Source organism: Pungitius pungitius, chromosome 3, assembly GCF_949316345.1.
Source record: "Pungitius pungitius chromosome 3, fPunPun2.1, whole genome shotgun sequence".
Lineage (NCBI taxonomy): Eukaryota > Metazoa > Chordata > Actinopteri > Perciformes > Gasterosteidae > Pungitius > Pungitius pungitius.
Genome location: NC_084902.1, coordinates 14,454,169 through 14,580,118, shown reverse-complemented (window position 1 = coordinate 14,580,118; position 125,950 = coordinate 14,454,169). Strand labels below are relative to the sequence as shown.

Sequence of the window (125,950 nt, the reverse complement as noted above, 5' to 3'; positions counted from 1 at the left end):
GAATAATTCGCTCTGTTATAACCATCACTTAAATCATAAGTGGCCTGAGGTACAGAGCAGTCCGTGAAGTAGTTGGGGAAGGCCAAAGTGCACAGCGCGTTGTCCTCTATGGACCCAGAAGCGGCCTCAGACGGAGGGCGAGTAGACGGGAGGCTGGCTCAGACCTACTTTCTTACACGCTCCAGAGTAGCTAGTCAGGGCTCCGAGTAGAGGAGACCGCCGACCAAATGCTGAGCGTCGTAGGAAGTGGGATCGGGGCCTCCCATCTCCGGCTGCACTCGGACACTTTGATAAAGGTCCTGTTCGCTGACCAGTTGCTGTAGTCGGGCCCCAGGAGCTCAAAGAACTCGGCGGCCTCGGGGTTGCCTCGCTCCAAGTCCTTCAGCGTCATCCCAGATGTGGAGCTGACTTTGGAGCAGTTGGCCGGCTCGGTGAAGAAAGAGGGGGCAGGCAGTTGCGGTGCCTCAGGGGTGGTTTCCGGGTTTTTTTCGCCCCTTATATCCTTCACAGGACTGAAGAGGGAAGAGGGCTGCCAAGCTCTTGCTCTGCAAGCTGGCCTGGACCCCGTCGCGTTTGGGTGGAGTTTTGCTCTGCGAGGGCTGAGCCGCCGCGGGGGAGCCCTGCCTCTTGACCGGGGCCTCTGCTGCGTTGGCTGGCGTTATGATGCCCGTGCACCGTTTGATCTGCTTCTGCAGGTACTTCCGGTGGTTGACTTTCCTCTTGGATTTCACCGGCTTGTCCAGAGCCAGCTTGATGTTGCTGGAGGCCGAGTCTATGAAGCTCAGCAGGTCGCTGGTGGTCTCTCTGTAGTCCTCCTCAGTTTCCGCCTCACCCAGGAGACTCCCGTCCAGACTCTTCTCCACGTCGTACTCCATCACAGAGCCAGGGAAGCAGAAATTCATGAACTGAGGGTTCATGATTGCTGTCTGAACAGCCATTACTCTGCGGAGCCCAGCGGCTGCACCTGTGGCATCCGCTGTGCTGCCTGAAACCAAAGTTTCTTCAGAGCATGTCTTTTTCTTACCGCCGACAAACCCTCGGTCCTGATGCTGCTCATGAAGTTCCTGTAAACATTCCAGTATAGGAGTGAAGGGCTCAGAGGGAAGCGAGGAGATCTTTTAGGGGGCTGGACTAGTGATGTCAGAACATCAAAGAGGAGGGGCAAAGAGAGTGCAGGACTTAACTCTTTGCTTGTGTCTGACCACCTGCATCTAAGAGGGATTGGTCTGAAATTCCCTGCAGAGTTTAGGACAATAGCTGCCGTCACCACTCTCCCCCTCTAGTTTAACTGTTTGTGTGTGCGCCCAACCAAAAAGGCTCGCATGAAACTGGAGGATATTACTGTAACTGTGAAGAGAAAAGAATAGTAGTTTTGCAGGCTAGAACTGTTGTGCCTTGAGCTGTGAAAAAAAAAAAATCTTTTCATGCATTATTATGAAGGATGCCACATTTGGCATACCAAACTGTTGGGCTGGTTAGAGTAAAATGTCCCATACAAAATACATGAGTGTCATTATTCATAAGATTCCTGCTAACATTTTAAAACTTTTTAACCACTATTTAACCATCAAACCTACTTGTGTGTTTCCTTAGTGAATTATTAAGTAGAAGCTGAGACGAATTTTGAATCTAATGAATGTTCATGTAGGCACTGACACAAACCAAAATATCAAATTGAGGCTAAACGTTAGTGAGAAAGGCTTCTTTTCAGTGGGAAAATCTCTGTGCCCAAACAGATGCCACTATTTGGGAGAATCTCCCCAACTGCTCGCCTGTGTCTTAATCTGCTCATGGCAAAAGTTGATTTCTAGTGCATTCCCAGGCCAGTGGGAATTTCTGCCTTGGCCTGACAACTATTATGGGCTGCCTTTGACATAAAGCCCTACAGGGTCTAAATAGCCTCTATTCTTCGCCCGGCACTGAAAGGGAGCTTTGTGCCAGAGATTCATTAAATTGCACCTCACAGCCCCTTCGTAAAATGGGTCTCAATAATGAACAGTCGATTTAACTAGAAAAGCGGCCTGAGCTGTTAATTTAAAAAGGGGAATAAAGTGCAGTTCAGGCTCAGGGGGCCAGAAGAAATGTTGACCCTAAGGTATCATGGGTATGAAACTTGTGTAGTAAAGTATAACTTGTTCACAGGAGGTTTTGGGGCCGGCCATGAATGCAACGGAGGATGTTTTCCAAGAGCCCGATTATTATGTTGCCAGCACTCATCCCAATTTGAGTGTATGGATCGTCGGGCATAGTTTAACATCACAAAAAATGTCTAATTGGCCACCGCATTTGACCAGAAAATGCAGAAGTTTCAATCTGATCACATTAAAGCCTTCATATATTATTCAAATTTCAAGTTAAGAGACGCTGCAGCTGAATTATTGAAAGGCTTTTACCAAAGTGCATGTTGAGGTGAGGCAGCGACTCGTTTTAGAGTTGGAGGGATGAAAAGAAAAGTCTTAAGCAGCGAGGGAGTGAGGCCGTTAAAAAAAATCTTTCTTATGTTAATTCCTGGGGAGGAAAGGAGACAGTGAAAGTGATAGCACTGATCTAATTATCCGTGGCACTATGCAGCTGAAAAGAAATGCAGAAAAACTCTAACCTGATGAAAAAGAAGTAGTCTTTGCATACTCATCTGGCAAATATATCACAAGCTTTGTAAATTTATAACTTTTAGTTGATCGCAGCGATGCCACACCACGACGTGAGCTTTGAACACCTGGACAAAGTGAGTCTGCCTCACTCTCTTTGCTAGCAGCCTAGTTTTGGCAAAGTGACATCATCACAGTCGTGGCAGCAATACCCTCCCCGACCCCCCCACCGACCCCCCCCCCCCCCTTTTTTCCCCTGTTGTCGAAGGGGGTTTGGCTTTTGTGCCAGTGGGTCATTCACATCAGAGCCTGACGCACGGATCCCGGAAACAAGTTTCTATTGTAGCATGAAGGCTGCGAGGGCGAGAGGGGTTGGGCCGAGGCTGAGGAGTTAGGAAAAAGAATATATAAACAAGAGATTTTGACTTGTTTCCATTCTCCAGACGTTAAGTGAGGGGTGAATTGTTTTTTTTTTATTTAGATTACTGGCCAGGTTTGTTTTAGAGTCAATCACAGAGGTCAAATTACATTTTTTACACTGTCCAAACCAAACGCATTAAGTTTTTATTCTGAAAAAATTGTTTTCTGCTGCGCAGTTTCCCCTTCAACCAGATTGTTAAGATTTCGCTAAACACTTCCTCTGTTCCAGAGAATTTATGGATTCAGCCGCACCCTCAGAGTCTTTGGAAGCGAGATGCTCAGTTCAACGTGATGTGACACACACACACACACACACACACAGGCTTAATCTCTTCCTACTAGTGTGTGGTCCCTGTCTGAGCAGGGACATGCTCTGGGTTTTGGGGTCGGGAGAATACTAATAATACCTTTGATTGATGACCAGTGTCAGAGACTGAGAAAGGGCGGGCAAAATTAATGACTTCTCAAAGACCTGAGAAAAAAAGTTTATGAACGGCATTTAGTGGCGGAGACCCCGTCCTCCCCCACGTTTAAGCAATGTGTCTTTCTACTGGGGTGTCTGAAATCCAGTGAAGCCTGTGACAAAATGTCCAGGCTTTGTGTCGCCCAGTAGAAAATCAACCCACATACCAGTGCAGGACATGTTCCCCCATCTGCCTCACAAAGTCCTGTCATGTCAGGGGACTTTCAAAAGAGGGGGCAAAAAAAGAAAAAGAATTGGGCCTGAATAGTTTAAAGGGAATTAAAACACAAGACATGCTTTCATTAGCAGTCCAAACGTTTTAGTCTCAGTAGTTTCATGACACTTGATTTTTTGAGTCATTCATGTTTGTTAAATAGAAGGGAAAAAAAACTTCAAAAGACTTTTTGGTCCCTGCCGATTCCTGATTTACTTTTAACCTTCCATCAACCCTCCGCAGCCTCTCTGGCACCCGGGGAGTTGTATTAATAATATTACTAGCAGGGGGGCAACAAACCCAGGTCTATGAGATGCCTTAGTGCAGCAATTTAGGGCTTTAATGGCAAGCCAGTGAATGAATGTGAGCCAGGGGGAATCCCACAGGTTGGTCCACAGGGGAGAGGTCAGCAGGCGGAGCTGCAATAATCTCCCACCACTGACTTTATTGCCCTCCTCCGATTGGGTTTTTATTAAATCACAGCCCCATGCTATTGTTCCTGCTAGGTGGAAATAACTAAAAAAGGCCAAGTCTCGCGAAAACCCGACAAAGAGTTGGCTTTAAAGAGTAACTCAACATCCTTACATGATCCCAAGGCAATTATGACAATTTCATCAGTAGCTTTTTAATCCGTTTAACCCGGTAGACAACACATTAAGTATAGGTGGTGTAAAACAAATAGAAAACTTTAAGAGCGAGGAATGCAGAAATCAAGTTAAATAACAGTAAATAAAACACTTACTTTAAAAGAAGAACTACACCAGAGAGACACCAATGACTAATCATCAACAATTATGTGGGGTCTTTTAATGATGAAATTGAAAAACAAAAATTAAATGTAAAGTGGTATTAACTAAACATATCCCTGATTGTACCACAGAATAGCAACAATAAAACACAAGCTTGGAGACAGAGAGGCCTAATGGGTTTTTGGCTAAATGCTGTGATGCAGATAAACCCTAAACTGAGGACACGATCCAGTCATTTGATGGCAATAATGTGAGTAATGTAAGAAAAAAAAGACAGTTGTGAATCTAATTTATGTATTCTTCTAATGGAGAGCCTCTAAGCAATTGGAAAAGTATAGTTTGGCCTTAAAAAAATGGAGCGTGCCTCATTAGGTGGAAGGGAATTGAAGTCTAATATACATAAGATTGAAAGAAAATCATTCCCATGTAATTAAGGACGTTGCTATTAAGATCAGGAGTTCAGAGCAATTTTTGCAAAAAGTGATCCTTCAATGTGAAAATATGTTTTTCCACAACATTGGGTGTAGAAAAAGGCTCAAGCTTTGGCATAACGATGCAGGGAGCTTCTTGTGGAAACTGTCACATGAATTAAAGCTAGGTTCCTGTGACATTGTGCGGACCTTCAGGTGCTAACAGGCTTGAGGGGTCTTTTAGCCTGCTTGATCCACTTTCGAAAGTACATGACCTCTAACGCCCGGGCTGCGCGGACTGAAGGTGGGTCGTAGTCATTTCTGTAGCGGAGGTCCAAGTGATGAGCTCCGTCGGGGATAACAATGGAAACCAGGGAGTCTGTGATGTTGGAGGTCACTCCACCGGACGACCACGGGTCGAGTCCTCCGTTACTGAAAAGCGACAGCAGAGGCTGTGATAAGAGACTTGTGTGCCACATGTAAGGGGAGGGGGGGGGGGGGGGGGGGGGGCTCATTTACATAAAGCAACATAACGGCTTGTACAAAGAACCCAGTGAATCGGATAAAATAACCTACATTCTTATTTTTCATCTGCTGCAGTACGCCAACTTCATAAGCTTTTAACGCAGAATTTAAGATTTAATTAGAATAAAAACACAATAGACGCAATCATTTTACCTGACTAAACCAACCCTGCTTGTGTCGGTGTCAGACAACCCCCCGTGTGGACTGCCACTCCTTTTTTGTCGGTGCCGTCTTAATACTTGTTGGATATGTTATGACAATTTGTTCGAGTTGCTTTCAAAAGTGAGAGCCAGACCTGACAAAAGCAGCTGCACGTAGTCACCTGCATAAAACCCGCCTCAGTGTCCATGCCTCAGCCACATTGTCACCCCCTGTTGCTCCGCTTTTGTTAGTCAGAAGCCGGTCCAAATCAGAAATTGTGAATGTCTCTCACGGCACTCAACCGACCAAGAAGCGTTTCACTACCTGAAGATGATGTTGCTGTGCGAGGCGATGTCCTTCCCCCCGTAGAGCGTGCCGGCCCAGTCCGCCCGCGGCCTGACGCCAAACATGGCGTTGCACTCGTCAGAGAAGGCCTTGAAGTTCCACTCCTCGGGTTCGAACATGTCCTGCACGCCGTCTGTGCACATGGGCATCACCATCTCCGTGCAGGCCTGCGGGAAGAGGGATCAAAACGCGTATTCATCGTGACAGGTCAAGCTGCCCGCTGACACGGGTGTGTGCGCCGTGCGATTTATTTAGAACGACAAGGCTGGCAGCCCCCCCCACACACACACACAAACACACTCGCCCCCCCAACCCCCTGCCGCACCTGGTAAAACCAGCCGAGGAGGCCGAGGCTGCCGGTTGCAGTCTGAGATGTGTTGAGGCAGGAGGAGCTTCCGGTGAAGTTGTAGTAGACCTTTGCTGCCTGGGAGACGCCGTGCAGCAGCTGGTAGTCGGACACACCCGGATTGTAAGCCAGATGTTTGCACACCACCTTGAAAAAAAAGCAACGCGCGAACAAGCAAAACACAATAACGGAATTAAGTCTATGGTTGCATTACAGTGGAGGAGAGGCCTTGACAGCTTCCTGAAATTCCTTTGTGTATTGAATTCAATTTAAAAAAGAAAACATATTTAATGACCTTGTGTCCGAGTTGTTTATAACACTGCAGCGTTCTTTCGGGGCTCAAAGTGTTTTTCCACATAAAAAGTGGTGGCGCCTACTTTGCATGTGGAATTCCCTGGAATGAACTTGGATTTATCGCTGTAATCTTGGCACCAGGAGGTAAAAGCGCACATTTACTTACAGCCAATGATCTAAATGTTGCTCCCCTCAATACCATTTTGTTGGACCGCGGTTGATTTCCTTAGAATTAATAGCGCGGATGATAAATATTTGAGTTTCAGCCTGTGTTTAATTTCACCGTGTGTTGTTATGGTTGCAGCAGCAGAGTTGGCTGCTGCTGTTGTTCTGCACTCTTTGTGAGGCGGACAAACTGGGCTTTCTTGTCCTGAGGTTGGAGGGGAGCTGCGCTAGTGTGGAGTCTGTTACTAAGGCTTTTGTCTTCAGGGTTGGGGAGGAGTTGGTGGTCGATGGATGAGGAGGGCCACAGACATGTCCAACCAAAGATTTATACCATGAAAAAAAAAAAGAGAAGAAAAACACTGCAATTGCTCCAAAGCATCTTCTCCTTACTTTTCAGATAGGATTAGGCTTATACATTCATCTCTGCCAACAGATTTCCCTCCTCTAAGCCCTCAATACCCCGTTCTCACACTCACTCAGATAATCACATTAGCTTTGTCATTAAAAAAAGCTCCTCTTTGCACCCACTGCCTAAACCGCTTAAACCACCCATAGGGGTCGCATACATTAAAGGCAAGTAGCCAAAAAACTCATAATGACCCTCTAGTGTTTGTTTCCAGTGACGCTGCCGAATCTCTCCAGAGCAGAACGGATAAACAAATAAGCAGAGCGAGAGAGCGCATCGCACTGGTAAAGGCTTTAGTCCCAGGAGGGGTGTCGAAGCCCCGAACAGAGAGAGTCCGGTTCAACAGCTTGGTTTGAGGACGTGACACGTCCAGGTGACTGGTGGACTGCACTGCATCCAAGTCAACCAGCCGCAGCCGCTAAACTGTGACAAGCTCTCGCAGGAAAACAAAAAAGGACATTTTGTAATGACGGGAGTTTATCCATTTCGGAAAAAGTCATGCCATTGTTTTTTCACCTCAAGTGCCTGGTGAAGCATTTTTTTACAGACTCATGGAATCGAGAGAGGCGACCCTTTGTTTTCGCCACCTCAGGAGCCGCGCTGGGCGAACGTCCGCTTTCTGTGCCGTCATGCCCCGAGAGAAACACCTCAGAGATCTGACGGGGTGCCAATGAAAGACCCAACGGTACCAGAGGAAGAAAAGAGCGCCGGCTTACTTGTAGCCGCTCATCTAAAGAATACTTCAGATCTAAAAAGAAACGAAGTCCTTATGAATATGGATGAAGTTAATTGACAGCTGTTGTCTACAAAAGCTTGGAAGACCACAACAAACGCAATCGTCTTAATGACATATTTGCTTTAAATCACAGGCTGTCGGGCGCTTAACTAAAAGGCAAACCAGATATTATGTTGCAATAAAGTTGGCAAGGAGTCAATTCCAGTTTAAAATGTTATTAGCATCTGTTTTTTCCTCCACAAATGTGCCTTTAAATCTTAATTGACGAGGGGATCTCTGTACCGTGATCGGCCAGCGAGGGAGGGGCTGCAGAAAGTTGGCTTCGTAGGGGTAGTCCACCATGGCCAGGTTCACCCAAGTCTCCTGAAGCCAGTTCTTGAAGCCGACAGCATCGCTCTTGTTTTTTAGAGGGGTGCATAGACTGAACTCTTGGGACAGCCACTGCAGACCAGACGCTTGTTCAAAGAGAGGAAAAAATGTTTATCAAATGTCACTACTGAATTTAGACTGGGTACTAAACTTTGAATATTGTTGTTTCAAACAATATAAACCAAAGTATGTTTTTTCCTCTATAGCTCACATGGGTTTGGTAAATAATAGAAAATAAAATAGTAAAATAAGTTCCTCAAAACAAGTTTAGTTACAAAAGAACCACTATGATGTCATTTATGCACAGAAAATGTCAGTATCATCTGTTCAGAGAAGTGTGGGGACAAAACGGCCTTTTATGTATCTTCCGCAAAAATTAGTATTAATCCTTATACTTTAACCATCACGGCTAAACCGTGAATTGCTACTCACATTAAAGTATCCAATTAGTTGTCTAAATAACACATCTTCGTTCTTGTTATCTTTTGATGCAACAGATGCTACTAGACAGATGCTATACATCGTCCATCTGTTGGAAGCTTCTCGGTCAAAGTTATAAAAAAGGTACCATGACCCAGATGTTTTCCCTGGTTAATTGTGTTGTTTAGTAATATGACAAACAGCAGGCTTTTACAGTACGTTCTTACTTCTACTCTAATGGGATGGCACTCAGTTTGAGACTGATGTAAGAGTCTCTTTTGTTTTTGCCATTCCTTTAAAGAACTTTATCAAAATCAATTTTGAGAATAATTGATGAAATCTTTGGAATTCAGATTGGTACCTTTATAAATAATGTATAAGCTGTGGATAATGGCTTTACTAATATGTGTTACTGATGAACAGTCATAAGCTATTAAGACCTTTTGTGTTGCCAGGTAGTGGTCTCCTCCCACCGCCCATATAATTCTCCAACATGACACTTATTTGTAGCTCAATGGAATTGATCTGAAAGTTAATATATTTGGTCAATTAAATTAATTTAAATGCCCTCTTTTAAATTAATTAAAATGAGGATTCTCTCTGACCTGGCAACTAGAGGGTTAATGTTATTAAAAGCATACACCTGTTCTATGAATCATGAGTAAATGTTAAAGCCATTACTTACAGCTTATAAAGCCTTTATTAAAAGGGGCATCTCATTAGAAAGTGGGTTCGAACATTTTCATTCTTACCTTTTACCAGCAAGGTGTGATCTGAATAACAAGTACCACACAACGCAATAAAGCTTCTTCCTACAGTTTAGGATTGCCGAATTGGAAAATGTACCAGAGGGATCCCGTAGGCAAACTCTCTAATTCTGATCTGATCTGAATACTAAAGGACTGAGGTAGTCTGAGTTATGCAGGTTGTAAATCTTATGGATCCACACATAACAATCTGTTCTCTGTGCCGCCGAGAGGCTCCAGACTTTATAACCACTTTATATAACAAGTTTTAGTAAGAGCTGTCTGGTTTCAGGCTTTAGCAGGCAATGAATTGAACACACAATGTGGAAAAACGTGCAGAAACTCTTAAAATCCAGGAGGCTTTCTCGTACTTGTGATAAAATGTGGTTCATTTATCATTCTGCATTTTTCAAATGTTTTTTTTTCCCCCAAAAATCTGACAGGAAGGATGAATCAGCCAATCTTGACTGTACAACTTACCAGTGGAAGAGACATTGTTAATGGCCTTCCAAGACTTTCTGATGTTTGTGTCACAGTTGTACCCACTCCTGGCGTAGTCCTGTGTGACTATTTTGTAAAAGTCTCCACACGGCACAATACCGGTGAACTGCCAAATTGGTGCCGAAGCTGCCAATGCTCTGAAATACAATAAGCAGGAAAAAATGTCCACTTTTATGTCTCAGAATCACACATGCCACACTAGGTATTACACTCCATTATACTAGTTTATCTTTTAAATAATTTGTGTAACAAATATTCCCCTTAAATCTGTTGTGGAATCCAGCCTCAAGGTTTCACCACATCCGCACTAACGTCTCACCCAACAACTATATTGGGGTATTTCATCCTGAACCAGGCGGCGAGCATCCCTCCGTAGGAACCTCCGACAGCGATGACGGGGCTGTGCTGAGCTCCGGGTAAAGTGCTCTTCAGGTTCTGAATCAGCACTGCGAAATCTGCCAGGGCTTGCTCCGAGGTCAGGTAGTTCAGGTGCTTGCTGTCCTAAAAAGGCGTGTGACAAGTATGATAAGAAATGAATACATTTTTTTTAAAAAGGAGAAACGGCCCTGACATTGAAACGCATTCTTTTAGAATAAACGTTTTTTTTTTATTGTTGTTTTTTTGTTACTGACCCAGAAAAGGTAAAAAAACTTAATCCTTTAGATTTGAATCAGACGTAGATGTACTCATAAACACCGCATCTTCACTCACGCTATAAGAGTCTTGTCCAAATGGCAGGGACTCTCCATAGTAACGATGTTCTGCAAAAACCAGCATGGCTCCCAGCTCCTCCGCCGTTTCCCACATGAAGCCCTGACACAGAGACGGAAACGGAGCCACTGAAGCAGGAGCTGGGATTATGTGCAGCGCCAATGCAAGGCCACAGGTGAGGTGCTCACAGTGTTGTTGCAGAACCAGGTGATGTCGCCCTCGTTGCCAGTGTAGAACAAAACGGGTCCCCCGGGCCGCTGCCAGTGTTTGTGGGCCACAAGGTATCTCTGTTTGAAGGTGCCATCCTCGAGGAAACCGAAATGATCAATCTGTGAGACAGGAAACCGGTGAAATGAGTGCGTCACCTTAGACGTATTCTTCGCGAGCTGATCAACAATATAAATCGCTCTCGCAGCAGTTGAACTGTGCAGCTCAATTGAATGCAATATACGGGTCTCAGTCCGGCGGGCGTCAACTACTCGCCGTCGGATCGGGATCGGTGGAGACGTGGCTTGGGGCCAACGTGGGAAATGACAGTCCAGAGGTTGGATTCTGGAGTAATTAGCCCCTATTTGTATAAAGATATGTTGGAGCCGGTTTAAGGGATGCCGCATTAGTTCCCCTTTAGATGAGCTCCGAGGTGTCCTTTCATCCAAAACTCAGGGATTCCGGGGCGTCTTCTCCTTTCAAGGATTTTCCCTGTATTCTTTATGAAACAAAGGCCGAGAGAAACCAACAACTTCACAGAGCCGACGGCCCCATGAGGCGGTCGAGTTGTCTAACCCCTCGAAACCGCACCCGCTTAACACAAAATGTTTTTTTTTTGTTTTACCCCCCCCCCCACCCCCCCACAGTCCCCTTCTCGCTCACTTCCCTCCTCAGTGGACACACAAAAGGCAGCAATTTTATGAGCCAGTGACACCAAAAAGATTCTGGGGCCTCAATGTGCTCATTCAAGCCTTGACTCCTCAGGGCTTGGCAAATGCTTTTAAGTGTGAAGGGACCATGAGACAGTTAAAGGAAAAGTTTGGCAGTTTGGAAGCTAAATAAGTCTCAATAGTGTTGGTCATCCAAAGAGTTATGGAAGAATTGTCTGAACATTTAAGAGGTTTTCAATTTCTTATACCGGGATTGTTAAAACGGTAGACGTCCGATCTCAAGAGTGAAACAAATTGTGCTGCAGCACAAACACAAATTCCTTCCTTTGAACTATGATGTAAATACCAAACTCAAGTGGTTGAATAAATTAAGACCCCCGCCAGCCTTCCGGTGAGTACATTTGTACCTACTCAGTATGCACATCACAAAAACACAGTCCACAGGTTTCGTAACAAGTCAGCGGCCTGATGAGTGGCGCCACCATGTGGTTCATGCGGGCAGCACTTACTGGACATCTGTTAGACCAGAGCTTCGACTTTTCAATGGGAAAATAGACTGTCGAGTTACAGTCTCACAAATGTAGACAGAGGGGAAACAAGCAAAGCACGAGCTCCAGTAGACAACAGCAGGTAATTTGGGAGGATGCTAAAGGACGCTTCCATTCATTGTCCGGGGGTCAAAGTGCAGACGGGAGGATTTCCTCTTGTGGATCACTCGGTGAGTGCTCTCACAGCAGCTCGTCTCATGGAGAGCGTAAAAAAAAGGCAACATGATTAATGATTCTTTTGTAACAAAAAAAAACCCAAATAACAGCAGGCTTGTTGCTGCTAATGGAAAGTGAATTGCAGGGATTTTATTCAATTTACTTATTGCGAAACAAGCATGTCAGCTGTTGTTGATTGGCTAAAGAAGAGCATATGAGAGAAGACAATGGACAACAGAAGGGAGGAAACGGTTTTTATCATCTTGTCGGCGTGGCTGATTAGGCAGGATGTCGTGGGCTGGACCAGGTGTGGAGCATTGTCTCCTAATCCAAATACTGTCTGGTGAATGCACGCTATCAGTAGTTTGTTAATATTACACTTCAGACTGCAGCTAACGGCTGTTCTCCTTTTTTGATGAATCAGATGATCTCATTTGTTGACTGAATGTCAGGTCTATAAAACATCAGGAAATGGAGTTTCAAATCCTCTCATCAACTCTAAAAATCCCAATATTCTGTGCTTTTCCAAATACACTTAATATTAATAATTTGTGTAAAATTCTAATGAGTTTATCGTTGGTTTGAACAGCTTCATTGTTTTTACTTCCTCAGGTTTTTTAGTTTGTACAGATATGGATCTTGGGAAAAGCTTGAAAAGCTCCCCAACATCCATCTTAGCAGAGAAAACAGGCCTAAATGTCCAAACAAACTGCAGTCCAAGAGGTCAACACAGACAGATGCCCGACTGTGAATGAGAGTTGAGTTTAACTTCCACGGCATCCCTGACCTCAGGAATCAGAGAGTCGCAGTCTGAGTCAGGTTCACTGTGAACGACCTGCTGCGTTAACGTACCACTGAGTCAACAACATGCAATACGATCCTCCATCAAATAATAGCAAAAGGAAAATCTAAAGGCTTGGATGAAAATGCCTTAACCCCCCGCCCCCCCCGCCGCCCCACACACACACACACATCATTAGGTAAAGTGTTGCACAGTCACAAGGCCCCAGAGACCTGTCTAGGCAGGAAGCCAGGAGGGATAATTGCCGCTCTGCTGGCAGGAACAGAACCGACTCTGATGGTTTTCCCTTCACTACCGGAAGCCCGAGGGAAACAGCTATTGTCGGCAGACTTCACTCATGAGCAATCTCTACGGAGTCAGTGCATTGCCATTTTAGAAAGAGCAAGTGATGCAGATATCAGTCAACAACAAACAATGCTTTAAAAGGATTTGGGTTTTGTAAAGATCATTTTGACGTACAACATTAGTTTGAATGTATTCACTGTAATAATGTTTTGTTCGGGGCCAAATACAGGGATCCTATTTACTCAATTGAATGATGTTTTTTCTGCAACACTAAATTCTGCCATTATACGGTGCAGACCAAACATGTAAAAGTGAAGTGAAACAGAAACGAGGTAGAAGTATAAATGAGGAAGGAACCAAACTGAATAAAAAATAAACATACATAGGTTTCATAAAACAAATGACAAAAAAAAACTATAAAGATGAATGTCACACTCACCTTCTGATCAAAATAAAATGTGTCATAGCTGATGGGGGTCTCAGCGGAGTCAGATGACCCGCCGAGCCCGGTAAACATTTGTGATTTAAGGGCGATCACGTGCAAACAGCCGAGGCACAGCGCCAGGATGCCGGTCACTGCGGCTCCGTCCAATCCCCGCTTCACGAGTCCAGCCCGCATCGCTGCTGCGGTCCGACACGGCTCACAGCGGGACGGATCCACAGCACATTGCCACGAGGCCGTGGGGTCGCTCTCTGTGGCTCCTCGCACTGGGAAGAGGAGAACTGTCCCGTAGCAGAGAGGAAGTGAGACTCGCCTGTCAGCGTGTTCAGACAGCTCGTGACCTATATTTAGCAACGCCGGGAGGGAGGAGGGGAGACGGGGGAGAGGGGGGGCAGCACAGGAGCAGGAGTCTTCAGGCTTCCCAACATTTTGAACAACTTTCATAAGGCTGTAGCCGGCTAGCATTCAGTTAGCAGGGCGAGCAGAAAGCAGATGGGTCCCACTGTAAATCTCGCAAGGGTTGATGGGAGTTTTAGGTTGATGCGCGTAATAAGCAAGTAAAAAGGCTTCAGAATGTATACAATAAGCGCTAAACAGAAGTGAGTTGCACTTAACGCTGCGCAATAAGCCTGTCTTGTTGCCATTTGCTTTCAGAGTAAAAACCCTCTTGTGTATCGGCTTTTATTTTGAAAGAATATCCCGGAACTGTTCTGACAAGTGGGAAGTGAGCAATTAAGCTACTCTGTTTATCTGCTTACTTAAACTGATTTAACGTGAACTATTCAAAAGTAATACAAATTTCATTAGTATTACATCTCAGTTTGATGAAACACGTGTGAATCTAAAATCCCAAGTGTTTACTGCAATATTAAATGCTTCAAATTGGCGGAAATGCAGTCGTGCCAACTAACCGACGCCTCTGGGAAATGTAGTGGTGCATGCTTTATCTTTTTTTTAATAAAGTGTGCACTCTTACCTATGTGTTGATGCTAGGACAGGTTGATCTGTGTTTTTAAAATCAAGAGTGTGTCACCTTTAGTAGTGACAGCAAGATGCAATTGTTTCAGGAATCATTCTGTACACGTAAAGAAAAAGAAGCACAACATCCCAATAGTGTTTTCCTTTGTATTAGCCATTTGTGTTGACAAGAAGATGAAATGGATTAACAATACGTCACTGCTGTTAAGTCTAAGGTAAAAGGCAAAACAAACTGCTCGCCAGTTTTACAAAGGGATTACTGAAAATAAAACGTATAAAAGCAAAGTGCGAAGAAGTACTACAAGTCTGTACAAGAAAATGTTACAACAAAAATAAGTGTGCAGTATGCGGCATTGTGCAATACAGTACATTACAGTTATGTCAGATTTATGAAAGATCAAGTTAAACACTACAAATTATGGAAAACAACATGCTGGACAATCAAAAGATTTACAATAAAAGCATATGAAGTACAACGTCATATACAATACATGAACATACCCCTTCACACAAATAAGAAGTGATACAATTTCATGGCTAGGCAGCAACCACAAAAGCCAGACATATTCATGTCTATGGATAAAAATAACAGCTGACAGTCCAATAAAAAAGGCAATTGATTAAACTGTTAATAACTTCTGATGACTGACAATATCTAAGGCTTTCCCAACTTCTTTATTCTACATCAACCAACTAATTGCAAGCACTGCCAGTATGCAAATAATAACAATGAGGGTGTCACTGAATACTCTTTCAATGTAGTATTTATATGTGTATTTCAACACATATAATTGATGTTATCTGACACAATAGAACATATTTTAGCAGCAAGTACAAATTTTCTAGTGGGAAAAAATACTTCACAGTTTGAAGTGTTGGGTTCAAATAACTACGCAGAAATGAGATTACGAAAGCCAGCAAGTTGACTGCAAGGCTCAGAGCAAAATACCTTGTGGGAATAACTGATTGTGCAACAGGTTTTTGTGTAAGTTTACGCGACTCAATGTACTGTCTGTAAACATTTAGTTACCATTTGCTGATAACCTCGGATGATCATGACACTTGTTGTCAGCTATGTAGAATCTGTAACAAAATACCTGGTTGAAATTTTTACTCACGTAATACTGACTGCTGGTGAATACTGATGTTTAATGAAAGTGGATCCAAACAAAAACATTTTGCCATTTCCCTACAAAGAGGACAAAATGGAGCCCTAATCAGATTCCTGGATGCATCAGGCAGACATACTCTACATCCCGTTGCATTGGCAACATCTAAAATGCTTGTTCCTTGAAGGCCAAACTAAACTCCCTTGTACAGCTTTTAAAAAAGCCCAGGACTAGAAATGACGGGACTAAAAAGTGGCTTCACGCCATCTTAGAGGGACGGAGGCCTTGACAATCTGCCCTCTACAGTCTATGGCTACTGAGTTAAAATGACCAGAAGTCTGGGCTCTCCCTAATTGACGTTGCAGCAGCTCAAGTAACTGATGGTTTTACCCTCACCGGGCATCGGGGCAGTGTCATTGTTATCCAGCTTGTTCTGCTTGGCCTCGCGAATGAGTTCGCAGGCCAAGTCAAGGAAAAGTTTCTCAACATTGTCGGACTCTTTGGCTGAGGTCTCCAGATAGAGCATGCTCTGAGCCTCAGCGAAGTCTTCGGCCCTCTGCCGAAGAACCTCTCTCTTCTCTGCCAGATCTATCTTATTACCTGGAAGAAACATGACAGGTAAGAACGCAGCAGGCCCCAGTGGTGAAGGTCATGGGGGCCGATGGAAGTGAATGCGAGTGTGCATGCGTGCGTGGGATGGATAAAAACAAAAGACCATGTGTTGGATTTCTGCTCCAGATCTCTTTACTGAGAGGTCGCATCACATGTATGTTACCAAAACTGGCTTTGAATTTACCAAATCTTTTCGGAAACTTCTCGCTTCAATTTAAGTGGTCTCCCAAAACCAGGCCAGTTCCAGTCAAATATGGCGAACACTAATATTCACAGTGTTCTCAAAATGAACAATGAGCCTGATCCCTTGGTTATTAAAGCGCAAAGTAAGGCTTCTTACCGACTAATATAGTCACCACCTGGTTGTTGGCATACTGCTCAATCTCCCTCAGCCACTCTGGAAGGCACCGGAAGGAGTCCTCACAAGTGATGTCATACGTGAGAATGAGGGCGTTGGCACTACGGTAATAACTCTGAGTAATGGAGCGAAATCGCTCCTGTCCAGCTGTGTCCCATATCTGCAGCTGGAAAACACAATACAGGAAATGAGCAACTTCTCATCCAGATTATTACAAAGAATAAAAAATATATACATTTAAGACTGTACCTTGACCTTCTCCCCTTTAATTTCCACGGTTTTAATCATGAAATCTACTCCAATAGTAGCCCCTTGTCCAGGTGGGAAAAGGCCCTGAAACCAAAACGGAATTATTCAGTCTGATATTCTCACACTGTGTAATTTAGTAAATCCAAACTCAGAAGCTCAGACAGATACAAACCTGAGTAAAGCGCCGGACAAGGCATGTCTTCCCAACTCCAGCGTTTCCTATCAGAACTATTTTGAACAGGTAGTCATAATCTTCCATGCTCATGCTAAACTGTGAAAAGGAATAAAAGGAATGATAAGTACGTTACATGTCATTAAGCTGACGCTTTTATCCAAAGCGACTTACAGTAAGTGCATTTCAACCATAAGTAAATGCACTGATTTACATTGAGACACATTGGTCTCAATTGCACATTCTGAAAAGTAGTCTGAAGACAGACTGTGAAGATGTTGAGAAAACATTCCAGCTGTTATGAAACTGGTGTAAAGGCCGACTGACATCTGGCCTAAATAACCTCAATTTAAAATGTTGTGTTAAATATGGCCTATCAACAGAATATAAATACCAATGCACATCTAGCTCATTTGTTCACATACACTGATTCAAAAGATAAAACCAAATGTCTCTGATCATCAAGTCTCAGTTCAATGTTTATCAATCGGTTACTGATTGAATTATAATTTAAAATCGATGTTCCATCATGTAAGACTCGAACATCTTGAAAACACTATGTAGTTTGAAATCAAAGGTTTCTATTTCACATCTTCCTCCCATTGCTGTGCACATTGGGGTTTTGGATAGAGCAGTTTTTTGGGGGGCCGTGCACCACTTTGGGGGGGGGACGGGGGGTTATAATGGAGCCACGGAGGCTCGTCACACTGTTTTGGGCGAATAGTCCGCAATAACAAGCACCTGTAAACAACGTTTTGCGGCTTCTCTCCAGTCAGCATCAGCACGCCACACAGAGGCGCGTGAGACGCGCGTCCACCGGGGCGGTAACGGACTATTTAGGAGGGATCAGCGGTGAGGGTCGGGCCTATATACTTGCGTGAAAAACTACATGTTTAAAAAAAAAAAAAGAAGCAAATAAAACAAATCAGGAAATAAGGCTGTTGCTTGCAAGACTACGTGATGCATTCAATTGCCAGCTAGGATACAATAAAGCATATTTTAGGGTTTTACTCAGATGAAACCATCTGCACAAATAACCCGTTTGTGTCGCATTTCCTCTTTCTTCGTCTCATCTTGTTTGGTAAAGGAAAGTAACACAGTAGCATTTTGCACACACGTATTCTCAGCTGACGTGACATTCCTCCCTGTAAAAATGCGTCGTTTTCAGTCTGGCTTGAGAGCCATTAGGGCGAAGCTAGCAACAGTAGCAACAAGCAGCTACCGAGTGACTATAGCCATTTTGGCACTATTTGCACACACAAGGGAGGAAAAATATATCCAAATTGGCCTTGAGCATCGATTCTGTAAATGGTTTTCACTTACCAAAAACACGGGGAGATCCCCGGACTTATAACTACTTGGTATGCATAGGTCACCTCATCAAATAGGCAAAGCCGCTGCTGGGCAGGGCATAAATCCTCTGGCTGTGTTTCCTCAGCAGCAGTTTGTAGCAGAGGAGGAGGAGGAGATGGAGGAGGACTGCATTCAATGATGTCATCAGCTCAAATACAAAGTAGCATCTACTCGAGTAACGTTACTGCACTTCACTGCTCTTATTTCTGTCGTATATCTATATCGTACACTTTTTTGCTCTAAATTATATCATTTTGCCAGGGGACATTTATCACGGTGCATACGTCTTGACCACATACCTATATGCACACGTTAAATAAGTACAGGCATGAGGCAACTATTTTATAAAAGGGAGAATCTTCCAATCGAGCACTCAAGTTGTCCGTGTGTGTGAATTTTAGGACAACAACCTGCTCATAATAATAGTACCAGTAGAGCAAGGGCTATGCTACTGTTAATTGTTATCATAGTAATTTTACCAAAAAGTAACGACCTCATTGTTAAATGTATAGCTAGCCTTCTAGCGTTGGTTGCTAGGAAACAGTAGGCGGAACTGAAGTTGCTGTCATTTGTTGTTCCCGGACGTCGTATTTGGTTGCGCAGCATGTCCTTGACTTCCTACGAGAGGTGAGGGCCGAAAAGTAAACGCTGGGAGGTCACTTGGATATCTGAATTGAAGGGGAATTTCTTACCATGGGCTTCGTTCCTGAACTTGGGAAGTCTCTCCCTCCTCCGTCCATCACCAACCGGAATTCGGTTTGGCTGGCCGGCGTAGGCTGGTGCTCCGCGATGCTGCACAATGCCATTAACCACAGGCCACCGCTAAGATCAGGTTAGCATGTTGTCAGCTGACTTTCACACTTCATCCTGTCTACGGGGTCGCATTTTCCCCCACAAAGCCCATGCGACATTTAATGTTTATTAAAATGTCTTAGAAAACTTGAAGTAGAACAAAATGTCGACCTGACATGTCACAGAAGAGCAGTGACTGGTTATGACGCCTCCATTGTGGTAGCTACCTATAAGCTAAGTTACGGGTACGGTTATACTCATGACAATTTCCTCTGGAATCAAATGTCTAACATTAAAATGTTTTATGTTGATATTATTGCAGAGCTTACCTGTAAAGGCCCACACTGCAAATGCAGTACGTTATATAACGTTAGCCTACTAATTTTAGCTTCCTTTCAGTAGCATGCAACTTGTACCTTGTTTGTTTATAAGGTGCAATCTCGAGGTTCCCCATATGCTCGATGAAAGCTTTTACTTGTGTTTTCAGTGTCAAGTTTATTTTATAGTTGTCACTTTGTGTGCTTAAAATGCATAATAACATCATCGTCGTCCTGTTTGTCCTCTTTTAGGTGTTCACCGGCAATTCCTATTGGCAACCATTGGTTGGTTCATCGGCTACCACGTTTCAAAATATGAAAATTACACTTATGCCAAGCTCGATCGAGACATGAACGAGTACATCAGACTTCACCCAGAGGATTTTCCAGCAAAGGGTAAGTGATTTATCAGCGCTCATGTCTTATATGTCTAATGTAACTCAACTATATAACTAACAGATGTTTTTGGTGATTAGTATTATATTAATATGTTGACATTTATTGATAGAGGGTGTGATCTTTATGAATACATTTTCTGACTGGTGTGTTGTTCTAATGCACATGATCCTATGTGCCTCTTTATATATTGTGTATATGTATATTTATTTATTTATATGACCGCCATTAATAGCATTTCTATGCTTACTACAGACTAAAAGTGTTCAGTTTGACTGTATGCAGTCACAAGCTGTGTGCTTTGTGCCTCACTTTATGTATATTATATTTAAATACCATATTTGTTCAACTTTACATAGAATTTTGGAACTCGTATGTTTGTGTGTGTGTAACCAAAGGGTTTCTTTTGCCTTTTTCTCTCCAGAAAAAAAGACCTTTGCAGAGATCGTCGAGCCTTTCCATCCGGTGCGCTAAGTGTAGGTTGCTGGTGAGATGGAGGAGAGTGAGGGAGCTCATTTGTAGACTACCTGTTTTGAGTGGTCTTTTTGGGAAATCTTGTCATTTGTGTGGAGAAGAGTAGTTATGTAAATAAAATAAATACCTGAATACAACAACAAACATGATGCGTTGGTGTGTTTCAACATAAATCAGGCTCAGAACATTGATTTCTTGTCTCACGATCATTTAATCAGTCAACGTTTTTACATATCCCTTAACCATAGTTTCTAAGGGAGTATTACAGTTGCGAAGAGATAGATTTGATCAGTTTTGACAATGCACATTTGTTCATATCCACTAAGAAGCAGTGGATCAGAGACTGTAAACACTTTAGATATTTGACATGTTCAGATGACTTCACTACATATTCAGCACTTTTACAAAGACCATATTTTTGTTTCCCTGGAAGTCTACAGCTCTTGCACGCTTTCTAATTCACCACTCCGATGATGTCCATGTATTTCCCAGTGAGTTTCTGAGTCTTCTTGGTGAGGTCACAGATCACGGAAAACAATCCGCTGAGGTGGAAGCGGACGAGAGATTCAGGATCTGTGTCCAGAAGAGGCTCCAGGGATTTGTTGAGTGCTGCGTTGCTCTCTGCCTTGTGGTCGTCCAGCAGAACCAGGCTGCATTCTGCAGTGTTTCTTATGGCTTTGAGCATCAGATAGTTGCTGTACAGGTCTCCGCAGGACTCCTCTGTGGCTTCACAGTCCCACGCCTCATCAGCGGGCACGTCTCGCAGCAGGCTCGGCAGGAGAACGGTCTGCTCCATGTCGCTGACTGCTGAGCTGTACCTTCTCAGGGTCAACAGCAGGTTGGTCTTGTTGAATTGGGCCTCGGCAGACTGCATGCTTCCAGTTGGATGTGGTCGGCTGTTCCGTGTGCTGTGGTGGCTGACGGTGGGAAGCAATGTGCAGCGCAAAGTCTGGAGAGCACAAGCCGGGGTATTTATAGGATGAGCACCGGTGGGATGAGCAGTGCTTTCACGGCATTGCATCAACCGCATTTGAGTTTGCTTTGGGTGCTTTGGGGAGTCAAATCTTATCTTTGTTTGTTTTACACAACCTGCAATCTCTACATGGTCATAAAACTGTCTGACCCGTGTGGACCGAAATTTATCCCTGTCAAATTATTAACCGTGCAAATAATAACTTTTAAATGGCCTTGGTATGACGCAAACATGGGTTAATATTCATTGATTTAAGATTAAATTTGTGCCAAGGGAGGATATATTTTGACGAATCAAAAGAAACCTTACAAAGTCAGCAGTGTTTACATTTGCAGGTCATCCTCGTTCTTCTTTCCTCAGTTTGCACATAATATTGCAAACTCAAAGAGTGCTTGGATATTCGTTTTTTTAAATAAATGTAAGCATCATCATGGCTTTATGTTTAATATAACCTTAATACTTCCCTTTGCAACCGTTTGTTTCTTGGTCTAATTTTCTTGAAAACTAAATGGCAATTGGATAATACTGTTCTTTCATGTGTGAGTAGAGCTTTTGCCTTTTCTGTATTCAAGTAGGATTCAAAACACATTTACATGCAGTGACAAGTTTCATGTGTCACCCGAGAGTCCCTGTCTAAGGTACAGAACCAATTTCCAACAGGAATGTTGTGCACACTGTTGAAAATCTGTTTGGAAATACTAATATGTTATAGGATATGATATGCAAATTAGTCCATAGAATGCGCATGTGCCATTGTTTGCGCACCACAAGTAATTCCAGCGCTTTAGGGGTTGGCGGTTTCAGCCAATGTTTTACCCATGAAGGAAGCTGTCGACCATTTCCGAGTGGGTTTAATCAGATCCAATAGGATCAGACCATTTAAAAAAAGTTGTTGAAAAATCCAGATTATGACTGCTCATGTTTCTCTGCCATGAGTCCTTCATAAAAGCCTGTTCTCGAGGAGTAATCCTCTATCAACGTGGACCTTTACATGCTTACTGTCCACACACTGGGTTATCACGTAGATGGGCCTGGCATTTACATGTTTAATCGGAGGTTTAGGATTTTTATTTCACGGGATTCACAAAATTCAAAGGTTTTTGTGTTATATTGATTTCTTCACCAATAACATTGAAAATACTCCATTTTCCCTTATCCCCACAGAAAAAAAGTCCAGATAGAAAAGAGTTAGTACTTACAGAATTATTATACTTTTATTACACTTTATCATGGGTGTGCCATTTTTGGAGGAGAGGCCAAAAAAAGCTATTAGAGTGCAACAGTTCAACTGAAAATTGAGTTAGAGTGATGGGTTTGGCCAGTTGATGGACTTCCTTAGTTACAACCTGTATACTTTTATCAACCAGTCAGAAGAGTGCTTTCCATCTCTTTGGATCTCTATATCAACTCAGCCTTCAGGGCTCCGTGCATGTGTTGCCTGTAATGTGCGCGTGTAATCCCTCTATCTGAGTAAACAAGCAGCAGTGTCGTTTTCATTCAGATCTCACACAAGCAATAACACGGAACAAAGGAGAAGTGTTTCAGATGTAAACTTGCAGTGTTCCCATCCTGAAACATGCACCTATAAGCTGTAATAACACCGTAGGTGGCAGGAAATCGCAAAAGGCGGTTTGTCAGCCTCCTCCTTGTGACTGACAGTTCTGTAACCCAAGATTTCCATACAATAGTATTTTAATTAAGTCAGTCGTTCCCCGTGATTTGCAACATCTACTGGAACCATGACGGGAACCTGGAAACAGAAGGGCACCTCGCCACAGAGACCCCAAACACATCCCCTGTTCAAAATGATTTCAAACTTCACAGAACGCAAGGGCCATCGTCCAAGGCTGGTGAGAGCGCAAGCAGAGGGATGAGCACAAGTTCTCTGCCTCCCTCGGGGCAACGCACAGAGCGATGCTGTCTCCGTTGGACTGCTCAGTCACTGCTGTTTCTAAAAAAAAAAAAAAAATCCTCTAAAAACAATAGAGTTCTCGACAGAGTCCAGCTCGCTGATCGCGGATTCAGTTCACGGCATTCTTCTGTTGACCACTAACAATGATTTCCAGAACGTTGGTCAGATCCATCATCTTGCTGAGCATGTCCATGATGTCGGGATGGTCCCGGGCTCCGCTGATGAACTCCTCCAGTGTCAGCTCACCTTAGGACAAAAGATGGAAATGGTGTCAAGGATGTTTACTACTAGAGAGTCAATCAATGCCTTATATTTATACAGTAATTCACTTGGCTGGGCTGATTATGGGGACTTTTTCATCATGAATTATTAACAATCACTGGCTTGACAAAATAAGTATTCTTTACCTTCTCCGTGGACGTCAATCTTCTCGTATATAAGATTTACAATCTCCTCTGGGGGCACGTCGTAATTTCTGGTGATATCTTGAATGGCCTGATAGAAGAGTGTACACGTTTGGTTAAAAGGAGCCTCGCAAAGGTCCATCATATAAACAACACACGCTGCCTACCACAGCCAAATGTCTTGTTTGTATGTGTGTACTAAGAGAAAAGGTGAAAAGTCTTTGTGTAATCTGTAGGGCGATTTACGCTACGCTTCTGCGACTGATTGGGTTAGAGGCATGGCCAAACTTAGACTTGTGTAGCATAAGAGGTCCGCCAGGATTATGTGTCATGTCTAGTTCAGGGCCCATTTGTACTTATTCGTAACCCAACAAATTAGGGAACACTCAGAAAATATACTGTACCTTGAATATGGTCTCCAGTTCCTGCTTGTCAATTTTCCCATTTCCATCTTGATCAAAGAGCTTGAAGTACCACTTCAGTTTCTGGTTAATTTCTCCTTTGAGTAACAAACTAATTGCTGCAATGTATTCCACAAAGTCTATGTAGCCATCCTGTAAAGGGTCACATGGAAGAAATAGTTGCTACATTCGGAGGAAGGACTTTGAATCCACCTGCTTGCGAATCAACATCAAAATGGATTTCAAAAGAAAGATTGTGTCACTTTGCCTTTTGTGATTCAAGGGCCATTGGGTTAATGCAACCTCTTACCAGTTCATTCAAAATGCCATGTTTTTCAAGTTCAACCATTCAATATACTACAGTTTTTAACTTTGAGAATTCCTGACAATTGACAAAGTGTTACCGGTCTGAGTAGACTATAAAGGTTGTTCCACAATGATCCTTTTTCCTAAACAAGGAAGAAGAGATCTGCTGCAGAGGTTTCCTTACCCCATCCATGTCAAAGGTGAAGAAGACTTGGTCCACATAGCCGCTGGCCTCCTCTGTCATACCGGTCATTTGCAGCATTGACTTGAGCTCAAAGAGCGTTATGAGTCCCGAAGGAGACTCCTTCATGAATTTGGTGTACCAGTGATGCATGTCCTCCTCCAAGATATCATCAAGGCTGGAGTAATTGGAGCCCATTATTCCTCAAGAGGTTTTGATCTAGAAAAGAACCCTGCAGAGAGCCAGAAGTGAGGCGGAGGCGAGAGAGGACAGTGTTCCTACAGAGCTCAGGGAAAACTGAGGACTGGCTGGAATCACATGCCACAACCAACTTAATCCACAGCCGAAAACAGAGATAACCCTTTAATGAGATAACTGCAGACGTCTTCCTAGAACCCAAGGACATTGCAGTTAAATGAATGAAGTGGGCTTAGTTACTAATATCCAAGTGGGTGGGGCTCTAATGTGTAAAAAACAGGATACTAGGTTCAGTTGAAATGAAGACTACTGCTATGCAGATGTAGGATAGCTTCTAGAGATCGGGATCACTCGTAGATGTAAAGTTCCTATGATGTTTTATCCGCCTCACAGGAAGTCAGCCATTTTAGATAATGTGTGTTTTTTTAATTTTTTGTTTTGCTGTAAGCTGTTGAAACTTTATGCCCCAAATTGAACATGCTGCATAAGAGATGTCATGTGACAACATTCATCCAATTTATACAGCCTTGCAAAGGGGCATTGTGCCGGTTCTGCAGACTTGCACAAGGGGCAAGGACCCGGTCATCCCTGCTTGCAGCTTTAACTTTTTGCCGCTGTCTGCACATTGAGTTCACCTGTAATTAAATGTTGTGTGTAAATAAAATGGCCTTGCCTTGCCTCACAGTTTTGCAAATAACTTGTATTGACCCAACCCTGCCTTAGTTCCCCAGTGCAAAATATCTTTCTATAACTATATTATTAACTATGCCGTTCATATGTGGTTCTTTCCTCCTCATCGAATTGTCCCGAAAGTGTTACACTTAAACAATCTTCAACTGGCAAAAATCAGCCCATGAACCTAAAAAAAAAAACATAGTTAAGGTTTAAGGTTAAAGAATTGCTTGAGGTACACTAATGACAGTAGCCCTGATATGAAAATCAGCTTTATTTATTTCCTTATATCTGTGACAGACGGAGTCAATAGAATATACAGCAGCCGTGCACTTATCCAGAATGGATAAATACACGTTTAACTGTTAGTGGTAATACACGGCTGACCTATAGTGGTTTAGAATGACCAACCTCAGAGGATCATGAGTTCAATAAAGGATAGGCAGTGGTGGTGTTTGAGGAAGGCGATGGAAGCTCCCAGGCTTATCATAGTTAATCTGGCTTTGGACGATGAACAATTCTCAAAATAGGATTGTGGAGATGGACCACCAGTGACTACAGGTGGCACAGCTAGTTAGCACCCATTAGCCTGTAAGGTACACACCCCCATGATGCATGCTGCTGCGCTGTGGCTGGGCACTTGATCTTTCACTGCTGCCAAGAGATAAAGAAAAGTGTTTGCTTTAGCAAAACATAAATGGACACGTGCAGAGGCCCAAGTAAACCCTGAACACCCGCAAGCAGCTTATGTCAATTCAAGTTGCTTCATGCTCGTTTATTCCAACATTGGCACTATTTGAAAGTTGCATAGAGCGGGTGGCGTGATGTGCTTGTATGTACAGTAATAAACTCTCGAAATCTCTTGGATTCCACCGATGCGCTGCTGTTTAAACTTGATCTTTTGACCAGCATGTGACAGTCATGCAGCCAGATCTGCACGGCTAAATACAGTTCCTCTAAAAGGTGGTCAAGCAGAAGATATGCTCATTATCTCATTCTGAATACTTTACCATTAGTCATTTATATCATACACAGTATGTTTTTTTTAAATTCAAAATTGGCCTTTTCAGATCAGTGTCGGTTTTTTGTGGGGTTAAATATTTGTATTATATGCGTTGCTGTCAGAATGATAATGTTTTGCTATACAAACCCCCACAATGTCCATTCAAATACCAATTAAATGACATACTTGTTTAAACAATATATGAACATATCCTATATTATTGAGTCCACTATAAAAAAGACTCAGGTTCAAAATGTAAACTAAAAAAATGTAATAGCTTTATTTTAAACTCCACATTATTATGTTTTTTAGAAAACAAAAGGCCTTATACACGTTATCTTACAGGAGTTATTTTCATCAAACTTCATCAAAAACTTTTTACCATGAAAAAAAATGAAGGGAGCAAAAACAACCATCTCAAGGTCTGTGAGGGACCAGATACTTTGCCACAAACAATAATGACAGCTGTAAGACAGGAGGATCACGTCCAGGAAACCCTGTGATGTCACACAGCTCTGTGCTGTACATGTGTTATGTCGTGATAAACTGTGACCAGCATGTTTGGCATGTTTCTTTTTTTAAACGGGTTATCACGGCATTAAACAGCCTTCCCTTAGAAAACGATCACAGCAGCAGGATCATTTTCCTGAACAGCTCTCTGCTGTGTTTGTTTGTTGCTCTGTGGGCTAATATTTTAGGAGTGTTTCACAGGTTTGGTTTGCAGATAATGTCTGGGGAAAAAGGCACAGATATGTAAATATAAACACTTGTATTTCTATAAAAGCAAGACACCCCGGTTTGTTTAGACTCTTAAAAACATATGGAGGGAAACTGGGTCAATGTACATCGGCCCCGAGTCATCTGACTCAAGGTCGTATAGGAACTGTCTGAACACGTTGTACACCATCTCCCTGCTCAGGGTGACGTTTCTCAGCTCAGCCTGCTGCTCTTCGGGCATGAGGAACATCAGCTGGTAGTCGGCGATGACTGACCCGTTCCTGTGAGGCGGGTGGGGAGTAAAAAAAACAGATGTAAAAAGATTTTATAAAACTACCAAAGGCTAAATCGTAAAGGGCAGGTGAAAATAAATGTAGTTCATAAACAACGCGTGAGAGTGTAATGCTGGTTCACCGGAAAGCCTGTATCTCTGCTTGGGAGAAGTATCGTCCCAGAGCAGGAGAAGATCTGTAGAGGTCGGCCAGCTGGGTGGGGAAGGAACACAAACATTAGACCTTTAGGCTCATACTACTTTCCCTTCAGAGGGCTTCGGGCGCCAGCACCTATGAGCTACGAGTTACATTTACATTTTCTACATCCGTCATTGGGAGGTGTGTATGAAATCGGCTATGCAGCTCTCTCACTTAACAGTAACAAATACACTGAAAGTGGGGAAATAGGGCTCCAGACACAGTTTCTTTATATACTTGTTGTTGCATTTTCTTAACCCTCACATTTTTCTGTACATTACTTGTTAATGTATGATTTCATGTAAAGCATATGCATATGGATGTTAATTGGCTATTTAATGTAAAATAAAATGATCTTACCTTGCATTAATAACGTAACTCATTATTACCATTAAACCACGGATGCATTAGCAAATTAAAAGAATAATGTTTGCCACTTCATACGGAGTTATCTACAATGAATAAGTATATTTTGACTAAGCAATAAGAGCATTACTTGCAAAATAGTTCAGAATTGGCAATAACCTTGTCTTGAAGGTCAGCAGCGAGGGCTTGGCTTTCGTTGGACGAAAGGGTGAAAAGTCCGTTTGTGAAGACCCGATTGGGCAGCCGGAAGCTCCCATTGAAGGACCGGGGAACTTTAAACAACGAACTGTCAAAGTCCTCGTCCGAGTCCTCATAGATCGCTGCTCAAAGAGGAAATCGGTCAAAGCATTGGCAAAAATGTGTTATCTCCGGCTATGAATTGTTTTATACCTCTGAAAATGTTGCATTTTAATAAGAACTAATAACACTTTGACCTTCAGCTGGCCATGACCTTTAAACATTGGTGCTCTTACGAAACATTGCATTGGAACTTTGAGATTCTCCCGGACTGTAACTTTGATTGTGCACATAGTCTTTAACAAATGCAGCATCATCTCAGACATTACCTGAGCACACGGCCAGAGAAATCCCAATAACAGCAGCGATGAACAGGAGGATGGCCACGATCACCAGCAATAGTTTGAGCCGTTCTCTGCTTATCCTGCACTTAGAGCAAATCTGAACGCATAATGAAAACGCTTCATCAATCGAGCCAAAGCTGATCTGTGTTCAAATTGTAAACTACCAAAAGAGATTGGGTTGGATGGGAAAATAACTCAATGAAATATCACATGAGGGATGATAAAATCCCCAGAAACATAGCGTTTATTTTTGACTAAAAGTCTCCAAACCTCTGGAAGAGTGAAGGTTTTCTCCCGAGTTCTTTGCGATTCTGCACTGGTATTCTGACAAAAAGACATGTCAGACAAATGTTACCCCCCTACTACTTACTAGAAATGTAATAAGTCATCTAGGGGACAGTGTGTTGATTCGTTCACATGCAAAAGTGATGGGAATAAGTGACTAAGAGAAGTTGTGGCAGCGAAAAAACAGGAACTGCTTGCTTTGTCTTGATAACAAAAGTAACATTACTGCTAAAGTTAGTACATAGCTTGTCCTAATATCATGAACAGATGGTTCATTTGAGTAAACATGCACATGCTTGGATGGAAGCTCACCTGGTCAGGGAGGAACCGGTCTTTCTCTGTAGCACCAGGTATCCTGTAGGCCACACTATCTCCATTAACCGTCACCTAGGAGCAGGCAATTATTGGGAGATAATACTATGAAGTCATAAACGCCAACATATATTTTTTGAGCAGAATGATAATGATACACATTAAATGGAGCAGCCATTTAGGAGACCCAGAGTAAATGTGTTCACCATCTCTACCAGTAGGTGGCCCAATACAAGTATTTAAAAACACTAGATTTAATTATATTTAACTGTGTTTTTTCTATGTATAGATGTATGTAATGATGAGTTAACTCCAAGGAGGAGGGATTATTTGTTGATACTTTTTTTTTAATTTCTATTAAGAAAGTCTGACCAAGCTTCTTGGTGTGAATCTTTAAAACACATTAGAGAGGTCCAAGCTGTCCAATCAGAAGGACACGCCTGATCAAAAGGAACATGAGCAAGTTAACAGATGCACATTAGGAATGCACATTACGACCCCTCCCTCAGTGTGACCGTAGACAGTGATGTTATGACAGACAGAAGCAAAGTTAACAAATGGATCACTGGGTTGTAGCTGTAAAAACACGATGCCACCGTGGACTAGGGCTTCCTGAGAGACTCATGGTGTGCACGAGATCAATCTCCCTAACAACGACTAAGTACACTGCTTTATAATGAATGCACAGGTATTCATCCTCTGGGACCCTTTTACAAACTAGAACAAAAATAGACTTTCCTATTTGATCAACACAACATGCATTGTACTTTGGAGGTGCAAAATACCTTTTACTGCGAAAAAATTATGGATGAGGACCGTCTCTGAACAGCAAATTTTCCAGATTCTCAATTGGATTGAGGTCTGGGCTTTGACGGGGCCATTTTAAAACATCAACATGCTTTGATCCAAATGATTCCATTGTAGCTGTGGCTGAATGTTTAGGGTCATTGTTCTGGGATTGCACAGTATTCGGCTCTCAATTCTGACCGGTTTCCCTCTTATTTTGGATAATTCTCTTAATTGGTACAGTAAAATGATTTCATTGTTGGCATAAGAGTAGTCTGAGATGTCCTGAACACCTGTTCAACTATTGAGAAATTAGCTTTTTTGACTACTTGTATTAGACAATTATTTTTAAAAAATCATATAATTGGTACAGTAACTTTGATTAAACTATGTTATTAACTATATTATGATAAGCAGTGTACCTATTAGTGAGTATTGATGTGACGTGGATGAATGATAATTAATCTGCGAGTAGTCAACCATTGTCCAACACACTTCCATTGGCCCGGATAATGTATTTTATGTTTATTGATTCGCTTTTCTTCTAATGTTACCCTGGTAACAATCTTTGTATTGCGTTGACTTTTAACGTGAACATGGTTTTCTGCCGCGGCGCCAATCTTGTTTTACAGACAAAAAAAAAACCCATTGTTTTTTGTAACACAATATTTTACTCCTTTCACTACCACCACCACTACTACTGTTACAATTCCCGCGCGTATTATATCCCATAATAAACACGTTGAGCCCATGATGAATTTACCTCGGCCCCATTGGTCCCGATGGGCTTCATTTCGTGATCCATGCTGGTTTGCATTCGGGTCCCAGCGGACGAGTCCAAACACGGAAGTGCTTGTTGTTCCTATTGTTTTTAATAATGAAAGCGCACCGTCCGCGGGACAGTAAACGCCTCAGGTGAGCTGCGGATGGACCACAACAAGTCGCCGGGTCATATCGTTCAAAGTTCTTCTTCTTTTTTCTTTTCTCCGGACGAGGACAACGACTTCTTCCTGCGCTTCTTCTACGTCTGCTCGCTCTTTCCCAGCAGGTGAATTCCTTCAAGTTTGGGAGCGGCTGACGCCGGAAGACGTCGTCGGGAGGAGAAACGAGTTGGGAGGAAACGTTTAATTGTTACAGCAGAACACGGGGAACATCCGCCTTTCCTTGCAGGACTTTTATTTGTGTAAGTATTAAAACGCACTAACATATTGCAGCACTTTAATTGTACTTGTAATGGCTGTCATCTATAGCAAGTTGTAAATCGGTTTATTTATTGAAATTGCACTTTGTTGTTTCTTGATCTTTTGAATGTTCTTTTTGAGTTTGCATCTCTATTATCTGAAGTATGACGAGTCAACGGGTGCCTTTAGCAAATGAAAATGGTCAAGATGCCTTCGACAATATACAATTATTTTTTTCTTGAATTATTTTGTTTGGATTAGGGTAACTACAAAAGCATTTAAAAATACCATCGATACTTTAACCATTTAACCATGAAAGTCGTACACCTTTTACAGTAATGTTTAGTGTGCACCTGCAGTCAGTTTCATTCAGAAAATAAAAACGTTCGTAAGAAAGTGAATCAACTTCAACGCTTCTGGATCAACATTTTAAAAGGTCAATGTTGACTCGAGATACATAACCAAGTTGAATTTTCACATTTCCGGTAAAGTAGCAGATCACAGAGGAGCATAGGGACATGGATACGGTGTCCTTGGGCTGCAATTCCAAATAATCACCAGTAGAGGTCGTTAGAGGTTTGTTTAGCCCACAGAAATGAACAAATCCTACATTGGTATATAAAATGAATGTACTTGTATAGTGTGATTCCCTTAAAATCATTTGATGAGTTTAATATTCACTTTCTTTTCACACAGTTAGAAACAATTGTTCAGGTTAGACCTCTGCTCGGGTTGAAAATGATGTCTCCAAAAACTACTAATAATGATTAGTGTCATTTCTCGTACGGTAGCACATTCAATAGTTTGTAATCAAGTGCAGTGTCGAACAGACACAGGATGACAAAGAGGAATATCCAGGTAAAGTCATTTAAATCGCCTGTGTCAGTGTGCCTTTGGCGTGCAAAAGCTTTTAAATCTGTAAGCTGGCAACGTGATCTCTTCCTCCTCTGCAACCTGTAGCTGTGATCTACATGTTTGGACCTCATCTAGTTGAGGACCGACAAGTTGACGTCTCAGGAGATGATACTCAACACTAAATATTTACTGGCCCACAAGAATCATTATCCAGAATCTTAATGAATCTTGCAAACAAACAAATCTTTGACAATACACATGCAAAGTCAACTGTTTTCTTAAAGAAGAAGGAAAATTTTTATTGACTTAACATTTCTGTGCATAATTGCTGAGGATTGAAGCCACGCTTTGCAAATTTTGCAGTGTACAAAATGAAGCAAAACCAACACAGAGTTAGACAGAAATATATCAAACGAGCCAGCTAGATAAGCAAAGTACATAGTTTTTAACATAAAGTGATAGAGATTTGAAATGAGAATAGATCTGATCTACCGGCTAAATAAATGAAGTTTAATAATATTCTGCATTTTGTCAACGCAGCATCTCCTGAGTCTCCAGTGCTTATCGACCTGTTCTGTAGACGGCCAGGGGAGGACGACAAATGGACCCAAAAGAAGAGCAGGAACCCAGCAATCCAAAACGGACTAACTTCTTCTGTGGAGTATTTAAAGTTACCTTAACCAAAGCACTGAATAATGTACTCAGTAAAAGAACTACACATACACACAAGCACACACAGGAACACGCACACACTCGTTCCAACTTTACGCCATGCCATGTCCTTCTTGGAGCTCCTCCAGAGGCGTCTCCTGCTCCTTTGTCTCCACGTGGCCTTCTATCTGCTGGGCAGGGCCAGCACCTGAAGGCTGCTGTGACTCCTCCAAAGCCTCCAGGTTCTGGGCTCGCTCGGCCTCCTGCTCCATCCTCGGATCCCCCCCGTCCTCTGGCTCACATTGAGAAACCCCATCCTCGGCTGTGTCACAGTCCCTGTCCTTCTCTTCAACTTCTTTCAAGCTTGCCGGCTGTTCGTATTCAAAAACCTGGTCCGTGTCCCCGTTTTCTTTCGGTGTGTCCAGTTCACACGGGGACGAAGCGCTCCCAGAGCCTTCCGCCTCCTCTCCAGCCGACTTCCTGTGCTGTCTGGTGGGCGGGCGCCTTTTAAAGGATAGCCGCGCGCGGGTCTGTGTGGAAAAGATGGGTAAGAACTAGCCAGGAATTCATACAACGTTTGAAACATTTCTTTTTTTACAAAATGTAAATGCATCAGGGAAACTAGGATCAACCGAACAGAAAAGAAGTTACACCGCATGCAGTGTTAATTCTTCCGTACCATCAAATCATTTCCGTCCAAGTTGTACCATATGCGTGCGACTTAACCAAATGTTACCTAGGGACTAACTAGGCTAAGGGGATTACATCTTCAATCCCCCTTGCAGCGGCGCTCATGCAGTGCAGGGGCATCTCGCCCCAGCTTATCCTTGTCAACGGGGACAGGGAACATGTGTCCCGCTGTGACATCACAGCTCAGTCAACGGACAGCGTGAGAAACATTTCATTTGTATTTAGTGACTCAGAAACGTGAGGAACACGCAAGCACGAACGGCTAGAAGACGCTTTGAAAAAAAAAATCGACTGTGAAACTCTTACTACCTTCCGCTGAACTCGTCCCACTGCGTTATAAGAAGACGGAGCCGCTCGGGTCTATTTGTTCCACACGCCGGGCCGACGCGCGGCTTGGCGTGTTTGTCCACGCGCTTACCTTGTTGATGCTCGGCAGGGCGGCTCCTTCCGCGGGGCTGTCGAAGTTGACGGCGGCCTCCTCTTCGCTGGACGGATGCGAGGGCCGCAGGGTGGGGCTCAGGGGGCTCTGCGGGCAGCAGCGCGTGGTCGGGGACAACAGCGCCGGCTGGAGCTTGACCTCGGGGCTCTTGGTGCGCGAGGGCAGCAGAGCGGTGGGGGACAGGGCGAGGTCGGCCTACAGTGGGAAAGAAAGATCTTGAAGCCAGGACACTATAATCTCCTAAGTGCCTCGTGTTCTGGATCGTCAAAGAATGGCTTTCATTAAAAGGATTCAAATAGCACTTTGGAAAAAGAGCACACAGATATCACCTGTCATATTCAGTCCGAGAACTAAAACACGTCAAATCGGGAGCCAGTAACCAAACCGCTGTCTAGGTTTAGAGCAGAGTACCTTACCTGCACTGGGGAGAAGAGGAAAAGGGAGAAGCGACAGCCCTTTTGTCCCATGGCTGCCCACAGCACAAATGGCTAACTAATGGAATGATGGAGGCGGGTGTGTGTGAGGCCAGGTGGCCTGTGATCCAATTAACTGATTAATCTGAGCCCTTTGGGGCATCACGGACGAGTTCTTCCTGTTTTCTTTTGTCAGCATGCTGACAGCTCAGGCACCAACTGGACAGTGGATGGCAGTGATGCTTCACATCTCTATGTAACTATTTAGCACACCCCGTGGTAGCACAGCATTGGTGAGGCCAGCGTTTGTTTCCTATTTCCCTCATGAAATTTTCACATGTTGAAGGGTGCATCTACCTGGATTTTCTCAATCATGGAGGAGTTCTTCATCTTCATCTTGAAGGGATTTGGTGAGACAATAGTTTTCTGTCAGCGAACAGAGAAAGAAATTGGTTAAAAGACAAATGCACCTCCCTGTTTAAACTATGGAAAGCTGATATTTATTGAACTTTGTCGACAATGTTTAGTGTCATTGTACGATACGAGGGACATACCAATTTGAAAAATTGAAAAAAAATACAATTTTATTTTGCTTTTCATGCCTGTGGTGAATGCATTTTTGTACCGTTATGTCAACTGTTATTATGCAAGAATATGTTTGTGTGATTTGTTCTGAAATTTCAAGTTTGTTTTGCCATTTCACTGGAAGAACAAAAGCAGAACCACTTACCCAGTGTTTGGGGAGAAGTAATAAAATAGACAAATTGTACCGCTAGGCATACTGATTGTTTACTGTGTGAAAATTGTGAGGTTACAACGAAAACATAAACAAATCCAAGCCTGTTTTCTGTGGACCTTCTGTGTATATTAAATGGGTCAGTGGAGTAAGAAGATTACTTACATCTGAGTCACTTTCATCTGGTTGGTTCTGTAACTTTAGGGAACAGGGAGGTCTTCTTCGAAATCGCAACTTCAAACAAAAAGGAAAGGAAAAAGGAATTTTAAATAAAATCTGTAATCACAAGAGGTCTATGGTATTCACCAAATTTTCTATTTAAGTTGTAAGGCAGCTAAACAGGTTTTTGTATATTTCTGCATGCCTGATGCAACATATAAGACATTAACAAAGGTACCTCGTCATTTGGGGTAGGCATTGGTACACTGTGACCTTTGAACCTTCCAGCCAGCTCAGCCACAGATCGCTTGGATGGAGAATCCTATTAGAAAAGAAAGACATTTAATAAAAGCTTTTATTTTGACATTTTGACACGTTTTAACGTCATATTTTAAAAAGAGGTCTTTCTCTCATGATTGTCCTGGCAGGATTCAGGGCTCATTCAGAAGCAGATTACACATTGAGACATTTTTTAGCCCACAATATAACTTTGGTAGGACATGCAAATAATAACACCAGCACTTTTGGGTGTCCTTATAGTAAAGTCATTAAAAAAAAAAGTTTTGGTGTGTAGCACCTGCTCTCATGTGCAGAGAGAAACGTTGCAGCCGAATAACAACAAGTCTCACTTCCTTGTTCTGTGCGAGAGAAAACGCAGACTGATTGTGAAAGACTGCAACGGGTGAACTTGTCAGCTCCATCAGTGTTGGGTTCAACCCTCTCCTGGGAGGAGCCTGTCTCTTCTCTATTTAGTGTTTTTGTACACAGGAAGTGAGCCCCCCCCCTCTCTTTTTCTCTCTCTCTCTCTCTCTCTCTCTCTCTACAGCTGTTCAACATCACGGCTGTGACAGCAGGGACCTGTCCTTGAAGTCTCACACTCTTATCACTGCTATCACCCCTCTATTCCCGAGGCGATTACTCAACTTCCCTCCTCCGCACTGCCCTTTCATGACCATTAGCTCACTCCATATATCTGTGGCCACAACAATAAGTCGCCCTACGGCTGCAGGCTGTAACATTAGGACTTTAGTATTTGGACTTTTTTTTCATTTTGATTCGAGACATAACAGCACCCTGAGATGTGTCAGGAGTGTGCAGATCGTCATGCATCATGTTGACATGTCACAATTAGTGTCGTCCAGTCACAGCTTCGCGACCGCCCTCACTTTCCCTTTCGGGCTTAGGTGCCACATCTCCATCCTATTTTAATTGACCACTAAAAAGCTCATGCCTCTCCTCACAGCTGGCTGCCCGCTCACATTTCCTGGGCGTGTGCACCCTCGGTTGCCTCGCTCCCTCCCTCCCACACTTTGAGCCGTGCTCCGTGGATCTCCCGAGCTCCACAGAAACACACATTCCACATGTTAATCACGAGCTTTGTTTTCCTTCTCCCCCTTGTTCGCTGCATTACCTCACCACCTTGCTCCCTCCAGCCAAACGTATTACAGCACCAGCCCGCCCTGCGGTGCCTCTGTTGACACTACTCTGTGTCCTGATCCACATCCCAACCCTTTTCCTGAGTTCTCTCATCCACGATAAATGGAAATCACCAGGGACCACCCAACCTCCAGTGGTTTAACTCTTCACTGTCCCATATAGTGCAAACTCCAGTCACAACAGTGCATGCAGAGGCCTTGTTGGTTTAAAATGCTGCTCGGGGGGGTTTAGGGGAAAAGAACAAAGTCTTGGTTTTGGATTTTGTGAAAACTTTATTTTAATAACACACAGGAGGACCCCTCAAGTATACAATCAACATTTACTTTGAGTTACCGGAATAGTCCTGACATATGATCTAATAGAATATGAAAAGTAATTTTAAACAGTATAGAGTTTTCCTGTACTGTATAGTTTCACTTTTTAATATTTTAGAATTGGCCTGTTAGTTCATTAAAATGGTAGAGCTGTGCAAAAATCGAAAAAGACTTTGGCGGCTTTAAATATAATAAACTAGCTTTACAAGAAGTCATTTAAGATCCATTAATATCCTTCAATCTTTTCAAAGCCAGTCCTCCCCTTTAATGAGCTTCTTCATACGGAAATAAAATAATCCACTCAATACAAATACCTCCTGGATTTAAAACGCACTGTTACTCCTGAACTACAGCTTTTTATGTAATATGATTTAAAAAAAAAACTTTTATAAAAGAATTGTCAGCACAGCAACCTTTGTTCACTCAGTTAAACGCAAACAATTTCGCTAACGGTTTCCCTGAGAAGACAAAAGAGCTACATTATCCCAATGAGCCATACAAGGCCTTCGGCTAGTTATCAGTATTGCACATGTTTAACTCAGCTGGGACCCCATGTTTTGTAGAAGAGTGGGAAACTTTGGTTCATTGCAGGAGAGTGCAGGTCAAGCTCTATTTCTGGGTCCCGAAGCCTGGGAAAAAGCCCCAGAGCAGTGCAGGCGGCCTGGATCACAGCGCTGCTCTGTAACCCCTCAGCTCCTAAGAGAGAGCGTCCCTGATATGCTAGACCACATCTGATGCATTCTGTAATCCAGCATACAGAGGAATTTGACGTGTCTAAACAAGGAACTACGAGTGGGGGAAAAAAAGTGCCATACCCATGTGATTAAAGCTTTCCAAAAAACAGGACTGTCCACACTGAAAAGCAACAAGCTATTTCTGACCTACAACCTCCGTGGAGACACATGCTTCTAAGCTGATTCCTGCTTTAACAGATACACATACAGCAAAGACTGATAAACATTCTGTCTTTGTAATAGGGAGCTTTTCTGTTATCTAATAGCATGAAAAGTAGATCATTTCTCTCTATAGAAACTCACGGAGGCCTTGAAGTTGCCAAGGAAGGTCTACAGCCCTGTGGACACTATTGTCCGCTCTGAAAGCATGATTGCAGTTGAAGTCCATTTGAGCCATGCAGTGATCTCTCATACCAATTCTTGTATGAGGATACGTTACAAAAGGGACAATGTGGCAGAAGGTAAAGCATGCGTTGACTTTCCCCGGCAATGTCAAACAATGCTACTAAAAATAATTTTGACATTAAGTGTCTCTATGTAATTAGCAACACAACATTGTACAAGGAGAAATGAAACGGATAGATTTCCAGACTGACAGATCACGCACGGAAAGAAAACTGCTTGTGTATCCTCAGAGAGCAAAGGTCAATCCCGTCAAACCAACGTCTTCATTTCCAGGCCACGGATGGAGACACGAGGTTCACTGTATGACCGGCAGATGAGAGAGAACACAGAGACAAACAGATAGATAGCACAATACACGCTATTGTCTGTGCTTGTTATTCCTATTTCCAGAGGCAGGGGAGAGGAAGCACGTGGCGGCAGTCTCTAAAATCGTAATCCACGCGGAGCTGATGGAGAACACGTCTGGAATCAGGATCTTTAACCCTTCTCCAGGAACTCTAAAGTCCTCATAAACTCAGCAGTGGCGAGGAAATCTGTGCAAGTGAAGATAAAAAAAGCCCGGCGAGGCGCAGCTGTTGAGCCAGACTTATTTCAGTAAGATCCTCCAGCATAGTGTTTTTTTAGTTCGAGTCCGCAGACTTTGGTTTTGACGAGTCAAGCTTGTTCTGCCGAGAGTAAAAACCACGGTGGTGAGCAGCTCCCTTTCTGCCCGCTCTTATTAAGTGGTAAGAAAGGCGATTTCCTGCTCGCTGCCCTTCCTGGAAACATGATGTGTTTTTTGGACCGGACCCGATCGGAATATTTCACATTTCTTTTGCCCTCCCTGCCACCACGTGTTTGTGTGTTTTTCGTGTGTAAAAGTACTCAACAAAAGCTTTCAATCACAGGGGATGAGGCAAGTGGAGACGCTCATCTGGTCGACATTGCTGTCGCTGCCTCAAAGGAAATGGGTGGTGCTGTAGACACGGACTCGTCAGACTAGTACTGTAGGGTGGGGAAACAAATATGTCATACAATAATAACAACATAGCAACCAGAGAGAGGGGAAATAAATACAAAATGACCTGGGAACAGAAACTCTGCTGACAATGACATAACCCAAACATGGAAATATGTATATTTTTTTAAGTGTGACAAATGCAACAACAAATGAGTCCAGGCCCCAGGAGGCCTTAGAGATCCGCTGTTTAACTGCAAATTATGAAGATATGACAACAAATGGCTGAGCCTGGCTTGCTCATGGAATGCACCATGATATTTCAATGTGATAAATATAGTAGCCTGCCTAAGATAGTCTGAAGTGTTGTGCAATAAACAGGCATGGTTATGGAGAGTGGGGTGTAAGAAAATATAACCACAAATGTAAACAGCTCCTAGCCGATGGGACGTCCTCCACACGTTATATAGCAATAAAACTGCAATACAGGCATCTGTTGAGGATTCTAAATGGTGATCTGGTATTGTCAACTTCTCTTATTCAACAATCACCAAGACAAAAAAAAACACCTCCACAATAGATCTGATGGTTATTATGGAGGACGCTTGAGAAGAACAGATGTGGGACGACTTTATTCAGAAGAGCCATGCCAGTCCTGCACAGTCATCACCAAAGAGCTGCTTAATGATACAAAGGTCTCCATTAAGTTTGGTACTTGCATTTTTCTGATGAAATGTCTGTCTTTTGTGTGTTTAATCCTCGGTTTTGACGATCAATGTCGTATTTCTACACATACTACTACACGTTGCTTTCACTAAAAGCTACAACAGAGCAGCCAAGGCACAATTCAAACTGTTATCTATCTTCTTTGTCTTTTGCCAAATGAATTACGTTTTTGGGGCTCCAACATGCTGAAAACCCGAAGCTGGGCAAACTAAAACAATCTTTCCTGTAGAACCCTGTGTCCGATTACTACCAAATTGTCTTTGCATCACCATTGAATCAATGTCATGTGTTGGTATCTCATTGCGATTAGAAGATATGCTTCAATGGAGTTTCTAAAGCTTTCTAAAAATCAATACTTAACTTCCAAACCATTACACAAAACCCACACCACCTCGTGCAGAACACTATGGCAGCTCAGTAGAGCTCCTTCGGCTAACGGCTGCTTCACCCCGGCAGTGTAGGAGAGGCTCCTTCCTTCCTGCTGCGGTCAGGCTGCACAACAGCTCTGCTCACAGCAGACCACAAAACACGAAACACTTGTGCTTGAAACCTGTGCAATACAAACAAACTGTCAAATAATAATTATATTATTGTTATTGTCTGTATATATGATATTTCACTTATTGGAAATTGTATTACCAGAATAAAACAATGGATTTTACAATAACAAACTGATGAGTTTTCATCGTACGATCTTGACGTGGCATTGCGACCATTTTGTGTCAGGTTGTAATGAAAGAAGAAGTTGTGGTAAATGATCCAATCTTACCCAAATGTATTATGCAAAATCTTTGTTCAGCCCTGACCACATCTTCTTGCCAACATTTTCACAAACACCATATATTGGCAATAGGAAATTACTCGTTTTATTCTTTGATGTACTCCTCCAAGCTGGTTGACTGGGTTAACGTCAGACTTGATCAGTAAAATAAAGATGATGATGATGATAGTTCATCAAGAATATTGTGAGTTTTTGATGAGGGCGAGGGCATTCACATTTGAAAAGAAGCCGATTGATTGGCTTAGCATGATGAAAAACGTCTGGAACTTTACACCTGTCTCAAAAGATTGTCTCAAAAGTCCCCGAATATTCGGTCCAAGTGGTTTAGTTTCACCCAGATGTAGAGCACATGTAAACCACATGCAGTCTCTCGAAACCGCGCGCTAAGATCAGACAGACGTCTTTTGTTAGAAAAAAATAACGTTAGCAGAAGTTTTAGAAACAAGTGTTTCCCCATAGAAACTTGAAGGAAAGGCTATGGTGTGTTTGGCTTTCTTATGCAAAGGTCACAGGATACAGTCCAAGCCACTCTACTGACACTGTGGACTTATCTCTCAAGCTCCTATTCGGATAGCGAGCTCTTGGGGTTTCAGCCAGCACTTAGAGGTCATGCTTAAACTCGCAGCGTGCATCTTCCTTCTAAACCTAAAACCCAGAATGCAAAAGCTGGCTTTGAAAAAAGAAAAAAAATAGCGCTCGCAAATCACAAGCAGCTTGCAACACTTATTGCATTTACTAACCTTTCTCCCAAAAAAGGAAGTAAAGAGCATGGGTAGATGCCGCGTTTAGAGGAGGGTGGTTGGGGAGGTGCAGGCCGTATGGGTTAACTGTTCTGCAGGGAGATGGAAGTACGTTATAGAGTTTTGATGATATTGTTTTTTGGGGGGTTTTCACTTCCTCCGTCTGGCTTGCTGCTCTCAAAATCACATGTCCACAAATCTCACATCTGTGCATTTCGTCGACTAAAATTCAAGATGTTTGAAAATCTGCAGATGTCTGACACGGATCAAAGCCTGACTAAGGCTGCCTCTACGGTGTCCACCCATGCCATAAGTTCCGTAAGTGTTTTTCAGATCACAGTGTGCTCGCTATCTTGCCTGTATTTTCCACCCCGGCTATCTCTCTGCCTCACAGAATGGAGGAGCCGGGTCTGACACCACCTCCTCTCTCATGGCACGACTGAATCGTGAGTGCAACAAATGTGGAAGACAAAAACAAAAACAAACTCTGTAGTAAAAATCAGCTATGGACTTTGAGGCTTTATGAAGCATTTGATTGGTCGTAAAGGTCCAATGAGCTTCCACAAGAGAAGTAGGCAAGGCGATGTAAAATACATAAAACAAACCTGATGGGGAAACTTGCATATGTGATAAACCCGCAGTATATTTCATAATGGCATTCAAGATTTTTTTCAGGCAATCACACATTTAATGGAAACCATTTAAATGCTTTGGGCAGAAAGTATGTGCACACACAACAATCTCCAAAGACTGAGAGAGGCTTCATTTTTTAAAGCAAACATTTTCTGTTTGTAAGAGTCTGTACTGTTTCAGCCTGTACTCTATCATCCCCTTCAGAGTATACAAAGCAGTCAACAGAAATCAGAAAAAAGTTGTTCATTGACAGGCCAAAGGTTTGTCGTACTCTAAAATCACGACTGATTAGGCTCTGAAGTGCTTTAATAACAGGGCTCAATTGTATCATTTAGTGAATCCGATTACATCTATACATTATACACCCTTTGAACACAGATCCAGCCGTAACCACACCTTGAAATAGAGAACTCTGTTAAAGTTTCTTTGATGCCGATGGTTTATATTCTGCTGAGCTTTAAGGTCAGTTATGCGTCTCATACTGGCCTGAAACACACACAGCTTAATGTACACCGCAGGCTGCAGCTTTCCCAATAATATCCTGTTCTTACAACCTCTGAACATAATCCCATGGTTTTACCCTCTGTCTTAATCCGACAACACCTTAAAATGACACTTTATTTACTGTGACATTCGATTTTTAACTGCTTTTAGAGGTTCTAGAAGTAAGTGAAGTATTAAGTATAAGGCACGACAGCTATAGTGGGACACTATAAATTACACATTAGTAAATTACATATTGGTGGAAAGCAAAATAGGAGAAATACGGACTCAATAGGGAACGTCTGGCTGGTACAGAACGAGTTCCTCTGTTATTGGTCTCTTAACTTTACTATGGAGAACACAATAAATGTGCTCGCCATATGGTTGGCAAGGGAATCCCAAATACTCACTGCTTGTGTTGTTTTTCCATCAAATTTAACATCTCCACACTCCCCCCCCCCCCCCAGCCCACAAGACGACACACACATGTTGTAACTCCTCAGGTGCATGCACAAACACTCACAAATGCACAAAATGTCCGGCTTGTCCACTTGTACGTTTTTTGTTGCGACACAGGAAACAAAAAAATAATAATTTCCAATGCGTCATTTTCCTTAAGGGTTTGAATGAGGCAGTTAAAGCTAGAAACACACATCAGAATTTGGACAAAGAGGTGATGTCATGAAGGGCAGCCGGTGAGTGTGAGATTTATTTCCAAGGAACATATGAGCACAAGTCCTTTTTAGTAAAAACAAGACTATAGTGGGGTTTTTGTGCGATCATTTGATGAAAAACTCAAGTTTACAGATGTGAGAGTTTAAATCAACCAGTCAATTAGTCGTCAAAAAGTGTTAGTGTTAGTCATGTTTGGACCAAATACCTCTATATTGATTTTGTGATCTTATAATAGGGTTGACCATTGGGGTTTAAAGAAATACCTGCACAATGACATTTTTGATAAATAATAATCAGTGATGTAGACAGGGGGAATAACTGTGTGAAGGCAAATAAGTGAAGTACAAACAATATCCACTTTCATACCAATGTAATATAGACACATTACACTGTCCTAATATCAGCCGTCGGATTGTTTCGGCCATGGATGTGAACGTTTTTTTTATCAATAGCTGCAACACATCCGTTGCACAACCAGCTGATGGATTTCCCCTCACCCGTGAATGTCGCAAGACTCGATAGTCCTTGCTTGGTTGTGATTAGTGAGTGTGGACCAAAGTGACTTTGAAGGAAACCACTGACAGAGGACTCGTCAGACACCTGACCCTCCATTTATCTCAAGGTTTAAAATGGAAGGGTCAAGCTATCCCCAAACCAACCACAGAAATATGCTTCTGAATACATTCAAGGGGAGAGATCAACTAGAAAATTAAAAATTAACATTTCCAACCAGGCCCTGGTTACGTAGTAGGTCACCGAGATCAGATAGTCAACCAGTGGCCAGTAAGCATCAACCTGTAAATAGTTTACCATTCAAGCTGGTTAAAGAAGGCTTATTCTACAAAAAGCTGGAAGCACCGATATTAGTGGAACTACAGTGAAACTTTAACTTAAGAAAGCGCCCGACCCACCAACCGCACACGTCTTTCAACTGTTGGCAAACGGGAGAGAAGAGTATGTCGACTGGCCTGAAGCACATGTGAGTCCTAACGTTGGGTGGTGTAAGTTTGTGAGAGCAGTTCTGTTGTAGATTACTAATGTGCTCGGTCACGTGCTGGTGGGGAGGGGGGGCGGTAGGGCGTTTCTCTTCCTATTTGCCACATGACATTAAATGCTTAAGAAAGATGTAAAAAGTCAAGAGGGAACAGCTTGTTTCGAAGGGAGGAGACCAAAAACATGCAAGGTTTGAGAAGAGAAAGCATGACTCCTCAGGTGGGGGTACCCATTGTGCACCCACCTGATTCAAATGCAGACTTACAGGGAAGGCAAAATGAACGTCGCACAGTCATCACAGGGCACGTGACAGATGTTCTGTTTGCTCCAGTTCCTTTCACTCCCCCTTTTAGTCACTTAGCATGAGGTCGTTACCACAAATGTACCGTTAAACCCCATCAGCCGGATGCTCAAAACGGACACGTTTCCGTTGAGTGGTGAACGTCAAACTGTCCGAGTTGCTCGTGTACACAGTTTGGAAAATAAATGACTGTTATATGTTTGCATTAAACATAAAATGTTTTCCACAATTATGACACAGTATTACATAGAAAGCCAGAGTTAGGAGGTAAATAAGTACTATAATATCACTTCTATAGTGATAAGTAGCCAACACAACACGTGCGTAGTATTTTGTAGGTGTAAGATATAGGTGTTTTTTTGTTAAATGGCTGCACAGACCTTGAGAAATACCACAGTCAATACACTAATCATCAAACACACAAGAATTACTCACTGAGCTCCAGTGCTGTAATGTTTTAAGTCCAAACCGACTGCAGAAAGAAAAAAAAAACTTATTTTGTAAAACATCTGCTCGTGTGGCCTGAAGGTCCAGACTAGAAGAGAAAACTATACTCAGAGTAAATGAGTTGTTACCTCCATCCTGGGGGGAAATTCCAGAGACCGTCCCCTCCTGCTCTCGTTGTGGTTGTTGTTGTTGTTGTTGGTGGTGGTGGTGGTGGTGTTGTTGGTGGTAGTGGTGGTGCGTATTTTCGGCCAGTTGGAGCAAGCTGTCTGCTGGTTGAGAGACTGAGGAGCGGACAGAGAGCCGCTCTGTGTTTATATCTGGAGCCAAATGACGAGGAGGAGGAGCGGGCTACTTTACGCGCACTTGGCTCCGTCGGCGGTGTCATATCGGTTAGGGGAAAGAAAAAAAATACTACTTTTTCCGCAGACCGTCAAAATAAAATAAAATTTAAAAAAAACTGAAACTGGTTGCAGTAGAAAATCAGTCCAATCCTACCGATTGTTTTTGGAGGTTAGACTAATAATAGTTAATCAGGATACTGTTGTTGCAGCCGATAGGCAACCACGTAATTATCTACTGTGTAAATGAGCAACTGGTACTATTTCACTATTAGTGCTACACTTAACCTAATTGCAATGAGCCAAAACCTTCAAGCATTCATGTTTTTCCTCCTGGCCACAACCAGATTAAATAAGTCACCATGTTTCTAGCTGATAGAAAATACCTGTTGTGACATCATTGATGTATATGGCCAGATGTGCAGCATTGCAGTGTAGCCCTTTCAAACCTCAAGTGTAATTTCACCAGGGAAAGTTCATATGGACAATTCTTATTGTATTCATTTGAAAAGAGTCATTTCTATCCGTCTATCTCTCTTTGACCAGGCTGTGTGTGGGGCATCACCAACTACAGGTGCTCTGTATGAGAAACCTACTGGATAGCTGTTTAATTGTTCCTCCACCTTTAAAAGGGCTATTTTCACCCTAACAAAACACAGTTATATCATTATAACGTTATACAATGTATAGATATGTATTTGTGTATGGTGTTTATTTTTTAGTACATTTGTAATGTAATCTACATGTTTCCTCTGATGCAAGTACAGGACCCTCACAGCCTGTACGTATATGAGGATTACTAACAGCTGCATTATAGTTATTATTCTCAGTTTGAGTTTTCATGGAAAGTATCTGGTAGCAGCTCTGCAGTTTGTGGTGTCGTAATGTACAGAAGCCATCTGGGCTAATGGGTTTTTTTAATTCACCAACAACACTGCACAGCAGGAGGAGCGCCCGGCCCTCCTCCTGTCAAAGATGGAGGGAAATAACATTAGTAGCCTTAAGCTTGGTGAATTAGCGGCTGAATGTATTCGCACGAAAAATGCATCCCGGTCATAAATAAAGCCTAAACTGCTTGTGTGACATCTTTTGTTTTCTTGTCGAATAGCAAAAAGTAAGTTGTGTTCACAGGTTTAATCATCCCTATCACTCACTGCTCATGAACAAACACAGTGTGAATTAGCCTCCAAATTGCAAAGAACTCAACTCCTAATTTAGTGTCATGGTTCATTACACAACAAAGTATATTATTAAAGACAAGGGGATTAATGCTTGGTAAATAAAAGTTATTATCATTGTTAGACACTAAAGGAATCTGAATGTGGGAGTCCCTGATCGTTTGTAGATGCTGAAGACACGTTTGTGTCTGTTGTCTCACTGTCATCCGGCTTTGAAAACAACAGTGCAGAAGGGAGTGCGGGGGCACCCACTTTGTAGCAGGGCAACATGATTGCAAAAGCGGTGAACTGGATTAACAATTTCAGGCATTGATGTTTGCACACGTTACGTTACCTACCACTTCTAAAGGAGAGAGACAGCGATGGCACCGGAGGCCATGAAGACACCAGAAAGCAATAATAATAATAATGAACCTCTGTAGACTTTCTAGAAAGAAAAGTCCCACCGACCCTTTTTCTGGATAACATCCATGTCAGTGCAGCTTCCTGATAACACATGCATGGACTAGAAGGCACCGGGAGACAAACAGGAAGAGAATATGTGGGCCTGCTAATTTGTGGAAATGGCCTGAGAGGGGAAGCTGATCAAGGGTTTTTACAAGAGAAAACCAGACACCTCAAACTTAATTTGTTGAAGCCGTTTAACAGCAATGTTTGCCCGATCAAAATCCCACAAAAGTTTTGATATTGATATAATTAGTCATTTTGAATGCAGTGTAAATACACTGACATCAGTGGCGTTTGACTCCTCCCTCTGGTGGAAAAGAACATTACACTGAAATGTATCAGAAAACCATCAAGTTTCATTTGGAGATGAACGTAAAAGAAACTGCAAAGCAGTGCGCCATGGCATCACAATGGTTCATCATGAGAAATGTACTTTTTTATTTTGAGTGTGTTGCATAGCAGATACAGTTGGCGCAGACTAGAGTTGATCAACTTTGGATCACTGTAACGTTAGCTAATTCATTAAAAAGTTTCTACATCTTAAATTCATCAGGGAAAGACTACGCACTTTTCTTCTTTTCTTTTAAGTGTGGTCTGCATCGCTTAATCTCCAAAAAAGGAGGCAGGTTTTCTGTGAGTGTGTGAACACACACACTTTTGGTGACACAAGCACAAAATGAGATCGATAGTCCACCAAATTAGCCAAAGCCAGGGTACAGACTTAATTCTCAATTGCTTCATAACTTGCCTCAGGACTGACTGGGTGCAGCAGCAGTAATATAACATCATTACACTAATTGTTTGATTACTTGTCTGGAAATAACAGTATTTTTATCCTAATGAACATAATACACCTCCCAGGAAATGTGTTATCGTATTTGATCTATTATTTTAAATGATTTCTGTTATTGAAATACACCAGTGTCTACATATAACAGATCCAAAAGACACGAGGAAGAGGAGTGTCATGACCTAAAAGTTGAGTCAAAACAAAGCAGCACTACGTTTCTGTGGCTGAATGATTCAAGGTGGTGTAAAGGGCACCTGACAGGGGAGATGACAGCTCTGGAAGAGCCGCTCACGGACACTCTCCTCGTTATCAGGGAAGAAATGAACCATCAAAGGAGTCGTAAGGCTCGCTGATTCTTCCCCAGGTGATGGCAAGATGGAGTGCGGCATACAAGCTTTTACCCGCTGCTTCAGACAGCGATGAATGGCTCCGGGGGAAAAAGAAAGTGTCGTGAGGGTGAGTCAGCCCAGGGCGACTTTGTCTCCTGATGCTTTATGTGCATATTCATGACGGCTCTTTTTAAAGAAGGAGATGCAAGGGCAGAGCACGAAAATCTCTGAGTTTATTTTGGGATAGTGTTCAGGTTATAAATGCCTAACTTTGACGTTACCTTTCTTGCCAGAGTGCGTGACGTGCAAAAGTGTACAATCTCTAATCCAAAATGCAACATCCCAGGAGAATTGAACAACGCCCCAAGATTATGCAAGTGGAAGCGATAAAAGCAATAAGCTGTGGTGCTGCTGACAACATAATATCTTTTCCTCCTCTTTGAAATGCACTTAGAGCGGCCATTGCTTTGAATATGGTGATGCAGGAACGCTGGCTGCCGGCCATAATCTAACTCAGAGGCCAGGTAATATAATAGCCGTGTCAGATTAAAGGATGGCCGGCACGTACGCAGGCCCCGAAAACCTCAGAGCTCAGGTGGCCTCTGTTTCATGCACACAGGCATCAGGCCATTTTTATAGTAATGTGCTTTTGTGAAGTTTATGTTCTATCTCTTTTTCACTAGAGATATGGCACACAACACAACCCTCCAAAGATACACAAACACACACACACACACACACACACACACACACAAACGCATACACACACAAACAACCAAACCGGAACACCCAATGTCATAACCGCACAACTAATGGACCAAAAGCAAATAGTTTTTTTTTCACGTTTTCTTTTCCTTGATTTATAGAAGTAACACACAAACCGTATGAAAACAACTGCACATCATACGTCAAACAAATACAGCCGTACAACATTACAAACAACCAGTCATGTCAGCTGTGCCAAACGCAATCTGTGGTTAATAAAGAGACATCACTAAGTCATCGCTGCTGTGGATTGATGGTAATTGGGAGCTGAAACAGTGCACATGCTTGACATCAATCAGGCAGAGACACACAGCAGCACACAATGTTGAGTTTATTTGCACGAAGTGTAACACTGAAACCGGACAACGTAACTGAATTCTTATTTTTCTCGCGAAAAAAAGAAAAGAAATGAAATGTGACACGTTTGGAAATGAATCATCCAATCTCCTTTAACAAAACCGCCTCCGAATAGTAAATCAGAAATTGCATTGAATTGAGGCAAAGCTTTCAGCGCTGCTTTCTCCCCGAAAGAAAACAAAAATGGAACAAACATTCCTCCTCATCTTCATCGACTTTCCTCTTTAGCTGCATCCCTGGACCTGGAAGAAACCTGCAAACTCTCCCCCTCGGTAAAAAAAAGACAACATTACCCAAGAGCTTGCCGAGGGCCCCCCTCACACCCCGGTCAGGCTTTCATTCAGGGTGGAGGTGTGGTCGATCACGCTCAGCTGCCTCTGGCCGCGGCGGGCCTGTCTGGACCGCTGGTGCAGCAGGAAGAGGCGTTTGGCGGCGGCCCTGTACTTTCGAGACATGAGGTTGTAGACGACGGGGTTGATGGAGGCGCTGAGGTAGCAGAGCACCATGGAGGCCATGTTGAAGTTCTGGCTCAGCATGGCCGTGTCGTAGTCGTCCACCTGGGCGAAGAGGTTCCTGCCGATGTGGTAAGGCAGCCAGCAGATGATGAAGGCCAGCACCACCACCACTGAGCGGGAGACAAAGCCAACAGAGGGAGATCATTTTCATTCCAAGGCGGATTCGAGGAACACCTCGGAAGTGATGCTTTTAGAGGAGGCGATTTATGCCAGACTCTCCATATGCTTCATTCTAAAACGAATGCGTCACATGAACAGAAGGCCATCCGCTTTTTTAGAAAAACAAGTAGGAATAGTTTGATCTGATTTAATTGACAGATGCACGTGGCAGTTTGCAAAAAGAAAAGCAGTGTCTGCTTCAACGTAGTGAGATGATCGATGCACCCAAACGCACATATGAGAAACAACCAGTATTCTTCTAACTTACAAAGTGGGTTCTGGGTTTGTTTATCAAAAGACGCAGATAAAGAAAAACATTTTTTGAGGATCATTAAGTAATACATGACCTATGGTCACCATTGACTTCTATTATGACCGGCAGCAATTAGCATCAAAGGAGCTTCTCCTTCAACCCACGCACCGACAAACGCACAACCAGCTTTCCGTGAGTGACGGAGTCCTGCAATTGGCCCCGACGATTAAGTGACACAATTCACATTTCAGAGTGAGCGAGCTAAGTAGAGCATATATGAAGCAGAAACACTTCTGCAGAGAAACACATCACAAATTCAAAAAAGCGCAAAGCTTTATTACGCTTCTACAAGGCAGAAATCTCTGGGGAAGCTAATCACTGAGTCACTGGAATTGATCAAGAAGCCCCCGCAAATAAATTACCATCAGCGTGTCCGATGGGGGCAGTCACTCCTATAAGGATGACAAATGTCTGTTGAGTAATTAAAAGAGGGGTATATCTGGCTCCCTGTGAGCCTAATTATCTAACCAGTACCAGCCATCTATGAATTGAAGACCTACATCATAGACTAACATTGATTTATGGAGGGATGTAATGACAATCCAATTTAGCATTCACCAAATGGGGCTACAAATGACAGAAAGTCTAGCAGCGTGAGCTCTGTGCACTGTGCGCTCGGCTTATGAACAGCATTAATATCATAATGGCTGCATCTTGATTGAACATTGGGTTAATACAGGTTGGCCTGTCCAAGGTCCTGCACTGTAAAACAGGGTTCCCTGCGCGATATGCCAGAGCTGCAAATTAAGCCAATCAGTGTGCGCAGTGACAGGAAATGATTCAGACAAAACAGCTGGATTAGCTGGATTTATAAGAACAAATTTAACTGCTTTAGGTTTTAAATGTCAAATCAGTGCTTTAAGTATATGTGACAATTTTCATTTGAAATGTAGAAACACACTCAATGCAGCCAGTGCAGAAAACAAGAACATCGAACGGCAGACCTACTTGTTAAGCAATACGCATTTCTTATTTTCATAAGCTGTCACTCCTGCATCTGAATCTGGAGTCTGGCAGGCTTCTAGAAAGCGTAGAATAAAGATACGTTTGTCTGCACTCACCCAGGATCTTCACTGTTTGTCTGTGCGATCTTTCGCGGACCAAAGAACCTCGCAGGTCATTTTTGCTTTTCCACAACTTGCACCCGATGGAGCCGTAGAGGAAGATGAGGCAGAGCATGGGGCAGAAGAAGTAGGTGGTGGACACCCACAGCATGATGTGCAGCTTCCCGGAGCTGATGGCGTAGTTGGTGTGCTTGCACTGCCGCGTGTTGTAGTCTGGGTGTGTGTCATTATCAAACTCCAGCCCGACCAGGAACAGCGTGGGAGCCGCCGACACCAGGGCGAAAGCCCACAGCGCCAGGATGATGTACTGGACCCGGCGTCTGGTCACCACCACCTTGCTCCGGAGGGGGAAGCTGATGGCCAGGTAGCGCTCGATGCTCAGGGCCGTGATGTGGAGGATGGTGGCCGACGTGCAGCCCTCAAAGATGTAGTGATAGAAGCGGCACACGGGCTCCCCGAACAGCCAGGGCACGTACTTCCACAGGCGGTACAGGTCAAAGGGCAGACAGAGGAAGATGACGAGGTCAGACACCGCCATGCTGGACAGGTACAGGTTGGTGGTGGTCTTCATGTCCTTGAAGTGCTGGATGATGAGGATGGTCATGGTGTTGCCCGTCACCCCGATGATGAAGATGAGGATGCAGATGACCGTGACGGGGATGAGGGTGGAGGTGGGGAACAGGGAGCCCTCGTAGTGATGGGCGTCTATGTTGTACTGGTCCATAGCCTCCGCTCCAGGAGCATGAAGGTCCACCTGGGGTCGGGTCCAGGGCATTCCTCCCTCCGCTAAGGGCTGCAGGGTGTCAGATCAGGACTCAACAAGCAGCTGAGGAGAGAAAAAGGGGAGACAACTTGTTCTAAATATCTAAACTGAACATAATATCTACTTCACATTTCTTCTAACAGGCGCTGGGGATTTTACAGTATTTGTTTTAATTCCAGGCAGATATTGGCTTCTATTCAATTATGCACATTATGAACATCTGCCTGCGGCGGATTAAAGCTTGTTGGTAAATATTGCTAATTCACCTGGTGAATATTAAGTCTGCATTGTTTCTTTTTCATGATTGTTGCAAGGTGAATTTCCAATGATTTCCCTGCATGTCCTTCCATGGAGAACTGTAGATAAATTCCCAAGTCAGTCGGACACATCTCAATAGTCTACACAGAAATGTACGGAAATCAGTGGATACATAGAAATTTGTGAAAAACAGCACATTTAAGCAAATATTGAAGCAGGTTGTAGTCAAAGAGCAAAACCACTGGAGTGATGCCTTGAAGGCACAAAATAAAATCTTAGCTTGAAATGAATCTTTGCTGGTGACTTTACCTTTAAAACTGAGCTGAATCCCTCAAACCTTTAAACTTTTTCGGTGTGTGTCGTGTGTCGATGGAGAGCAGCAGCAGCAGCAAAGAGAGAATCTCGTGAAGTGGCAGAGCCGGTCCCTGATGCTCAAAGACCAGTCGAGCTGTGGTGACAAAGCAAGGAGCACCTCCTCCACACTCCATGTGGAGTCAGGGAGCACCGGGGGGGGGGGTTGTCTGCTGTGTGTACTGTGTGTGTGTGTGTGTGTGTGTGTGTGTGTGTGTGTGTGTGTGTGTGTGTGTGTGTGTGTGTGTGTGTGTGTCTAAGTAGTCTTTAATCAAATGACAATGGGACAAATGATGGTAAAAGTCAAAAGATGGAAGCAATAAGACTTGAGGCCACCTTCCCCACCGGCTCTGCTCCTCTGAGCACAAATACAGAAGACATACACATAGAAAAGGGATGCAATGATTAATGCACAGACCAGTGATCTCCAAGGGTTTTTGCTGTGTGGTAGAAGTCACTGAAAACCAAGTTGCGTGTTTGATGAATTGGAAACCATGGCAAAACTGCCCAAAAGTTGTGTGAGGTCTTCCAAACCAGGTGGTTTACAGTTTGGCATTTCAATATTAAAATACTAAAAGCTTTAATTAGTACACAGTGTTCCTGACTTCGCATCCCGATGTTCTACAAATTCAAAGGTTTTCAGCTGGATTTCATTCATTGCATCGAGCTGTGCAGATCAGTTTCACCACTAGACAGTATTCCGGACTAGTGAGTTGCAGATAAAGAAGGTCATGAACCTGGACGGCAGTTTATTTTTCACTTCCTGATCTACAGGTTTTCTTGTTTTGTGTCCAAGGAAACAATGGTTGCCAAAGCCTGGCAGACCTGCTGGGTGGCCAGCGGTGTGCGGTGTTGGCCCAGAACAACTGCTTTCTGCTACATGAACCTTTGTAGCCAGAGTCCCACTGACATTGGGGTGTATTTGCATGTTTACGCTGAGCTGATCCACAGCCGAATGCATCACTTTTGCAAACTCATTGTTTACTCCTGACAAAGCAACACGGCGGGGACAGCTTGTTTGCACTTTCTTGTTTTTGTTTTTTTAAATTCTAACTTGGCAGTCCTTCACTCATCCAATGTTGTACGCTAAATGGTGACGGAGACGGGGCGAGCCCCCTTTTTCACCCTGGTGAATCATTGCTCACTCAGAGCACAAACTCCTCCATCTTACACCATGCTTTCTATTTTACAATGTTTGGGGAGCGGACCCGAGTAGAGAAATGGATGGGAGCTTTTTTTGCATTGGCAATACAATGCTGGTATCCTAGCAATGGAGATGATCTTTACACAATGAAATTTTGAAATCCTTTATTTAGTTTACCCCTCAGAACACCACGTACTGGCACAGGATGCCCGTGATGTGGAGCTTGTCTAATTTGTTGTGGTAAAGGTTTTTGGAACTCAGGTTTAACCAAAATAGAGTAAATAGATTGGTTGCTAAGTAAGAGGTGTGCTTTTTAATTTTGCCCCCCCCCCATGAATACTTAAAAACAAAGCAGAAGGCCACCGTTGTGCGGGGTCTCCCCCCGGAGAGCATTACAGCACTTATACCATCTAACACTACTTTTCCAGTGAGTGAGTCCATTTAACCAGAGTAATTAGTCTCAGCAGCCGAGATAAATAATGTTATCAACTAAGGTGACAAGTAACACTTTTATGGGGAAATAAGTTGCTATTTTTTTATTTAAGTCCAAAAAAAAGCAAAAGCAAGCATGTTGTTTTTCTCCATTCATTTAACAATTAATGAATTATAAGAAGTATCTGAAATATTTTCTGTTAATGGACATTGACATAAGCAGATGTTTTACCTGGCAGCCAAAAGGTATTTAAGGCTATGCGTGATGAGAAGTAAAACAGTCAGAACTTGATTAAGAATTATAAATCTTTTATTGTGCATGGATCCTTTGTAGATATCATGGCTATACAGATACACTTTAGATACATAACTATGATTATACATTTTTCCCATAACGAACATTTTAAAGTGATATGTCTGGTAGTATGTATAGTATAACAAATTTTCATTTTGGAATGTACGGTGTATGAGGTAACTGCAAACATTCGAATTACATAAAAATGGTCTCTATTTTTGTGCATATTTTACTCATTTTGTCAATCTCCCCAACCAAAGGTGGTAAGCCCTGGGTGGAGAGGTGTTAAAATGGCACACGTTGCAATCGCTATCAAAAATAGGAATTTGATTTCTTTAAATGACAAGAAGACATTTGCAGAATGCCCGAAAGACCAAATCACGTAATTATCCGGGACGTTTTGCAAGGTACCTGTATTTCATTTTTATGGTTGTAACAACAGTTATCTGCCCCAAAAACCAGACAGCACAAGAGCCTACAGCCAGATTACCACTGAAAACTCAGCATCAGATGTCTGTCACAAAATACTTAACACACAGAGAAAAGGCAGATTTAGATTCACAGGAAGTACATGATATAACACATTTTTGTATTTGCCATTTGCGTTCCATGATTCATGAGTACTCAGGATTTATTATTTTCTCTGGAGAGTATTAACTTATATTACTTCAATATTATAAAAAAATATACTTCACACATGTATGACCTGACAAAAAAAAAAATCAAAAAGAAAATCACAATTAACACAGAACTACTTTGCATTTCTCTCCCGATTACGTGTGGTTACTAACATCAAATAAGTGTTGCAAAAAAAAAAAAAAACGTAAATATAATGCATTTTAAAGTTTACACTAAAAGAAAAGAAAAAAATACATCAAAACTTACGAGAAATTAAGAAAATTCTCCCGAGATTTTTTTCCTCTCCAATTAAGGCCTCCGAAACAACTGGTACATACTTTTTTTTTTAAATCCTCTTTTTTTTTGTTTTTGCTGAGAATATCAGCTGTTTCAGTGACACATTATGTGGTACTACAACTTTTAAAAACACCCAAAACACATGTAGGGTTGCACAATCTCAAAGTGTTTTCTATAAAATGCATCACAAGACCAAGACGCACGCAGTCAGTCGAGGTTTTCTTTCACTAAGGTGCAAAATCAATTACTGGGGAAAAACAAATAAAACAAAAACATACAGGTAAGCATACATTTTTTGTGCTGAACAACAATATTTCGGAGTAAAGCAGCAGTATAACTATATGATAGTAAAAATTAGAATTCGCTGTTAGTTTGGTTTTTGTTTGTTTTCTAACCTTATTTTGAGTTTTTTTTTCCCCCCTCAAACTTACAGGTCCTTGTGTCTTCACTGTACAAAAATATACTAACATTTTTCCAGTCATTTTTGCATCCTTAAACATTCTGAACATCAAAAATTTTTGGAAAGTGCTAAATGAACATATGAACAAGATTCTCTCTCGTTTCCTCTCGCATTAGAACCCTTAAACTCCAGCAGGGGGTCGAGTCCCTTCGTCTAGCCCTGAAGCCCCCCCAGCCGTGTACCTCTGTGGACTACATACAGTGTACACATCTGGACACACACCCCCACTGTGCAAACACTGGCCCTTCAGGTCCCAGGATCAAACAGCATATTGGCTAAAGACTCACCTACATACTATTTCTGGAACACAGCTATCAAAAGCGGTTTCATTCTAGATACATAAATGGAAATATAAATAACAACTATTTCTATACATATATAGATATATATGTGTATATCTATGTATATCCTGTAATCGACAAGGACATGAGTCGAAGCACATCTCCCCCACCTTCTCCCCACAATAAACCATTTCTCTGCACTTTCTTTCGCGTTGGAAGCGGACCACAATGAAACAAACACCACAACATTGGGACTGGGTGACCAGGAGTCACGTTTACCAAATAAGGTGTTGTTTCCTCCCGTTTTAACTTACTCACTAGCCTTCCCTTCCCCCGCACCACAATGCAGCTAAACGGGATTACTCGGTCAACAGCAGGTGGGGGCGAGAGGGGTGGGGGCGGAGCAAAAGACATTTAAAAAAAAACAAAAAAACAAGAGGTACAAAACGGAGAATACAAAACAACATAAAGAGAGGGAAAGAATAAAGCTATAACCCTGCAGCTGGGTGGTGCAAACTGCTCATTTAATGACAAAGTACTGGATGACAAAAGCGATGAGGATGGCGATGACGGCGAACACCATGAGGAGGAGGAACGCGCACTGCTCGTCCGTCATGCTCCGTCTGCTCCGGTTGGACTCGACGCTGGCCCTGGAGCCCGAGGTGGACGCGCCGGCGCCCACCGCCACGTCGCTCCGCTGGGGAGAGAAGGTCACCGTGGGGCTGTAGGGGCCGCTCAGCTCAGGGGCATCCTGGCACTGCCTGACCGCGCACACCCTGAAACGGTAGTCGCTGTTGGGCTGCAGGTTCTGAACGTGGAAAGATGTGACGGCGCCTTTGTAGACCTGTGAACAAGAGAGGGAAGAGAAGTAGAAGTGGGATTTAAAACTGAACTTTGTTGAATTAATTATCGGTCTTTTCATCTTAAGCACTAAAATGTATGCTTGTACATGAGGTAATGCTGTAGTTAAGCTGCTTTAAGCAATCCTTGAAGAGAGAATTTTGGTTGTATTGCTCAATTTAACTTGTACTTATATTATCAACTTATATTGGAAACTAAAGCCGACAAAAAGATTTTCATTTTCCTTTCTCTGCCTAAATGGATGAAACTGCCTTGCAGCTCATTCAAGCATATTATGGACAACAAAAAGCTATGCATCCCTCACTTGCAGAATGATTTATTTCAGAGTCCGTTGTCACCGTGCATGAAGGGGGAAGCCAGCTGCCAGCTGACACACCCACTCGTTTCTAGATACTCAGGTTTCTATTTGGTTGCTCTGTTGGTAGCAAGCCTAAAAATATATTAAATCAATTCGTAATGTATATTTCTTAGAATTTGGGAAAGAAATAAAGAAAAGCCAATTCAAACCATCAGGCGTAAATAGAAGTTGCTTATGTAGCAGACAAAAACACTAGCCTAGTGGGTACAAAGACTAAGGCAAAGTGCCTCAATCCAACTCCATCCAGAATAAATGAATAATTCCCCTTTCTCGTACATCTAGGCCAGTGGGAGTGACAGTCAGGAAGGAAACAAAGTAATGCAGGATGGCAGCCACATATTTAAACTCCCCGATTCAATTGCCATGTATGATATGGGGAGATTAGCATGAGCTTGCAGTGGCCATTACTCCAGGTTAACATGACTGGAGGCCAATGCGGGGGATGGATGTGCTGGCAGGTGCTGGACACAAGGGATACCTCATAGATCCATGACCTTTACATAATGGGCAATTCAAAGCCAGCGGTGACTAATGCAGACCACCGCAAAGCCTTGGTGAAGACATTAAGGCCTCCGGATCCATCTCTATCCTGATGTGCATAATACGGCCATTGTGATGAAAGCTAGGTCAGCCACAAGTAAGGACATCAAACACAGAGAGGTACAACCAGACCTTCACACGACAACCGCCGTACCTGTTTGAACTCAGAGTTCCCCATCATGCACTGCAGGGTGTAAAGGATTGGGTCTCCCTTCATGGGCGGCAGGGCCTCCCATGTGACTTCGCAGGAGTTGTCGTCCATACGTTCCACTTTAGGGACTGCAGGTGGGAGGAAGAAAGGGCATTTGTGTTAAAAGTAGTCTGCAGTTATACTCAAGACTAAACAAGGGATTGATTAATTGGACTGGGAAAGGATTCCTATTAATAGGAATGCTGTCGTTACTTACACATTCATGATAATACCAAATCCGCAAATGACTTATGAAGTTTGAAAAGATAAAAGCAGTGCAGGCACTCCCTCTGCAACACATTAATGCCCCTGCTAATGTGGCGAGACAAAAGTTAGGAAACATTTGCCAGAATGCTATTTGGTTTGAACTCCTGTAGTGTAATCTTAAAATCCTCAGGGGTATAATTCAGAACAAACCATGTCTGCTAAAGCTGGTTGTTGCTTTTAATTCCTAAATATCAAAAAACTAAAACCATACCAGACTAAATAAACATTAAACTCACAGCAAACATTGGGTTTGAACCAGAGCTTTGGGGGATTCTCGAAGCGCAGCTGCTTTAATACAGGAGAACTCACTTTGATGCACATCGAGCATTGACTCCGCTGATGAATAAAGAGTGAAATATTTTCCCCGTCGGCAGCCTCCTGAGATAACTATGCGGGATGCTCTTCTTTAGGTAGGTGGCATTTGAAGCAAAAACGTCGGCATTAAGTGTTCGTTTTGAACTAGTGAGGAGCCCTGGTGTGGTACTCGTGACACGACACAGTGTGCAGGGTTTGAATCATTTTTGGCATCGGGATGTTGAAACGGTTAGTTTGAATTGGAAGTTTGAAAGCGTTAATGCTGGAGAGTGCACTTCGCTGCGGGGAAACAAACATTGTTGAGTAACACCGACAAACTGCCACATGACCGCTTGAATCAAGGGAGGCGCTGCTATGAGAATAAAAACCCACGTCCTGATTACCGACTTCAATGTGTGGGATCAAAGGAGGCTTTGCAGAGGCTGGTTGAGACCAGAGCACGACGGCAAAAAACAACCCTGACTCAGGATGACAGCCGACAAGAGAATCTCGGGCTGCTGCGTCCTAATCAAATGCAAGTCCCACTTGAGTCAACTAAGGTCACAAGCTGAACACGCTGGCTGTGTTTGTAAAGATAATAAGAGCTGATCTGCATTGGGGGGGTGGGGGTGGTGGAGAGAGACAGAGAAAGAGAGACGTAGCCAGATGGAAATAGATATATTGCAAGAGATATAGAGATAGATAGACGGAGAATGGATGAAAGACTTCCACTGTACCTTTCACGGGGACTGGAGGAGAGCGTGGGGTGGTGAACGTGTAAACAGTGGAGAAGGGCCCTTCGCCCGCCTCATTAAAGGCCTGGATGCGGAACGTGTAAGAGGTAGACTCATTAAGCCTTTGGACTTTGTGAGTGTGGCAGGGTCCTTTATACAAGGATAGAAATCTGCAAAGACAGAAACACGGAGAGATGGGGAGGATTTAATGAGCAAACCCTGGCAAAAAGCAGACAAGACTACGGGACTTCTCTGCCAAGACATATCGCACATTATCTGTTTCCGTCTCCCTGTGAGGACACTCTGTCTGGAGCATTACTTCCTATGTGCCCCACCCTCCTCGGTACACTCATCTGAAGCTTTTGCTTATCGGATCATCTCTCGTCTCGACACTTCCTCTCGTCTGAATGATTGGCCACTGACCTGCCGCTCTTGTCCCCCATCTGCAGCTGATACTGGAGGGCGTCCGAGGCGGCGGCTTTGGCTGGGCCGTCGCCCCACTTGAGCCTGAGGGTCTGGTGGCTGAAGGCGGTGCACTCCAGGCGGGGTGGCTGTGGGGGCAGGGGCTTCGTCTTCAGCTTAAAGGTGTGACTAAAGGGCCCTGCTCCCAGGCTGTTCAGGGCTTGGATTCGGATCCTGAAGAGCAAGCGGAAGAGAGATCATCAGACAGCTGGAAGGACAATGCAATGAGGGTCCGAGTGGCAAGCACAGCATTTAATTTCATTGGAAGATTTTGATGTTTAGTTGCACATTTCACGCTGTATTTGCTCTGTATCTGATTCTGAAGATACTCAAGCCTGAATGCCGGCTCTGATTTAATCTCAGTCTGCATAAGTTCACCATGTAGGGCAAAAACAGGTCACTGTCCAGCTTGCACTGCGCCGCCTCTAGAGGGCACTTCTCCTGCTGAGTGGGCCTACAACATTCAAATGATATAATCAAACTAGTATTAAATACACCCGTGGGGATGACCATCTTAAAACATTTAACTAATCATATTTTGCGGCAGTTGTTCCCATGGTGTACCCGTAGTGTGTGTGCATCAACATGTATCACACTCTGTGACTTGTTCACACCGGGAGCCAACACTTCCAAAACGGTTAGCTCTTGTTTACACCTGAAAGGTGCAAAGTTGTGTGGCACAAGCGTAACACAACATCTGGTAACCGACCTGTAGCTGGTGTCGGGCTGCAGATTCTGTATGATGTGTTTGGTGACGGGGCCGACAGCGACGGGCTGCCGCTCGCCGAGGTCAATCAGGTAGGAAGTGATCTCCGAGCCGTGGTCACACGGCGCGTCCCAGCTCAGGCCCAGGCAGCTGGACGGGGAGTAGAGCGGGGGCGTCCGGGAACCGTCATCCTCGTCCTCCTCGTCTTCGTCATCCTCATCCTCCGGGGCCTCGAGCCTTCGCAGGGCGGACTCCTTCAGCGCGTGGATGCTGCTGACGGCCGCGGGCACGGAGCAGGGCGTCTGGCACAGCACCGCCTCGCTGAAGGGCCCCAAGCCAGCCAGGTTCCCAGCCTGCACGGCCGAGAGGCGAGAGAGACAACGTTAAGCCAACGGCACGTCTCACTCAGGACGTGAGAGGACACGTGTAACGCCCACATTTTAGCACAAGGGGGCATTCCAATGTAAAAATAACTGGTATGGGTTACAAAGCCCTAAGACGTACATTTTTATTCTCTAGCCAAAAAAAAGAAAATACAAGTTTTAAAAAAAAAGTCTGGTTATATGACCAAAGTGGGATTTTTAGGTGGGGGCCGGACATGAGTAAAGACCAACAGCGGTGTGGGGGGAAATGAACACACTGCAGGTGCGATAACCCATACACAACCAGAATGTGCTGCATGCGCACGGCAAAATCGGACATTTCAGCCTTAACCAGATCCCACAAAATAAAGCTAGTGTTTTACGGCCAGAATCAGTCTCTCCTTTTGCACGAATGTTGGGTCCTTTGGTCACAGTCTAGAATGCAGTAAAATTAGAAACCGGGGTAATTAGTTAGCAGGCAGTGATGCAGCTAAATCTAACCTCTGCCAACCAATACAGCTAAACCAAAAAAGTAACCAGCATTTGATACAGTCACTTGATATATTGAAACCGATTCATCCCTCTGCACCGATGTGAGAAGAACATTACGTTAAAAAGTTCACAAATGTTATCCAAATTACTGCCTAGCAACTGAAACTTCAAAATCTGGAGAATGCCTTAGTGGGAGCCCTAATACAGTGTTGGGTTCCAGCTTTATCCATTGAACCACGACTTATTTTGTAGTAGCTATTTAGACTCGCAAAAACCTGTAGGGCCAACAAACCCCCTCCTTTTGCTTGCGGTATTGTCAGACACACTTGATGTTTTGAACCTATCCAGCAAACTCTAAACTAGTCTTAAAATAATGAAAGGGGAGATCTGATTTGATTGTTTTTAAGGTGTCTTGTTTTTCCACGAGGGAAACAGATGGAAATCAAGCTAAGTAAAATAAATAGTTTCTTAATGCTCACCTGTATCCTACAGAAATAGTTGGTTGCAGGGAGCAGCCATTTGATTTCGTGGCTGAGGGCTGGTCCACTGTAACACACCTGCATGCTGCCCTCAGCAGCACCCCACTCCAGGCGGAACTCTGTGACCGGCGCTCCGTTGCAAGGAGGGGCCTGGAAGACAAACACCAATGAGAATGCCGATACATATCCTCCAAAGGATGCATGAGTAATTATAATTTGTGTATGAGCCGCAGGGGAATGGAAGTGGAGTTGTCTTACCTCCCAGCTCACAATAACACAACTGGGGGATTTGCATGTGGTGGAAGGAGCCTTGCACTGCTCAGGGGCCCCGGGGGCGGTTGTAACCTCACAGCGCTCCGATAGCGGTCCAAACTATGCACGCAAAAAACAATTTAATACATTGAAAATATATACAGTACCAGTGAAAAGTTTGGACACAGCTTCTCATTCCATTCAATGAAACCGTACCACAGTCAAGCTTTTAGATCACAATTAGTGAGATAGGGTCGAAAGAAAAAAAAAACATTCTGTTATTGATGAATCAGGGATTACGGTGTTTCTCACCCCGGCCTTGTTCGCTGCTTTGAGCCGGAAGCTGTAGGTTTTGCCGGGCATCAATCCTCCCACGGAGCAGTCCAGCTCTGGACCCTGGTGAACCTCCCTGCTCTCCTCAGACTGCGGCCCACTCACTTCTACGCTGTAGCAGGACACCAGGCTGCCTCCGTCTACATTCGGGGGACCTGGGAAATGTGTGTGCTTACAAAATCAATATACATAAAAAATAAAAAACAATAACCGTATACACACACAAGGACAAATGTGCAAACAGCAAAAAGTAACAGAAACTGCATCCTCAAAGTCCACTGCTTTGTGGTAGTTTGCTCGACAAACAAACGCATCCACAGTAGCTAGAATGCATCCCACACAGATCTGAGTTGGAGAAGAATGACTCACCCCAGCGCAGTTGCACCTCCCTGGCTTTGGGCTTGCCCACCAGCCGAGGGGGCTGGCAGGGCCCCGGGGGCACCGCAGGAGTCTGGACCTGCAGGGTCTCCGACAGCTTTCAAGAGAAGACAACACAGCAATTAAACCCGGCGCCAATAACAATTTGCTAATCTTACGTGTCTCGCTCTAACGCAACAGTTGGTAAAAACTCTAAATTGCTAATCGGACTGATCCAGGCCACAACGGACCAGAAAGCGCTGTTTAAAAAGGACTTCAATGCGCTGCTTAAATAACACCGGCACGCAGAGCCGTGGATGAAGTTACACCAATTGTCTGGCGAGAGAACAAAATGTTTTTCAATTTTCAGAGATGACTTTGCTTTGACAAAAGGCAAACATGTGAGTATTATGTCACATTGTGCCGCACCAACAGACACCATGAGTCATGGTTCTTCACAAGCCCCATCGTGAATAAATGCATGCACGAACAGCAGATGAAGAAATTAATGAAGAGTGTGTTAACTCCACTAATTAAGGAAAACATCCTCTGACACATGCGGGGGAGGGGGTGGGGGGTAATCGATTAGTGGGCTTTTGTCTTGTTCTTACACACCAGGAAGCATCGTCTAATCTCCCAACATCGGACACTGGCTGAATAACAATTTCCTTTTAAAACTCATCTAGAATGATCAATGTAAAATGTACCAGATGAACCGAAGGATTTGGTGATATTCATGACCGACTACCATAGCATTGCATGCTAAACTGTACAGCTACATTGATGTGGACTCCTGTAGCCAATAAAAGCAAGAGCGTCTGCTTACATATCGGTTGTGAGAATAGAGGTATCCTTTTTAAGTTAAGTTAGAAAAAATACGTCGCTCATCAAATCTGTGTCTGGGATTAAAATTTGGACAATAAAAAGCAAGTGAATTGTGGCGGTTACATTTATTTCTACCTGCAAGCAAATGAAATTGTAACGGATCAACTCTTGGACTCCTTGTGACAAAACACTAGGCCGTGTGCAGGTCAGTGTGTGTACGTCAGCGTGTGCACGTGTGCTGATGCTGAATGACTCACCGGGCTCTGCCCCCCCTCGCTCATGCAGTAAACTCGCGTCTGGTAAGAGCAGCCGGGCTTCAAGCCTTCACACACGTGCTCCCCGGCTGGCCCCGAGTACACCAGCTCCCATGACAAGCCTGAACGGACACACACAGCAAGTTATTGTTAATTTGTCAAACCCACTAATGATTTCAATGTCCAAAACACTATTTCCCCCCTTTAACGTAATCATTTTCTATTATCAGCACTTGCAACTTACCGCTCAAGCCTTCAGACAGCTCCACAACATACTTTGTGACTTCCGCGCCACCATTATCCTTGGGGGGCTCTAAATTGCAAAAAACAAACAACAAATTCTTCAACCAGGCAATTTCAGCAAACTGATTTTTCATTAATGGCATGTCTGTAAATCTAGAATTAATTAATTTGCAGTAAGATGTATGGTGGAGCATATCAACAAACCGTGACATTTGGAGAGATAAAGGAGGAACAAGCTTATATAAAATTCCCAAACTCATAATTAAAAAACTAACTAATAAATGCAGATGACCTGCAAACAGAGGTGCTTGGCCATGGAATTTCTTCATAAAAACTCTGGTGGAAAAAGATAAATTTGACATTTTCTCGTCTTCATTTTAAAAACAGGTAGCAGAGACCAAGTAGAGCAGTGAGTGGTGTGTTTGTCCAGTGAGGTGTAGGAAGGATTAATGTTGAAGACTGAATAAAAGGTGGAGAACTGTCAGTCAGCGACTGTACAGACTACTGGGGATGTCATCAGCCTCCGGTTCGTCGATGGTTGGACGGAGCTCACGAGAGCAGCAAAGTTGTCAATGTGATACAGAGGAGTTATGATAATTGACAGGAAAGACACTCACCCCAGGCCATCTTGAAGCTGTTGGGCAGGACTTTCCCTCTGATGACAGGCCTGCAGGGACTGCTGGGTTTGTCAGGATTGGTGATGAACTCGACCACCTGGCTGGGGTTACTCTTCCCCTCGGAGTTGTATGCTGCCACCTGGAGGAGCGGCATGAATGCAAGCAGTGAGGAGTCATATTATTCCTCGGGTTGAGTGCGGGCCACTGTTTGCTTAGCTGGTCAGTGAATAAAAGGTCATTACGTTTTCCAAAGAAAAGCACCGACTAGACTACGAGGAGTGCAATGGAGGCATCGCCGAGAGCCAGCAGAACACTCTCTGCCCGCGACGATGACGGGTACGGACAAATAACGTATTAGCTAACGGATTCAGCGCCTTCAATCTGGACGTAAAACTTCAACAAAAGTGACACGATGCGCTATAGGCCCTGCAATCAAAAAACAGAGCAACCATTTGTCTTTCAGTGCACATCTGCGGCGCATGCAATAATATGGAAATCTCTCTCAAGCCCACTGAGTGCAGCTCATCCATTGACTGTATGACGAGACAAACGCGCACAGCACGATGCCTCCACGCACACAGCACAACCGGATAATTGGAAATGAGGGAGGAAGGGAGTCTCAATAGTGACTAATAAACATTTTTGTCATTCGGGGGAATGGTGGTCTGTGTGCAACACAATACCTTTCTGTCAGTATTATGTTGAAGAATTCTGTGTTGCTGCTTATAATAGCAAGATCTATGGCACAGAGGCTACACACAGGCAATACAGAATGAAGAATATTATGAGCGAGACACCCTTCAACCTGTAACAGATCCCCATGACTGAATGCCCAAGTAGGCAGCAAAGCTCTTTTTTTTTTTTTGAACATTGCTAATCACCAATCATCTCTAAAGCAAAACAAAATATAAAAAACAATGTATATTGAAACATTCTCTCGTGCTCACTATCTCCATCAAGAGGAGGGAAGATGGCAAGTTTTAAATATAGTTTTATACGCCGCGCCAAATGTATTCAATTGAGTTCCACTAATTGTCTTATTATCAGGAGCATCGTGTGTCCTTATTGCAGTGGTCTTTGTTCATCACGGGGAAAAAAACAAGTCACCCGTAATTCAACAGTTAAACGTCCGGGAGAGCAGTCATTTGGTAGAGAACGTCACCATGAGAGATGAAGAAGTGTGAGAAGTGCAGCGACATGGAGAGAAAGACACAAACTCAGGTCACACAGCCACCTGGGCACAAACACTTTGCTTCACCAGCTTTCTCAGAGGGACCGGGCATGTGAGAAGCGGCAGAATCTCCTGTTAATGCCTCCTGTCCCCGCCCCTCCCCGCTGGAAGAATCCTGCAAAACGGATGAGTCATAGGGCCCTTTTGGGCCTCAGCATCCTCCTGCGTGAAGCTTGTCCCCACCACACATACACACTACTGCAGCTCAAACGGATGCCTTACCCTGAACTTGTACTTTGTACTCCTGTGGAGGTTCCTGACGGTGCAGGAGAGCTCATCGCCATCATAGCTTGGCTGGAAGCCATATCCCTGTGACGAGGACAAACGGCAGAGAATGAAAACAACAGAGTGGGCAAACACTTCTAAGACAACCATTGTTGCACTGAAAATAAAGTTGTCTGCAGGAGACAAACAGCTACATTTTTTTGTGTTTTTCCTGGCAGGCATTATTTATGCAGGTAACTGCTTGAGGCGCTGCAAACAGATTCTTCTTGCTTTAAAAAGAGCCTGAGAGACATACCGAGCCTTCCTCCTCCATCTCCAAAACATAGTAGATGTCATCCTCCTTGGGAGAACTAGTGGGCCTCTGCCACTTCATACACAGCCAGGTCACCCCCGTCATCTCCAGCTCTGGAGGGAAGGGTGGCAATGGCACACTGCATGAGGTGAACAGGTCCACCACTTCACTGAACTCGCTGGGGAGGGCAGAGAGAGAGGGAGAGAGAGAGAGAAAGACAGAAGATGGGAGAGAATGGGAGAAAGGAACAGGAGAGACAGAGTGAGAGACATACATGCACACACAGATGGAGACAGTGAATGGAAGAAACGGTAACATAAAAATGGACAACACAGAAGGGTGCCATCCAGGAAATAGATGGTGCCTAATCTCGAGTACCTACCTTACACCAATGTCGTTTTTAGCTGCAAGGCGGAAGGAGTATCTTGAAGCCGGGGAAAGCTTGGTCACTCTGTACTGCTTCTGAGGTCCGTCGTAGCACTGCTCATAGATCCCAGTGCCTTTTCCCTTCAGACCACATTAATAATAAGTCACTTAGCATGCAGCAATCAACATTCTTTCATGAAAAATTGAAAATATATTTGTATTACCTCGTCCCATTCCAGAATGTAGTTTTGGATTTTGGAGCCGTTGTCGCATGGAGCCTGAAGATGAACAATGCATTCAGTGAAAATTATATCTCAACCAGATACATTCATAAAATGCAACCACTAACATGCTAAAAACCCGCCAGTTATTTCTTCGACTTGAAATGAACAGAGCCACACTAAAAGTTTTGGGATGGCTTGTGCCATTTACCATTACTGCCGCTAATTACAACGAAGCAATTTTCAGCCAGGTGTGCTCACTCTTCTTTGTTTTAATTAAATCAGTGAAGTTTGCTGTGCATGCAAGATTATTCTTTAAGTGCCTCGCTTAACTCTCACACGTTGACACTCACTCCTGGGAGCTGATCCGTGTAACAACTACCTTTTACTGCTAGCAATAGAGCGACTTTAATCAAGCTGCAGAAGGTAGAGTACGACACTTAATGTGAAGTCGGCAATGGTTGTGGAAGATTAGGGAGACTAATACTGCACCACCTGTGTGTGAATGTGTGTGTATGTGCGATGGTGGCGCATGGGGTAGTGTGATGCGCTGGGTGCCACAAGGTTGGTGGTTTGAATCCCAGCTGCCCCATGTGCCATGTCAATATGTCAATAGGAAGACACCCAACCCCTAATTGCTCCCCAGGCAAAATGTAACGCATGGGTTATAATGCAATGCAGAGTCGCTTTGGACAAAAGAGTCAGCTAAATGACATGTAATGTAATGTCAGGTATCTCACACAGAGCGATATGAAAAAGCACTTTCACTACCAATCAGCAACCTTTTATTGTATTATGACTGTGCACACAATACACCATAGTCATGTTTAGTTAATCTGTAGCTGGCTTTCGGTCCATACCTTTGCCAATAATGAAAGGACGGCCCCTTAAATTTTTGGCGTATGTGGGATTACCTTCCACTGGAGTACCAGCGTGTTCTTGGTCCCGCTGGCCTTCTTGGGTGCGTTGGGAAGATCCGGCTCACAGCATGAAGTGGTGAAGCTCACAGCCTCCGATGCACTTCCCCGTAAACAACTACACACGGCCTGTACCCTGAGGAAAGGCGAGCAAAGCGGTCAGAGCGTGTTAGAGCACAGTAGTTCCAACAGAAGCCGCTGGGAGCTTAAACCAACCTGACATGGTAATCTGTTGCTGGTCGAAGGTCTTCTAAGGTAGCACTTAGTTCTTCCCCGCTGCATCAAAAACAGTAAAAAACATCCTTCAGGATTGTTTCAAAATGTTTCTATGAGAAATGTTGTTAGAAAAGCTGGTAGTGAAAAGTATTTTGCTGCTTGCACTCACCAGAACACGTTTGTGTACTTCCCATCTTTGCCGGTAAGTGAGATGGAGACCTCGTAGCTGAGGGGCTCAGGGGGGCCGCGGCCGTCCTCCTCAGTGACGTTCTCGCTGTCTGGCCTGGCGGGCGCGACCCAGCTTACTACTGCTCCCCTGGCCTGAATGTCCGATACCTATCACGTGAAGGTAAGGGATAGAATTAGGGTCACAATTAAGTCTATATAAACCAAAACCTGGAGAGAGAGCTTTTGTCACTTTTCTAAACTTGAACCCCATTCCAAAAGAGGGTCATGTGTGTCATCAGTCCTGTACCAGGCTTCTAAGAAAACGGTATTTTTGTTAAATTTCCAACACAAAAATCCCAATCCTTAGCAGTGAGAAAGAGATCAAAATAAAGCTGATGCCACTTTGAGAAAAAGGTTTTCATCGCTCGGCAGGGATGTGTTGTGCAACCCAAACATGTTTCATTCTGTTCTGAGGAGGATTAAAAATAGCCTAAGCTACACTGCAGGGGGGAAGGAGGGGGGGGGGGGGGTTCATGTGTGGAAGGAGTCAATTAGGTCAAGTCTGTTCCGCCGTCTCCCGGCCCACCTTACTCCCTCACTTCCCACGGTGTGATTTTCAGCCCTTTGAAGAAGCAGTGTGGCAGCAAAGAAAAAGACATCTGAAGCCTCTTGGATTTCCTCCCGTAACCTTCTCAATCATCTTTCATTTTACGAAGAGAGTTCAGACCCATCTTATACGAGGTCAAAGATCACTTATTTTTAGTTATAACGAATTCCATCAGCTGCTGTTAAAATCGCTATGCCCCTCTTTGATTTGTCTTTATTCCTCCTCACTGCTTCCCTGCATCATTATACTGTGGGTTTGTTCAAACAATAAGATTGTGAAGAAAATAAAGACACTAGCATAGTGGTTCGGCACATGCAGGACCAGAAATTCCCACATAGATCTTATTCAGCCGGTCTGACTCCATTAGCAAGATGTCAGCAAGAATCCATCACGGATGTTAATAAGAGAGTTTAATGACGCAAAGCATTTGCATCATTATGGATTCTCATGAACACAACGCTAATACAGACACACAACATCATCCACAACATATTGCTAAGATAAAGAAAAACAAATAAAAGGAGATAGCAGGAGGGAATACTAACCACTGGGGTACTGATGGTACTCAATAATGCTTGCAGGGCTCGAGCTTCCTCATCTAGCTCTGAGAAGAAAAAAAATACAAGTGATTATGGATGAACAAAAGCAGCGCAGTGTTTATGAAATGATCATTTAAAAAAATAAATAGAATAAATCAAGAATAAACATTTAAAGAATCGGAAAAATAACAATAAGTTTTGATCTGAATTAATCTATGCCTAAAATGTCTCCTGCTGAATCTTATATATACACATTTTGCTTTTTAACATTTCCTATTTGTTAACGACAGTAATCTCACTAGACTCAGTAGGGTTGCTTTCACAGTTCTAGTGCATCCTACAGACAACTAGCTCGTACATTTGTATACCAATCTTTAGTAGAAAGCAATAGACAATCAAAAGTAACACCATGATTTTCAACATTCCCATTTTTTCCTAGATTGCTCCTGCTCCTACATTTCTTCCAACCTTCACGAGGTCATAAGGTGGAACCATTTCCCTCCTTTGTTAAAAGCTGTGTTAAACTCATGATTAATGAGCAGAGTTCATGTAATCAAGAACAACATTGGCCGTGTTGCTAATTCCCCACCGCCACCAGCTGCAGCGGCTAATGAGGCTCCACTCTCAGCGCAACTCACTCCCGACATGCGGAAAACGCAGTGAATGCTTTGGGTCAGCCCGACTGTGAACCTCGGCCCACCTCTTCTATCCGACAGCCTTACCTCCTGACTCTCCGTTTCTGCCCCTGGCTGTCTGCTTGCAGGAGCCGGCCACTGCGGCGTTGAGCTGCCCCGGCTCCGCCTCCAGCCCTATCCCCGCGACGCCGTTGTGAATGTCCACCGTCGGAGGGCTGCCGCAGGTCTTCTGTGGTGAAGGGGGGGTGCTGTCCTTCTCCTGCCCCACTCCTCCCCCTCCCCCTCCACCACCACCACCACCATGACGGTCCTTCAGTTTCTTCTGCAGACGCTCATAGGTCTTGCTAGTTCTGTCGTCTCTGTGAGCATACGGCGGGCGTCCGTGTTGGGGGTGAGAATCTGTAGAGACCGAGGGAGCGAAAAGACAAGACCCGGGCGTTGTTTGACAAACTCCACTGTGCAAATCATGTGCTGGGGACAAATAAGTTAAGTCTTAACATAACAATACACTGCTGGCGCCGACTCACCCTGCTCTGAGTAGATATGAGCTGGGTGGTACTGGGAGATGTACTGAGAGCTCATGTCGCCCACGCCGCCCGCCATGCCTGTGTACAGGTGGGGTGGCGGGGGCATCATGGCAGGGTGTGGGATGAAGGCAGGCAGGTGGGCATGGGGCGGAGGTGGAGGGTGATGGAGAGGGGAGTGGCCCCCCGGGTGGAACTCTGGTTGCTGAGGTAAAACTAGAACCCGCCGCACTCCGTTCTCTTCTATGATCTGAAAAGGAAACGCGGGCAGAAGATAGCAGCTATCAGTGCCGCGCTGTTGGGGCAGATGCCAATGAGCAGTCTTCCACTGGAAATAGTACGGAATAAATACCTGTGAAACGTATCCAGGAGGCACATAGATTGGAGGCACTGAACCATTTGGGGACATCATGGGAACCTGAGCAGGACCTGTGAAGAAGGAAGGAGATGAAACCCTTTCCCGGAGGACACACAGCTGTTTCATCTCCGGTTGGTCAGAGTAGCAGCGTGCGGCCACGGTCTGAGCGAAATCTAGTCAGGGCCGAACCAACATGTGTTCAGAACAAATGGGGATGCTTCATATTGTTTTTCTGCTGTCATCCAATATTTCCAGCTCATTAATGGCAAAACCTTTAACCACATTTATTTTTTATTATAATGGAGAGAACAGAACATCTGTCTTGTATTGAAATTAAAATATCCTCATGTTTACTGTTATCTGGCTGACACCCCCCCCAAGATCACTGACCATAAGATAACTATCGTATGTGATCCTTGTCTTGCTGTTAAACAAATCAGCCTCTGTCATATGTGAACAATTTCACTGATGCCAACATTCTATTTAAAAGGCCCTTTTATCGCTGACAGCGATGACTTGCATAGATCATCATGCTTCCCTAACATACACACACAAAGCTGCATTTAAACTCACACAAACATTTGAACTTTTAAATGTGGCTGAACACAGCAGTCGAGCTACTCATGTTTCAGAAAAATAAAACAGCTTTTGAAGCACAAACCAGAACTGTTAATTCTGAACATATCAATACATCCAAAATTGATCACCCATCCAAGCCTTTTTAGATTCTTCCAACTGCCTTGAACCTTTTATGCAGATAACAAACTGAAATTGAACATTTCCGTAGCTCTGGACAACCATCATAACTCCTCCCATCTTGCAACCTTTAACACGTGGCAGCAAAACTCAAACCTCAAACACTGCCTCTCTGGGGAAACAATACCTGTCAAATCACTCTACTCAACCAGCTGTATTTTCAATGATTACTCTTTGAAAAATAGCAAAGAAATGCATTTTCTTTTTTTAATATTGGCAAAAGGAAAGAGGCCACTATATAAAAGTGCTGAGAAACAACAAAGTTCCCTGCATGGGTCTGTTGTAGGGGCCAGTGCAGCAGCTTAGCTCAGAGAAGTGACAGCTCAGCAGAAAGCCCGGGAGAGGGAAAGCGAGAAGGACCTCGCTGCTAACTTTGCACACTGCTCTTCTTACAAACCCGCGGCGTAAACGTCGGGGGTCCCAACGCCAGATATCATGCAGGCGAGCAAAAAGATCCCCAAACATACCAACCTCCCAGCAGCCTGCCCGAGGAAGAGACCATCTTCATATTTTAAAGCCGGCGTAAGCAGAGAGATGGCACTTACTCCTAAACAAGCAACCACGATGGGCCCACGATTTCAGAGGATGCTTTTGTAATGGTACATTGGAAACGTCCCATTACTTAACGGCTCGTCCCAAATCCCCCCCCCCCCCCCTCTCCCCCAGTGCTCCAGGCTCTCGGGGGGACAGTAACCACTAGTAAATGTTGGAAAAAGTACATTTACGGATCCTACGGTCGGATCCAGATTTCTTTTTTTATTTGTCCGAAATAAAAGGTTGAAGGTGGACATTGGTTTGCAACGCGTTATTTTGTCCAAGGAACACCTCTCTCAGTAGAACGGTTCAGCAGCTTCCCCCTCCTACAGATCAGTTTTACTGCGGACTAGTTGGGTTAGTTTGATCAAAGTGTCCTTAATAAACTGACAACTGAGATGACACCTGCACACAGGTGCAGGGTGCAGAGTTAACGGCTGCACTCAAGGCTCAATAAGGATTAATAGTGTGCAAGGCAAAACAGTTTGTAGGATTATAACCCTACACTTAACTTCTAACATGTACATATACAACATTTGTTATTATAAACGTAATTGGGAAGGACAGACAGCAGGTTGGCCTCTTATACTGCTATCAAACCGGCTGTGGAGCCCGTCTCAGTACATTGAACCAGCAGACTGATGGGAGGGGGAATGGGGGGGGGGGGGCAATCAAGGACAATGTAGGCACACGCTCGGCCTAAATGAAGGCACACTGGCTCAGACCACATTGATTTCAGATTCACATCATTTGAGTGGGGGCTTGAGTGTGCAGTGTTCACTCAACTCCGGCCTTGTTTTGTCCGTTCAGATTGAGACACTACATGTGTGCCGACTAGGAGAGCGAAGGGAGGGGAGGACACGCAGAAAGCTTAGGGGGAGGGAGGTGGGATCAGGGAGGGTCACACACACACACACACACACAGAGAGAGAGAGAAACACCCACTCTTTTACATCAGTCTGACGCACGAGTGCTGACAGACTTCAGATAGAAAAGGCCACGTCCTCGTTCCCCCCCCTCCCCCCACTGAGTCAACCGGAGCGGTGGTTGTGCTGACGTGGCCGTGGAGGGCCAGCCTTCCAGTGGAATCGGCCACGGGAAAAACATCAGCCCTCCTCCACAAAACGGCAGGCTGAAACCGAGCCAAGAATAGGCACAAACAAGCTGCCCGTTCTGGCAGTGTAAACAGAGGCCAGGCAACACTTCAGGAACACCACCCTCACACTGTCAACACATAAACCGCCTTAACCTCTACGCCCCACGGGGGTGTGGGTTTGAAACACTTTACTCGCGAGAATTTGTTGCCATTTGTTCATTTGCGTCTCCTTCATTGGCGCCGGAAAGGGGGTGTTGCTTATTTCCATGGCTTGTCTCCGTAAAGACAGTTATCATTTCCGCTATCCACCATGGAATAAAAACAAAACTATTTCTGCTCTGTACTTGTTGTGGAAATTATACAAACATCAGACACCAACTAACTTACGGGCGTTCCATCTCAGCTGCGGAGCGCCTGTCTATTTGTCTCCGGTGAGTGGCAGCATATTCAAGCCATGGCAGCAGGACGCCGCTGAGCATGTCAACACTGACTGGCTTTCGCAAGACAGCGTTGAGCGAATTTTTAGCCAAGTTGAAGTATTTCAACTTTGGCGAAAAGGCAATATATTCACTTCAGTCGCGCCGCCTCACACTGTCAACGCTGATTGGCGTTCGCAAGACAGCATCGGGGAAATTTTCCGCTTTTTTGCGTCTTTCGCGCCGCCCTTTTGCGTCTGTGTATCGAGTTTGGAATCCACTCGCCCAAATAATTTGCTTCGCTTTTGGTGTGAACGCAGCGTAATGACAAACAAACTCAACCAGGACTTTCTGAGGCGTTCGGCAGCAGACTGGCTCCAAGACGAGGGCGGCCATCCAAGCAAACCGCCGACTTTAATCGGGTGTGCTAACGAACCCTCAATTAGACACAGTGAATTAAAAAGAAGAGTAAGGCGACAAGCTGAAAATCGAGGAGGGCACGCAGACGAAAAGGACATGAGCGAGACAGTCCGAGGGACAGAGCGTTTCGCATGGGAGCTCTCAGTAAGCTCTCAATGGCAACATGATGAACTGTAAGCCTATAAAGATGGAGCGAGCTCAATTATTAATTAGAGCTAATAAATTGTCTCCATCCACAAATAAAGAGGAGAGAGAGGACACGGAAGGGAAGACGAGCTGACTAAGGGACAGAGGTTAATCATTACAGCTAGGCATGGGAAACGGGCTAAGTAGAGAACCGTTGGTAAAACAAAAAAGTATTAATTACGCCCCAGCCTTCCTTCATTCTTCGTGACGACAACGTGGCCAAGAGTTCTCCTTTTTGCACGGCGTGGCCCCCGCCCCGCTCGCAAGAAGGAGAGATCTTCCATCAACTAAGCGAACAGTAATTTGCAATAACTAACATCTTATCAGCAGATTACTAAGCTATTCCTTCACAACATGCCCTTTAGCGTCAAACCACACACACACACACACACACACACACACACACACACACACACACACACACACACACACACACACACACACACACACACACACACACACACACACACACACACACACACACACACACACACACACACACACACACACACACACACAATGGAAGTGGAAAAAGAAGATGGGGCATTCTGTGTTAATCTGTGTGTAAACCTCCGCCTGAGGGAGGAAGCTGTACAGCAAACAATGGCACAAACAAATAAGAATAGCCATATTTCTTTAGGTATTGTCAAACTTTTGGGGAATTGCTGATATTTTAAGACATCGGCAGGGCTGTGACCGGCATGAATGACGTTGTTAACAGGAAGGGAGGGGGATCAGTAACCTTCATGGTTGCGCTTGTTATAGAAAAAATGCTGCTGCTCTCAGCCAGACCAACCCAGAGCGATAGGATTGCCATGACCACAGGGGCCGGATTCTTTGTTAAATAATGAATTATTTTGCTCCTTTCAGGATATGAAGATTCCACTCTAAAACCACCGTCTCCTCCTGTAACGAGAAGCCGACCTCACAAACCCAGTGACGTGGATAATTCAACAAACACAGCCGAGTGAACAGAGGAATCGCCATGTTCCTCCGGACATCCCGCCCTTTATTAACTGGATACAAAAAATATGTTTATTATATTATTTTGATCAAACGCCCATATCACATATCCTCTTTACCTTTTGTCCCTCCCCCTTCGTATCGACGCAGCAATGGGAGAATGAGTCACAAGCTCAGTCATTCCACTCACTGCAGAAGCAGTGAATGAACCTGGTCTGTGTGCACGTCCCTACGCACGTTTGTGTACGCGTGTCAGAGTGAGGTGTAGGGGGGTGGGGGGGTTGGGGGAGGGAGCTGTTTGGAATAAAAATACTGTGCTAATGCAGCTAATGTGTCTGATGTTTGCGCTCCAATAGTATGAACCCCGTGCTTGGTTAACAGGGTTCTGGGAGACATGCACCCCACCTACAACAATACACATGAGCTTCGGTCATGATGGACATGACCCATGCAGTTTCATACAATGTGCATTTACTTCACCCACGTCATGGGATGATGATGACGGATGATTTTTTTTCCTCCTGAGAATTCTCTTGCGTTGGGATTAAATTGGGTTTTGTCTGACCATTTCTGGAACCTCCGATCCAACATCCACAGCCATCTCGCTTTGTGATTGGCCACCTGTGTCGACGTGAGAAAGTAAGCTGGGTGTGAATGTGTTTTTTTCCCTAACTGCTTGAGGCAGTGTGCACAACCCTCTATAATATTACAAATGTTGTTCTAGAGACTGTGCATCCCCTGCCCCTATGTGACAACTACAATCTACTTCTTTCTCATCATAACCAGGACACAGGAGGGGAAATTTAGAAAAAAAATCTAACTTGGGACAGATATGTGATGGAAGTACCTTATACTTGCATTCTTCCTACTGGCCAATAGGGAGAGACTCCTCCGGTAGCAAAAAACATCTAGAAAGAAGTCCTTAAGAGAATGCCTTGGTTGGTCACTTGGTTTACTACCCCAGTAAACATTGTTGAAAAAACACAGGTTTATGGTCTCAATCACTAGTTTCAAGTCTTCTTCAATGCCAATTAATTCAATAAATTATAATCCTCACAACGACGTTGTCCACTCTGGGAGTTGTCCGTGTTATTCCAAGCTTTATCTTTTCACTGTTTGTTCTCAGTTCATTAAAGACGATCGTAACCTTTTGGTAGGATGAAAATGTCATCTTCATCTGTTGTGTCATTTGAAAATCCAATCTACTTTCTGTATAGAGGCCATGTTTGAAGCTTGTACAGAACAGAAACATTTTGGATCATGTCCTTGTAGAACTATCTGAAATTTGTTCCAGACACATGCCACTAGTGTATTGACACAATGGATACAGCCTCAGCCTGTCGCCACGCAGTGTCAAACGTTCAACAGTGCACACCCGGGCTGCTCAATTTCAGGCAGAGGGGACACGACAGGCTCAACACCCTGCGTTAAAAAATAAACAGACCAGCACCATCAGGAGGTGAGGCGTTCCACAGCTCGGGCATCAGAGATAAGGGACGAGCAGGCAGATGGACTGACTGACCAACTGGTAGCCGGCAGAAGGAAAAGGCACGCGGACACAGGTCGAAAATGGCTACAAACCGAGCCAGGCGTGTGTACGCCAGCTCGCACTGAACGGACAGACACACCCGCACTCTTCAGCCCCCCGACCAGATGCCGGAGTGACCGCCTCGGCTTCTGTGGGAAAAGGCAGGTCTTTATCGGGCTTGATAAGTCGAGTGGAACTAGGCGGTGCTTTCGGCCATCAACCGGAGACTGAATCACCGGGAGGCCAAGTCAGATAAAGAGGTGGATCTAATCAACCCGGTGGTCCCGATGCGGACTTGGTTCATCAGTCAACGAGCTTATCGGGTGGTCTATTGCTGGGTGCCAGTGATACAGCCCTCAGACCTGCGCTAATTACACCCCCCCCTCCTCCTCCCTCCTTTGAGGCACACATGAAGACGGCAAAATGGCTTGGATGCAATGCATGTTATGAGATTGACTGTTTGTATTGAGCAGGCCGTCATGCGTTAACACGAAGCAATTACACATCTAGCTGCTAGAAATACATTATTGAATACATCAATCGGTGTGGGATGGAGCGAATTCTGGAAAAATGTGTGTAAACCACATTCTCCTGGCTTTGCAACTGTGTGACGCTGTCCCTGTTGGCACGCAATAGGGTAAAAGGTGGAAGCATGCATATGCACAACAGACACTTGGGTGAACAAGGGTAATCTGTTCTTGCAAACACACACACACACACACACACACACACACACACACACACACACACACACACACACACACACACACACACACACACACACACACACACACACACACACACACACACACACACACACACACACACACACACACACCGCAAGCGGTGAGTCATCCTTCTATTCACGTCACAGAGAGATGAGTGCACCCTGTGACAGGCCAGTTACTAGCAGTCACACTGATCTATGTGGCACCTCTCTCCCTTTGTTTCTCCTCTGATGGAGACTATATATGCTTGCTCCCCATTAGTGTGGGGGGGGGGGGGGGGGGGGGTTGGGGGGGTTACTCTGCTCATAACGGGGCGGGGCGGTGTGGGAGCTCGGTTGGACGGGAGAAGAGCCCCCGCTTTGGGAAACTGTACGATGGGTTCATATCACTGCTTTAGCTCCTTTGGCATGCAAACCTGGATGCTTGAGGCCTATTACACGTCACAAGGCATAGTCAAAGGCTACGGACAATAAGCAGAGGTCTATGCATGGGCCATTCCATTAATCCAGATATGCCGAGCGCCGGCCCACTGCAGTCACAAAAGATAGCAATAATTATTTACTCAAGCCTCCACTATGCTGACGCCCCCCCATCGTTTGTTATCAAATCAAAGTGAACATTTAACAGAGAACAAGGGTGGCAGTGATCTTACAGAAATGTCAATACAGCGGAGGGACGTCCACGGAGTACAACAAATATAAATCATTTTCGGATCTCCCTTTTTTCCGGGCGACTACATTTTATCATAATTATTGACAATTATGACCCGTCGGTCTTCCTCCTACTATTCCAGCTGTCTTCCGCTCACAATGTCAGCGACGTGTTGGAGCCAGACTTCATTGTTGCTGTCACAAAGACAGCGCGATCAAACAATTGAGGAGAAGGAAATGACTGCCATGAGGATGAATAACAATGTGTGGCAAATCTTCCAGCCCGAACACCTCTGCCGGCACACTGTAATCATAGCATATGCATATTATTCATTATGATAGTATAGCAGCGCAAAGCTGATTTTACCATCTGTCAAATTAACCACGGCGAGCCAAATGCCAGATTATATTTAGTTAGCAGAGCTGATGAGGGATAAATAACTATGTTGTTGTTTTTTCAGGAGTGGGGGGGAGGGGGGCTCAAGAGTATCAGTCTGGGAACTAAAAAAAACAGGAGTGACACATTCTGTACTACAGGAAGTGTTGTAATTGAAAGTACAGTACATTAAAACCAAGGGGCTGCTAATGTTACATGATAGATCATTTTGTTGCATTGTTGCTCAGTTACAACATGCATACCAAAAATTGTAATGCATGTGATCAAGCTTCATTCGCTCTGTGTCTCCTGGAAAACATCTCACCTTGACAAAACCATATTACTGCACTCAAATACCAGATTCTGTCAAGCTACACTATTACCTGCTGGAATCCTAAAATGTAATTGTGTTATTGAGCAGCCTGGGAGCTGTGAGACACGACTGTCATCCTGTCAACATTCCTGTAAAAATACGTCAATGCATCCTGGTAAATACGTCAATGCATCCTGGTAAATACCCCCTCCACTGCACTCACTGAAGAAAGATGGATGAATCCGGCAAAGGGGATTGCTGGAAATAAAAGAGGTTAAAGCCTAAACCTAGCTCTGTTAAATTAGATTATATTTATATGCCGTTTATAAGTTGTCAGTATGATTTTAAGCGCCTACATGAAATTTTCTTTTAGCAAAGAAGAGCCTTTCGCAATTTCATTTGTAGATGATTTTTGGAGACTCTCGATTCGACATAATTATCAGCATGCGCAGAGATTCTCCTAAGCTCTCACTTACAGGTATGCAAACTTTAGCAGAGATTATACATCACATGTTAATGTACTTAATTAATATAGCAAATACAAATGCTTAGCAAAATATCTCTAGTTTCTCATGAAAAAGCTGTAAAATGTTATCTTTAAATCTCTTTCATTTTCAAAACTGATATCAAAAAGCCAAAAATGAAATGATTCATTAAATTTTTGTTTTGCACGGGTGGACCTTAGCATATTTCTTTATTTGCAAATTATCGTGACACACCTTTCCATTGAGGTGAAAGCTGAGGACTGAACATTTTTAAATCCAACCATACTTCTTCTGAAAGCAGCTCTGGGTGCTCATGGTGTACCAGAGAACGGATTTATCTTGCGGTCACAATGGCCTGAAACTCCATCGTAATGTGTCTCCTGCTCTCACTCGGACACTCTGTGCTGGCGCAGCAGGGCTTTGCAGCAAAAGCCACAACAAAAACTGGGACATTAAAACGCAGCGAGCCGGTGTACATTGTGATGCTGTGACTTGGATGAAACTGACTTAATGATTGTATTTATCTTGCTGCTTTTCGGATTGGTACATCCAAGCTACATGTAAAGATAGGGCTTAGCTGTATCAAAACAAACTGTCCAACTGTGTATTTCAATTTCAAATTGCACTGAGAGACATAATAACAGACCCGCTGTCTTACCTGTGATACACTGAAATTGACCATCCTCTCGACGAATAGTGAAGGCCTCACCTGGGTTTACCTGCACCAGGATTACCTGTAGAGAAACACAAGAAACCCTTCCAGTTAACTTCCACACTTTTTCTCCAGCAACTAGCTGCTGGTTCATCCAAACTGAACCCCCTTTCGTACATTTTTTGGTGGGGTTGAAGTCCTTCTGGCGTTTTAGGGACTTATTCTCTGCCGTGAATAAAAGCTGCAACATTCAAGGACAGTCTCTAACGGCAGCAGTGTCTGCTGTTACCCTGACGATACGTTCGGCGGAAAATCACAGTGGGGAAAGCATTGTGCCTTTTAGTAGTGTCTTTTTTGTGGGCATCACTGGCAGAGGCAGGTACAAGCATCAGAATGAGCACAGCATCATTCTGAACCAAAATGGAGAATAAGAGCAATGGGCAATTTGGATATTTTTGTGTTTTGTTTGTTTACAGTAAAAAGAGGCATTGGTAACGAAACCAACAAGAGAAATTAAGCGAGAGCACTGAGTGACTGCACGGGCTAAAGTGGGGGCAGGACTCTGCTCATCAGTTCAGCTGTTGGGAAAAGCATTCATTGATTGAATTAAAAAAAAAATTGTTTTTACATGGGAGACACCAATAATAACAGCAGTACCTGGCAAACTGACAATCAATACATACACAAACTGTGTAAAAAAAAAAAAAAAAAACAGCTTGGATTTTGCATTGAAAATGCATTTTGAAAAGCCTTGATTTTGTGGATGACCTTAATGTATCAATAACTTAGGCAACAAAGAGAAAAATCAATTTTTTATAAAAAAAATCATGAAAAGGTTTTAGAAGATTAAATGATGGTTTCGGTTGAAAAAGCTGCAACCGAATACCTCAGAGACACTAAACTTGTATCTCCATGGTATTCAGAGTTCAACAGGACTACTGGAGACATCAGGTACAGAATGCTCCCCTCCACTGAGTCACGCTGCTTCTGTCATCACAAAAGACTTCAGAATAAGCCTCAGAAAAACAGGAGCATCATCTCCAAGGAACAAGCTTCTCAAACCATTTGACATTCCAGACTCCTTTTGAATGCTGAAATAAAACTAAAATTTCAACAGAAATATTTCCCCATCCACTCAGAGATCCACTAAACTCTTCAATCTCTTAACTCCAAAAAGAACACACGCATTTCGGGCTTATCCGTTGCCTCGGCGCCGCGTGCGGCCGCTGGTTACCTCGCTCTTGTGGAAGTCGCCGTCATAGAATCTACACTCCACTGGCAAAGGGCTTTGGCTACGGTTCTCCTCGAGCACAGACATCATCAGCACCTCCATCTCCGACACTGCTCCCATTCATGTGCTCGGCAGGGAGCGGAAAGAGAGCTTTGACTGCCACACACACACACACACGCACGCAGAAGCTCGTATGTTCACAGACACCCACACAGACCGCGTCAGCAGCAAGTGTAGATGGTGGCAGGTGTGGGAGGGGGAGGGGCGGGTGGGGGGTTTAATTGAATCAAAGTCAAAACACTCCACAGTCAGATGCGTGTGTGCCGTCCGGCGCGCTCTTTGTGAAGCAACATTGAAATCAACAGATACATTCATTGCGTGGAATGGTGCGGGCAAAAGACGTGACTGCTACTCACTGTTGCCCGCATTGCTTTTTCTCATCCAGGCGTCGCTGTTCACGCGGTCAGAGAGAATTAAAAAAAAAAAGAGAAAGAAAAAAAAAAAAAAAAAAAAGATTCTCTAGGGTCTGCCAGACCCTCCGGCACTTCACCCAACCCTCATCAGCGATCACATGACCTGCGATGCTAGCACAGCTGGCCGGGCTGATCCTTCACACCCTCCAATTCCAACGAACTCCTGCACAAAATCCAGGCAAGGGACCGGCGAGAGGCGGCGGAGTGCAGCGGGAGCTTATGTGTGCGTACGGGGCTCGGTCTCCTGCCCTGGAAAGTGTGGCGTGAATCTGGTGTTTGCTCAGCGTGGCTCAGCCTCATCTGCTCCGCGCCGGCACTCTCTGCAGCAGCAGGGCGGCTTGCTCACTCTCGCCTCTGGCTCCAGTGCAGCATCCCCACCGGCAGTATCCACGGCAACCCCCTTCAACAAATAAGCCACGGCGATGCCCGTGCCAAACCTTCAGAGAAGGGATTGAAACCTTAATCGGCAGTGTCCACTCTGGGGGGGGGGGGGAAACAAAAAGGAGCCGTGAGAGGGATGATGCCTCAGTTTGCTTATCAGCTCCCTTGTTTCGTCTCTGTCACGGACTGTGAGGCAGCTCCCGCTAACGCCCGCCGCGCTCCTTAATGTGCTTCATTTAAATAGCATTCCATCAGGGCGTGATCATCACTCAGCTCAGCCGGTAAAGGTATAGGAGTTCCATGGCGGGGGAGGGGGCGGTGAGGGCAAGGGTTACTCCTTTGTTCTGCCTTTTTTCACAACAACAACAACAATGGCGTGAGGCAGCAGCGCGACCCACGCAGCCTCTGAGGCTGACATTTACGACTAGGCTACAGTCCCTCTCCCTCCCCCCGCTTCTCTCCCTCTCTCTATTTCTCTCAGTACCACGCCATGCACCCTCTCCTAATACACCAATCGATGTGGGAGGAGACGAGGTGGTGGGAGTTCAATTTCAAAACTCCTGCGTTCAGTGACAATCGCACCCTCGAGGTCTCCACTGTCTTCAGAGATCAAAAAGCAGCCCGCCGACGCGATTTCTACGGCGACACAACAAACGAGAGCTCTCAGGTATTCAGTGCTTCTGTAATATCTGTACTCATTTCATTCTGAAAAGGATCAGGCATTAAAGAGACAGCGCCGGTCCCTTGATCAGCGTGTGCCAAGTAAGATTCTCTGCGTCACTGATGGTGCTGCGCAAGGGGTCCACCTATGGCACATCCTCCACAAGATGAATCGCTACGCTCCTTTTTACTCAGTGTAAAGACAGAAGAAACAAAGGGCTGGGATTTAGGGACTGAAATTGATATTGCCACTAGCAGCAATGATTAGTATAATTATTAAGGATTCAGTGAAATATAAAGTCAAGAGGAATTTTGGAAGGCAAAGAGTGCCCAAAAAACACAGTAATAACAGGCTGGACTTTGCATTGAGCTGATCGGAGCAGTTATGGAAAAGATGCTGAGAATCGGATGAAAGAAGGATTCATTTCTCTGTGATAATCATGCCCACTTTAGGCTCATTTAAGTTTTTTTTGTATCTAAAATACATGTTGAAATGAACTGAAAACACAATTCATGCAGCTTTTCTGTTCTTCTGCTAGAGAATGATAAATGTTAGTCAAATGCATCAGATTTGACAGTCGCTGCATGGAAAGGAGTTTTGTTGGATGTGGCAAAACATATCGTCTGGAGCCTAGATCAGCGATATAATCAAACAAAGGGAACTGTACCAGCCAATATGGATCATCAAAAAAAAAAAAGTATTGGTTCGCAAAAAAAAAAATAAAAAAAAAAAAGACCGTGACCAGGGATCTCTATTTGCTATTGTTTTCCTTTCTAGCTGAGCCTATCTACGATCGGAACAGTTTTATGACGCCTGTAATGAACTTACAAAGGCTGAATTTACAGCACTGCTGTCAAATACACGACGACTGTGGCCCTGATCGCATGGCTGCCATCACAATGCGTACAAGGACTTCATTTGGAAGTGTACGGACTCCGAAAAAGGTGCCTGGATACTGCAAAGGTTTACTTTATTGCACTCATGAATAAGCACTGTGATGTAAAATGCTTTCTTACTCACATTCACCAAAGGGAGCGTTGGATGAAAGAAACATTAAAAAGGCAAAAAAAAAAAAAATACTCTGCCCCAAACTCACAGAACAGAATGTCCCTCATGAAAAATATCTTGTTGCCACCATTGTAAAGACTGCATGGGTGAAGCCCCATGCAATAAGAGCGTGGATCAATTGTGTCGGCCAACGCTGTGTTTTATTACCCAAGAGAAAAGGCTCGCTCTGTGCTTTCACGGCTGTTAGCTCTGACGTTTCTCAGACGTTGGTGACTCAGAGCTTGGGTTTCGCACTATTTGTTCCTCTTAATTGTTTACCGTGCGATGATGTGAACTAGCAGCTGGCCGAACAGGAAACAGTTGCCAAATGGGACGCGCAAATAAAAGCAGAATATTTTAAGCATGGTCAAGGTGGTTTTCCATATTTACCCGAGAAGTTATCAAACGCACACCATGTTTCCAACCATTTGTTCTATATTTATTGTGTGTATTATTATTTATACTATTTAACCATGTCATCAACCACTACTGACTAATGATGACTAAGGACAGTGATGTTGGCCACCAAAGCTTCCCATCCAGCACGTTGCACATTATTATTTACTTAAGCACCACCTCCGGGGAGCCCATTTGTGTCCACGTATTTGTGGAACAGAATTCTCAGAATTACGTAGAATATTTGTAGCAGTGCATCACATACTTTTCAGCCACAGCCTGGCCTCTGTAAGTGAGCGCAGGCGGATCAGAAGCGAGAGGACCGCAATCTGAGACGTAATCACAGACTTCAGCGAACCGCTTCCTAGGATGAGATCCAAGTATTTAGTAGTTATCACTGTGGATTTTACATATGATAACACTGATATTGGCCAAAAAAATAACAAATTTTGTTTAAAAGTAGAAATGAAAATAGACAAATTAGGACAAAAGGATTCATTGATATATTTTTTTGTGAGGCCCTTACAATGTCCCTGGACAAACATTGGATATGAATCCCTGAATTAGGGTTTAACATAAGTGAATATTAATGTTGGGTAATACATAAGTCATATCTGAGTGACGCCCTGTACTAAGAAAACAAGAATGACATACCATTTATTTTTTCCACTTTGCATTAATTATAGAAGTTTTTATAGACACTTACGTCCTCATTAGTTGGGTTTGCGGTGCTTTGTAGAGTCTCTGCTTTTTTGGAAATTTGACACACCGCCGTTGAACTCATTTCAAATTAGAGCTACGACGAGTCAATATGTGAAGCCACACACGCATCATTGATCTGGCTGCGTAGTTCGGATCATTTTCCTAGAAGTAAGGAGGCTACTGCTTTAAAAAGAAGAATCTCCAGTAGGATGCTGCTGCCACTAAGCTTCAGAGTGGAGCTGGTTTCAGATAGGTGACAAGCTTTTACAATCATGATCTCCACTACAACCCAACTCATCACTTCTGTTAAATCAGACCACATTATCGTCTGGCTTTTTCACTCTCAAAAATCTCAATTGAATTTCTGCAAACTCCCAGCATGCAGTCCTGTGGTTTCCTTGTCCTCGGGAGAGCCTTCCATCTGGCTCCTAAGGAACAAAGACCAGACTTGTGAAAAGCTTTAAAAAGTGTAATCCTTCCAGAAGAAGCACTCACCACAGCTACGCTGCTTTAAACCCATGTCAAAGTTGTCCTTGACATAAGTTTGGCTATTTTTAATTAAAAGGCCTGTATGTTTTACATTTTTAAAAGTCTAATTGAAAAATACAAAATGGTTTATTGCAAAATAAAGGAAGGAACTGAAAAAAAATCATGTGAACAAATTTCTTAATCTAAAATTAAATCACTTGAACCCACCTATTTATTTATTTTGTCACTTTGTATGATTTATTATAGTAAACAAAACACGATCTTAAGCCAACAAAACCTTTGGCTGGATCCATGTTATGCCTGATTCATATGTAAGGGACCATGTTCCACAGTATTAAACATATGTGTTGACATTGGATGGATTGTACTAGAGTTTGCTTAGTGCCTGTTGATCAATGCAGTGCCTGTACATGAACAGTTACCGAGTGCCTATCAGATTGGTATTGATTGAATTTGCCTCATGAAATAAGCAGCAGGGGTTCCGTTCTCACTATTAGTGCGGTAATACCGGAATGGTTGGTCTCGTTGGTGTGGAGGAAAGTGTCCTACCCACTGAGTCACGCACTGTCCACCTCCTCACAAAAGTTGGCCCACCCCCATCCTCGCAGATGAGTCGGTGGCGGACCACGAGACGAGCTGCAAGGTTGTTTTTTTTCTTCTTTCTTTTGTCACAACATCTCGCGTCCTCGGGCAACTTGTGAGGGCCACATGTCCAAGGCCCTGTCTTCTGTGTCTGGCTACAGCGTAGAAGGCCAGCACTAAAGGCGGCTGAGTCGGGGGTGAGGTCTCGCTATCCTACAGTAACATTAGCCCACACATGGCACGTAGCCACAAGCAGACTACACGCTCAAGGCTTTGTGTTCTCTCACACAACCAATGTAGTCATAGTTATATTATAAGCCATCCCTAAAAAGGTTTTTGTCTCATTTGATCTTTAAACTACACTCAGAAATGTTGGATGATTTCTGGGTTTTCACAGCAAACTGCACGACACAAAATCCTACCAAGGACTGTGATTTGGAAAACAACTGCCAATGAACCACTTTTTTTTCAGGCTACAAACACACTCATACAGAAAAAAAAAAAAAAAACGGAAGAAAATTAAAGCAAGCACAAAGAACATGAAAACACTAAATGGAAGGTCTAATTAAAAAGGGTAATGCACAAAATGGAAGAAAATATACATCGCCATCAGCACAGACAACAGCGAAGTATATGAGCCATTAGCTGGGCTTAAACATTGACAGAAACGGACTGATTCATCCGTTACCAATGAAGCTGCAGGAACGACTTGGAGAGGGGAGGGGAGGGGGGGGTCTAAATGGATAGATGGAAGCAGTGAATCATACTGTAGCCAAAGTCCTCTCTAAAAAGGAATCATCTCAGGTAATGACACCAGGACTACAGCTTCTTCTCTGACTCAGAATAATTGGTCCAGCAGAGCATTACTACCGAGCCGATGCCGGGATAAGGAGTCCTAGAACAAAGAATGAGGTTTCCTCACAGCTTCTCCGACTAAAAGGGTCACCGAAGGAGGGGTCAGCCATCGCTGTAAATCCTCTTCACTGTCACCGCAGCCCTGCCTCGCACTGTCAGGGCCCCAGACCCCTCCAGTGGCTTGCGCGCCTCACTCCGCAGCTGTCAGGATATTCACACACCTCCTCAGACACACAACACTCACGCAAATAAGCTGCATCTTATTCGCAGCGACAAGTGCACAGCGGCCCTTAAAAAGCCCTTCGTCAAATGATTCAAAACAGATGAATATCGCCTCACCCCCCCCCTACCGTGAGGATCGGGAGTCAATGACAGCCTTATGAGCCCATAAGGGCTGTAAGGAGGTATGAACAAATAAAAGGGAGTAGGGTATTTAGTGCAGCGTTACAAAGGTCTTTGGATTTTGAAAACAGTGAAGCATTGAAAAATAACAAAAACAATAGAACCATGCAAAAAGGAAAGCCACCATGAAATACTTTGAATATCTATATATCATTCCAAGTCTAGCTTACCGTGCTAGCAACCTGTTCAACGAGGTAAAAGCTAATAAACCATTACATGCGCAAAGCTGTGTTGAAAATGACGGCTACAGATGGATGATGCTGGCCAAAATAGCGCAGTGCATAATAGCGTTATGGCAACACTGCACACGTAATGGGTGCTCTCCAATAGGTTTGGCTTTGTGCGGCCAATTGGTCGCTGCGGTTTAACATAAACATTCTAAATTAATAGCAATAAACTGCCTCAGTATCTGCTTGTATATTAAGTATATGTAGATACGTATTCCGAGGGGTATACAACAATAACCCTGTTGCGTAAACAAAGTCGTCATGCTGTCACTGAAGAACCTTCTCCGTGTTATCTGATACATGTTATTCCTCCTCATAGCACATTTCAATGATCATGGCCATGCAGTGTCTCGGATGGGTACAAGCAGCCGGGTGGAAATGATGAGAGCCAGGTAGGAACTGCCAGCAGCAGCACTCCACGAGCTCTGACAAACATAAAAAACGATAGACACAGACGAGCCCAGGCAGTCAGGTAACCTTTTGCGGGGAGGCTGTAAGGTAACTCAATTCCATGAGACCCCCCTCACAACCCAACCAGCAAAAACTTGATCTGTGCTTTAACAAAGACAGATTAAGGCGAGGGGCTTTCCATTGCAGAAAATGACAAGACGACCGGAAAGGCATGTTCATAGGGTGGAGCTAATATCACAGAGTCTTATCTAGACAAACTGCATGAGCCTGGGGAAATGACGGAAAAGCTATAACTGCGGGTACCGGCCTCTCCTGAAGGAAGTCATGGAAACAAAAACAAATTGAACAGATGAGCATCAAAATGACCAGGAAATAGCCGAGGGTTGTCAAGGCTACTCAATCTCACACGGATACTCACAAGCAGCGATGGGGGATATCTCCCCATATCCTGTACTCGTACCGCAGAGCCCACTATCAAAACCGAGAGAGTCGTGGTTCCTGACTAACATGCACCTGTTGCCTCTGAAATGCGTTCCATGGCCATATTGCCAAGTGGCAGCAGGTCCGTCTGGGTGGTTTCAGTACTTCAGTATCCAAATGTACTTATTTTGTTTACCATCTGAAAACCAGTCACCAGGTTTCATGAGAGGCACAGGTTGGTTGTTAATGTAAATTGGAAGGAAACAATAGTTTAGATCCAGTTTACAGCAGACCGATGAGTCAAACCCTTTTTTTGAAAATATTGCTTTTGTATGTTGAGAGAAAAAGTAAAATATAAACAAATTAATTGGAATCAAACCTATTCAGAGAAGTAGCATTACTACTGGGATTATATTGACCAACTCTACATGCAGGCATCTTTGTATGTATTATTCCCTCCCCCACAAAATCCTGGCTATGGCCTCTGCTGGACTACGTATCAGGCCAAAATCCACATTAGTGTTTCACTGCTGTGCTGGTCAAACTCTACGTCACTACAGAAGTACTTATCAAATGCACCTGCTAAAACGCCCACACTTCCAGAGATTATGATTATGGCTAGCACTAGCTATTATGCCCCCCCCACACTTATATTATAGGCTCAACTACTTGGGCCCACACACAAAACAGTTCAAGAAAAGGCTAACAATAGAGAAAAAAAGACAGAGGCAACAGTAGATTTCAGGAGAAATCAGAAATCCCCACAACTGTGATTACAAGGCACACTGCTGAAAGCACATTGTGGGCATGTCAGACTTGATGATGCAGTAACTGTAGAATAATAGCAGGGACACATGAGCAGTGTTTCCCTTAGGTCTACAACTTTGCGGCAGGGAGAAGGGAAAAGTTGTCAGGCAAGCAAACTGGTCGAATTCTTCCTTCGGGGTACGGGTGGGGGGGCTGACTTTACCTGCTGGGGGCCCTCCCCATTGACCATGGTTGGGGGTGGCGGTGAGGCCAGCATTGGGAGGTCAGGGCTGAGAAGCTGGCTGGACTCCAGAGGTGAGGTGTGGTCTGCCATGTCTCCCTCATTCACACCAATGAAGAGGAACTCCTGCAACAGAGACTGCGATCAATAAAAAATGCACCAAGTAAACCACGAAGACTTGTGGTGTCGTCGTCTTCAGTCTTCCAGTCATCCGACCTGTAATGAGAACCACATTTACCCACAACGTCCACAGGATGCGGCTTCTCTCTACCCTGCCCTAATCTAGTCTGCAGCGTGAGCTCTATATCACCTATTTTAGCATGCGAATGCCTTTACTTTGAACCGGACAAAAAGCGTGAATAACTGTCATCCAAAATGTGCTCAAATCCTTCACATAACAAACTACTACAAATATCTGAAAGCTGACCATGGTGACACAGAATGTCTAGTAAATTCAAGATAAATTATCATCGACAAATGCAACAAAGAGACTATCTAAGTTGATGTCAAGTCAACCCCTACACCTAGGAAAGCTCCACCTCCATTAAACACATGCCATGACATTTGACCATAAAAGGGCCACAGGGGCTGATGACTTGTGAAGTAACAAAAAAATCACAACAGAACACTGGGACAGAAATGTAACACATGTCCTTGAACCTAATTACAATCTCACGCATGCGCCCCTAAATCTCAGTGATCTGGCTTATCTCTTATCTTTAGCCCCTCCCATCCTTAAGCTTAAACAGTTCACTGTGCCATGGTCAATATAATGGCTTTGGGGGAACTATTGATAGCAGTGGAGGGCCGACATGTGATATCATTAGGTCTCTGAGTCAATCACTTGGCATATTACCCTCTAACACCAGGCAATTCCCAGTTGATTCATGCTCAAGTGTAAAGTCATTTGCGAAGACCACTCACACAGCCAGCGACACAAAAGGGGAATCCCTGATGACAGAGGCTTGTCGACCGCCCACCATTCACACAGTTAATGAAACTTAATAAACAGCATTCCATACTCACATTGAAACTCAAGATGAGATGGTTAAAGATATATTGTCCAAAAATCTAATACTTTCATAAAAGTGAAGTTAAGCGGGTTTTTTTAAACACTCCTGTTTTCAGTGTTAAGAACGGCCCTGACACTGAACGAGTGCTATGTTTCATGTAATTATCTAAGCACTCTACCTTCTTAGATCCTGGGCTTTTCTTGGAAAGGATGTGGTAATAAAAGTTGACGATAAATAACCAGAGGTAATTGCACTAAAGCCTGTGCAACCGCCTTTCCTGTTGCAGCACCATAAACATTACTTATACATGGATATTGTAGTAACATCTGTTGTTGACTGTAGATCACATTTGACTGTGGGTAATGGAGGCGTCAATAGAGGAACAGCTGGTTTTTAGTTACAGTTTGGGTGAGAAAGAACACAGAATACTGTGCCAAGCCCACACTTATAGACACTGTAGGTCTACGCCTTGTCAAGTAGACACGGGCTTGGTCAAAACAAAAACAAGACGAATGATCGGGGAAAATAACGTCAGTTTCTGATGAAGACTCACGGGGTTGTGACAGCTGTTTACAGCGGATTTCCCCGTCACCCACCGAGCCGAACCGGTCTGTGCCTTCTTACTACGTAACGCGACATCAATTACGAGCGCCTTTCACATTTCGCCGTAGGAAGAAAAAAAACGTGAAAGAAAAGTGCGAGGAAGTTAACGATCTAATCATTCTCATCTCGCTGTGGCTTGACGTTAACGTTTCTCACAGTTAGGGTAGCTAGCGCCAGGCCAAGGCGATTGTTTACTCTAGCGACAGGTGTGTGTACGTGTGTGTGTGCGTGTGCTTAACGTTATGTCATAACGTTAGCTGCTCCGTATCTAATTGCAACATTACATGGAAGTTAGCTAAGTTACTTCTCAAACGATAACCCCTAGAGTGTGTATTAGCTGGAGTAGCTCCCCGTGTTAAAGCGCAGCCACATAAGTGGGTTATTGGCAGCTAGCGTCGATGTTACTCACTCTGTCAGTCGGCTCGGCAGCAGCAGTCTGGACTGTCACGCCGATGACTCCTATGCAGCGCAGTGTTTAACGTCAACGAGCTCCGATGACCAGCTCCTTTCTGCAGCACCCGGGGCGGTTACCTTGCTAGCTACCTAGATAAACACAAGACAAGGCAAAATGTGACATGCTAGCGTTAGCTACCTGATGCTACCAAGGCTAATAGTTAGCAAGATGAAGATTTGCTGTTCTCGTAATTTGAACGACGGTCGCTCGCATTGACTGCACCTAAAAACAGAGCGAAGTTTCTGGCGAGCCACGGGGATGGCTCTAAGCATCGATAATGTCAGCCTGGTTGCCAGTTTTATCGAGGTGACTGTCCATCAAAGCCTACTCCTCGTATAAAAGTCAGGAATTTCACCATCGCTTACGGGGCTCTGTGTGCGCATGCGTGTGTCACCGCAAATCATGACGAATCCCAAATTCCGAGAAAGCGAAGATAAACATTTATTATATCATCAAATTGTTTTAATTTTGCTCGTGTCGTGGTTCGGATCAAGTTGTATAATTGAATGGAACTTAATCGGTCAATCTATATTTCTAGGTTGTTGTTTTTTTATGGTTGACGTGTCGAGGATCTGTTTGTTAACCAAATAAGTCGCAAAGCAACAGTAAGAAACGCATTCAATTGTGGATGCGACCTTTAGCCCCGGCCCTGCTGAGCACTGGTTCGTGGCCCACACCTTGTTGGAATTTCCAGACCTTCACTGCTTCATATTGCCTTCAAAAGAAACTATCGGTATTGATCAATTATTTTTACCATGCTTACTTGTATTTCAAATTGATTTACCTCAAGGGCCAATAAGTCAACTGGAAATAGAGGCATTTCAAATATGTTTTATGCATTTTTATTTATAAAGAGATAATTTGTGATAATATATCTGTCTGTCTATCTATCCATCTATCCATTCATTTGTGTATATACATCCATCCACATCCAATCTAACCCTCGGTTTGACAGATTACACCATCAATCAATCAATCAATCAATCATCACAACACTGCATCACATACTTCACAGAGCAGGTCTGGGTTGTGTGAAGCCCTTCACATTCCATATATTGCAACGGTGACAAACTCCATGACATGCAGAACAATTAAACAGTTGAATCACAACCGTTGGTGAGGTCAACCAATATATAATGATCTTTATTACATACAACAAGTCAAACACTATTTAAATAAAGTGTTTTATTGTACCCAAGAAACAAACATGTGCAAGCACCATGTTTAAGATACTGTCCAAGGTCCATGTGGAAATGGAAGTACTACTGTTTTAACTATTATTTAAGTTTATTTTCAAGACACAATCATACTCATCGACTATGCATTTTTCTTTAAATAAAATACCAGCTCACCAACCTATAGGCTTATAAGGCCATTGATGGCGCCACCTGCTGGTTGCTGTAAATATTTAAACAATGTTTTTGCATTTCCGTTAACTGGTAAAGCGTTTGCCGTCCCTTTGTGTAGTTCTTTACATTGTTTTGAACCATATCACCTTATAAGTGGTTGTCTAGTATATATCTCATCAAAAACAATAAACATAACTATCCCCATACTGTATTTTGTTGATCTGTGAACAAAAATAGATACTGGCCAAACAACACACGGTTGAGTTATCCTTTAGATATGAACATATCAATGTCTTAACTTATTTGCATTACACACACCATACATTTACACCATATTTGGCTAAATTCATGCAAATTTTATAAATTCCCTCTTGAACAGTATTCAAGGTGAGAAGAAGATGATGGTGCAAGTCAGTTGAGAAAGAAAGTGCTTTAAATCAAGAGTCAAGTATGCTCACTACATCATTTGCAGCCCACAGAGTTACTGAAATGATTTACCACTGAAGCAAAGGGTGTTTTTTGTAGATATGGATGTTGTGATGATGTTGAAGATAACTAACTAATATGTAATTATTACATGCACAAAAATGAATGTGCCATACCTATGATTGGTTAAGATTGTTGGTATATTGCGGATTGAGAATATTGTGAATGTCAAGTCTTGTTGAATCTTAAGTATTTAGATTCAATTGGTGACCTGTAATATCAGCATGTTTGCTGTTATTTTGAAAAATGTATATCAAAGAAATGGAAATGAGATTGAGGGTGTTGAAGGGTGTTTAATCTAAGCTAACAAATGTGACAAATGCTAACATTTTGCAAGCTAAATGTAAATGTCTTCACGCTGATATGCAGACAACATCTTATAGTTTTATGTTTTTTCATTTATTATAGATAAGAGGGGACAATGCACTTAAGTCTGTCATGCCAACATGCTCAATTTATAAGCAAAGACTCATTAGCACAATTAATACGCACACATATGCAGATGTTAACATGCTAACTGTATGCACATTAAAACGCATACAACATGACCTTCCTTTGGCACCACCTTGAGGTTAACTTTTACATTTTTTCCCTTTTCATTCCATCCAACCATTGTTAGCTTTTCTGGTGTGTAATGAGCATCAGAGCTGCATGGAGAGGTGTGACATTTGTACGGAAGCCCATTTCTGCCACAAAAAAAGAAGGGTTAGAAAATCGAAAATATAACTTAAGACAGTCGAAATTATGACTTAAGATATGCGCATGCTCCTTCGTTGTTTGGTAGATTGACTTTCCAAACCCTATTGGCGACTTTTTGTCAAAAGCGACCAGCGGCGAATCCAGCGACCTTATTTGGTTTTATTGGAGACTTTTGTGGGGTCTGACGTGAAAGCACGTGTTGGTTTGCAGTTACTGTCCTCAGCGAGTCTCACAGAAACCTCGAAGCTTTTAGATGTCCAGCTACAGTCATGAGCACAGAGGAGAAATACGTCCTATCCAGACTGACAGTCACAAGCGCATGCGCAAAGCCGCCGCTGATTCTGCAGCGTCTTTCGAAATGGCAACACTGGTTTCAGAGAACTTTCTTCAGGACTTTTCAATCGTTACTAATCATGAGAACTACTGAATTACCACCCGGACTGTACTTTATCTCCCAACAAGTTTACCCAATGACTTATCTCGGACTCGGAAATACCGAAGATAATTTTGACTCGACTAATAGCGGACCACTGTACGTCAGACGTCCCTGTCCCTCCCCGTTATGAGGGGGGCGTGAGAGGGTGCAAGTGTCCGTAGACCGTTTACAGTTCGGTAAAGTTGGCAAGATATTCACAGATTCAGACTTTCCGGTTCAATAGCTCATCAGCGAGACGTTGTTAAAACACTAACGACACCTCTCTGTGACCTTAGTGACGTCAACAACCAGCTGCAAGGATCTTGCGCATGCGCACATCTTAAGTCATAACTTCGATTTTTTAAATCATCATTAACCCTTCTTTTTTTGTAGCGTAAATGGGCTTCCATACATTTGTGTCTTTTTTCACTATAACCAAACTTTGATAAAACCTCAAAATAAACACTATCATAAACGTTTTCATCTGCATCAGGTGCATCTGAGGACAGTGTAAAAAAATGTAAATCTTCCAAAATAAATAAAGTGTGGTTTCGTAACGGTATAAATGGAATGATGCATGGATACATACAAATTAAAAAGCAACACAACCAGTTTCTAAATTGTTTATCACCCCCAAATCTGTATTTAATCTGGGTGGAACGTTTTTCTATTTATTTTAATACAATATACAATGATAATACAGTACCGAAGTTATCTTCCAACAGTTTGTTTTGGCTCGTGGACGTGTGTGAGTATTAGATACGCAACTTTTTATATAATATAGCTGCTTCTCAAAACACGATTGAAAACTGAAACTACATTTCCACTACTAACAGGTGGTTATGGTGGTTGTTACCCATAGCACACGTTAAGCGGTCCGATCTCCGACAAATCATGAACGCACCACTTTACAACAGGAAGTACCATAATGTGTTTTGGTCAGTCGGCGGCGTAGCGACCGAAGCTAACCAACTACAACAAGGTGCAACCACAGCAACCGATGCGAGGATGGATCCGTGTAACAGACGTCCCGTGACTATTCCATCTGAAACTTGACTCGCCAAAAATGTTGGTTGACAAACTGTCAATGTTTCAGTGTGCAGGGATTAGAAAACGGCACCGCGGGACTAAACGCTAGCTAGGACAACGTGAAGGTAACGTTAACGTCAGCTGCTGCTCCGCAACGGCGACATCACCCCGTGCGATTAGCTTAAATGCTTTCTGTTGACATGTTTACTTTTACAGTCAGGCCACGACTAATGCACACGGAATGCACATGGGCAACTTCTTACTAGTTAGTTGCATTGCAACATGGCTAGTTCGTTCAGTGTTGTGTACGTGCATCCTCTATGCCGTTTTTTGATGTAACGTTAATGACGTAAGGTAGAGTTTTGGACGTCTCAATGCTTTTGGGGAGGGCTGGTGGTCACGAGGTCAGGGTTCCTGCCAAGTCTAACGTTAACTTTTAGCGATTGATCATCGAATAGACAATTGCCGCTTTTTTGCCAGAAATGCAGAACACATTGAAGTTTCCTAATTCATATTTAGAGTCGAATTTTACAGCTGAGAATTACTCATCATATTACCGATAAATATTTCCCCTTTACCTTTCCTTGTTTTTTTAACCACTGAGCTTTTAGTTTGTGTATGTATTGATCCTTGGGCAAAACAAGAGTCAAGATGATAAATCAGCTTCCTTACATAAGTTGTATGTGTGGGCTGGTTGTGCCAACCTGACAACATTGATGATTTAATTAAAAAAAAAAAGAAGAATGGGAGTTGATATGTGACTTGAGTTTCCATTTGAGGCTGTAAATATGGTGGAGATGGATATGGAGCAGAAGAAAATGTCGAGGTAGCTAAACCTGGATTTCCCTGCTGAGAGTAAACCCACTGTTAATTAGTTTATCTTACTTAGAAGGCATACATGTTTTAATCTGTTGACACAACTGAGCTATATGCCCACTCGCTCTCTGTGTTTGGGCGCTTTTGAGACATGAAAAATCTCCTCTCATCTTTTGCTTCATGTATTGATTGCTGGAGACTGGACAATAATTCACTTATAGTTTACATTGGTCACATTATGGCATATTGATTAAACAGTCTAGTTTTACATTGTTCTGAAAAGATGTTTGCCACTTAGTGGCATTTTGACAACATTGCACTTTTAAAAACAACAACAGGAATTAGTGTGTCGTGAAGACACGGTAAAACGTATTCGGTTCCTAAATTTCCATCAGCCTGTCTTTGTAAATGATATGTTTTTTTAAATCAAATCTCTGGATGACTTCTATTTGCATTTGTCTAAAAGTGTTTTCTCTTTGTTTCCTAGCCGAGCAGTATGCTGGAAGTGGGGAAGTGGCCCGTGTTCGCGCTCCTTCCTCCTGAAGAACTACGGCTCATACGGCAGGCTTGTGTCTTTGGCAGTGCTGCCAATGAAGCGCTCTATGTCACAGTAAATGAGGAGGTAACACTTTGGCTCTCTGCACCGGTGCTTCTATCCTCTTGTTTACACGAAGCTGTGGTGCAAGACCCAACAGACTTAATATACTTTCATGATATCGGTTTGATTGTTGATTTTTAGAAGTGAACAGAAAAGTGCTGCAGGCCTTTGGAATGATGTAGCGTGCAGTTCCAGGTAAAGAGATAAGCAGATAGAAAGAGGCTATCTTTAGCCATACAGGCCTAATACCCGAGCAAGCTCCATTTTTATCCTCTGGAGAGGTAAATGCCGTGTCTCATCTTGCCACTCTAGCTCATATGTTTATCCCTGTGGCCTAAGAGGTTTAAGTGTTCGCAGAGATATTTCACTGAGATCTTGAAATCACTTGCCACACAATGGACTGGTTAAAACTTCATTCATCTCACATTTTGAAACCCGTTAATTTAGATGAATTGCAATTAAAAATGAGTTTTTCTCCTAAAAACTAAATCTTAAAAATGAACGAGTAATCACTTTAGAAGATGTGTATTTTAGACACTGTTGTTTCATTTTATTTCAAACACTAAACTACACAGCGTTTCCGAGATCAGCGCACACCGAAAGTAGACAAAGCTGCGTTAACTGCGTTAAAATATTTTTTGTGTGTGTGTGTGTGTCAGTGTCAGTAAACAGAAATGGTCATTTATTCTCTTTGTTCTTTGCAGGTCTTCGCTCTGGGCACCAACTGCAGTGGCTGTTTAGGCCTCGGAGACCTCCAAAGCACCATTGAGCCGCGCCGGATTGATGTGTTGTGTGGAAAGAAGATCGTGTCCCTAAGCTATGGAACTGGACCACACGTGGTTATCACTACTGCAGGTATTCCAGTCCAGATTTGACTTTGACAAGATGACGCGTGCAAAATTCTAGAATATGGTTTTATGTCAATACTGCAAGGAGATTATTAAAAAACCCCACCTAATTTAAACAGAACAGCGCTAAAACCTATTCTAATAGATTATTAGAGCCATCTAAAGTTGAGCTTCAAATCTAATGATAAACTATGAATCATTGAGACTACATGAACGAAAGTTTGCCTGCTGCTCTGTAGACGGAGAGGTGTTTGCTTGGGGCCATAACGGCTACAGCCAGCTGGGCAATGGCACCACCAACCACGGGCTGACCCCCGCCCTGGTGTCCACCAACCTCATCGGCAAACGAGTGACTGAGGTGGCCTGTGGCTCCCACCACAACATTGCCCTCACCACTGATGGAGAGGTAACCCGTCGTCAGCCGTGTCCTCTTGCCAGCTGGTTTTCTGCTGAGTCGGCGAATTTCCTCCAACGTTTCTCCCCCGTGTTCAGGTGTTCGCGTGGGGCTACAACAACTCGGGCCAAGTGGGTTCGGGGTCTACGGTCAACCAGCCGACACCGCGGCGGGTCAGCAGCTGCCTGCAGAACAAAGTGGTGGTGAACATAGCCTGTGGTCAGCTCTGCTCTATGGCCGTACTGGACAATGGAGAGGTAACGGGTCACGTTGATCCGCTCGAACAACGGGCCAATCAGTGCTACTGCCAGGTCACATGTTTTGCAGTGAGCAGTCATCTTATTTTTTAAGGGGGTTGGCTATGTAACACACGTGTATATAAGGGATCATGGCTAATGATTTTATATTTCAATGTCCATAGACGGGTTTATTAGAAAGGGAGCTGTCTCTACCAAGAACATGGCGTTCCTTTCTGAAAGTGTTAATGTGATGTGAAAGATTTAGATCAAATGCAAATGAAGTCTGGTTTTTTTTTACATCACTTATACATTTTTACCTGCACAATCGGTGCAGAAAATAAGTGGCCTTAAACATCGTATACATGTGTCCCCTTCTTGTAGATCTATGGTTGGGGCTACAATTGCAATGGACAGCTTGGGTTGGGCAACAATGGGAACCAGCAGACCCCCTGCAGGATCGCTGCTCTCCAAGGTGTCAACATTGTCCAGGTAAGAGCCTTGGCTGACGTCTGCTGCATCCCTTTGTTTTGTTGATGATTCATTTCAGGCTCACTCCCTTGTGCACACAGGTTGCCTGTGGATACGCGCACACGTTGGCACTCACGGACGAAGGGATGGTTTACGCCTGGGGAGCAAACTCGTATGGGCAGTTGGGGACAGGCAACAAGAGTAACCAAGCTCTCCCCACCCTAATAAACACCGACAAGGAGAGGTCAGTACCTGGTGCTCAATTAGCACCGAAGGCCCTGAGCGACAAACAAAATGCCTCAAAGGCATGAACAGTTTTAGAGCGCTTTGTAGAAATCGATTTGTTGAGGATGGAAGGGCTTCTTTGTCTCCTTGTTGAACGTCTTTCCACAACCTGCATGAGAAGGCTATACATTAGTAGGAGTTGACATTCTGTGTTTTCAGGATGGTGGAGGTGGCTGCATGTCACACCAGCCACACGTCCGCTGCCAAGACGCAGAGCGGCCAGGTTCTGATGTGGGGTCAGTGTCGAGGTCAGGCCGTGGCCAGCCCCCACGTGACCCATTTCAGCAGCACGGACGACGTGTTCGCCTGCTTCGCGACCCCGGCGGTCACGTGGCACCTCCTCTCAGTAGGTAAGAGTGCTACAGGAGAAATATACCTTTGCTCCTCCGAGGTTTGATGGTCATATATGTGCGTGTCGGATAGGAACAAATTCCTGGAAGTGGTTTGAGAAATAAACAGGAAAGTCTGTTTCCTGTGCACGTCAAACAATCGCATGTTTATCGACCGATTCCGTTTGAACTCGACTCAAACTGAGGAGCACAGACATTTCCTGCCGAGATCTTTAACATTTTCTGTTTGCGCTGCGTTTTGCAACGCTGGTGAAAAATCCGTTCAACTAACAAGCCTCTGAAATGAAGGGAGAGAGTCCTATCTAAGGGGTCTAAAGGGATCCTTTTTAATAATCATTCATGAGATACAGCTTACTTATGCACACATTCTTTTATTGTATCTTTACAATGAAATCTTGTTCCAGGATTGGGGTTACAGTAGAAACGAGTCTTAACTTAGTGCTTCAGACTGGCCTAAGAAAACGTTTATGACCTAAAGTATGAGCTTCTTTGATTTTGCTAGATGGCGATGACTACCTGACCGTTGCCCAGTCTCTGAAGAGGGAGTTTGACAGCCCGGAGATTTCCGACCTCAAGTTCTTGGTTGACGGGAAGTGTATCCATGTCCACAAAGCGCTGCTGAAGATCAGGTACTTTCACAGAAGAGCTTATTTTCAGTGCAATATAGCCTTCCGTCCTGAAAAGCACTTTAAGACAACACAATTCCCACTCACTGCTGAGGTGTACAATGTAGACGCATTTTGAGCTGTAGTTGCTCACACACAATATTTCTCTATATTGGTCTCCAGGTTTCTCTCACTGACGTTGGGACGCTGTACTCTTTGCTTCTTTGCTCGACCATGTTTTTAAGAGGCCATTTTCCTCTCTTACTCACCAGAGATCTTCTGCTTCTCCAACCTGACTTTCACATTGGTCGTATTTTTCACATTATCGGTTGTGCTTGGTCACGAGTAAAAGAGGCGCTGGGAATACCACAGTTGGATTTTTTCAGAGGAATAGAGACGCACTGGTCTTCCTTTGATAACGCCCGCAGCATATACCCAGTGAATGCTGTCCTACCTATATCCAAACTCTATATTATCATCTTTCCTGTTTATGTCACGGGGAAGCAAAGACAGACCTATTATTTCCTACTTTGCCTTTTATAACCACAGTTGGACACAAAGTCCAAGACTCTGCGCGCCTTGCTCTTTCTGCAGCGTCGGTAGGAAGGAGCCAGGCAGTCTGTGACGCTCACACGCAGTGGCATGCGAAGCAGCGAGACGCGTGCTTTCGCAGGATCACATGAGAACAACACGTTTGAGATGCACTAAGAAAGGGACAATTCAGTTGTATGCTCAATCGTGTCCTGAGACGAAAACTATGGGGAGAGGGCAGTGTTTTGAGCCAACTGAGATCAGTAGCAAGGAAAAATATCAGTATTTATAATGCGGAGGGCTGGAAGGAAAAATACTGTAGGTTTTAGTTGTTGGCAAAGTGCCCCACCACAGGAAGTGTGCATTGAGAGTACATTTCCAGTTCCAGTGTGTGTGTATATGTGTGTATATGTGTGTGTGTGTGTATATATATATATATATACATACAATTCTAGTATATTACCTCTTTCTGCATACTTATTATCAGAGTGTTAATCTCTTGGGGGAGTGGTGGGAGTCTAGATTTAACGGTATCGGGGAGGAAACATGATTTACATAGAATTCAGACAAATCTTAAACTCTGATTACAAGCATGAGAAGCCATACATGTAAGTTTTAGTCCCATGACTACTCTTAAACTTCACGTTACTCAGGGTTTGCAGATGTTGTGTTTGAGATTTCTGCAGGTATCGTTCCTTCGCACATTTGGTCAATTGATTTCCATGCATTGTGAAAGTTAATTAGGGCCTTGATGCTCCATTACAGCAAATTCACTTTTCACATTCCGCTCCCCCTCAAACTTAACTAGTCAAGTTTTGCGACCGGCCACCTGACGGTAGTGATTAATGCAGTAGTATTTCAAACTACTGGTCAGCACATGTTTAAGCACAAAGTGTTAAGTTCCGACGAATGAGCCACACATCCCTGCTGTCTCTTATGATTCCTTTCTTCCCGCCCAAGGTGTGAACATTTCCGTGCACTGCTCAACGAAAGTGACGAGGATGCCGTAGAAGTTCACCAGTTCTCGTACCTGGTGTACCGAGCCTTTTTGGAGTACCTCTACACAGACACCATCAACCTGCCACCAGAGGATGCCATCGGTAAGCCCACTACATGGATCTAAGTCGATGCAGAAGTCCCTAAACAAGCTCACCCGAGTTGTTCCTTTGGTGTGCGCAGGCCTGCTGGACTTAGCCACATACTACCGGGAGACCAGGCTCAAGAGGCTGTGCCAGGAAACGATCAAGAGAGGCATTTCCGAGGAGAACGCCGTCACTCTGCTCTCTGCCGCTGTCAAGTATGAGGCGCGGGTAAGCTCATAGCTCCTGGCACACTGTCAAACACCGCGGTGCCGCCCCGCCCACCGCTCCCCTTCTCGAGTAACTAGTCAGTTATACTCCTCAGCAATGACCAGACAGCCCTCTCCATTTTTAGGACCTGGAGGAGTTCTGCTTCAAGTTTTGCGTCAACCACCTAACGGCTGTCACGCAGACCCAGGCCTTTGCAGACATGGACCACGACCTGCTCAAGAACTTCATTAGCAAAGCCAGCCGCTACGGGGCCTTCAAGAACTGACTGGAGGGCCCCCGTAGCGCCGCCACCAGGTCTCGGCTCGCTGAGTTGCTGAGAGTCGACAGTGGACCAAAGTGCGTGGCAGGCTGGTGAGCGCTTCACAGCCTTTGTCTCTGGGGATGATAACACACCCCCCCCCCCACCGGAGAGGCGAATGGCTTCAGATCGTACGTGTTGCCAGCCCTAACCTTAAAACCATCCCACGCACAGCAGCTGCCGGTATCGGGTGTCCCCACTCGCAGACGAGCAAAGGGCTGCCCCGGTGGTCCTCTTTGTGTCACTGACAGAAGGCCCGGCTAATAACTGGTTGTGTCTGATTTGTTTGATCAACAGTCAGATTGAGGTGGCTTTTTTTTTTTCCTTTCTTTTTTTAACGAGTTAGGTGAATAAATGATCAATGCGCGTATCACACTGTAGCCATGACTTGACCCTTCGAGTCGTGCTGCTTTTCTGTGACGCCTTGATGCTCCCGTCTGGATTGAGAAGTCGTATTTAGTGAGGAAAAACTCACGCTGTTGTTGTTGTTTTTGAGAAAACTTGTGTCTGATACCCTTTTCTGAACAGCTATAGCTTGTATCTGTTCAACGAGACCATCTGCTCTCTCGCATAAGTTTGCCACTTTGTTTTGTATTGTAGCTCTTCACCTTTGCCATCCAAGCTTGTGGTTACTGATTGATGTCGACTAACATTTTGCTGCTGTCGATAGGGCAGTGAGCTGACTTATAGGAGCATATGGACTCCTGTGCAGCCTGTGGGTGATGTCACACTGTAGGTGCAGCTGATTTTTACTGTGGCGTTTCAGTTGCAATTTGCTATGTTTACAAATATTTTGTGGTTTTTAAAGTTTCTTTTTTTTATTATCATGAGTGTTTATGTTTGCAGCAGAATTGTGTTTCTTAAACAAGTCTTGCTTTGTAGGAGTCCCCCAGTAGCACCTTGTGCAAATTAAATAGTGCCGGCTTGGTAGAATTGCCAACTGACTTTTGAATATAAGGTCTTTTAAATGTAGCCATTGGATACATTTCCCGATCTATCTAAATAGACAAAATGCTCTTACTTTAACAAGCCAATTATTGTATTTTATTTTTGGGAAACACTTTGGTAATTACAAAAGAAATGCCTGTGTGTTCTTGTTTTGTATGGAAAATGCTGTAATATGCGCCACAGAGGCTAACTTTTGTAATTTTAAATAAATTAAATGACGTAACCATGAACTTTGTTCTATTTGTTGTTATTGGTAATCAGCGTTTGGTGGGATTTCTGAATATGTAAAAATCTAGTACAATACCTTGTATAATAAGTTGATATTTCCCCCACACATGTTTTGCAACTACCAAAACAACAGAACTCTGTTTAACCAGCACCAAGCCATCGGGGGGCAGTGTGTCTCACGTCTACATCTCAAAAAGCCTGCCGAGGATACAAAGTGACTGCCTCAAACACATGTAGAGGCTAATCAACTGCCTTAAGCGTCACCTCTAACGTAATGTCCACCAAATGATATGTCATGTTCCACACGTGCCCTGCATATTTGATTGTGTTGTTTAACAATTTGATTCCTGTTTCCACATTGAGATGTGTCACACAATTTCCAATTCCTATATACTGCGAGAGGAATGCGTGTTTAGTAGGGGAGAACGAGGTTTGTTGTCGCACTTTCTACTCTAGCGTGAGTTGCTCATCATCAAAACATCGATCAAAAGTCATTCCTACATTCAATAGAAGCTTGAGGTGTCTGCTTAAAATGTGTACCCCTCCCACGTACCAACATATTGTAACAAGGAGGTAATTGACTATCAAAGAGAGAACCAACCCCATCACGGGGACTGTTGTCACACACTATGGGGTTGGGTGTTACAATGTTAATCCAATGGGAACATATTAAAAAGAAGCTTTGACAAATAGATGACTTAATACTTCTTGAAATGAGAAAAAAAGGACGAAGGAACATGGATAGCAAAACACATCTTTAGGCCAGGATAAATAACATTAAGAACAAAACAAATATGACTCACAATAATCAGTGTTTGGCTTAACACATTCACTATCTGACTCCTCTTAAGAAAAGCTTGTGGCCCATCAGTGGAACTCGCAGCAGTTTTAAGGGGGTCCCGTGTGACAATCCACCCCCGACTGGCATTTCTTACTAACAACCATCTAACAACTAGTCAGCTAGCTAACAACAATCAATCCTTTTTAAGGTAAAAAATGTTTTTTGTTATCAACCCATTGGTAAAAAGTCTAGAAGAAAAACACAGAGGAGCGGAAAATCTTCTATCCGACATGAAAAACACAAAAAGTCCTTTCACCTCTACTTTAGCTCCAGATTTGACTTTGTACGCGAGCTCTGATTCTAATTATGGACAATTCCTTACCAATATTTGGAAAAAAAAACACCTGCTGGCGGGCTATAATGAATGTAAAAAAACAACCCCCACAATTTGGACATTTTTAGAATATTTCTTCTTCAGAATCTGGAAAAGGAGACTTTTTTTCTTTTTTACTGTCTCGTCAAAAACCAAGAATGATAATCTTCATCACATAATGAACCCTAACAGACAGATTGTTTGGAGAAATGGTGATGAAAGCCAGATCAGCACCTCACGAACGATAATTCACTTATTCCGTTCCAGCTAATGGCTACTCCCAAAACAAATGATGTTACATTTATGTGCACGTTGGCTTCAAAGGTAACACTCAGTGCGACCTCAGTGCGACATACGATTCATTTGGTGTAAGGCTCTGCTGATTTCAGCATTATATTGGCCAGGAAAACTTTTTATTTCCCCCCATTACTAGTCTGTTTGGAAAAGGGCATTTTTAAGAGTATACTGTGCAGAATTGGGCTGTGAGTCAAGTTTAAATTGTTTTTATGTGGATAAAGCCTCAGACTAAACATATGTACATTATCACTCAAAATGACTCAATGTAGCTGACACACAAGTTCAACGGTTTTAGAAGGAAATGAGGAACTGCACTAAGCTGCCAATGGTGTCTGGCCCGCTGCCACTCTGACTGAAATGCAATCATTTATGAATTAGCTTGATCTCAAAGTCTTTTTGGTTTTCCTAAAAGAGATATGTTTGAAGAGGAACTCTAATGGCTTGAAAAAGTATTTGAAAGATACTTGCAAATAGATCTGCATTTGAAGTTATACTTCACTAGAAGTTGAGATGGTATTCACAGCTACATGCATCGATGTGCAAGAAGCATTTAAATGTGCTCGGTTCGGATGGAGTTCATTTTATAAGATTTTATTAAAAGGTCATATATGATGTATCTTAAGTCTTAATCTGCAAAAACTTTAAAACCTCTGGTGGAAAAAATATATATTTTCTTCAGTAACGTATAAGTAAAAGTATTTTGCCACACAAAATCACTGTAACTATCTCAAAATTGCACTGCAAAGAGTAAGCACACTTTTCCTTTCTTAATTCTAGAGAAACCCATCTATGTTGACAGGAAGTTGTTGGTTTTATGGAGAAGAGTGTTTCACCTCATCTGGTTGTGTGGTTCACTCTTTTACTCACTCTGATGTATTTGTTCATTGTAACAATAGCAATACTGTTACTTTCATTTTTGAACGTCATGCTCCAGTTTCTGTGAAATCTATAATTAAACATTGACTGACTAGTCTGTGCCACCTAAATACCTCTGTACATTGCTATTTAAGCATGCAGCGTTGCTTGTTTTACCATTGACCCAAAGTTAACATTAGAAGTACCTCGTAGGTCTAATTACATGCAACATTATGTGATGAATCCAAGGCGCCAATACGGTTGGTCCCACTGTTACAGTAAATCCAAAATCCCTAGTTGCTGATTTACAAAGCAGTTACTTACGTACTGATAGAATTGGGAATATAGCCCTAAAACCATTTATTTAAGTGTGGTTGGCGGTTTAGTTGTTGCGCTATTGGCGTTGGATGTTCAGATACTGTTGTGTAAAAAACAAGTTGTAAAAAACAAGTTGTGTAGACCAGTTGACCCTGAGTGCTTGACTTACAGTAAAAGTTGTCAGTGGTTTCAATGGAGGGGAGTTTTGTGGGTGGGGAATATTGGTTTTACAAAACAGTCAAAAGCTTTAAGCTGATAAGGCACCAGCAGGACTCGCTTTTTTTCATTTCAAATGTCAAGACAATAAATTCCATTGTAGGTGCCATCGGCCAGTTGTTTTCCCAAGAGAAGATAAAGAAAAACTGTCATGAAAAACTCTGGAGAACAGTATTACAACCGCGCTGTTTCAGCTTCTCTTTTCATTTGTTATTACATTACATTACATTACATGTCATTTAGCTGATGCTTTTATCCAAAGAAACTTACAATAAGGTCATCTCAACCATAGAGATACAAACTCAGAAGAACAAGAAACAGGAAAGAGCAATTTCATCAAATAAGCCGATTTACAACTTGTTAAAGATAAAAGCCATTATAAGTACAATTTAAGTGTTTTTTTAGTCGAGGTATAGTCTGAAGAGGTGTGTCTTTAGCATTTGGCGGAAGATGTTTTCTCTCTCTGAGTCGCTTTGGCAAATCGTATTTTCCTTTTATATGTTTTTTATGATGAATCCAGATGGATCAGAGTTCTGTACCGCACTCGCAGTCTTTTTGTCACTGAGATAATCCTGGAACACTTCCTTGGCCTCAGCAGTTCTGCTGGTTTGCAGAACCAACACAACATTCACGGCCTCTGTTTCTAAGGTGAACACGGATGGAATGAACCCAAAAGCCCATTGAGTTGCAGGGAAGCGGTCTATGATCCACAAAGTATTTCAGCCAAGTCAGACATTTTTTCAGCAGTTTTCGTGTTGCAGGATGTGTTGTTTTAGATATTTTCCAAGACGTGGGATTAAGTACTTGTTTTGAAAGTCACAAAGGAGTGTTGAGTCTTAAACCTCCTAAATCCCAAAGTTGAGTCCAAAGTTAACCCTATCTGGGGTTTAGGGTGCTAAACGAGTCCTTATGCTTCATCAAATTGAATTAGATTTTACAAAGTAATATTGTTATTACTGTCTGATGACCCTCTTTGCCGTTTCTTCTAAGCTGCCCAAAGCAAGCTATTGGCCATTAAAGTGAAGTAAAGACAATAAACTACTAAACTTCTGTTTAAATGAATAATTTGACATTTTGGGATGTGCTAGCTGAGCGTTTGATTAAGAGATTAACTCTAACCTGATGTAAGTATGTGTCACCACCAGCCGAATGGCTTATATCAAAGGGATCACTGCAGGGTTACCGTGTTATTAGCACATTTCAGCCTGCAGTTCTGGTCTGTGACACGTTCAACCAGCTGTATTGTTCTCCTTGACCGAAACATGCCCCAAGCTCCCGTTCCTGAAAACCAGTTAGCTGAGCGCAGTTGGTCCGGTCTGTCTCTGAAACAAAAAAACTCTTGTGCTTTGTGTTTTCAAGTTTGTATCAATTCAAGAAGTTTAACATTACGGTTCAGTCTTAGTTGCATCACTTATCTTTGTTACAAAGTTTTTTTTCTTTCAAAAATATTCGATAGGTTTGAAGTCATCACCAAATGTGCGTCCTGTGTCTAACTACGCTTCTGACCGTCTCTGCTCATGACACACAACAATATTACGTCACCTACCATCTTTCTTGTACCCTTTTCTTTTGCTGTTTTAAAAGCCTTGAGTCTCGGCCTTGGGGGTGCCAGGCCGTTTCCTGGCATTGTGAGAAATTTAACAGTCAAGGGATTTCAGGCACATGTTTTTGTTTAGCATCCACATGCTTGCATGTGAAGAGCTTGTTTTTATGTGTTGAATAGAACTGTTTTGCAAGTGAAAGACAATAGTACAGGTTTTTCTATTTTTCTCGAACATTTCACTCGGCCCTTGATGGTGTTTGTTTTGTGGCAGAGTGACAAAGAGAGGCACAGTGGCCTTAAAACACCCACTTTCTCTTTGATTCTTTGAAAGATTTGTTTGGCTATCGCTGGTAACCCCGTGGAGTCAAAATGAACCATTGTGTAAATTCGATCATGTTGCTAAACTGGAGCACATACTTTTGAATCAGTGGATAAATATTATTGTAACCAATAACAATCTGCAGGCTAAGCTTTGCTGTGTTTGCCTGGTTTTACAACGGAGGAATTTGGTGAGAATTGTTTCAGCTGAGGGGAAAACCGAGTTAGGAAGTGTAAATCCCATTCGACACAGTGTCAGCCAATTCAATTCAATTCATTTTATTTTGTATATTTTGTATAATCGCAAATTACAAATTGGAAGTTTGATTCAGATTTGGTTAGCAATCACATGTAGATGCAAAATCAATGGGACGTTTTGGATAAGGGGGAACAACCCATCACAAAGCTGAGAGCACTTTTTAAGTTGTCTGAAACTAATTATTGATAAACTTCACATTCCTACCTGCTAAGCTACTTCACTCATAACGAAGGCCTCAATGTTTTTACTGACTGCCAAGTAGGGAGTTTCTACAGAAGAACTTGAATGCTATTTTGCAACGCTGAGAAAGAGAAAGCTGGCTTACATGGGCGACTGAAAAGCCAATGAAAAGAGAAAGCTTTCTGTTCTGTCTCTATGTGCCTTGCAGAATATAGCAGTGCTTCTCAGAGCTGCTGCCCACACAGGCTGTCAAACACAACCAGGGGGCAGTTCAATTCTGACGATACGCCCATCGGATAGGCCCTCACCTCCGCCAATTGCAGGGTTTTAGTGAGCTTTGATGAAACATTTGACTTCTTGCCTGTACTGACTGCTTGATTTGTGAGTAAAAATCAAGCGGTAATTCAATTGTCTCTTTACATTTCTGTGCTGGAAGAAGTAGAGTATTTTATATGTAAAAATGACCCTAACCACTATATATAAATATAATATAAACAATTGCTTCTGCTTTCTTATATTATTAGTTTTTTATTATTGCAATTTTATTATCCAAGCGTGGATGTGTAAGCAGCATTTTATAATGCATCGAGTGAAAATATAGCTCCTTTAAATTGAGATAATTTAATAATATAAGTAATATAGCAACATAGTCTTCAAAGTAATAATAAGAAATACTATTAATAATTTAATGAAGTATTCAAAAAATGAGTGGAGAAGTATGAAGTAGTATTTAAGTCAATTTATTACACCAAGGATGCAATGGTTTTAAAAAGTCACATACACATAAATAAAATATATTTAGGGGCTTTTTATAATTAGTCATCACAGTTTAGCTAAAAATGTCATGAGCACCACCTGTTCTTTTTATACAGACAAGTATGGGTCACAGTACTCACTGCACTACTACAAGTCATTATTGAATTTTGCACATAACAGTAAACAGAAAATCATGCTGTTATTTTTTACTGTTGCCCAGCCCAACTTTTGCATCATTAAGGTGCACTTTAAAACTCTACTTAATGCAGAACATTGCTTAATATTAAGCATGGTTTTGCTGATTACATGAAATATTGTTTATTTAAAGTGTAGTATTATTTTTAACTTTTGCCCTTTTTTTTGTAAATATTAATTTCATTCACCTCTATTTATGTATCACTAAGTGTTTATAGTGGCGGTGTTACAGCAAATGATGAGAATGTACAAACCCTGGATGAATTCCCTCACATGTGGTTGATTCCTACTCCAACTGTAGAGCAGACAAAGGAGTAGGAGGAGTCCAATAGGAGGCAGTGGGAGGGCTTACTAAGGCTGCTCTCCCTTCCAAAGTACAAAAGCTACTTGTGATACCGGCCACAAAGGAGAAGAAGAGTCTGTGCCTGAGTGTGATGCGTGCCGAGGCAAAAACTGTGAACTGTGTGAGAAATACAAACGGCGGAAAGAGACAGAGAAGTAGACTCTACCAAGGTCTAACTTTCAGTTACCAAGGAACAGAAAGAAAGAAGGAGGGCAACAGTGAGACACTCTCATTGTGACACACGCACAGCTCCAGAGCTCCTTTGTATGAGCCTGGTAGTTTGTGGTGGGGACCTTGTGAGCCGTGGAAAGCCAACAACAACTCTGCTGCTTGCGGAACCGAGAAGGACAACAACACGGGACTGATTTTTGACAAAGAGAAACGATTTTGCCATGTGGACATCTCTCTATGGGACCTGAATGTGGATTTGCCATCATTTCTTCTGTGGCCCCTTGTTGGAATTAAGGACGTCTTCAGTGAAAAGGAGACGCAATTGACTGACTGATTAATCTGAGTAAGTGAAACTCAGTCTACAACTTGTTGGCGTCTGCAGTCTGCCCGGGAGACAGGACAGGGGGAGGGGAGGACGCTCCTGCCTGAATCTCTGTCCTTTGGGAGGGATCTTTTTCTTTGAGGTAACCCCCAATATAGCCACATCAAGATAGGGACTCATGTTGACCATGTGCTGCAGTTCTCTCTAACATGGGCAGTTGTGTTGGAAGGAAACCTTTGTACCAATGGCCTGAATTATCAGATGACAGATGAGTGTCCTGCTAGGACGGTTCTGTGTTCAACTCTCCATTCATGGTGAATTCATTGTGCAGGGCAGCCCTTCCTTTACATAGCTATTATATAACTGACAGCCCTCAGCCCTCCACTCTTTGTCTCTCAGAATGTACAACGGTACCCTCCCTCCCAACAACCCTTACCAGCCCTGGGCTGTAAATAACTCGGCAAACACCTCTACCTGCGACAAGAACGACGGCTTCAAATACCCGCTGTACAGCACCGTCTTCAGCATTGTGTTTGTGGTGGGACTGATCACCAATGTCGTGGCCATTTACATATTCACCTGCACCCTGAAGCTGAGGAACGAGACAACGACCTACATGATAAACTTGGTTGTGTCTGACTTGCTGTTTGTCTTCACGCTGCCTCTGAGGGTCTTCTACTTCATCAACCAGAACTGGCCTTTTGGAAGCACGCTCTGCAAGGTCTCCGTCTCGCTCTTCTACACCAACATGTATGGCAGCATGCTCTTTCTCACCTGCATCAGCGTGGATCGCTTCCTAGCCATTGTGTATCCTTTTCGCTCAAGGGCACTCCGGACCAAGCGCAACGCCAAGATAGTGTGCGTTGCCGTGTGGGTGTTGGTGCTGTCCGGGAGTCTCCCCACAGGGTTCATGCTGCAGACCACCTCGCACGACAAAAACAAGACCAACGCCATTTTCTGCTTCGAGAACTTCTCCTCCAATCAGTGGAAAGCTCACCTGTCCAAGATGGTGATTTTCATAGAGACGGTTGGCTTCATCATCCCGCTTCTACTCAACGTGTGTTGCTCCATCATGGTGCTGCACACTCTGCGTCGCCCCCAGACGGTCGGGCGTGGCGGGAAGCTGAACAAAAAAAAGATCTTGCGCATGATAATTGTGCACCTGTTCATTTTTTGCTTCTGCTTCATCCCCTACAATGTAAACTTGGTTTTCTACGCTTTGGTCCGCACTAAAACTTTAAAAGGCTGCTTTGTGGAGTCGGTGGTCCGGACGATCTACCCGATAGCCCTCTGCATCGCTGTGTCCAACTGCTGCTTTGATCCCATTGTTTACTATTTCACCTCGGAGACCATCCAGAACTCCATCAAGAGGAAGTCTCAGGGGAACCGTTCGATTGATGTCAAGTTCTCAGAGGCGCTGCAGTCAGAAGCCAGCTCAAACCTTCAGTGCAGCTTGAGACATCTCAAAGCTAAAGTCTTCCACAATGAGTCATCAGTGTGATGGCGAGGGTAGCTACTCACAACATGAAAGGTATTAAAGTCATTGTTTTGTAGAAAAATGAACCTTCTTGAAATAATGGAAAGGTTTTTTTATTTGTGCAAAAGAGGTATTATCTATTATCTCAGGGCGAAGGTTGGGACTTTCTACTGACAGCCTGTCAGCTCTGCAGTATTATCTGTGGATTGCTTATTACTACTCACTCATTTCCATTTTCATGTGAAGTACTTCTGTACTGGTTGTGTTTAGCACAATTCTCAGCGTGCGACCTTGAGAGGCCTGGGGTTCATGAACAGCAAGACATGAACACTGTTAAATACTATATGTGCCTGTATATTTGTACATTCCTGTGGTAAATTGTGGTGCTAACTTTAGATTAGCATCTATTAAATTAACAGAAAGAAATACCGAGATTGATATAGATTGAACAGGGCTTATTTTTTTAATTGTGAAGAAATAGGTCACAGAAGTGCATTTTTGTTTCTTGCAGCATTTCATTATTGCCTATGTCTATTCTTACTGACCATTAAATGCACTGACACAGATTTCCACTTACTGCACTCAGCAATGAATAAAAGTCATGTCCTGTTTAAAACAAACAACTGCATTCGAAACCGTTTGTCATTTAAACAAAGAATATGTTGCATCTTGACGCTGAATTAGGAATGATTTGAATTTTGAACTAGATTAAAATGACATGTCGATTCGGGAATTGTTGTTTGTGTTGGTGTGAGCTCTCTCTTAGGGCCCCAACATCATGTTTGTGCTGCATGCAAATGAGTTGGCAAAGAAGTGGAAGCAGAAACTCGGATGTGTCTTCCTCAAGCTGGTGGTGGGCCGTTTCCTGTTTGGCAACCAATGGTGAAGGAGAGGCAACTTGCAATGACAACTTAAAAAAGCAGACTAATCACATCACCAGGAAAAGATTTAATCAATTTGTACGCGCATGTGAACAGGATAAATGCATGATTGTATGCCATGTATTCTTAAACACAGTGAGGGGATTAGTTAATACTAGATAGGATTACAAGTGTCCAGTGTCTTTTATGTTTAACCCTTAGTTAGTCACACAATTGAACGTAGAAAGGAATTCCAGTTTATCATCCGGAAATATTTTGTTCTCCTCTTCCACAAGGACATGGGGTTTTAAATGTCACTGAAGGGGCTGGTCTTTACATCAACAGTGAATTAAGATTAAAAAAACAGTCATGCAGGTCTAACTTGAAGAAATAGGTGCCGACAGCCTTTTGAAAACAAATAACCCAATTTAAATGAAATTTAGTTTTCTATTTGCAGTTTGATTGAAAAACAACATACGCATGACACGTTCTTCCTCTTCGTGACAAATGTACAAGCGATGTGGAATCAGTGGAGATACAGCACAGCATGGTACTTCTGCGTTATTGACATAGCTCGGAGGTCAGGCGGCACAACTTTAATCATACCCCACCTATAACTCTGGTTCTGGAGCCACGTGGGGATCTCAAGAATGGGAGGGGGGGAGGGTCAATGACCCGGTCTCTTATGAAAACAGTACGATTTGACTCGGAGGTGGGTTCACATCGTCTGCACGGGAGGCCATCCTTGTGCGAGTAGCTGCCACATGTGTACTGAGCATCTTGAACTAGAACTTGTTCCCCACTAATCATTTCAAGAGGATGTTTGTGTTCACTCAGCAAGAATGAGTCGAGGCCCTGTGTATTAAGCACATTCCACTGTTATCAGACCACATGGCTGCTGTCGTCTGGGCCAAAAGTCAGGTCAGAGATAGTAGGGCAGCAAGAAGAAATCCCAGTTCAAATGCAGTTCATGTATGTTTACAAATTTGGTCTAAATTAGACTGAGGCAGAAATTTCATTTCATGCTGGTTCATATGCTACTGAACGCCTTTACTCAGAAAATGAACCACCACTTTCCTCATAAACACTGACCGATGCAACTGCGAAACGCTAATTGTACCAACTTTACAATGTTGCTTCATGTGTGGAGGACACAATGTTGGCCATACTCTGATTGTGGTTGTATAAGCTGTCCGTATCAGGGATCGGACCCCCTCACGTGAGCCCAGTGGGCTGCCCAGCATACACAACAGTTATCTAATCAGCCTGACCTCTCTTCCCCAGCGGGCTGCAGGGTGAGAAAACGCAGACGCCACACTGCGTGTCATCGCGTCCACTGTGCATTGCGTTTCTCTGGTAATTCCAGATGGGAGCTCGCATCAAAGCGCTGTCGTGCACTGCGAGAAGGGCCGGGGATCTGGGAAATGTTATTGAGTGAGTGATGCGAAGAAAATATGAAACTGTTGTAAACATTTATACTATAAGATACAGCATTCAGAGAAGGGTTGACATGCAATAGTTGAATCTGCTTAATAAGAACACATTTTTCTGCCTGTATGAATCCATCACACAGATAAGCAATGTGTTTAAAGTAACTGATATCACACATAACAAAAACAACGTTTGTCTTCCGCAGGGTCAGCACTGTCTGTGTCTTCTTTCTTTTCCCCCAGTTGGTAAACCCAGCATGTTCTCTCCAATGAACCTCTTAATGGCTTCTTTGAAGTTTTGTCAGTCCCAACTGACTGAAGATCCTCTGGTGTGTTGAGAACTCGTGTCAGGAGTAATCTCCACTGGGGCCTTAACGGGAAACTCTCAGTATGACGTGAGATCAGGATGAGCTCCCCGCCCTCAGATTCACTCCACAGCTCCGGATCACATGACAAGGGCAGCGCATTTCCAACTAAATGGATCTGGGGTGAAAGGGGGGGTCTCCCCAAAGGATAATCAACCATGTTCCCTACATGGCACGCAGGATGAAGTTAGGAGGAAATGGCTGTTATTAGCCTGATAAAGCCAAGTGCCTATTTAACATTCAACATTTTCTCACAATTACCTAAGAATCAGTTCCTCATCTCTGGTATTTACAAGCCCACCTTGGGTTGGGGGTAAACAGGTATTATAATTACTCTGTAAAGGTTTGTCAACCTCTGGGGGGAGGCAATTTTAGTCTACTGCTTGCTCGCAGCCTGGGAAAAAGAAACGGCAATTTAAACACACAATGAGCGAGACGCAGCATTGCATTAAGTAAACATTTATCAGGATGTGGATTGACAAAAAAAAAGAATGAGGTTTCTTGTGGTTGTTGTGCACAACAGCTTGAGTTATTTTAAAACCAGAAGCAGCACAGAATGAGCCCAGTGTCCGCAATGAAGGAGATTCACCCGGCAATCTTCCTTAAACCTCCCTGTCGCCTAGGACCATAAACACGCCTTGTTAATCCTCGGAGGAGTTACTCGACCAGATCAGCTGCTTGTCGCTAACATATTAGGAATCAAACCTACTGCGCAGAATGTTGATGAAACGCTTCCTTCGCTTGGGTGCCATGCTGTTTTGAAAAAAAAAGTGTATCTAGTGAGCAGGAAAGCCCATGCTTTCCTCATATGCGTTTAAGCAATGCAGACAGGAAATTACATTTGGATATTTTAACCGCTTTTCACAAGCGGGTGTGTGCACAAAGCCCGTTATTGTTCAGCCGTTGATTGACCGGATGAGTCTCTACCTTAAGGCAAGGATTAAGAGCCTGTTTGGGCCACGTGCCACAGTATAGAAGCTAAGAGCTGACAGAATATGGTTTGTTAAAAAAAAGAGAAGATTTTAAAAAGACCTAGAGCAGGCTGTTTTACTCAACAACCACAACAACCTTTGTTTTTTTTGCCATTCCACATCCTAATACATTTTTTACTTAATGCAATGTTCTGTCTCCCCCATCGTGGATTTTTATTGCCTTCTCTGTGGCTTTTTGATTTGAAGATTTTGTGGTTAGCCCTGCTAGGTAATTATACCATGAGTAAGTATATGAGCTGTTTAGTTTCAACCTGAACGGCTGCCTCCTCGTCCTACAAGTCCCAGCTTGATCCGTCACGTTATGGGAATAGGTGTGAGCAATCCTTCGTGTGAATCCTGCTTGGAAATTCCAACTGTAGCACTCAATTTTCCTGGAAACACAAGGTTGTCCCTACTCCTGCAATCTAAAAACACAACAGCACACATATACATAAATCTGTCCTTGTTTCGATTCAAGTGTTTCAGCCTGACTGAATGTAGTATCAGAGTCGGTTAGAAAAAGCGTCATTATTAGGTGTGTTCTGCTTGATGGGACAGGTTGGACTCTCCTTGAATAAGAGTCCTTCTTCTGGGAACTCCTGTAGATGTCTGGCCATCTAATGTGGACACATTAATCCTCCTGAACAACCACAGCTTCTAACCAAAGAGGACAGCCCACTGATTCGACTGACAGTCTCATGAGAGAAAATAGAGGTCACCGGGTCAAACCCCACAGCAACAACATATCCCGTACACGCCCCCTTGTCGGAGCGCCGTAAATCATGAAAACTGACTTGAATGTTGTAAACTTACTTTGAGACGTCATAAAATGTGATACACTGCTACATGTAACAGCAATATGAATATATTCAAGAAAGCGTTTCAATGTGTTTAAGGGAATATTGTCCAGCAAGGGATCTATTATTCAGAGTGTACTGGATCACATTAGTAGGTATTTACTTTTGGACTAATTCAGAGGATCAAACTGTCCCAAGTTCTAAAAGTTACTATGTTGTTATTAGCCGATGGCTCCTTATCAGTATGTTCTCTGTACTGTGGACCGTGTAAAAAAAAAAACCTCAATGTGAACTGCGGAGTCAACACACTAAAGCTGATCAGCGCAACTTGCAACGGAGCGGGGAAACTCGTAGGCCATCAACTTCTTCACGAGGGCTCCGCTGAGCACCTGAACTGCTCATGCTAATGCTACATTACAGACATAAAAACAATTGCCCGTAGCACACCCCACAGCACAAACACACACAAACGCTTGCAGGTCGGCCTTGAGGTCAACATGTTCCCCGTGAGGAATTTCAACAGACCCCATCAAACTTTCCCTTAGCAGAATTCTGTCTTCTTCCAACCACAGAGAATCGTTCTTTAATCCCTCAATGACGAGACGTCCTTTTGTGTTCTCAAAACCACTTCTGTCTGGAAGCCGCAGCGCTCTCTCAGACCTCATCATGTTGTTCCCCGTTTTTTTTCCAATGGAGATTCCTCTCCCTCCAAAGGACATTGCTGGGTTTTGCTCTAACAACGGGTTAAACCAAATGCGGTGCACTGACACGGAGGTCAAATGATGTGCGCAGGCTACGGTGTAGGTATGCAAACCTGGAACGCAAACCTCAGGGGAACTAAATGAACCACGCTTGAAGCCTAAACCGCTACCATAAGGGTCGAGATAAGGATCTGAGGCGCGGTTGACAAACGGTGGGGGGGGTTTGCATACAGCAGCCCACGCCATGACGGGCTGGTTTCTCCTGAAAATGTAGTGATGAAATGCTTGAAATACAACTTCTTCATCTCTTTTAAAACATGCTGCTGAAAGTACACCTAAATATTTGACACTGTGGTCACAGAGGGGGGGGGGGGCATGGCTCAGTGATACCCCTGAGGTTATCTGCATTGCTCCACAAAACTCACACACACAATTAGCCCCTCTGTAACAAGGCAGATAAGACCAAGATGATTCCTCCAAGGTAGCATCAAGCCAGAGAGGAATCTGCTATTTAATCATCACATATTGGTTGGATCATTTCATTTTTTTTCCATTTACACCACATTTAGCAAAAATGTTTGCTCTGGACTGTTTTGGGGTGGTTGTTTTTTTATTCTTCTTTTATTTAAAAAAAGGTTGAGTGATGGATTCTAAGATTCAAGAACCTGTGAAAGGATTTGTCATAGCACGTGGAAAAGAGTCGACAGTGATGCCGAACCAGACGAAACAATCAAGAATATCTGAAACAGCGCCCCAACAACCCAAAACAGTTCACTCCCTATTACTCTCATCCCTGTGTGACACTTTTCCAGTTGTGTAAACAGTGATAAGTGTATTCAGAAAGTCCAAGTGGCACTTTGACTTATCGAGACATTAACTATTTTCTTCCCCCTGTTTGCACTGTTTTGGATCAATGTGATATATGCTGAGTGTGCCTTTGCCCAGAATCCAGAATGAAATATTTGATTACTTCTTGCGACCTGAAGCCCTGCAATATTCTTTGCATGCGTTGCATATCAAGCAGCTAGGTGTTTACTGTGAATTTGGTTCGTTGGGGGGAGTTTCCCTGTATCAAATGGACTCCTTTCAAAACCACAACCCTTGAGTGCTGCTTCACACAGGATATAAACATATTAGCACTTTCAGTGTAAATGTTGCAACATGAAAGCAGGTGTCCCAAGATCTATCTTCTAATCAGTGTGTAGTGAAAAGTATTCAAATTAAATGTGTACTCATCAAAAAAAGGAAAGATTAGGCAAAAACCTCAAAACCTGGAATTGGCTGGAATATTTCACCATGAGGCGATGATTAAATATTTGAAGTTTCAGAGAACTGCCCGTGAGCTTCACGCGTGAAAGCCTTTAAAGACTGCCAATGAGCTATTATTCAGAGGAAGGATGGTAAAGGGACAGGCCAGCAGAGGCTGCCTTAAAGTCGGACCAGCCCATCACGAGTCACCAGGCGTCTGCGAGCCTCAAACAATAGCAGCGCCTCTCAAAGTGCAAATGGTCCGATAACCTCCGCGGAGCCCGCACCGTCCCACTTTGTGTAACGCAGGGTCCAAATTTAACTGTTCCTGACCTTTTTATACGAGCGGCTGATGAATTGTGGAGCGACACAAAAAAAAAAAAAAAATCCTGCGTGTCCATTGTCTGATACAGAGCATGCAAACTCTGGTAGGAGACAATGGCGGGTCACCGCAGAGGGCTTGAAATAATCATAACAATGACAGCTCCCTTATTTATAGTTGTAAAGAGACCTCCATCTGCAGCGACTGAGTGCTTTGTTATTAACAGGAAGAACTGCTCCCTGCGAAGAATAAACAGTACTTCTCTTTTACTGGGTGAGTCATGGTGGCGTGTTTCATTGTTTGCCCCTCTGTGAGGTTATAGATGTCTAATGAAAAAGTTAAATACAGTACAGAAACCAATGTAGCTGAAAGTACAATTGCAATATATACAACAACAACAACAACAACCAATAGAAACACAACAAATGAACAAAGGGGATCACAGAAAAGGAATTTGTTCAAAAATGCCTTTCTAAGCATCGGTAGCCAGGACGAGAGCACTGGGTCATCTTGCATCTGCAGCGCTCTTCCTGTGTAAAAATGGAGAGGGGCCGGAGGGGGGGGGGGAGACAGAATCAGGCACCATGACATAAAGGGAACAGAGAGTGCTGCAGATAGACGATGACCAAAAGAGATGCACAGACCGGCAAAAAGGACTAGTCTCCTCTGCATCATTTCACAAGAGGGTTAGCTACTTGATGCTCTCAGGTCACCGGGATGGAGCGGGAAGAAAATCAATGAAGCTCTTCAGATTAGTCTAAGAGCACGGCCCAGAGATTCCACCTCACTGTAGCTCTCAGTCAAATCTGTGATACAGGATGTGGAGATAAGTAACACTTGAAGGTGAGCCGAACAGAAAAAGTGAGTCAGGAAACGCTTGCAGGGCACTCGGTTGCACGGAAAGGTGTCACTGGTGAGCTGCTCGGCTGGCACGCATGTTCAAAACTGGATCATTGTGGGTTTTCCGTGTACGCACAAACAAACACTGCGGCAAGTTCTGACACTTGCAAGGTCATGCACATCAGTGCACATCAGTGCAAGACCTTACAACCCAGCCGTTGACACTCAGTGTAGAGGTAGTGCACACAGGAGGAATTCGTTCAAAGAAGTTCTCCTTTTTGATCCAATTACAGCTAACGAGATACACCAGACACAACTTCTCATCCTTCCTGCAAGCGACTCATTTGGCCCGTAGACACAAAAGTATCACACATTTTCGTTGGGCCCGCTAGAGAAGTGTTTGTTTCTTAGTTTTTATGGTGCTCTTTTATAATTTGAATTGTCCTTATATAACAGCAATTCAGCAATGCAGTGTGAGATGGTGTTATTTTATAGACTTGGTAATGGTGCACAATGGCAAATAAAGTAAGAATAAAAAAAGAGGGCAGGGGGCTGGTGTTAGAGGGAGAGCGGGGGGGGGGGGGGGGGATTCAGTGTGTTTTTAAGATAAGGGGCGAGCTGTGGCCCCGGGCTTCCTCAATAAAACACATCGTGGGCAGATATGTGGAAAAAGACTTGAACAGCGGGGTCCTCTTGACAGCCAATCGGAGGCCTCAGTCACTTTGGCTGCATGATAATCCATCCCTGGTGTGACTGTTAATGGTGAATCAGCCCCATTATGGTTTAGTTGCCTCAAGGGTCTGAAATATCTATATCCTGCCAAGCGCAAACTGTCACAGGCAAGGCTTGTTTTTTTTTATTTTACCAACATATGCTTTAGCTCTCGTCTGCTTTTCCTCCACATTGTTGAGCTTCTAATTTGGCCAAACAAAGACGCCAACAGCTTTATTAGCTGTCTTAATGCTCTTTAGAAGGTGCCAATTGCTAAGAACTTAGTGCCCCAAATTCAGATACAAGCAGCATGAGCGCTCCCAACATCAATCTGACTATATCTGATTCTTAATATCAAAAATGGACCTTTAACAAAGGTTTAATTTTATCTGAGCCAGAAGCTGACGGTCCTCGCTCCCGACCACCGCCCCACGGTTCACATCAGGGATTTCAACTCCACCTAGTGGTTTACAAATACACTGGCATTCTCCTCCGTGTCTGCAACCATTGTTTGGGTTGTTTGTGTCTCTCCATGGAGTAACAGACAAAGAATACTAATGACTGGACATGTTTAGCGTACTTATCAAATTGCACAGGAAATGGTTATCAAAAGACGAGGGCGGGCTCAGAATGGTGTGACCCCGTGGAGACCCGGCTCCTCTGAGTAATATTTCCTGCTTCTCTGACAAAGGCAACCAGAAGCTTCCAGACGGCCTCAATCTCCTGGGAATGTTATTGTTGGTAACTCGACCAGTACGCGGCAGATCAAATGGGAGGCAGAGTGCGGGAACTCACACACGGACACACACATTTTTTTTATCTCAAACATCTTTATGTAAGAAAAGGTTCTTAACGATAACAAGTTCCACAACATCCAACTCAAAATGTTTTTTTTTATAAACTTGTATACAAAGATGCTATCAAAGTTGGTCCTCATTTATTGCATCGACAACTTGGTCTCAAATACACATTGTGAACTTTACGTGATTTAGTGTGTTGAGGGAATGTAAACATCTTTCGCTGGTGCAGGCTCAGAACGAATGAGGCTTTAGTGTTCCCAAAACATTTTCTCAACTTCCTCCATCCAGTCGCACGCAGAGTCTTCTTCAAAGTCTCTGTGAAGCGAGGAGAACCGATACATTTGAACTTTGTTATCATAATAGAGATCATACAAAAATTCCATACATTCAAACAGAGATTTATACCCCCCCCCCTCTTTGCACATTCACTTTTAAAGGTCATTTCATTATGAGAGATGAATATTAAGAAGTTAAGGTGACTCACGTGTCCTCGTCATCAGAGCGCGGCTGCAGTCGCTCCTCATCCTCGGCCACTTCGGGCTCACCGCCGCCGTCCGTGTCGTCCCCCTGCGGCTGGGAGAGGGGTCCCACCAGCGGGTCGTGGACTGAAAGAGAGAACCCGAGACCACGATGACAGGTGACGACAGGGAGATGAACAAATACCACGTATTCACACATCAACACACCTCCTGTGTGTATCAAAAAGGTGCTGGAGGCTCTGCTGAGCCGGGCCTTCTCCAGTAGACCCAGAAGCCTCTCGGGAGGATCCTTTTCCCATCGTCTCCTCGGCCTGCTGCCCTCCGGCTCCTCTGACACACCCGGACAAACAGGGACACAGCTGAAACACTCTGGTACTCTGCGTCATCCCGCTGGGTTGGAGGAAGGGACGAACGCTGCTGCGGGGGTTTCATACCTGGCACCTCGGCAGACGGCGTGCTGTCGGATGAGAGGAGGCTGGCATCGGCCAACATCTGGCGCAGGGTGTCCGACGGCTCAGCCGCCCACTGCTTTCGGGGAACTGGCCTCCTGCTTTCGCAGCGGGCTTCGGGGAACTCCTCTCCTGAAGTAGAAGGTTTCTTGAACTGAGTATACAATATACACATTTATTGTTTTGGGCAGGATCCTGCAAAAGAATAAAGGCAGAAATAGCAAGGAAAGGAACAAAAATAAAAGCAAGATTTGTTTCAGTCAAATAAAACGGATGCTCCATTTCAAAGTATTCTAGATATAACTGGTGATCCTGTGGTCCATATGGCGTAACAGATACCACGTGTATGACAGCACTGCTCAACTCCACCTTCCCATGTTGATGTTTCGATTAAACTCTTCTCTCCGAGGAGACTGGCCACCTTCTCCCCCTCCTCCCTGTTCCACCGACCCGTACGCCTCCCCTGCTCCCGCGCTTCCGCCCCCTGTGAGAGATTCAAAGCGCTGGTTTCAAATGTCTGAGTGAAAGTCAACCTGCTGCGAGCGGCCCCCTTTTATGGGCACAGGGTGTGCGTTGGCCGCGCTTGTACCTCGGGGGGCAGGTGCGCACGCAAGAGCCTGGACACGCGGTGAGAGGCCAGGATGCTGTGCAGGGACGGCCTGTCTTTGGGGTTGGTCTTAAACATCTGCTTGAGCAAATGCTGCAGCTCGTAGGGAAGGCGATCGGGGACGGGAGGGTACGCACCCCGGCACACCTTAAGGATCAGGCTCTTCCAGCTGGACGCCTGGAACTGGACACACAAGAGGGAAAGGGTGAGGATTTCCCTGCCCGCCATCATTATACGAGAATGCTTTGGGGTGTCTCGCCGTGATCTGAGAGGGACAGAGGAGGAAGGGGGACGTACCGGGTGTCGCAGGGTGCAGAGCTCGTAGAGAACGCAGCCCAGAGACCACACATCACTGAAGGACACACAAACACAGAGAGGGTTATTCATCCGCTCCAGACGCAAGCAGCGGGAAGAAGACGCGTGACACTGACCCTCCAACGCCCAGGGCCGGACCAGGTGGGCATTATGTGACGAAGCTACAGTACCAGTCAAAAGATTCTGACGAACAACGTTCAACATGACAAACTTTTGACTGGACGGTTGGACACACTCACTCATTCAAGAGAGAGTGTGTCCAACCGTTTTGACTGCTACCAAATATCCGGAAAGGAAATTCTTAGCAAACGTGGAAATTGAGGGGGGGGACCATTTTTAAAAAAAAAATTGTGCTCGTAATTATGCAGTAATAATGTAATGTACTACAAACATTACGTTTTAATGTCCGTATCCTGCTCCTCTTTATTTCAGATCTGTTACGTATAAGGCTAAATCAGACCACATTTTACTAAATATATCCATTCGTCAGATTTTTTTTCTATGCTATATGAATGGGGGGGGGTTAAGTTTTGGGGTTACCCAATTAATACTCTCTGTTGCAATGACCCATTTTCCATAAATGGGCATTGATCCAAAGTGATATTTTTATAATTTAAAAGTGTGCAATAGAAAATAGAGGAACGAGTCGGACGAACGTGGTAAGATACCTCTTATTGTTGTATGGCTTGTTGTCCCAGATTTCTGGAGCCACATAATACGGTGTGCCAACATATGTATGTGCGTATGCCTTCGAGCTGCAACATAATAATACAAAAAATGATCACATCACAAATGCAGCAGCAGCAGCAAATTGAGCATTGATGTGAAAGAGAAAACATTCAAATTGTGGCTGTTCTCTTCCTGTCCCTGTTCAGAATACACGCCGAGCCAAAGTCCCCGAGCTTGATGGTCCCATTATCTGTCAGGAAAATGTTCTGTGTACGGAAATGAAAAACAAGTGATGACTTGACGCGAGGACAAAACAAGAGCAGCCAAAATGACGATATTATGCACGTGGCAGATGATGTTGTCATCTTATCGTAATCAGTTATTTCATTATTGTTCATTTTACTCCACAGCTCTCACACTCATGAGATTATATCAACATGTATCCAACCAAGGAACTAAATAATCAACTTCCTGTTCCGTCTTTTCCATGTAACTGTTTTAGACACAAAATGGAAAGAATTGACATGTATAGTAGCTATAAACTATGATGCCTACAGACTACTGCACCTTGGACTTCAGATCTCTGTGCAAAACCCGTTTGTCGTGGATATGCACTGTGGCAGCACACATTTGAGCAAACCACCTCAAGATCTGGAAATAAAAGATAACAATGAATAAAACACAAACTACATATAACTCCATGTGAAACATTCACACTGTGAGAATAGTTGCATGGGGTGGAGGCCTACATCTTCAACATGGAACTGCGTAGTCTTTTGTTGCCGGATCCTCTGGAGCAGATCTCCTGCGCTGCAGTACTCCATAACGATACACAGGAGGTCGTCAGCTGAACAAACACAATCACAATGTCTACGCTGCAGTCCAAACCACAATAACTGTATGTCTTGTTATCAGAGAGTTATCTTTGTGATTACCTTCGAATGCCTCCCGGAAGGCCACGATGTGAGGATGTTTCATTCGTGACAGCAGGATGGCTTCTCTCCTCGAATTCTCCAATTTGGAGGGATTCTATAAAAATGCAAATACAATCATGGATGCATTCTCTATTAAACAAAACAATCCACATCTCGGCGCTAGGCCACTATCTGGTAGTGTATCAGCATAGAGCAAGTAGGCCGTTTTGACATTTCCATATGGGACCCCGGGGACACAGCAGTCTGGAATGAGGTGGTCTGCAGCAGGGGGGTTTTTACACGGTGGTGCACGGTTGCGCGTAAATCCCTGTTTATAACTATATAAATCTATATTTTGTAATCACAAAGTCTTGATGCGTTGGGGTGATTCCGTTTAAGTAAATTTGCAGGTGATGGAAAGGCGACAGTAGCAGTTATATCTATGTCTGCAAATACCTTTGGCAGCTGGACTTCCTTGACCACATACTTCTCCTGAGTGCTTTTGCAGCGGACTAACAAAGCCCGACCAAAAGACCCCTCACCGATGACTTTCTGGAGTGAGTATCTCTCCATAACAACAAATGGTACAAATTACACCTAATCTACCTAGAGAGAGAATCTACCCGGATGGAGGCGAGAAGGTTGTCTTGTTTTGGTCTTTGGGGCTCACACAACAAATCTACCCGACCCGACAGTGGCTAGCCACTACTTCCTTATTATCAAATGACGTGTGTAATATTCACATGTGCTGCGCAGCTTAGCCGCTAGATGGCGGTAGAGTATGGCGTCTACATCCTGCACATTGTGACATATTTGTAATACAAATAACGTTAATACAATTAGTCTGAATAGTTTGATATTTTCATATTTTGGGTTAAGATTATCAGATTGTTTTAGCTGCGTAGTGAATGTTTCATTCGTTTCCTCTTGTATTAATTAATGTCATCTGTTTTCCAACCCACCGCTCAATGCTATTGTGTCCACACTTTGCTCCAATGTAAATGTTGCTTTCCGACGCGGCCTTTTTCGCCTCTCCATTAACCACTAACTTGTTCAAAAGCTACCACACCATAGCAGCTTTTGTGAATTTGATCTCATTTACCTACTAAAGATGCTCAGAGCCCGGATAGCTCAGTCGGTAGAGCATCAGACTTTTAATCTGAGGGTCCAGGGTTCAAGTCCCTGTTCGGGCGGAAGTCTTTTTGACTTTTCTACAGAATGAATATATATATAAATATATACCGTAAACGTGTGGCTAAGACTGAAGCTGAGCCACCGCTGCTCTAATTAAAGATGTTTTGAGCTTTTTCTCACAGATGGACGATTTCTTTCCTTTCGGATATATACAGGCTTGCATCGTGACGTTTACACAATGTCAGCATCTTCCAGAAAAAAATGAATGGAGACCACCGTAACATGCAACGCTATTGGACACAAATGTAAAGTGAAAGCCACACGTTTACTGGGTAACGAGCTGAAACCTGAAAACACAGACAACTTGGCGTGCAGCATAATTTCCCCAAACGACTGCGCAGTGGGTCCAAATGTCTCGTTTTCGCTCGTCACCTCCAGCATTGTATCTTCCACGGAGAGATATACAGGAAATAATGAGGTAAATATTAGGCACGGTGCAACAGTTTGTCTGCAGTTCATTGATTATGCTGCTCGCTGTTTATTATAATGGGAAAGGCACTTTTTGCTTTGTTGGAGCAGAAAAAGTTCCATCCATTAAAACCGCAACTCCTTCATGGACCGCCGGGGGCGGGAATCGATCCCAGATGACGTTGGGCGTGAGGCGCAGTAATTCAGATCCAAACCTTCGGCAGGAAGCCGGTCTGTCTCCGTCTGACACACATCACACTGGATGATAGAATCAGACCAGCAAACT

General features: G+C 43.7%; 13 protein-coding genes and 1 non-coding gene across 17 annotated transcripts; 4 read left to right on the top strand and 10 right to left on the bottom strand.

Moving 5' to 3' along the window:
- Positions 1-5: 5 nt before the first annotated feature.
- On the bottom strand, positions 6-1,074 carry LOC119222694 (protein FAM181B; the record flags this gene model as incomplete). The annotated part of the gene is given in 5 exon segments (XM_037479514.2): positions 6-137; positions 139-197; positions 200-313; positions 316-526; positions 528-1,074. Coding segments are annotated over 5 exon segments (927 nt in total), but the record flags the coding sequence as incomplete, so codon positions are not given.
- A 3,313-nt stretch (positions 1,075-4,387) lies between these two features.
- On the bottom strand, positions 4,388-14,307 carry prcp (prolylcarboxypeptidase (angiotensinase C)). Its single transcript, XM_037458779.2, has 9 exons — positions 13,658-14,307; positions 10,738-10,878; positions 10,550-10,651; positions 10,158-10,339; positions 9,818-9,975; positions 8,085-8,257; positions 6,181-6,348; positions 5,835-6,022; positions 4,388-5,276 (listed from the first exon to the last, which is right to left on the bottom strand). Exons 1-9 carry the CDS (start codon positions 14,123-14,125, stop codon positions 5,057-5,059), a joined length of 1,800 nt encoding a protein of 599 aa, XP_037314676.2. The 5' UTR covers positions 14,126-14,307; the 3' UTR covers positions 4,388-5,056.
- A 464-nt stretch (positions 14,308-14,771) lies between these two features.
- Positions 14,772-18,611, bottom strand: rab30 (RAB30, member RAS oncogene family). Its single transcript, XM_037458790.2, has 5 exons — positions 18,462-18,611; positions 17,139-17,237; positions 16,967-17,050; positions 16,700-16,883; positions 14,772-16,347 (listed from the first exon to the last, which is right to left on the bottom strand). The coding sequence occupies exons 2-5, from the start codon at positions 17,229-17,231 to the stop codon at positions 16,097-16,099; spliced, it is 612 nt and encodes a 203-aa protein (XP_037314687.1). The 5' UTR covers positions 17,232-17,237; positions 18,462-18,611; the 3' UTR covers positions 14,772-16,096.
- Positions 18,612-19,067: 456 nt separating this feature from the next.
- ndufc2 (NADH:ubiquinone oxidoreductase subunit C2) lies at positions 19,068-20,614 on the top strand. The gene is made up of 3 exons (XM_037458817.2): positions 19,068-19,323; positions 19,853-19,996; positions 20,421-20,614. The coding sequence occupies exons 1-3, from the start codon at positions 19,185-19,187 to the stop codon at positions 20,468-20,470; spliced, it is 333 nt and encodes a 110-aa protein (XP_037314714.1). The 5' UTR covers positions 19,068-19,184; the 3' UTR covers positions 20,471-20,614.
- A 43-nt stretch (positions 20,615-20,657) lies between these two features.
- Positions 20,658-21,442, bottom strand: thrsp (thyroid hormone responsive). Its single transcript, XM_037458804.2, has one exon. It carries the CDS (start codon positions 21,342-21,344, stop codon positions 20,925-20,927), a length of 420 nt encoding a protein of 139 aa, XP_037314701.1. The 5' UTR covers positions 21,345-21,442; the 3' UTR covers positions 20,658-20,924.
- A 1,949-nt stretch (positions 21,443-23,391) lies between these two features.
- guca1c (guanylate cyclase activator 1C) lies at positions 23,392-25,042 on the bottom strand. Its single transcript, XM_037465664.2, has 4 exons — positions 24,651-25,042; positions 24,164-24,313; positions 23,763-23,850; positions 23,392-23,601 (listed from the first exon to the last, which is right to left on the bottom strand). Exons 1-4 carry the CDS (start codon positions 24,843-24,845, stop codon positions 23,465-23,467), a joined length of 570 nt encoding a protein of 189 aa, XP_037321561.1. The 5' UTR covers positions 24,846-25,042; the 3' UTR covers positions 23,392-23,464.
- A 1,319-nt stretch (positions 25,043-26,361) lies between these two features.
- LOC119214735 (TPA-induced transmembrane protein homolog) lies at positions 26,362-31,172 on the bottom strand. Its single transcript, XM_037466587.2, has 7 exons — positions 30,801-31,172; positions 29,252-29,326; positions 28,925-28,978; positions 28,640-28,751; positions 28,233-28,393; positions 27,652-27,722; positions 26,362-27,518 (listed from the first exon to the last, which is right to left on the bottom strand). The coding sequence occupies exons 1-7, from the start codon at positions 30,852-30,854 to the stop codon at positions 27,323-27,325; spliced, it is 723 nt and encodes a 240-aa protein (XP_037322484.2). The 5' UTR covers positions 30,855-31,172; the 3' UTR covers positions 26,362-27,322.
- A 1,167-nt stretch (positions 31,173-32,339) lies between these two features.
- Positions 32,340-45,167, bottom strand: zgc:153184 (uncharacterized protein LOC751652 homolog). The gene is given in 8 exon segments (XM_062561248.1): positions 32,340-33,254; positions 33,833-34,048; positions 34,624-34,692; positions 35,168-35,236; positions 35,400-35,483; positions 44,896-44,907; positions 44,909-44,946; positions 45,008-45,167. Coding segments are annotated over 8 exon segments (1,050 nt in total). The 5' UTR covers positions 45,153-45,167; the 3' UTR covers positions 32,340-32,837.
- A 3,867-nt stretch (positions 45,168-49,034) lies between these two features.
- On the bottom strand, positions 49,035-52,435 carry mlnr (motilin receptor). Its single transcript, XM_037466403.2, has 3 exons — positions 52,353-52,435; positions 51,020-51,848; positions 49,035-49,596 (listed from the first exon to the last, which is right to left on the bottom strand). The coding sequence occupies exons 2-3, from the start codon at positions 51,795-51,797 to the stop codon at positions 49,289-49,291; spliced, it is 1,086 nt and encodes a 361-aa protein (XP_037322300.1). The 5' UTR covers positions 51,798-51,848; positions 52,353-52,435; the 3' UTR covers positions 49,035-49,288.
- A 1,823-nt stretch (positions 52,436-54,258) lies between these two features.
- On the bottom strand, positions 54,259-91,681 carry fndc3a (fibronectin type III domain containing 3A). 3 transcript variants are annotated; one of them, XM_037465910.2, is made up of 27 exons: positions 91,507-91,681; positions 91,240-91,373; positions 89,197-89,340; positions 79,956-80,031; positions 70,841-70,917; positions 70,492-70,738; positions 70,052-70,363; positions 69,336-69,394; positions 68,185-68,351; positions 68,016-68,075; positions 67,797-67,935; positions 66,886-66,939; positions 66,678-66,802; positions 66,299-66,473; positions 66,001-66,087; positions 64,548-64,686; positions 63,932-64,000; positions 63,691-63,809; positions 62,621-62,726; positions 62,231-62,406; positions 61,925-62,038; positions 61,667-61,816; positions 60,337-60,686; positions 59,589-59,801; positions 59,169-59,335; positions 57,835-57,959; positions 54,259-56,765 (listed from the first exon to the last, which is right to left on the bottom strand). In XM_037465910.2, the coding sequence occupies exons 3-27, from the start codon at positions 89,305-89,307 to the stop codon at positions 56,442-56,444; spliced, it is 3,741 nt and encodes a 1,246-aa protein (XP_037321807.2). In that variant the 5' UTR covers positions 89,308-89,340; positions 91,240-91,373; positions 91,507-91,681; the 3' UTR covers positions 54,259-56,441. The 3 variants fall into 3 exon arrangements, with proteins under 3 accessions (XP_037321807.2, XP_037321890.2, XP_037321720.2); XM_037465993.2 differs by lacking the exons at positions 89,197-89,340; positions 91,240-91,373; positions 91,507-91,681 and adding an exon at positions 81,597-81,669; XM_037465823.2 differs by lacking the exons at positions 89,197-89,340; positions 91,240-91,373; positions 91,507-91,681 and adding an exon at positions 81,184-81,317.
- Positions 91,682-95,128: 3,447 nt separating this feature from the next.
- rcbtb2 (regulator of chromosome condensation (RCC1) and BTB (POZ) domain containing protein 2) lies at positions 95,129-103,182 on the top strand. The gene is made up of 12 exons (XM_037466121.2): positions 95,129-95,387; positions 96,566-96,700; positions 97,381-97,531; positions 97,764-97,930; positions 98,017-98,175; positions 98,539-98,646; positions 98,727-98,869; positions 99,070-99,260; positions 99,763-99,889; positions 101,357-101,496; positions 101,576-101,706; positions 101,831-103,182. The coding sequence occupies exons 2-12, from the start codon at positions 96,575-96,577 to the stop codon at positions 101,969-101,971; spliced, it is 1,584 nt and encodes a 527-aa protein (XP_037322018.2). The 5' UTR covers positions 95,129-95,387; positions 96,566-96,574; the 3' UTR covers positions 101,972-103,182.
- A 6,472-nt stretch (positions 103,183-109,654) lies between these two features.
- lpar6a (lysophosphatidic acid receptor 6a) lies at positions 109,655-112,211 on the top strand. The gene has a single exon (XM_037471503.2). The coding sequence runs from the start codon at positions 110,508-110,510 to the stop codon at positions 111,606-111,608; it is 1,101 nt and encodes a 366-aa protein (XP_037327400.1). The 5' UTR covers positions 109,655-110,507; the 3' UTR covers positions 111,609-112,211.
- An 8,441-nt stretch (positions 112,212-120,652) lies between these two features.
- Positions 120,653-124,762, bottom strand: nek3 (NIMA related kinase 3). Of its 2 annotated transcripts, none has more exons than XM_062561245.1 (13): positions 124,519-124,762; positions 124,084-124,177; positions 123,898-123,995; positions 123,716-123,799; positions 123,350-123,414; positions 123,148-123,237; positions 122,462-122,516; positions 122,147-122,347; positions 121,897-122,041; positions 121,543-121,689; positions 121,316-121,438; positions 121,114-121,234; positions 120,653-120,944 (listed from the first exon to the last, which is right to left on the bottom strand). In XM_062561245.1, exons 1-13 carry the CDS (start codon positions 124,633-124,635, stop codon positions 120,878-120,880), a joined length of 1,407 nt encoding a protein of 468 aa, XP_062417229.1. In that variant the 5' UTR covers positions 124,636-124,762; the 3' UTR covers positions 120,653-120,877. The 2 variants fall into 2 exon arrangements, with proteins under 2 accessions (XP_062417229.1, XP_062417230.1); XM_062561246.1 differs by having other exon boundaries at positions 120,654-120,944; positions 121,927-122,041.
- A 420-nt stretch (positions 124,763-125,182) lies between these two features.
- On the top strand, positions 125,183-125,255 carry trnak-uuu (transfer RNA lysine (anticodon UUU)). The gene has a single exon. It is a non-coding gene; the product is annotated as a tRNA-Lys (tRNA).
- The last annotated feature ends 695 nt before the right edge of the window (positions 125,256-125,950 follow it).

Excerpts from the sequence above, each read along its gene's own strand:
- prcp (XM_037458779.2), bottom strand. The coding sequence starts at position 14,125 with ATGCTAGCCGGCTACAGCCTTATGAAAGTTGTTCAAAATGTTGGGAAG. Across the intron at positions 10,879-13,657 it reads CATTTTATTTTGATCAGAAG|ATTGATCATTTCGGTTTCCT; the intron begins GTGAGTGTGACA and ends CCTGTCTCACAG. Across the intron at positions 5,277-5,834 it reads CACAGCAACATCATCTTCAG|TAACGGAGGACTCGACCCGT; the intron begins GTAGTGAAACGC and ends GTCGCTTTTCAG.
- rab30 (XM_037458790.2), bottom strand. The coding sequence starts at position 17,231 with ATGAGCATGGAAGATTATGACTACCTGTTCAAAATAGTTCTGATAGGA. Across the intron at positions 17,051-17,138 it reads TTGTCCGGCGCTTTACTCAG|GGCCTTTTCCCACCTGGACA; the intron begins GTTTGTATCTGT and ends TTTTGGTTTCAG. Across the intron at positions 16,348-16,699 it reads GGTGGTGACTATATTAGTCG|GTAATAAGATAGATCTGGCA; the intron begins GTAAGAAGCCTT and ends TGTTTCTTCCAG.
- ndufc2 (XM_037458817.2), top strand. The coding sequence starts at position 19,185 with ATGGGCTTCGTTCCTGAACTTGGGAAGTCTCTCCCTCCTCCGTCCATC. Across the intron at positions 19,324-19,852 it reads CAGGCCACCGCTAAGATCAG|GTGTTCACCGGCAATTCCTA; the intron begins GTTAGCATGTTG and ends GTCCTCTTTTAG. Across the intron at positions 19,997-20,420 it reads AGAGGATTTTCCAGCAAAGG|AAAAAAAGACCTTTGCAGAG; the intron begins GTAAGTGATTTA and ends TTTTCTCTCCAG.
- thrsp (XM_037458804.2), bottom strand. The coding sequence starts at position 21,344 with ATGCAGTCTGCCGAGGCCCAATTCAACAAGACCAACCTGCTGTTGACC.
- guca1c (XM_037465664.2), bottom strand. The coding sequence starts at position 24,845 with ATGGGCTCCAATTACTCCAGCCTTGATGATATCTTGGAGGAGGACATG. Across the intron at positions 23,851-24,163 it reads AACTGGAGACCATATTCAAG|GCCATTCAAGATATCACCAG; the intron begins GTACAGTATATT and ends CTCTTCTATCAG. Across the intron at positions 23,602-23,762 it reads GATTGACGTCCACGGAGAAG|GTGAGCTGACACTGGAGGAG; the intron begins GTAAAGAATACT and ends TTTTGTCCTAAG.
- LOC119214735 (XM_037466587.2), bottom strand. The coding sequence starts at position 30,854 with ATGCAAACCAGCATGGATCACGAAATGAAGCCCATCGGGACCAATGGG. Across the intron at positions 29,327-30,800 it reads TCGGGACCAATGGGGCCGAG|GTGACGGTTAATGGAGATAG; the intron begins GTAAATTCATCA and ends GCCTGCTCCTAG. Across the intron at positions 28,979-29,251 it reads ACCGGTTCCTCCCTGACCAG|AATACCAGTGCAGAATCGCA; the intron begins GTGAGCTTCCAT and ends TCTTTTTGTCAG.
- mlnr (XM_037466403.2), bottom strand. The coding sequence starts at position 51,797 with ATGCCCTGGACCCGACCCCAGGTGGACCTTCATGCTCCTGGAGCGGAG. Across the intron at positions 49,597-51,019 it reads ACAAACAGTGAAGATCCTGG|TGGTGGTGGTGCTGGCCTTC; the intron begins GTGAGTGCAGAC and ends TCTCCCGCTCAG.
- fndc3a (XM_037465823.2), bottom strand. The coding sequence starts at position 81,300 with ATGGGAGCAGTGTCGGAGATGGAGGTGCTGATGATGTCTGTGCTCGAG. Across the intron at positions 70,364-70,491 it reads TCATATCTACTCAGAGCAGG|ATTCTCACCCCCAACACGGA; the intron begins GTGAGTCGGCGC and ends CGGTCTCTACAG. Across the intron at positions 62,407-62,620 it reads GGAGGTGCAACTGCGCTGGG|GTCCCCCGAATGTAGACGGA; the intron begins GTGAGTCATTCT and ends CACATTTCCCAG.
- rcbtb2 (XM_037466121.2), top strand. The coding sequence starts at position 96,575 with ATGCTGGAAGTGGGGAAGTGGCCCGTGTTCGCGCTCCTTCCTCCTGAA. Across the intron at positions 98,176-98,538 it reads CCGTACTGGACAATGGAGAG|ATCTATGGTTGGGGCTACAA; the intron begins GTAACGGGTCAC and ends CCCTTCTTGTAG. Across the intron at positions 98,647-98,726 it reads AAGGTGTCAACATTGTCCAG|GTTGCCTGTGGATACGCGCA; the intron begins GTAAGAGCCTTG and ends TTGTGCACACAG.
- lpar6a (XM_037471503.2), top strand. The coding sequence starts at position 110,508 with ATGTACAACGGTACCCTCCCTCCCAACAACCCTTACCAGCCCTGGGCT.
- nek3 (XM_062561245.1), bottom strand. The coding sequence starts at position 124,635 with ATGGAGAGATACTCACTCCAGAAAGTCATCGGTGAGGGGTCTTTTGGT. Across the intron at positions 122,042-122,146 it reads GTGCGCACCTGCCCCCCGAG|GGGGCGGAAGCGCGGGAGCA; the intron begins GTACAAGCGCGG and ends AATCTCTCACAG. Across the intron at positions 121,235-121,315 it reads CTTTTTGATACACACAGGAG|TCCACGACCCGCTGGTGGGA; the intron begins GTGTGTTGATGT and ends TCTCTCTTTCAG.